The sequence below is a fragment of the Nyctereutes procyonoides genome, unplaced genomic scaffold (assembly GCF_905146905.1).
Source record: "Nyctereutes procyonoides isolate TBG_1078 unplaced genomic scaffold, NYPRO_anot_genome, whole genome shotgun sequence".
Taxonomy (NCBI): domain Eukaryota; kingdom Metazoa; phylum Chordata; class Mammalia; order Carnivora; family Canidae; genus Nyctereutes; species Nyctereutes procyonoides.
The window spans coordinates 25,565,491-25,697,041 of record NW_026575024.1 but is presented as its reverse complement, the minus strand read 5'-3'; the positions used below and the strand labels follow the sequence as shown (position 1 = coordinate 25,697,041).

Here is a 131,551-nt window from a genome sequence, read left to right as displayed (position 1 = left end):
GTCTTCTCTGCCCGAAAAGGGCTCCTGTTGGATCAAAGGACCTTGCCTTCAGGCGCCCCTCATACATCCCTTCAGTGCCTGATACCCTGGCCCTCTCTACCCCTGCCCTGCTCTATTCTCCCCGCAGTATTTCTTTGTGTGTCTATTTACTACTGTGCCCCCCGCCCTGGGCAGGGCCATGTCTATCTTGCTCCCAGTTCCCACGCTTGGTGCAGAGGGCAGCGGACCACAACAGCCGGGAGATGGTGGTGGGAGGTCTGAGGTGGGCTGGAGAGGAGCTCTGGGCTGCTTGGGGTTGCTTTTCCTTCAAAACCTTTTTTTCCCCTTTTTACTTCAAGAGCTTTTATTTTTATTATTATTTTAAATATTTTATTTATTTATTCATGAGAGACAGAGAGAGGCAGACACAGCAGAGGTAGAAGCAGGCTCCCTGCAGGAAGGCCAATGTGGTACTCGATCCTGGGACCCTGGGACCACGTCCTGGGCCAAAGACAGATGCTCAACCACTGAGCTGCCCATGTGCCCCTCTTCAGGAGCTTTTAAGAACTATCATATTTCCTCCATTCTCAGATAAAATTTAAAAATTGTATTAAACAGTTTTAAAAAGGTTTCAGTGATGGGATGTGTGTCATAATTGCACGATTTTTTCCCCTTGGAAAGCTGTTGGCACCACCCATAGGGACAAGGCGGTGAGGACACGCCTGCTGGGGATGGAGCGCCCCCTGGTGGAATGAGATCCCGTCACAGCCCTGAGCCAGGGTCTAGTTCTTGCAGCCGGGTGAGCAGAGGTGACAACGGGGCTAAAAAACTTTCCAATTTGCCAGATGTTTTACATGTTCTTACAAAGTCCCTATGCAGCAGGCCATTTATACCCATTTTACAGACGAGAAAACAGAGGCTCACACAGGAGGCTGAGTTGCCCAGGGTCACCCAGCCAGGAAACATCAGAGCTAGGTTTCCAATTGGGGATTTCAGGTGTTCCTGCCCCTTCTTGGCCAAAATGCTCAGGATTCGGGGGTGCCACATTTGGGAGGGGGCTGTCCCTTGAACACTGGAGACAGAAAAGTGGTAGAAAGATTCCTTGTGACAGGAGACCCTCACCTCATGTGGCAGGCAAGGTCAAGAGTCAGGAAAGGGAGTGTCCCGCTGCCTGGACACGCTGTTCAAACTTTCCAGTGTGCTGGGTGAGCAAGTCACTCACTTTCTCTGAGAGAGCATTTTGTCTGTCCTCCTCACCTGTAGGCTGGGGCACATACCTTGGGGTGTGGGGCTGGTAGGGAGTGGGGTCACCGGAGTCTTGGTAGCTGGAGACGCTGTCCCATGAGTCATTTCCCTTAGCGGAAGGGCAGCAGGGCTCTGAGTCCCACTAGTTTAGTGAGCACATCACCACTCTGATGCTGGAACTCAGCCCCGCTGGCGCGGGATACAATGTGCCTCTGTCATGGGAATTCAATGAGATGATCACCGGGCCTGGCCTGGAAGAGGAACCACTTTTTATTGAGTAGTTATTTTGCCCCAGGCATGACCACATATGATCGTTGTGGTGATGGGACTCAGAGAAGTTGAGTAACTGGCTAAGGTCACACAGCCAGGAAGTAGCTATATTCCTAAGCAGCCCTCCGTCTCACCTCCGCCTTAACAAGAAAGACTGACATTTATTGAGCACTTAGCATGTGCCAGGCACTGTTCAAAAGACAGTTCTGTTTACTTTTAATCCTCACCACAATTCAAACAACTGGCTACTGATATTAACCCAATCTGCTAGATAAGGAAACCAAGGCCCAGAGATCCACAGAGAAGTGTCTTGCTGGTTAATGGTGGGGTTAGGTTTTGAACCTGGGAAGAAGCCTGGCTGCAGAGCCTGTTTTTTTTGTCTTTGTTTTTCCTCTTCTCTCTCTCTTTTTTAAAATTTTAAAGATTTTATTTATTTGAGAGAGAGAAAGAGCAAGCAAAGGAGCACGAGCAGGAGGGAAGGGCAGAGGGAGAGGGAGAAGCAGGCTCCCCTGATGAGCAGGGAGCCTGACCTGGGGCTCGATCCCAGGACCCTGGGATCATGACCTGAGGCCGAAGGCAGATGCTTAACTGACTGAGCCCTCCAGGCGCCCCTTTCCCTTTTCTTTTTACAGAGCCGATGTTTTTCATCAGTACTTTATCTCAGGTGTCTCTGGAGGTACTTGATACCCAGGACTGGTGAGCTATTGTTGCTGTCACTGTTAGGACAGGCCCACGCTGGAGGCCAGGGGAGAGGGGTGCAGTGACCCCACGGCCCCTGCCCAGTGAAAGCAGCATCGGGTGCCTGGGCGGAAGATGGTCCCCGGCTCAGGGCCCATGGACTTACCAGCTCCTCTGAGTGGCTGGCGGAGGAGCCACATCCTTTTTGGAAAGAATTCCATCAAGATAGGGAGAATAAACAGGGACGTGGCACTGGACCCATGCCAGAGCTGGACCCACGAGGGCAGGAAATCGACATGGGGGACACCTGCCAACGCCCCTCTGACGTTTGTTGAGAACACTGTACCTCCTCACACGGCCTCAGGGCCGCAGTCTGGTCTGAGCCTCAGAACAGCGCATGCCAGGCAAAAGTGACTGCTCCATTTTATGGATTAGGAAACTGAGGCTCAGAGAGGAATTTGACTTGTCCAGTGACACTCTGGCTCCCTGCCCTGATCTCCACCCTCAGGCTGGAATGGAAAGCTCACATACCCAATGTGGGGTACAGTTACTCCGATCTCACAGGCCTGGGGTACACAGGGGCCTGGGTCATTGCCTCCGGTGCAACCAGTTAGTTTTGAGGCCCAGACAGGGTTTGGCTGTCAGCGCCTTGCACAGTCAATTGCCAGACTTCTTAAATCTTTATCCCCGTGGTAGAATCATAGGAAGAAAGTGCCCAAGGAGGTCTGGCTTCATGTCCAGGTTTGCCAGACATGCTGGGTGTCCTCAGACATGCTCTGTGCCTCTCTTCGCTTCAGTTTACCACGTGGGGCTTGGGTTAGATTCCGGTTTCTCAAAGGGAGGACCTTGAACCATCTATGGTATGTGAGATGGTTTTAGGTGGATGTGAGGTTAAGTAACAGTTGATGTACAGTTAGAACACATATTTTGCTTTTTAGTTTTCTCATTTAAAAGATTTGCATAGAATTGGTATGTCTTTTCTTCCTTATTAAGGTTTTTATTTTAATTCCAGTATAATAACATACAGTGTTCTATTAGTTGCAGGTATATAATATAGTGATTCTACACATCTATACATTTCTCAGTGCTCATCATGATAAGTGCCCCCTTAATCCCCTTCACCTGCCCCCCCAACTCCCCCTACTCTGGTGACCATCAATTTGTTCTCTAGAGTTACGAGCTTGTTTCTTGGTTTGTCTCTCTATCTCCTTTTTTCCCCCTTTGCTTGCCTTTGTTTCCTTTCTTAAATTTCACATATGAGTGATATCAAAAGGTATTTGTCTTTCTCGGCTGACTTATTTCACTTAGCATTATACTCTCTGCATCCATCTATGTTGTGCAAATGGCAAGATTTCCTTCTTTCCTGGCTGAATAATATTTCATTTATATAGATACTGCATTTTAAAAAAAATTATCTTTTTTAAAAAGTTTATTTTTGCTTCTGTTTCCCTTGCCTCAGGAGACATATCTAGAAAGATGTTGCTACAGCCAATATCAGAGAAATTACTGTCTGTGCTCTCTTCTGGGATTTTTATAGTTTCACGTCTCATAAATTTAGGTTGTTTAATCCATTTTGAGTTTATTTTTGTTTTTGGTGAAACAAAGTGGTCGTCCAGTTTCAATCTTTTGCATGTAGCTGTCCAGTTTTCCCAACACCATTTATTGAAGAGACTTTTTCTCATTGCATATACTTGCCTCCTTTGTCAAAGACTGACTGACCATATAACCATGACTTTATTTCTGAGTTTTCTATTCTGTTCCATTGACCTATGTGTCTATTTTTACATGACACTGTTTTGATTATGACAGTTTTATAACACAACTTGAAGTCTGGAATTGTGATATCTCTGGTTTTGCTTTTCTTTTTCAAGATTGTTTTGGCTATTCGGGGTCTTTTGTGGTTCTATACAAATTGTAGGATTGTTTGTTCTAGTTCTGTGAAAAATGCTGTTGGTATATTGATAGGGATTGCATTAAATCTAAAGATTGCTTTAGGTAGTGTGGACATTTTAACAATATTTGTTCTTTGAAAGCATGACCATGGAGTATCTTTCCATTTCTTTGCATCTCGAATATCTTTCATCAGTATTTTATAGTTTTCAGAGTACAGGTCTTTCATCTCTTCAGTTATTTATTCCTAGATATTTTATTGTTTTTGGTGCAATTGTAAATGGGATTATTTTCTTAATTTCTCTTTCTGCTGCTTCATTATTAGTGTATAGAAATGCAATGGATTTCTGTACATTGATTTTGAACCCTACAACTTTACTGAATTCATTTATTAGTTCTAGTAGTTTTTTGGTGGAGTCTTTAGAGTTTTCTATATATGGTATCATGTCATCTGCAAATAGCGAAAGTTTTACTTCTTCCTTACCAATTTGAATGCCTTTTATTTCTTTTTCTTGTCTAATGGCCATGGCTGGGACTTCCAGTACTCTGTTGAATAAAAGTGGTGAGAGTGGATATCCTTGTCTCATTCCTGATCTCAGTTTTTCACCGTTGAGTATGCTGTTAGCTGTGGGTTTTTCAATATAAGGCCTTTATTATGTTGAGGTATGTTCCCTCTAAGCCTACTTTGTTGAGGGTTTTTCATCATGAATGGATGTTGTTAGAATTGGTATTTCTTCCTTAAATGTTTGATACATTTCACCGGTGAAAACATTGGGACTTGAAATTTAATTTCTTCGATAAATGACCATTTAAAATTTCTATTTCTTCTTAAATCAGTTTTGGTCATTTATACTCTTGAAATTTGTCCATTTCATCTAAGTTATTGAATTTCTTATCATAAAATTGTTCGTGATATTCCCTTATTTTCCTTTTCATGTGTGTAAGATTTAAATTTAAATATTGAAATTTTTATATTGGTAATTTGTATTTTCTTTTTTCCCTTGATCAAAAGAGTTAGAGTTATTGATTTTCAATTTTCCTTTAATCCTTTTCATGAAATTGAAAAGATAGTTTATGTTTGGTGCTGACCATACTTAAAAATAGTTCTGGGGATCCCTGGGTGGCGCAGCGGTTTGGCGCCTGCCTTTGGCCCAGGGCGCGATCCTGGAGACCTGGGATCGAATCCCACATCGGGCTTCCGGTGCATGGAGCCTGCTTCTCCCTCTGCCTGTGTCTCTGCCTCTCTCTCTCTCTGTGACTATCATAAATAAAAAAATAAAAAAATAAAAAAATAAAGTCAGATGCTTAACTGATAAAAAAAAATAGTTCTGATGTTCACTACTTACCTTTAAAGGAGAGATGGAGGGAGGGAGGGAGCAGGGGAGGAAGGGGGGAGTGAACAAGGGAGGGAGAGAATGAAAGCAAGCAGGTCAGGGTCTTTAGCATCCAGCTACAGTTTGATTACATTTTGGGAATGTTTATTAACTTTTCAGTTGTTTTGTCTCTGGAGAATTCTAATTTTCCATTCATAGTAGGCAGCTATAGTTCCCTTAAAAATAAATTTATTTAAGTAAAAAAGGGAAACATTCAATATAAAAAAAACCCTACTAAGTTAGCAAGAGGAGAGCTCACAGACTTGCCCCAAGGAATTGCTGCAGTAGGGCCCACAAGTCAGATGGCCTTACTAGCCAGAGCCAGGAGTCATCGCAGCTGGGCACCCTGTCTCCCACCTGGGAAAGGGCCGGATGTGGGTTTGCACCAGGAGACCCTGAGCCCTGAAGACAGTGACATCAGCTTGTCCCCAATAGTATCTTCAGGATGTTCTCTGCCTTGGTAAGTAGGTACTGGGCCCCTGCCTGAGGGGTTGGGAAGAGGTGAAAGGTTTGTGGGAGTCTAGAGGGTGAGGTGATGGTGGGAGAGGTAGTTCCAGGTGTGAGAGAATCCCAAGAAGGGATGTCATTAGGGGAGAAAAACCCACCTGTTATTCTTGACTGAGCACACTACTTGGACTCTACTTTCATGGATGTTTTTATGCTCCCTACTTTTCAGATGAGGAAACAGACTACGAGGGGTTATATAGGTTTTGTCTGGCTCTCGAACACATTAGAGGTGCTGAGGGTGAGGGAGAGGGAGGTGGGGTCTCAGGATTGAGTTGGTGTTCCACAGAATGTGGGCTGTAGAGCTGGCCCAACTTGGGTTCAGATCTTAGCTTCTCTACCCATTCCTGTAGACTCTGGGTGTGACTCTGGGCAAGTGTCTGAACCTCTCAGAGCCTCCATTTTCCATCTTTACAAAATGGGGATAAATGTTTGGTGGTTGAATCCCTGGAGGGCGGAGGACATGGCCTGGCAACAGAGCCTCTAGATTCTCACAGAACTTGAAGGTGGTAGTGGGTGACCCTTTGTGCCCTTTATGTCCACTGTGGGACTTTGCTGCTGAGGTGGATCCTGCAGGAGGAGAGCTGGTTGATGGTGAAGATATGTGCCCTTGGGAAGCCACTGCTGAGTGCTAGTGCTTGCCATTCCCACTGCTCAGACACCAGGTGGCGAGGGCTGCACAGGGCACCCTGTCTCCTGCTCCTTCCCTCCTCATCCTTGCCTCAGTGGCCCTTAGGAAAGGTACTGCTGGGCTCTTCCCCACTGAGGTGTGAGGTACTGAGAGCAGCACGGAGCAGGCACAGGGAGCTGCACTTCCCAGAAGATCACAGGCAATCCCACAGGGGCTGGGGCTGGAGGGGAGTGGGGGCATCACGGTGGAGCCTCTCTGCCTGGCCCTGCCCTCTCCTGCAGGACCTAGTTCTCCAAGTCATGTGTACGGTTTATGGGCACAAACTCATGGTCAGCAGGGACATGTCCGTTTCCAGACCTGCCTCCTGCCTGCCCCCTCACTGCCTGAGTCCCAGGCAACTGGGACTTAGGAGGAGCCATGTATCCTTCCAAACCTGCTGAGAATGGGGATCCACTGCAGGGTATCAACACTTCAGGAATGCAGGGTCCCATCCTGATGCCACTCACAAAGTTTTTGTGGGGGTGGCTGGCTTTGGGTCCTTCTGTGGCTTAAGAACACAGGCTTTGGGGATCCCTGGGTGGCGCAGCGGTTTGGCGCCTGCCTTTGGCCCAGGGCGCGATCCTGGAGACCCGGGATCGAATCCCACATCGGGCTCCCAGTGCATGGAGCCTGCTTCTCCCTCTGCCTGTGTCTCTGCCTCTCTCTCTCTCTCTGTAACTATCATAAATTAAAAAAAAAAAAAAAAAGAACACAGGCTTTGGGGCCTGCATGACCGAGGTCCAAATCCTGAGTTGCTGTGTGACATGGGAAACTTACTGCCTTTCTATGGACCTCAGTGGCCTCAGCTGTCAAGGGAAGAAAAGCAGAAGTGTCCACCTCCTGGAGCGGGAGCTAAGGCAGGTGACGGGCTTGGCATGTCACAGTGGCAGCCACTCATTGTCAAGAGCTGGGCAGGGCATTGTCAAGAGCCTTGTTTCACCAGCACCAACACCCCACCTTTGCAGGCTGCCTGATGCCAGGGATCCTTCTGGCCCATGTCCTGGGTATGGAGCTGGTGGTGTCACCAGGAAGATTATCCAAATGAGCCCCCTTGGCATGGGCACCCCCTGACTCCTGGCCTGCTTGCGTGGAGCTGTCCTGGGGCCCTGGCTGTCCTGGGGCCCTGGCCTGCTGTGCCTGGGTCCTCCTAAGTGAGAAGTGGTAGCACTTTGTGTCTCCAAAGGCCCTGCCTACCTCTCATCAACCAGAGGAGGCCAAAGGGCAGGGAGAGGCATGCCCATCTGCAGGTGTGGGGACTGAGACCCCCAGAGGGACATGGCTGGACCCCCGGCCTCTCACTCTCCTGACCTTGTCCGTTTGCAGTGAGTGCCCTGTTCTGCAGGGAATGCTACTGGCTTGACCCTCCCCCTAGACTTGGTGAAGACCCTCAAGGATGCGCCTTTGAGACCTGGGGGCAGCCAGGAGGTGCCAGCCCTGCCCATGAGACATCAGTGCCCTGTTATAAGTAAATGCCCTGGTTTGCTCCCTGATTCCCAGAATCTGGGTGGTGCAGGATGTCAGTACCCAACCCGTGTAGGGTTCACTCCTCCAGGCTTTGCTTCTGGAGCACCTACTGTGTCAAGGCTTTGTGCTGAGCTCAGGGACACAGAGGGGAGAGGACCAGCAGGAACTCCGCCCCCCCCCCATGCAGCAAACAAGGGAGAACAGTAAAAATGATCAAATAATGTAGAAGCCAATAAAGCAAGGGGTGGGAAAGACAGTGTGAGGTGGAGGTGATGTAGAGTTCATTTGGACGCGTGATCAGGGAAGGCCTCTCGGAGCAGCTGAGCAGCAGCCTCCAGGCCGAGGATCCAGCTGGGTGGGCTTTCAGAGAAGAGAGTTTCAGGCAGGGGCACAGCTCACACAGAGTGAGTGGGAGGGGGAGGGGCAGGCCGGGACAGGAGGTCAGCTCTGGGGCAGGCAAGGCCCCAAAGATCAGGAAAAGGAGGTCACTCCAAGTAGGAGGGGTTTGGAGCTGGATTTGATCTGTTTAGAGCAGAGCCAGGGAGGAGGCTACTAGGAGAAGGGAAGGTGCGGAGGGGAGGGGAGTGGGGGATATTCAGGAGCTGGAGGTGGGTTGTACCTGTTTTTGGGAGTGAAGGGTGGGGAAGGGAGGCATCTCACTCACATCCCTGGTGTTTGTCCTGAGGCCTGGTGCACTGCAAACCCCACTGAACTCTGAGAGGTAGGTGGTTGTTCCCCCATTTTAGAGAAGAGAATAGAGGCTCAGAGAGGGAAAGTGACTTGCCAAGGACACCCAGCACAGAAGCCAGAGCAAAATTTGCACCTAGGCCAGACCAACCTGTACACCTGGCTCCCTACTCCTATAGCCCTGCTGGGTGCCTTCCTGGTTCCGCTGGTTAGGGCACCATGGGCCAGTGGCTAAATCTCTTTGAACCTCAACTGGAGAGTGAGGCAGCCACTCTTGGTGATTCAAATAAGAAACATCAACATCCCAGTGGGTGGCACTTGACAGTCCAGGGCTGAGGGCCCTTCAGGAAGGAGGAGGAAGGAGCCACATCTAAAACCAGGTTTGAGAATCCACAGAGTTCTGGGCTCCTGAGTATACCCACCTCACCTGGGCTTGCACACCTCCCGGGCCAGGGGCTCAGTCCTTCAGAGTTGGACTGTTCAAAAGTTCTTCCGTGGGGCATCCACTTCCACCTCCTGCTCTGGCCCAGTTCTGTCCAGGAGGGTGATGCGAGGTGGGGACATTCCCTCAGTTTCTCACAGAGGCGGCAGGAGAAACCTAGTCATGCCAGCTTTTAGGGGCCCTAGCCCCGCCTGCCTCACCCTCCCTGTGGACCCACAGTCACAGGCCCCCTACCCCTTCCAACCCTCCTTTCCCAGACATGCCACCAGCAGTGACTCTGAAGTTAGTCAGCCAGCCTTGAACTCCAGCTCTGCAGCTCACAAGTGACCACATGGCAAGCCACTCCGATTGTACCTCCCTCATGTGGTTGGGAGAGGTGGATGTGGGGATATAGAGCAAGAGCCCAGCTCCAGGCCCAGCAGGGCCAGCCCTCCATGAAGGGTGCTTAGTATTTGTCATTTGTATCACTCACCCACCCTTGCAAAGCACAGGGGCTTGGAGCCTCCTGGGGTGACACCTGGCATGTCTGTGCTAATTGGAAAGGACCACTTGGGAACTCCTGTCCTGTCCCGGGGGCCTTCTGGAGGTCATGCCATCACTTGGGTACATGGCTGGCTGGTAGCAATGATGGTGGATAAGCTGGCAAGGAAAGAGAGGAGAGGTCCCTGGGGAGCTTTGCTTTTCTGAGCCCTGGGGATGGACCAGGGCTCCCCCTCCTCTCCTTTCCCACCTCAGACCCACTGCAAAGCTGAGGGCTGAGCAGACTCAGGGCTGTGTGTTGGGGACGGGAGCTCACTGACCCCGGGGGGTCGGCCTAGCTCCTCCTTCCCCTGGTCAGACCCCTCCCAGAGCCCAGCCCCTGAGAACGGAACAGAGCCCCTGGGAACTGCCCCTGAGAACAGAATAGAGCAGGAGGTGTTTTGCCACCATTGAGGAAGCAGCTTCTGTGAGTCCGTAGACCAGGAGGGTGTACAGATTCTGGGGGCCCCAGAGTCCAGGTGAGCCTGCCAGGCTACTCCAAGCTTCCCATAGGCCCTCATGGGTGAGAAGAAGGGTACATGGGGGTGCTTCCTTCTAGGCTCCCGGCCTGTGACCACAATGCACGGTGACTAGCAGCACTGGCTCTTCCTCTTTACCGCTAAATCATCCCAGAGCCCTGGGAGAGTGACAGTGACCTGAAAGATGACCATGGTGGGCCTGCCTTGCCTGGGGGCTTGGAGCCGGATTTGACTTGAGGAAATAATGGGTTACTTCCCTCCCTCTGGATGTGAGGGGTTCATACTCATCACCGCAGTCAACAAGGTCTTTCACACCAGCATTTTGGGGACCTCTGTCCACCACTGGGCGGGAAGAGGTAGACTAGCATCTCATGGGTATACATGGGGAAACTGAGGGTGACTTCCTCTAAGCCACACACTGAGGGAGCACAAGGCAAGGGTGGGGTCCAGGGCTTTGTCTTATCACTGGTCCAGGGGTCTCTGGGTCTCAGAGAAGCCAAGGCCCCTCCCATCTGCCCTACCTAGCCTGCTGTCCAAAGATTAGTAGGATTAGCTTAAATCCTGGGGCTTGAGGTAGGCTTATCGGAGGCGCCACTCTGGGGGCCTTAGGGGGTGGTTTGGCACTCTGTACCTCCGGTCTGCCTTGGTCGCCACAGAGAGCTGACTCCCACCTTGGCTGGCCACCCACTCCTCTGCTCCAGCCCCTGGGTGGGCCGAGGGGCGGGCGGATAGCCAGCCTTGTGCATTGTGGACCTGGACGGAAGGGGAGGTGCAGAAGGCCTAGAGGTAGCTTTTGTTCCCCTGCAGGGTGATGCCACAGCAGGGAGCCCCCCAGGGAAGGAACAGCCCCTGGCCCCCTGCTGGGCTGAATAGGTGTCCATTGTGGGGCTTGGATGAGACTGGGATGCGGGTCCCTCTTATCTGTGCAGAGGACCATTCGAGTTCACTGTGGACTGTAGCACCCAGCCTGCGGCCTGTTGACCTTGGAGGATGGGCTGTGGAGCCAGTGAAGGGGAGACCCCTGGTGAATGAAGGAGCCTGGTCATCCGGGCAGGTGGCTAAGCTGAAGTAGCGGGTTCATGAAAAAGAAGACTCTCCAGGGATTGAGCACCTTAGGTGTGCTCTCTGTGCCGTCGGTGTCACTGTCTCCGGGGGCCTGGGCAGGCTGCTCACAGGGCCCAGGTGGGACAAAACCCAGGACTCTGGCTCTCTACTCGGGGTTCCAGAGTCAGTCCACCCAAACCTGCTGGAATTAAAAATGCCTGTGGGAGGGGCTGAGGGGAGAGCAAGCCCCCTGGAGCCTGTGGGTGGGGTTGATGTTGCAGCTCCACTATGACCCACTGTGTGACCTCAGGAAGTCTCTCTGCGTTTCTCTGCGTCTCCTGTGCCTGTTTCCTTATCTGGGGGGATGCTGCGGGGAGGAGAGGAGGTGGCGGTATGAGCACATCTGTGCATTCATTATGGAACGCTTGTGGGTGATGGGACAGTCTGTCTAGAACAGTGGGGAGAATTTACGTGAGTCCTCCAGAGGGTAGGGACCTGGAGGGTCAAGTGCCACATGAGTGTCAAGCAGCAGGAGTTTCTTCCATAGCTACTCAACCACAGAAAATGTCCCTGAGGGGAAAGATCCCATTTGTAATCGCCCTACCACTGGTAAGATAGCCAGTAGATATAGATTTAATCTGACAAGAAAGCGCAGAATTCCTGCAAAGAAAGCAATGATGCTTTACCAATAGCTGTCGAAGGAAAACTTGAAGACACAGAGAGAAGACTCCATGTTCCAGGAAGAGAAGAACTGACCTGGCCAAGAGATTTATTCTTTATACATGAATCCATAAAACCCCCACAAGTCCAGTTGTGAAAAAATGCAACTTGATTGACATAAGCTGATTGGAAAGTTTGCCTGGCAGAGAAAGTGTACGAGAAACACAAATGAAGAGCGTGCTCACCACAGCCCACACCAACACTAACGTATTCCAAAGCTAACGTGACTCAAAGGATAGCGTGTTGGTACAGGACGAGGCAGGGGGCTCAGTGAAGTGAGAAAGAGACCAGAAGCTGTGTGTTGACTCTGTTTCCAAGCTACAGAGGAAAGATGGCCTATGCAATAATGGTTCTGTACTGTGGCCTTTGAGTAGTAACTTAACAAAAATTAAACTAGATCCCTGCCTCACATCATGCACAAAAATAAGTTCCAGATACATTAAAGAGCTTTTACCTATCTGAATCTTGTGTGTGTGCACTAAAGAGCATATCCATCATCTATCACATTTCCATCCACTCTTATATATGTTTTATATATATATAATCAGTAGAAATGTAGGAGCATATTGCTATAATCTTGGAACTGGGCAGGTCCTTCCTGAAATGCATACAACTTAGAATCTATAAAGTAAAAGATGATTTAACTACATAAAATTTTGCAAAATACCTGCTGAACAAAGTTTTATGTAGTTAAACTAAGTTAAAAGACAAATTACTGGAACATGTAGAACAGCTGAGTGAGGCTGGGGTGGGCATTTGTGGGGAGGAAATGTGGTGGCTCTGCTTTTCATCAAATCTCTGTATGGTATGACTTTTTAACAACAAGAATGGTTCTTATAAAATCTACAGAAATAATGCCGAGTTGGCTACATGTGGCTCCCAGGTCCATGGATTGCTCGTGGCAGACAGGAAATGGCAGGAGTATGAGGTGACCCCTGAAGCCCATCCCACTATGAAGACCACGGGAGGGCAGATCCTGGGGCCAGGTGCTGGTAAGGAGCCTGGCAGATGGCCAGAGGGACGGATTCTGGTACAGAACAGGTGCAGTCCAGGGTGCCCTCCCACAAAACAAACATATTTCTGACTTATCCATCCTAATGCCCAGCTGGGCCCTTGCCAGCCTCTAGACCTGCCTGCCCTTTCCTGTAGGAGTTCCTTCCCTCATAAGCTCCATTCCCTGGGTCCTTTACAGTTTGGCCAGCCTGTACCCCTTCAAGGCACTGCTTAGGGGTGGTGTCACCCCCCACCCCCCACGCACTCAGAGGCCTGGGCCTTCTATTACCTGCCTGGGGATGGAGGTTGACAATCACCTTGGTGTTCACCTACCGGCACCTACTGTGTGCCATGCTCTGCGCTGAGAGCTCTGTGGATGGTGTCATGGTAGACCCTGGCACTACATACATTTCTAGCACTCCTGTAAGCTCTTGAGTAAAATACTAAACAGGTGGGACTCTGCTAAGGCAAAGATTGTGCATACAAAATATGAGTGACTGCTTTATGGGACAGAGACTTCAAAAAATTTACATCTGCATTTCTAATAGTATACAGTCATGATGGACCGTGCTATCAGAATTTAGAGGATTTTCTTACATTGCTAAAGTATCCCAAATTTTATCCTTTAAAGGATTTAAGGTATTTTGTAGCTTTTTTTTCCTTCAGATTTTTATTGTGGTAAAATACATATAACATAAAATTTACCGTCTGAACTATTTTAAAGTTTACAGTTCCGTGGTATTAACTATATTCATTTTCATGTGCAACCATTGCCACCTGCCATCTCCATAGCCCATTTCATTTTGTAAAATTGAAACTGTCTACAATGAAACAATTAGCTCCCCATTGTCCCCTGCCCCAGCCCCTGGCAACCAGGCTACTTCCTGTCTCTATTAATTTGGCTACTCTAAGCATGTCATATAAGGGGAATCAGACCGTATTTGTCTTTTTGTGACTGCCTTATGTCGTTTAGCGTAATGTCCTCAAGGTTCATCTGTGTCGTAGCATATTGCAGAACCTCCTTCCTTCTGCAAGCTGAATGGGATTCCTTTGTATGCATCTGTCCTATTCTGTTTCTCTGTTCACCTGTTGTTGGATACTTGGGTTGCCTCCGTGCTTTAGCTATTGTGAACAATGCTGCTGTGAGCATGGGCATTCAAATGCCTCTTTGAGACCCTGCTTCAGTTCTTTTGGGCACGTACCCAGAAGTGGGATTGCTGGATCATATGGCAATTCTATTTTTAATATTTTGAGGAACCACTGTGCTGTTTTCCACAGTGACTGTATCATCTCACATTCCCACCAACAATGCACAGCATTCTGATTTCTTCATATCCTCATTAAACTATTATTATTATTTTATTTTATTATTTTTTATTTTTTTAAATATTTGTTATTATTATTTTATAGTAGCCATCCTAATGGATGTGAGGTGGTATCTCATTGGAGTTTTGATTTGCATTTCTCTAATGATTAGTGGTCTTGAGTGTGCTTATTGGCCATTTGTATATTTCTTTTTTTAAAAAACACAACATTTATTTATTCATGAGAAATACACACACACACACACACACACACACAGAGGCAGAGACACAGGCAGAGGGAGAAGCAGGCTCCATGCAGGGAGCCCGACGTGGGACTCGATCCCGGGTCTCCAGGATCATGCCCTGGGCCGAAGACAGGCACTAAACTGCTGAGCCACCTGGGCTGGCCCATTTGTATATTTCTTAGGAAAAAGTCTTTTGCCCATTTTTGAATTGTTTTGTTTTTGTTGTTGTGATGGTTGTGATTGAGTTTTAGGAATCTCTATATATTCCGCACATTAATCTTTTATTAGATATATTATTTGCAAATATTTTTTCCCATTCTGTGGGTTAGCTTCTTACTTTGTTTACTTATCATCTTTGGAGGCACAACATGGAATCAATATGTGATACCTGGAAAAAATGAGGTCCAGAGAGGGTGTGTGTCCTGTCTAATGTCACACAGTAAATGGTCTGTGCGATGTTGAAACACTCTGTAATGGGCAGAGATGGGACTTCTCATCCCCCACCTCATCTAATACAACAGCCACAATCTTGTTCTGTTGTATAGAAGGGGATACTGAGGCCGCAGGAAGGCTGGCTCTTTCCCAAAGTCACACCTGGATCAGGGACAGAACGTGATGTCAAGCTAGGGAGATGGCTTATGTGCAGGTGTGAGACTGCCTAGGTTTGAATCTTGGTGCTGCACTTGTGAGCTGTGACCTCTGGCAAGTTTTTGCTCAGAGCCTTCACAGTCCCCACCTGTGAAGTGGGGCCTCATGGAGCTATTGAGAGGGTGCCTGGATACTCAGGACACGATTGAGAATTGCTAACCCCAGACACCACCTGCTAGCTCACCCTCACTCTTTGGAGGAAAAAACCACTCAGACTTGGGATGGGCTGTGAAGAATAAACTTTAATCTCTTTTGGGGTAGGGGCTCTAGATAGACTGCTCTCTAGGGCTGTCTCGGTGGGGTCACAGAGCCGTGCACGCGCACTCGGTACAGGCAGGTAAAGCGTGGGTTCCCCCAGTTGCTCGATATCTTCACCTTGACAGCACCAAAAGCTCGGGAAGGCTGGTTCTGGAAGAGAGTTACCTTCCCATTTCACAGGTGGAGAAACTGAGGCTCGGAGGGGGAATGGACTGTCCCGAGGCCACACGGGAAGTTGATACTCAGGGACTGGGATGGAAAGTACTGAAGCCAGGACAGATATACTGTGATTGGGAAAGTGTCCCAGGCTTGGGGCCCTGGCACATGTGGCTGTGGGACCCCAGGGCAGATCATTGCCCCTCTTGGGGCCTCAGTGACTCCTCTCTGTATGATGGGAGGGGTAATAATATCTGCTTCCCAGGTTTGCTGTGAACATGAAACAAGAGCCTGGAGCGAGCTGGCCCACGGGCACCTGGCACATGGTAGACGCACAGTGGGCGAGGGTCCTCCGCTTTTGCTGCTAGAGCCCCGTGCAAAAGTGGGGCCTTGGCCTGTGTGATCTCACTAGATGCTTTTAACCTTCCCAGGAAATACCAAGGACTTGAGTCATCATCAGCCTGATTCCCAAGCTTAGACATTCCCCTGAGACTCAGGGCCGTTCTAGCGGCCACCCCTTAAGGTCTTGCTTCTGTCCCCAACTTCTGTCCAGTCAGGCCTCAGATCAGGTGCTGCTAACAGGGCCTCCTAGGTTGGAGACGGGAAGTTGGAAGCCAGCAAGCCTGGCCCAGCAGGCCCCTGCTGTTCCGTGTCCGCTGTCCCTGGGGGGAGCTGCAGCGGGAGGGCTCCTGGGCATGCCAGGGAGATGATGTAATCCTAGAAGCTGGATGGATCTCCTCGAGGTCCCATTTTGGCCCTGGGCAGTGGCTCCAGACTCCCGAGCCTCAGTTTCCTCATTTGTCAAGTGAGCCAGTGATGATTATGCACCCCGGGGCTATTGGGGGATGAAATGGGGTTCCCTGGGGAAAGCCCTGCACGTGGAGTACATTCACTATGTGCTCAACATGAGCAGCTTTTTTCAGGTACCTGGAGCTGGAACATCTGAATGATGTTCTCTGGCTGAAACTGAAATGCCCCCAGGAACACCTCCTCCCTGGGAGAGCCTTCCATGCCCTGTAGAGTCAGAACCAAGAAGGAAGTATCAGGTATGGGTAGGGTCTTCAGGGGGTGCTGCCCCTCCCCAGCTGAGACTTGCATACCTCCCAAGATGGGATACTCCTTCCCATTTGGGCATCATTCCATTGCAACACAGAATAATGGATTAGAGAGAGCACTCGACTGGGAATCAAAAGCCTGAGGGTATTCTTCTTTCACTGACTTGTAGGATTTGGGTGTTTCCCTGACTCCTTTCTGGACCTCAGTTTCCTTATCACTGTCTCTGAAGACCAAACTGGCTTTGAAAAACTTCGGTTGAAATAAAGTAGCTGTTTCTCTCCCATCTTCAAAGGCTATGATCAACTCTGAACCTGGTCATCCTCAGCCTTAACAAAGCCTCATCCAGCCCCTCTAGCCTGTTGGGCTGTGTAGACGGAGGGCCCAGAATCCCACCATGTGAGCTGTCCCATTCGTTAAGCATTGCTCCCTGCTGGGGCGTGCTCACGTAAATGACGAAGTCTTTGGGAGCAGTGTCCAGGCTGCCCGACAATGAGATGGTCTTGGGGATGTGCTGCAGTGTCAGGTTGGACAGGTAGACCTTCTGGGCCATTCGGATGGTCACCTGGCCTCGGTCACCCGAGAAGGCCCAGCAGTTGCCAGGCGTCATGTTGGGCTGGAAGGGGCAGGTGCAACGGGGACCATGCTGGGTGGGTGGATGAAAATGAATTCCTTCTCCCACTCTGGCTCCCCTAGACCTCCTGTGCCTCCTGGATGAGCCAGATCCTTCCATCTATAAAGCTTGGTTCAACCAACTCCAGGAAGCTCCCTTGACTGCCAGTGGCAAGAATGAACCTTCCCCTCAGCCCAGTATAGGGAGGGCAGTGAAACAGGGAGGGCCCCCTGCTTGGGTCCATGAGGGTTTGTTGACTTTCAAGGCTTGAGGGGGGTGGGTGGGGGGTCCCTTCCAGTGCCAAAGCAGGCTGTCCCTTCCCTGTGCCTGCCCCAGCTCCTGCCCAGCCTCTGCTGTCTATTCCTGTCTCCTGCCCCTGCCCTGTCTATCTCCTGTTCTTACCTCCAACCCCACCCTGGGCCCCCACCTACTCTGTGCACACCCCCAGTGTCTGCTTCCAGGTCCTGCTCCCAGATCCCTGGCCACATCCCTGCCACTCTCTCCTTGTCCCCCCACTCCTCCTACCTCGAGGATCACGTCTGGGGGCTGCGCATAGTTCCAAAGCCGGATCCAGTTCCAGTAGGAGCGAGCCTTGTCGTGGTTGTATGTGGCTGATGTTTGCTCAAAGTCGATGGAGGCCCCTGTATGGGAGGAGGGTGTCTGGCTGGGCACTGACTATGTGCCAGGTGAGCACTTTGGGTGAGACACTGGCCCTCTCTGGACTTCAGTGTTCTCTGGGAAATGGGAGTGAGAATACCAGCAACAATAGTAATGCTAACACCCACCTCACAGGATTGCTGTGAGGTGGAAATGAATTAACACACCACCGTGCTTCCCGTCCTTCCCGCAGCACTTCATTTACGTCAGCCTCATTAGTATTCCCCTGGCTATTTGTTACACCTATTTCACAGGGGAGGGCACTCCTGCCCTGACAGCTTAAGCCCTCTGACCTCACATGCCCAGCTGGGGTACGTTCACAGGGGCTCCCCTGGGTCCAGAATACTATTCCCTTCTGGCCAGGTCTCAACTCCAATGTCCTCCTGCACATCCCTCTGCCTGGATTCCCCTCTCTCCCAGCCACCCTTTGGTTTTCTGCAGCACTGATTCCCACCTGCAGTTGGGCCTTGTTGGTTTTTATGTGGTCAGTCTCCCTGATGTGGGGCAGGTGCAGCTCTGCTAGCCTCTGGGTCTGGAGGGTGGTGAGTGGGTGAAGGGGCAGCAGGGGGCCTCCTCTCCCTGCCTCAGCCCCCTTTTTTGAGACAACAGAAAATTGTAGCAAGAAAACCACCTGGGGGGCAGAGGTTAGCTCTGACCGTGAACTTCCCAGTAGCAGAGAGTACATCAGGCCAGAACTGAAATCCATCCTCTGAAGAGTTTCTGGGGAAACTTGATGTGGGCAGATTGTTGGGGTGTGGGGGGTTAGGGGAAGCCACTTACCTATAGACTTTAGGGCAAAGTCTGGCTTTTCAATGTAATCTCCTTGTATCATCTTCATTATTTTCTGGGCCATTTTTTGCTGAGAAGGTGGAAAACACAAGCTGTGTGCTGATGTGTTCTTACAGACCATGTTCACGTGTGTGTTCACAGCAGCTAACAGGTGGCTGCAGATATCCTCTTGTCCTTGACTCTTTACCCCTGCCTGTGGAGACCGTGGCTGGTCCTGGCACAAGACCACCCAGTCGCCATACTGTGAGGAGGCCCAGGTGACACAGAGCCACCCGTATCCCACCCACTGGCTTTACTCAGTGCTTCCACATGGACTGTGACAGAGTATCCCACATGGGACAGGAGCCTTTGTGAAGTTAAGAGGCAGGGGTCTGGAGTCAGACAGACTTTTACTGCTGTGGGGCTTTGGGCTGGTTACCGCCCCTTTGAATCTTTGCCTTCTTGTCTGTAACATGGGGATGATAATCATGTCCCCTTCCTGCTGCTGTGAGGATAGAGCCAAGACTTGTAAAGCTGCTGCTGTGTGCCAGGATTGTCCTCAGTGTCACATACGTTCACTCTTATTCCCTCACAGCAGCTCTAGGAAGTATGTGCTATGATCACCTCCATTTTAAAGATTTGGGGCACCTAGATGGCTCAGTCAGTTAAGCATCTTCGTCTGGCTCAAATCATGATCTCAGAGTCCTGGGATTGAGCCCCATGGCGGGCTCCCTGCTCAGTGGGGAAGCTGCTTCTCCCTCTCCCTCTGCCCCTCCCCCCCACTTGTGCTTGTTCTCTCTCTAGTCTGTCCTCTCTCTCAAATAAATAAATAAAATCTTAAAAAAATAAAGATAAGAATAGTAAGGCAGAAAAGGGAGTGTGTGCAAGGTCACACAGTTGCTAAGAGGCAGAACCAGGCAATTTGGTGGCAGTGTTTGGGCTTTTAGCTACTACACTCTCCTGCCAGATAAAAACTGCAAAGCGGGTGTTATTCTGTATGTTGGTAAATTGAACACCAATAAAAATTAATTTATTAAAAAAAAACTGCAAAGCACTTAGCATGGTTGGTACTCAGTAAATGCTGGCTATTATTTTTATTAGACTCTTCAAAACTGTGGCAGATTGTACTTCCCCAAAATGGCTACAACAAAGTATCCTGTTCCACACTCTTCTTTCAATATGACTGACACTCATTCTGTTGAGAAGTGGAGCATCAGTCTGCGTGGGCCTGTGGCTATAGCAGAGGTGATGCTGTGTGACTTCTGGGATAAGCTCAAAAGAGGATACAGCTCTACTTGGTTCTCTGGGGATGCTCACTCTTGTAAGCCAGCTGCCATGCTGTGAGAAAGCCCACATAACACTGAGAGCTCATGTATGGGTGCTTTAGTCAATAGCCCTGAGTTCCCAGCTGATAACCAATATCAACTTCTAGCCATGTGAGTGAAGACACTTCCAGATGCTTCCAGACACAGTTCCCAAGTCACCCCCAGCCTTCAAGTCTTCCCAGGTGAGGCCTCAGACATTGTGGAGTAATGAGAAACCATCCCACTGTATCCTGTTTGTATCCCTGACCCACAGAATCTCTGAGCATAATAAAATGATTGTTTTGCACCACCAAGTTTTGAAGTGGTTTACTGTGTGGCAGTAGTAGCTAGACTAGCCACAGTGTTACAGGGTAGTATTTATGATTTGTTTTGTTGATGTGGAAACTCAGAAAGTTTGATGATCTGCCTAAAAGGTAGCTCCAAAAGGTAAGAAAAGATATTGCATCAAAAAAAACAAGAATAGAAATCTATGAAAAGGAACAGCCAGAGAGCAAAAAAGAAAATTCTTAGGAATTCAAAATCTATTAGCAGAAATGAAAAACCCAGTAGAAATTTTGATAGCTAAAGCTAAGATTATGTTCTCAATTTCAAAACAAACAGAGGAAAAAACAGAGAGAAATGAAAAAAATAAAGGATTAGTTCAGGAATTTAACACCCAAATAATAGGAGTTTCGAAAATGAGAATAAAGCAAATATGGCTGGGGGGGAAAACATCCATTTAATCACACAAGTAAAGAGCACGTGTTAGGACTAAAAGACATGAGTTTCCAGACTGTAAAACCCCCCAGGGTAGCCAGCCCATAGGCAAATTATCGTGACATTTAAGATGTAAGGTAAACCATCACTGAGGTATAAGAGCAATGAGGATTGGATAGATTAAAATTCCAGAGAGGAGAGAACCATTCTGAAATTCACTGACAATTTTTTGATCCATGGGAGCATTTGATGATTCCGGGCATGGGCTGAAGGCATGGGCTTGGACTGAACAGGGGCTGCTACTGGTGAAAGAGAAAGCAAAGATTTTAATAATCACACAGGACTAAAAGGACAAAATTGGAGACTTGATGAGCCTCAAACCTGAACAGTTTTCCCTGTAAGATGTTAACTGAAACCCAGAACTATGAAAGAGGCTAAAGAGCTACCTTGAAAACTTCTGAGAGATAGAGTAAAACTTTCCAGCCTCATAATGCTTGGGAAACCAAATCTCTTTCGGTGAGAAGACCCCAAAACAAAATAAGCAAGAGATTAAAGCCCTACAAACATCTTAGTATATGTCAATCATTTGGAGGGCTTGTCAAAAAACAGATGGTTGGTTCCCATCTTCAGTAGGTCTGAGGGCAGCAGGCCACTAATTTGAATTTCTAACATTTTCTCAGGTAATGCTGATGCTGCTGGTTTGAGGGCCAGATTCTGAGAACCACTGCCCTAGAAGAGTGGTGAATCAATACTGAGAAGCTATAGCTGCACCTGCGGGCACTAAACAAATTATGGGCACAATTAGAGTCTGAGAACCCAAGCTTGTCCCTGGCAGAGAAGGTTACCCCTGGGGATGGAGATCTTGCATTGATGCAGGGCTGAAAGACAAAACTGCAAACTTGGGAAGCCTCAGACATATGGTCAGTATTTCCCATCAAGACATCTACCAAAAGTTTGAAGCTGTCTGAGCAGGAGGCTAAGGGTTAAGCTGAAAATCTCTGACTAAACCTTATACAAATTGCAATCCAGTCCTGAACCAGTTCAATGAAGGTCTACATAGAAGTGATCAGTATACTCAACTTCCTTACAAAGAAAAAGGAGAACTCTCTCTGGTTGAAGTTATAATTATCTGGAGCATACAGTTTTTTTGTATACAATGTCCAGAAAAACACTAAAAAATTACTGGACACAAAGAGACAAGACCATGTGATTGATACTCCAAAGGAAAACAGACAATTGAAAAAGACCTTAGATGATCCAAATTTTGGATTTAACAGAAAAGGTCTTAAAAATAACTATGACAAAAAAAAAAGAAAAAAATAACTATGACAATATGTTAAATAAAAGAAAAAAAGGACATCATAGATGGAATGTTGGAGAACTTCGCCACAGAATTAAAATTTAGTAAAAAGAATCAAATATATATTCTAGAACTAAACAAGGCAACATATGAACGTAAAAACTTAAAGGACAAATTTAATTATAGATTGGACAGAACAGAATACAGGATCATTAATGAACCTGAAGAAGTGTGAATAGAAAATATCAAAAACTTAAGCACATAGAGAAAAAGAATGAAAAATCAAACACACCAGTATAGGAATCATGCAGAACACACCCTAAATGTCTAGCATAGATGTAATTGGAGTCCCAGGAGAGGAGATAGAAAATGGGGAAGAAACAATATTTTAAGAAATAATGGCTAAGAAATTTTAAAAACTATGGAAAAACATCAACCCATAGACTCAATAAGGTCAGCAACCCCACCCCAAACAGGTTAAATATAGAACATTGGAAATAAAAAGAACCCTCCAAACTTCCAGAGATAAAAAACAAAAACAAAAACAGACCATACACAAAGGGCCAATAAAGCACAATTAGACTTCTCAACAGCAACAGTGTAACTTAGAACTACAGTAGTGTAATTCTTTCAAAATTTTCAGGGGAAACTTTCCTATCTAGAATTCTATACCCAGCCAAACTATCAATCAAATGCAGGGTAAAATAAAGATATTTTCAAATGTGCGAGTTCTAAACAAATCAATATGCCTCCTATTTTACTCTCTTCCAGGAAGTTATTAGGGGAATGTGCTCCACCCAAAACTTGAAAAATAGGAAACAGGGCATTAAACAAAGGGAGAAGTCAGATGTTTGGGAGCAGAATGGCCAGTATCTTACCTCGTCTGACATGGCTTCCATCAACTGGAGCTTGGCAATGAGCAGGGTCATGTTACCTCGGAGGTCCTGGATTTCCCCAGTGTGATGCCGCACCTTTTCCTGGTACATTCTTACAAAGAAGGAGCAAACACATGTACTGACTGATTTGTGATACTGCTATTGTCAACCTCAGCTTCTACCTTTGTCAGTCAGCCCACAAATAACTAGCCTCACAATTTTTCACTCTCTTGGACTCATTTCTGGCCCTATCCAGCAGGTTCTTATCTCTAAAATATTACTCATGTTCTTCCTCCTACTTGGAATATTTTTAAATTCAACTTACTTCTTCCAAATATTCCTGACTATTTTGTTTGCAATTAAGGATGCTGCCACCAGGTGGTATCTTGTTGATTAAAATTTCTACTCAGCTACCATTTGCTGAGGGCTAACCATAGGCCAGGAATTATTCAGGACAGTTTACATTTTCTTTAATATTCATAATTACCCAGAGCAAGGTGAGTGTTATGTCTCATCTCATAAATGGGAAATCAAAGGCCCAGAGAGGTGAAATAACTTGCAAAAGTTTAACCAGGAAGTATGGGAGCTGGGATTTAAACCTAGGTTGGTCTGACTGCAGAGCCCACATTCTTAGCCAATACATCACAGGCCCTAGATATATTTCTAGGTGATAATAAGACTATTTAGCAAATTCTTCTTACCTCAAGCTCTGCAGTGGACTATTTATGCTGTCATCCTGGTAGGGTGTTGAGGAAAGCAAGGGATCTTTTTCAGATGGCCTAATCTGGGCCCAATAGAATTTCATCCATCCATTTTTCCACAATCTATAAATTCATCCATTCATCCACCTTCCCATTTACTCTTCCATCCATTTGCCCAAAAATCCAATATGCCCTCCTTTTCAAATCCATCCATCCATATCCACATCTATCCACCCTTCTACCCATCCACTATCCCATCCAACCACCCTTTCCCACCCATCTACTCCTCCATTTATCCAACCTTCCTCATCCATCCATCCTTCTATCCATCCTTATATTTGGACCATTTCACCAATCCATTCCCCATCCACTTCCCCATCTATCCAATCTCTCATCAACCATCCATCCATCCATCCATTTACCTACCCATATATCCCATCTGCTTTCCCATCTGTCCATTTTCTAATCTATCTGGTCTTCCATTCATCTGTCCATCTATCCCCCTAACCATTTCCCCACATCCCTGCATCCATCACTGCTGTTGGACTGCCCATTATCCTTCCATTCTACATTTCCATCTGATCATCCAGTCAACCAACACTGAGAGAGACAACCCTGTGCCCAACCCTCAGGTATACATTGCTGGAGTGAATCAGACCTGTCTCTGTCTTCAAGAGCTTCCAGTACAGTTGAGAAAATAGTCATGATTACAGAAGATTACATTTATGATTACAGAAAATTGTGGGAGGAGAGGGGAATGCCATCAGCCCCATCTGTTTTTTCTGAGGGAAGTGACACTTTAGCTGGATCTTGAAGTATACAAAGGAGTTTATAAGGGGAGAAGAGGAGAGGTAGGGATAATCTCATCAGATCCCCTTTCTCTTTAAGCCTTCTGAGACTCTTTACTGTCCTCTGACAGGGACCTCTGGCCACTGATTTCTTCCTCCTTCCTCCCTAGGAACCACAAAGCAAATGGTCTCATTTCACTTGAGCAGAAGAACAAACTGCCTTGAGTAGAGAGAGAATTATGTTCCATCCTCATCTTCCCACTTTAGGAAGGAGACTTGGTAGAGAAAAGATGAGTCACCTCTGGGTGTGAGTGACAGGAGAGTCCTTCTGTAAGAGGATTATTACATCTGTTTTTTAAAAGTCATATTCTTGTGGGGGACAAGGGTTCCAGGTGAGTGGCATGGCAAAGGCAGATATTTGGGGCTGGGATGAGTCAGGAACTGATCAGGGTCCAGATGTGGTGAGTGAGAGAAGCAGATAGAGGCAACATTGCCTAGGTGAGGTGAGGTTAGTCAGTGTTGGGGCCTGAGCAGAACACATACTCACCTGCCAGACTTCCATTTTGGATGGTAAGTGCATAGAAAACACCCAGAATCCTGTGGGGCCAGGAGAACGAGAGTGAGTCATTTAAGATGAAAGGTTAAAAGCTTAGGCTCTGGCATTAAAGCATCTGGGTTCAATTTATAGCTTTGACACTTACTAACATTGTGCAACTTTGGAAGAATTTACATAATCTCTCCATACTTCAATTTCCTCCTCTGTAAAATGGGAATAACAGTAATATCCACTTCATGATCAAATGATATCACATATGCAAAGTGTCTCACATAAACCAAATAATCCATGTCCCCTCTCCCTCCCCTGTTCTGATTCTACTAGGGATAACTGATGAAGAGAAGAAAATGAGATGGTCTTCTCTGCGTTTCATGATCTCTCTGCTGCCTGAAATCCTACCATTCAAGCCTTATTAAAAGTCTTTAAAATGCATTCATGTTCATGATAAAACAATCAACAAACCAGGAATATAATGAAACTTCCTCAATCTGATAAAGTCCATTTATGAAAAACTCACAGCTAATAACATACTTAATGGTAAAAGACTAGATGCTTTCTTCCTAAAATAAGGAACAAGACAAGTATGTCTATTCTTGCTATTTCTATTTAACATTGTCCTGGAGGTTCTAGCCAGGTCAATTAGTCAAGAAAAAGAAATAAAAGGCAGATAACATAATTTTGCATACAGAATCTTAAAATATCTAAGACTGGATGTCTTGTCCAGTGTCATAAATAATGAGTTCTGTAAGGTTGCAGGATACAAGATCAGTATATGAAAATCAATTATATTTCTAAATACAAGCAATAAACAATCTGAAAATAAAATTAAGAAACAATTCCATTTATAATAGCACCTGAAAGAATAAAATACTTGGAATAAATTTAACAGAAGTGCAAACCTTGCACTTCAAAAAGCATAAAACATCACTGGAAGAAATTAAAGAAGATATATACATACATATATATCTTGTATATAATATAATGGAAAGACAGCCCATGTTCATGGATTGAAAAACTTAATATTTTTAAGATGACACTACTCCTTAAATTCATCTATGAATCAATGCAATCTCTCTCAAGATCCCAGGAGCCAGTTTTTAAGAAATGGAAAAGTTGATCCTAAAATTCATATGGAAATGTAAGGGACCTAAATAGCCAAAACAATTTAAAAAGAACAAAGTCTGAGAACTCACACTTCTGGATTTCAAAACTTCCTACAATATTATAGCAATCAATCCATGGTAGTACTGGTGAGTAGACATATAGATAAATGGAATAAAATTAACAGTCCAGAAATAAACCCTCACATTTAAGGTCAATTGATTTTCAATAAGGGTGCCAGATAATTCAATAAGGGAAAGAAGAGTCTTTTCAATAAATGGAACTAGATATCTACTTCAAAAGAATGGAGTTGAACCCTTACCTTACATCATATGCAAAAATTAACTCAAAAATGGATCATGGACTTAAATGTAAGGGCTAAAACTATACAAATCTTAGAAGAAAAAGAGGGAACAACTCTTAGGTTAGGCAATAGTTTCTTGCATCTGACATTAAAGCACATATGATAAAAGAAAATATAGATAAATTGGACTTCATCAAAATTTCTAAAATTTGTGTCACAAAGGACACCATATCAAGAAAGTGAAAAGACATCCCACAGAATGGGGGGAAATACTTGCAAATTGTGTCTCTGATAAGGGACTTATATCCAGAGTATAAGGAAATTTACAACTCAATAATTAAAAGACAATGAATTTAAAAATGGGTCTAGATCTAAATAGACATTTCTCCAAAGAAGATCTACGAATGACCAATAAGCACATGGAAAGATGCTCAATATCATTAGTCATTATGGAAATGAAATAAAAACCACAATGAGATACCACTTCACCCCCCCCCAAGATGGCTAAAATAAAAGACAGATAATAACCAGTGTTGGTGAGGATGTGGAGAAATTGGAATCTTCATACATGCTGGTGGGAATGTAAAATGGTGCAGCCACTTTGGAAAAAAGTTTGGCAATTCCCCGGATAGTTAAGCATAGAGTTGCTGCATGACACAGCAATTCCACTTCTAAATATATGCCCAAGAGAATTTAAAACACATGTCCACACAAACATTTTACAGGAACATTATTAATTGTAGTCAAAAAGCGGAAACAACTATAATATCTACCAGCCAATAAATGGACAAACAAAACGTGGCATATCCATACAATGGAATACTTTCATTGCCATAAAAAAGGGTAAAGTGCTGCTGTATGCTACACCATGGATGAACTTTGAGAACACAATGACAAGAGAAAGAAGCCACCAAGACCACATATTATAGCAGTTGGTTGCCTAGGTCTGGGCTGAGGGGGAATGGGGAAGGCTGTTAGGGACTAGGGAATTTCTTTTTGGGGTAGTGAAGATACTGGAATTTGACAGCAGTGATGGGTGCACAACTTTGTGAATATACAAAAAACCACTGAATTATACACTTGAAAACAGTGATCATTATGGTATGCAAACTATATTTCAATAAAGCCGTTATTTTAAAAAAATTATTTATTGGGTTAAGTTTCCTAGGAATTTCTAATTTCCTAGAAAATTCTCTCACCCTTCCCCTCCTGCCCCCAGCCTCCCTAGGCCAGTATGCTTGAGTGGAGGGAGGAGATTCCTTTGCTTGAGAAAGTAAAGCTGTGATGTGGGAGGTGGTGGCAGTGGTTGGAAGGAAGCCACAGAAAACTCAAAAACGAGCAAAAATGATCACACCGTGGTTAAAGGAGAACCCTACAGTTTTCAAGACTTTTCTCAGCTTTCAAAATTTTTCTTTGGTCATCAGTTAATTTCATCCTCACAGCAACACTCATTAGACAGATGGGGAAACTGAGGCTCATAGAGAATCAATGTCTTGCCCAGTGTCACACAGTCAGCATCAGAGCCTTCACTCTTTCCCTCCCCAGGTTGGGCAACAGCTCAGGAATATCTCCACCTGGGATGGGGCAGTGCCCTGGAGACATACCAAAAGCACAGAGGACCAGAACACCTGTCTTTTCCATGAGCTTCTGGAAGAGCAACTTGCATCTGGAAGACAGAGAAACAGCAGTCAAAATGAAGCAGGGCTTTGCATAGGCTAGTAAGTCCTGGCCTGGCCCTCGCCCTTTCCCCACCTTGAGGGGCAGCATCCTCCCGGGCAGTGAGACACCCCTCCAAGATGCCGACAGAGTCCTGTGGCTGCACAGTGTCACAGAGAAAAGAAAGCTCTTATCTCAGTAACCAGGGCCGTCAGAGATCTACTCACAGCGATCACCCACATCCTCTGCATGCCCTTTCTCTATCTGCGAACTGTCTTCCATCCCTTCTGTCTTGGTGAGCACATCCTTCAGAATTCAGCTCAAAAAACATCCCTACCTCCTACTACCTCTGGAATCAACACCACCCTCCTCCCCTTACCACTGGTTTTGGTGTCTGCCTACTTTCGCCCCACTGGGAGCTCAGAAGTGATGAGGGTCAAAGCTGGGCCCAGAGAAGTCATAAAGATATTTAGAATGTAAGCTCTAAGTGAATGAAGGAGGTGGAAAGTTCTGCAGGAATTCGGAGGAGTTTGCATGGACCAAAAGGGTGAAGGGAAAGGATGGCATAGACATTCCAGGCAGGAAAACAGCATGTGCCAAGGTACTAGGGCAGAAATAGGAATAGTCTATTCAGGGCGTGAGAACCCTAACCCTGCTGGCCTAATGGGTCCAAGCAGGACACAGAGTGAGGCAGCTTGGAAAGGAAGCAGGGGACAGGACTTCAGATGGCTGCGGGTGAAAGTGCTGGAGCACTGGGGAACGACAGTGGGTTCTGAGGTAAGGGATTTGTTAAAAGCCAGCTTTGGGCTGGCTTACCTGGTCCAGTGATCAAGGGGAGGTTCAAACCAGTGAGGGGGCTGACATGGGAACAAGCTGCATGTTCCCAGCCCTCATCACCCTCCCCTTGCTCACCCCTGCTCACCTGCAGGTGTTGAACAGAACCTGGTGAGCCTGAGTCCTCAGGAAGCAGGCCAGGCAGGTGATCCAGGCTGCAGAGGAGGCAGGAAAGCGATCAGTAGCTGCACTCAGGTCCTTATCCTATAAAGTCTTGCAGGGAGTGAGGCCCATTGCTGGGAGACCCTCTCAATTTTCTAACTGAGCCCAGGATAATCCTGCTCTGCTTACGGATAAGCACCAGCTCAGAGGGAGGACATGTCCTAGAGGTGAACACTGCTTGCAATGGAAGTTAATAGCTGCCTAACAGTGACTGGGGAGCACAAATAGTCTGGTATTTCAGACTGTACCCATTCCCAGAACTGGGAGCTTCTCAAGGGCAGGCTCCTTGTCTGGTTTATCTCTGGGGGCCCAGTGTTGCCCAGTATGGAGCAAGATAAAAAGTTGGGGTTCAGGAAAGATAAGTAGGTGGAAGGATACATGAATGGACAGAAGAATGACAAGAGAATGGCTTGGAAGGTGGATGAATAAGAAAATGGATGGGCAGATGGAAGAATGGATAGAAGATGGATGGGTGGATGGCTGGGTGGGTGTGAATATTAACAGATAAAGGTAGGGGTGACTTGATGGTTGACCCAGTGAATGGCTGGCCGAATAATGGGGGGCATGGATATTACAACAGATGGATATGTGGACAGATGGTCCGAGAAAGGACTGAGTGATGAATCAGTGGAAGGGCAGGGGGATGAACACAGAAGTAGAAGACCGATCTTTAGGGTGTGGTCAGACCGTGTCCCCAAAGTGCGTGCACTGCATCAAACCGTTGTCATGACTTCACCACTGGCCTCCTGGCCCAGGAGCTGGGCTGGTGGTAGAGTAGGGGAGGGCTGACGGTTAACTCCTCTTCCAAACCTCCCTCCTACTCCCTCTCCAACCACCAAAGAGATCCTGGCTGTAATGACACCCCTGACAGCCTTTAATGGGAAGAGTTCCCTCCCTCCCCTGGAGCCCAACATAGGCCTTACCCCCCCAGGTCAGCCTGGCCTGAGGCTGGGCCCTCTGCCCAGGCCCACGTTGACGGCCAGGGCGGGTCTTCCGTATATACCTACATATACATGCCAGGATGCACTGGGTCAGGCCTGGGGCCGGGGGATGGATGCGGATAGGCAACACGAAGGCATCATCTGCAGAGAGCATGGGGCTATCAGGTCAGTGCCAGCCTCAGGGCCATGGTGCCCTGCAGACACAAGGCCAGGGCAGCACCCTCAGCTTGGTGAGGCCAACTCTGCTCCCTACCCACCCCTTGCTGGGTGACCCTGGGTTGCCCATCTGACGTCTCTGAGCCTCGGCCCCTGGCTGTTGACGAAGACCCCAGGGCTCCCCTTCCCTTCCCTGCTCACTCGAGTTTGACAAAGCATCCTCCGTTATCCTGCAGGTGTTCCGGCTTCTTGGGATGACCCTGGGGATAACAAGATTCACAATCGCATTTTATAATTTTTGAGAAACGTGATGTCCTCATGTTCCAGATTGAGAGACTGAGTTGCAGCAAAGTTTGCCCAAGACCACTGGTCTGTGAATCAGGGACACCCATGTCTGACTGCCCCCAAACCCAAGTCTCTTTTGAGGAAAGGACTCCGTTTGCTGTGACAGTCACTGGTGGTGATCGCCCCAAAGCTGATCCCTCCCCTCGCTGGCAGGAGGCTGATTTTGCTCCCTCTGTCTCCTCCTACCCCATGTGATTTTGGATAATCCTGATTGCTCTAAGCCTGCTCCAGTACTCCCAGTGCCTTTGCTGTGGTCGGCTGGGTGGGGGCGGGGAGGAGGGGGTCCACAAGGGTGCCGGGTGCGGGCTGCGGGTGGACTGGGTATAGGGGTCTGGCCCTTGCAGAAAAGGCTTTCTCTTCACTAACATGAGACCTGCAAAGCAATGGCCACTCTTCCTGCACCTATACAGCCATGCCGCTCCGTGCCCCTGGAGCTGTGGTAGCCTCTGTGACAGCGAGGAGGCCAACAGGAGGAGCCAAGAGACGGCTGGGACCTGGATCTTAGGGAAGGTGGAATTGATGTGCTCAGGCGCCACCCACCTCTTGGGACCTCTGGGTACATGAGATAACCAATTTTCTTTCTTTCTTAAGATAACGGTGTCCAAACATTTATTATTATACCCCCCAATGTATTTACGTTTACTTATTAAGAAATTATATATATATAATATCACATATATGGTATGGGATATATATCGCCACGTGTGCTAGTATATTGTTTACTCTTTCAAATGTGTGAACTTATTTATACACCCTGAGTAATAGAAATTAAAAGAGGATGAGCTAAAAATATATTCACTAAAGTTCCAATAATTTCTCCCCTCACCCCAGGAGATTGTTCTGTGTACCCTCTTGGGATGTACACCCTGTTTTGGGGGGCCCAGAGGTAGGCACGTGGATGACAGAGGGCCGTGTTTCCTCACTTCCCGTCTGTCTCCCTCACTAAGCTGTGACCTCCACAGGGGCAGGGGACACATCAGCCCTGGTGTGACCTGTGTCCCTGGGGCCCCGCCAGTGCCTGCACACAGTAGGTGCTCAATAAACACGTGCTGAAAGGATGACTGCCCCCCCTGTCCGTGGCTGGGGGATTTTAGGAAAGCCACTGTCAAACCCCCTGACGTCAGGGGCTGCCTCGGTGAAGTGCAGTCGGTCACGCCTGCTGGCCTCCAGAGAGGACCGAGGGCCGGCGTTTGGTAAAGTGCAAAGAAGCACGTAGAGGGAGGGGCCTCCGTCCTCACCTCCTGGGCCTGGCATCCTCAGGCAGGTCACACTGGTCCACGGGGCTCCTCGAGGACCGTGGCATCAATTTTTTTTCTCTAGGAAATCTAGGGGGAATGGTGCTGGGGCTCTCTGAGAGTTGGCAAGGGGGAAGCAGCTGCCACCCCTGCCACCTTCTAGCATTCCCTGGAAGGTGGCATGCAGGCTCTAGCCAGGTCCAGTGGAGCTGTGGGCACTGTGACCTCACAGAGCAGGGAGAGGGCGGGGGTCTCTGTCCAGTCTCCAGCCTGGCCCTGCAACTGCCCCCTTGGATGAACCCATTCTGACCCACTTCCCACTTTTAAGATAAGGAAATTGAGGCCCCAAGACAGGGAGGGCGGTGCCAGGCTCTCAGGGCCCAGGCAGAGGGGAGAGCTGAGGCTCCAATACCCAGGCCATGCTTTCTCTTGCCCCCAGACCCTTTGCTGCTCCAGGCTTTCTAGACTTGCCACCTGCTTAGGCCGTATGTGAGGACATTTTATAACCCAGGTCCTCTTGCTGGTGGATGTTTCGTATAACACAAAATAATGTATATGTTGTTGTTTTAATAAAGTTCTGCATAAATAAAAGCATAACAGAGCGGAAATGTCTGACTACGCTTTTTCTCTGACAGCCCTGCCTGTGGAGAATTTAAGTGGACTGTGAAGCGAAAATAACTCGTTTTGCCCCTTGGAGGCAAATTGTTGATCAAATTGTAGGCTGAGTTGGGTGGTAAGCAGAAGAGCGCCGCTCAATTAGGCCTGCACGCCGAAACCTGAACGTGTGACCGTGTTAGGTTACAGAACAAAGGTGACTTGAAGCCTGCAGTTGGGATGAAGGTTGCTGATCAGCTGACCTTGAGATAGAAGAGTATCGCAGTCTATCCAGGCAGGCCTTGTGTCAACAGGGTCCTGTAGATGGAGGAGGGAGGTGGAAGGGACACACAGGTGGCAGCAGGAAGAGCCTTCGGCCCGACTTGCTGGTTGGAAGGCAAAGAGGCCCTAAGGCATGCAGTGAAAGTAGCCTCTGGAAACCAGAAAAAAACAGGGAAACGAATCCTCCCCTAGAGTTTCTAGAAAGGATCAGAAAGGATCAAAGCCCTGCCAACACCTTGATTTCAGCCAAGCAACATCCATTTTGGACTACTGACTTCCAGAAATACATTTGTGTTTTTAAGTCACTACATTTGTAGTAATTTGTTATAGCAGCAATAGAAAACTAATACAGTCCCCTTGAGAATATTCAGCGAAGGAGAAGCCCTGAAATGCTGTCACTGGAATTGTTACAAGGGTCTTTCACTTGTCCATTCATTGATTCATTCATTCAACAAATGTTTATTGAGCACCTGGTATGTTCCAGGCACTGGCTACAGAGGTAAGCAGACCCCTGGGCATGAGGGCAGAGGGCCTTGCATATAGCAGCTGCTCACCCAACCCTGCCTGCCGTTGAGGCAGGGAGACGGGGCCTGTGAGAATCTCCCACCATTGTGTCCACTGGTTGTCACTCGATCTCCCCCGCACTGGGTATGTCGAGGAAGAGGAAGTGTTCATGCCAAGAGCAAACACTGAGAGTGGCTTTGGTCAATATTTGTGACCCTTTCTACTGAGTCTGCTGTTTGCCCTGGCTACGGTGAGCGCCAGGAGGCCGTACGTAGGATGTTAGGGACCTTGCAACTGGCATTTGAGTAGGGCAGGGGAACTCTGCACTCTCAGGGGAGGGCTTGCTGGTGTCTGTGGTCCCTATCAGTTCTGTGGGCACTAGTGGTGATCCAGTACAGGGTGGGCTTGGGCTCTGGGCCTGATATTTGGACTGGTGTGGAGTTGGTGGGAGCCATGAAGGGTGTTGGAGTGGGGGAAGGCCCCAGGTCCCTTTGTGCCTATACTCTAGCTGAGCCATGCAGAGGGACAGACAGGCTTTCCCTGCAGTTATGCTATCAATTTCCATGCACATTATATGCGCGAACACATACACACCTCCCCCATGCCAGGAAGCAGTCAACTATTCACCTATACACATACACACACGCACCTAACACCATACACGCAGACACACTCAGGGTACCAAGCCCACACATACATACCGTACCCAAAACTCCCACACCTGCACTCATGCAGGTTCATGTACACAGGCAGGTCACATCATAAACGGTGCTGCCAACGTGCCCATCATGCCCATTCCATGTACACACTCACACACACACACTTTCCTCTGATGCTAGTAATTATTACCTAGTGGACACGTGTATGCATGACTACACACTCACAACCACATACCCCTCATACACACATATATACAAACTTCTCTTGTGCACACACAGCTCCTTGGGCCCCAGGTAGCTGAGGGGAGCCTGCAGCTGCTAATGCAGAAAGAGACTATGGGCTGCGTCCCTTGTGAGTGCAATACGCATTTGGAGGGAGCCGGTGGTGTTAAGTAGCAGGGACTGGGTCATCCACACACCCTCTCCTCTCTTGTCCTTTGAGTCGGGGTCCGATGTGTGTCCAGGAGCAGAGCTGAGTCAGTGACTGGGGCTAGGGCTCAGGGAGCCTCCGGCTCCTCCTAAAAGGGTCATGTTGTTGAGAGAGCTTGGACGCACTAGGCCCAAGAGGTTAGTGAGTCCTCCCCCTTACCTGGGGCATCCACATCCTCCTGGGCCTGGCCAGGCCTGGCTGGGACGACGAGGGGGCCCTCCTAAGAGCAGTCCTCTTTCCAGAGATCTCCTGGCCTAAGAGGCCCCAGAGCAGCCCATCCCCAGGGTCTTGTAGCAGTTGGCAGCAGCCTGGTTACGTGGCAGCCCCACCACACACATAGGATGAAACATTTTGGCAAAGGCCATGTTTGCAGGGAAAACACATCACTGCAAGCAAACCTGCCCCTCCCTGGGTCCCTTCGCAGTGGGTCCTGCACACCCGGGAGCCTCATAAAACAGCTTCCGCACCTGCCAAGGGACTCAGGAGGCCTTGGCCAGGGCTGAGAATCCAGTTGTCCCAGGAAACCACCCCAGGTAGGAATGGGGATAGGGCTGGCATTCCTCCAGGGAGGAGCCTCAACTTCCCTATCTGTTCAACAGGAGTACTACTTCCAATGGCCTTCTATGGAAGGGTCCATCCCCAGTCTTGTTTTGGGAATTTGGGCAAGTGCCACTTCTCTGGGCCTCCATTAGCCCATCTCAGCAGTGGCCTCTCACTCCTGAGTTAGACACAGATCCGTCCACTTGTCTGGGCTGGGTTGGGAGGGGTTAGGGGGCCATGCAAAGACCTGCTTTAAATGTACTTGGTACAGGATGAGATGAGGATAGGAGCCACCCTGGGTCCTTCCCTGGATGCGTTCATAGAGCTGGGACACTAGGATGGGCTGTCACACTGGGCTAGACTCCTGGCACCAGGAAACACAGCCCTGGACCTTGGAGTGGTGGGCCTGGGCTTTGCCCTTGGGGCAGGAAGCTGCTCTGTCTCCCTACCCATGAACCTCATCCCCTTCCTCTGGCATGGCTTGGGTCCTACGGTTAACCCCAGTTTGCTGTGTGGCCTTAGGCAAGGTTATGTCTTCTCTGGGTTTGGGGGCCCACCTCCAGGCCAAATCTCCCTGTGGTTCCTGAGGAAGCAGGCTGGGCAGGCGATTCTTCCCAATGCAGACAGGTAGAACTGATGTATGGGGGTCTCGGGTAGGGCTGGGATTACCACGCAGGGCTTGCTACCTCTAGGCTGGGTGGGGTTCAAGCAGGCCAGAAGGGGCATGCTCTGGACAAGCTCTCTGATGCCTGTCCCCACCCCAGCCCACAGATCCTGGGGGGCAGTGGCCAGGATGGCCATGGCTCAGGCATACAGGCTGGGTTTGCTGCTAGCGCTGCTGCTGCCTATGGTCGGCGCCTTGATGCCGGGCACCGTGGTCAGACTCAACGAGGCCGTGCTGAGCTACGGTAAGAGATGTGCTGCTGGCCTATCCTGTGCGTGTCTGCACACGTGCATGTGCACGGTCCCATGTGTGTGCATATGTGTGTCTGTGTGTCTGTGTGTGGCTGTGAACTCAAAAGCCTCATGAGGACCTGGATTTTTATCTCATGTGCCACCGTGTCCCCAGTTCCCAGACAATATCTGACAAAGTGCTGCTCAGCAAACACTTATGGAGTGAATGCACGAGTAGGAATGTGGTCAAATCTAACATGCACACAGGCATGCATGATTGTGCTTTCAGTGCCCCCAGGGTGAGGGCACGGGTTGGTTTGAGTGACTACTTTTGCTTGTGTGTGTCTGTGTGTAAGTCTGAAAATTCATGGAGATGTGACTGTGTGTGTACTTGAGTGTCGGGGAGGATCTCTAACCACGGCCATGCATACAGGTGTCATGGTATGTGCCTGGGTGTGTGTATGCAGGGGTGGCTGCATACCCTGGGTGTACATGCATGTGCACAGGGTGGGGGTGTGTGCACAGGCATGCTGGGGGAAGGCATGTCTGGCACAGTATTGGAGGGAGCGTCCTGGAGCTATATCTCTGTGGGGTTCACAGTGAGAAGACCAGCCCTGCTCTGGGCCCCTCGGGCAAGGTGTCTATCCTATGACATTGTCCCACCCTTCTAAGACCTGCCCCATCCCCTGAGAAAGGCATAGTGAGAAAACTAGACCAAGGGAGGGACAAAAGCTTCTCCCCAGAGGCCTCCACAGTCCCATCAAAGCTGGGTCAGGGGCGAGAAATCAGAAGTCATTTCCCTCAAGACAAGAACAAAGTCAGATTATAGTGTCAGGCACTCAATTCAGACAGTAGAAGCACTGAGGCAGCAGTGTCCCCATGGTGCACACACAGGCTTCCAGGACCTTGCATCCGGGCAGATAGGCAGGCAGTGAAAGGGGTCAGTGACCCGTGTTAGTCTGTGCCTGGCACCTGGAGCCATGCACGGAAGCTACAGGCTGGGACATGAGGTCTGCTGCCTTCTGCTGACCATCCTCCCTCTACCTGTCCTGTGTGAGGCTCCTTTGTCCCCAGAGAGCCATCCCAGGTGCACCTGCCTACGTTCTTGGGGGACATTCAGCGGGAGGTCCAGGCTGCACACACCTCTTTCTAGGGTCAGGCTGGGTGGCTTTCTAATAGTGTTTTCCTAATCCCATCTCACAAGCCCCAAAGTTTAAGCCCTGTGTTGGGGGAGCACTGTGGATGGAGTCCAGGGGCCTGGGTGTGAGTCTTGGCTTAGCCACAGACTCAGAGGGCCGGGCTGGAGAGGGGTATCGAGAACACATGGACCACTGGCTCCCTACTCCAGGTCTGAGGAAACGAAAGCCCAGAGTGAGTGGTGCAGTCCCCACAGTGAGTCTGTGTGAAGTTTGGGCCTCTCGACTCTTCGGCAGGGGCCTTGCTCCCTTCCAGCACCGCGACCTCTCATCTTCGTTCCACTCATGTTGAATTGTTTAACTAGCACCTCCCTTGCCTGGCAGCCCAGGTGTGTGAGAAGTCAGGGGCTTGGGAGCCAGGTGCCTCAGCTGATCCAACTTCCCCTTGCCAGAGGTCTTCGCTTCTCGGTAAACCTGGCACAGTGTAGCACCTGCGTCACTCAGAACAGTGCTTGGCACAAAGGGAGCGCCAGAGAAGTGACAGCCATGATCATTACACAAATAAATGGCAACAGTAAGAGCTAACATTTCCTGTGCCCTGAGGCTTTACTGGGACACTATGTGAAGGTACCATTATAATCATTGCAAGTTTACAGAGGGGGAAACTGAGGCACAGAACAGCCACATCGATAGTGAATAGCAGACCTAGGGATTTGTATCCAGAATCTGAGGGACTCAAGAATCCTCAGCCTCCAGTCCCCGGAATAGCACCCCACCTTCTGTCCCGCTCTACTGGGAAATTCTCCTTTGGCTTGGAGACTTGGAAAAGGCTCCAGAAGAGATGGGATCTGATCTGATCAAAGGGCAAAAAGGATGTTCTTGTTTTTGAGGACTGAGGCAGACAAGATCTGGAAAGGCAGAAGCAAGAGAGGAAAGGCATGCCTTGCAGGGCCTGGTGTGAGGGTGGAACCCAGGGCAGGCTCAGGGGGACCCAGCTGCAAGCCCCGCCCCTCCCCCCCCTCCCCCCCCCCCCCCCGCCCGCCGGTGGGCAAGTGCGACCCCGCCCGCCTCTGAGTCCTCTCTGCTCAACCCGAGGGGTGGAGGGTGGTGGTGGTGTGGTCTTGCTTGGTGGCTCCAAGGGCAGCCTGACATCACCCTGCTCTGGCCCCGCAGTGTCGGAAATCGGGACAGCCCCTCTCCAGCAGGCCCTGCGGGTCACAGTCCCGTATTTCTTGGATTGGAATGAAGAGGTGCATCAGCCCACCAGGTGTGTGCTCCCACCTACTGGGAAAAATGCTTCAGCCCACTCAATGAGTGGTAGGTGAACCCCGCGTATAGGTGAGTGCTCCCCACCAGCTAGATGAGTGCTGTCCTCACCTCACTTCACTCATAAGTGAGCTGTCCCAAGATGATTGAGGGGGTGAGATGGAGGTGGAGATACGGCCCGCTGGTGCCTCCGAATTCCTAGATTTCTGCCCTTAGGGGCCAAGACTGCTGCTTCTGGGTCCCCAGGGCTGGCAGGACCCTTGGCTACTTTCCCCAAAAATGAGACACTGAATTTAGACACAAGTCTGAGCCTATGTACCCCCACACCCCTGTGATGAATCGTGACTCAAAGGCAGAGAGATGGAGGCCATCTCAAACTCAGATCCGGGGGCCGGGCCAGTTGTCCCCAACCACGCGGGAACAGACTCACTATTGCCCGATCTCTGGCTCCCCAAGAGAACTCATATATATATTTAAAATCTATCAAATTTTGAATGATGGCAACTACTTAAAAAACATTGAAAACTTTAAAACACTGGATGGACAAACCAGTAGCTGGTGTGGAGGGCCCCATTTCGAGGCCCATAGGGAAGGGCTGGTGTAGGGTGGACCGGGAAGGGCACTGACACACCCAACAGTCAGGATTCCTCAGTGTTCTGTGGTCGGCCACGCGTGGCTGTTTGCCAACAGCACCGAGTGTCCTTGTTTGCCGAAGTGGGAAGACATCCAGGGTGCTTGTCGAGTGAAAAGGAGCAGTTTCGGGGCGCCTGGGGGGCTCAGTCGGTGAGGCGTCTGCCTTCAGCTCAAGTCATGATCCCTAGGGTCCTGGGATCGAGCCCAATGTCTGAGCTCCCTGCTCAGTGGGGAGTCTGCTTCTCCCTCTGCCTCTGCTGCTGCTCCTCCTGCTTGTGTTCTCTCTCTCTCTCTCCTGCTCTCTCTGTGTGAAATAAATAAAATTTAAAAAAAGAAAGAAAAGAAAAGAATTAGATTCTAGGTCAGTCTGTGTCCCAGAAGAGAGTCACAGAAAGAAGTCCACTAAGTGCCAACAGTGAGAGTGCTGGGGAGTGGAGGTTTTTATTTTTAAATTTTATTTATTTATTCATGAGAGACACAGACAGAGAGAGGCAGAGACACAGACAGAGAGAGGCAGAGACACAGGAGCCCGATGTGGGACTCGATCCCAGGACCTTGGGATCATGACCTGAGCCAAAGGCAGACACTCAACCACTGAGCCATCCAGGTGCCCTGAGGGTGGAGTTTTGATGTAACTTTTCAAATTCATATCATTTTCCAGTGTCTGAATTCCCACCCCCAACTACATACAGTGTAGGGGAAAAAATGACTCATTCAGGAAAAAAGAAAAAGTTAGAAAAGTGCTTAGCAATCAGAACAGGCAGCTTTGAAGGGAATGAGTTTCCTGTCCCTGAAGGGCTACCAGCCAAAGCGGTTGACTAGAGTGCTGCAGAGGGGATTTCTGACCTTCTGTGGATCCCACCTTCCAAGCTTTCCCAACCTCTGTCAGAAACTAAAAATTCCCCCAAGTCCTGAACAATCATCTCCCTCAATTCCTGTCCCTGGATGGGAATCCTCTCGGCATCCTTTCCCTACCAGCTAGTTGTCCAACAACGGCTTGCATGCCCCCTAGGGTGGAGAACTCTCCACCCCTTCCTCATTCCATGGTTCCAGTAGTCAGAAAGTTCTTTATAACCTCAGTAGTGTGGCTATGGCTCATAACACCCACCACAGAGTTGATTCCAGGGTTTAATGGGGACCCCCCCCCGTCATCTCCATTCCCACTCTGCAGGATCCAGATTTTGAATGTCCACGTGCCCCACTTCCACCTGAAGTTCATTGCCGATTTTGGGGTGCGCATGTTGGTAGCAGCCAATTTTACTTTCAAAGTCTTTCGGTGAGTGGCTCTCCTGGAGGACGGGGGTAGCGGTGGGCAGAAGGATTTTCAGGGACCTCTGAGGGGCAGAGTGAGGGGAGGGGGGCTAGCAATTGCCAGGTCCTGTGCTCGAGTCTTCCACTCCCTGTCCAGTGCTCTTTCCCACCCTTCCGCGGGGGAGCGAGACAGTGAGAATTTGAGAACCTGGGTCCTGCTCCGCAGCTGTGTAACCTGGCAGCCGGTTCACCCCTGCAGCCCTCAGTCTCCCGCTCTGTGAAATGGGATGAAACTCTGCAGCACGGCTTTGAGGGATGCAGTGAACAGCTCCACTGCTGGAATTAAAATCACACCTCTCCTTGCACAGTACAAGGCACAGAGTAGGTGCTCAGTAAATGTAGCTGTTGGAATTATTTCTATGTATCAGCTACTTTGTATGTGTTTGATTTCCAAACTACTGGCTGGGCACTCAGAGAGATCTCTTATTGGAACTCCTCTGTGCTGACACTACCATTGTGTGAGTGCTCACAGGGGGGTGGGGGTGGAGGGGTGGGGGGCAGACTCCACGCAGGGCATTTTCACACGGCTACCTCACAGACAGCTCAGCACAGCCTCCAGAGATAGGTACCGTCACTCTTATGTCCATCTGACAGAAGAGGATACTGAGGCCTAGTATGGGGAGTGACCGGCCCAGGGCCTCACAGAGAGAGGGGGCTGGGATCCAGACTTCACACCCATCTGCTGCAATGTCTGTGAGCCCAAGTGGAGTTTAGAGGGCCCTGAGCCTGTCCCAGGGGTGAATCTCCTGCTGAGTGAGGGTCCTGCCTGTGCCCAGTGGGGAGCAGGCTCAGGCTGGGGGTTTGCAGGGTAGGCTGTGCTGGGTGGTGCCGCCGGGGCTCAGGAATGGTGTCGCGCAGAGTCCCGGAGCCCCTGAAGCTGGTGCTGCCCGTGGTACTGCTGGCCGACGCCCAGGTGGCCCAGGGCTCCATCCGGACCCCCGTGGTCAGCATCTCTGCCTGCTCCGCACTCTTCAACAGTGCCGCGGTGCTGGATGGCAGTACCAGGTGAGTGCCTGGCGAGGGCTGGGCTGCAGAGTCCGCCACCGAGGCTCTGGGGCCTCTTCTTGAGCTTCCCACTCAAGCTTTCACCCAGTTGCCACAAGGGGCCCAAGAGACACCCGTTTTATGGCTGAGGACACTGAAATTCAGGGAAGGGGAGAATGTGCAGCCAGGCCATGTCCCTCTACTGCATCCCGCCCCCCTGCAGCACATGATGACGTGTGCCAGTCGTTACTACTGTACTCAGGGAGGCCTGATGTGGCTATCCTGGGCCTCGGAGGGCTGTCCCCCGCTGCAGAGACGGGGATCCTGAGGTCCAGGGGGCTGGGAGCCTTCAACCTCACTGTGAGTCGGGGCTGCCTCCAAAGCTGCCGGCGGCTCCCACCTCCAGAGCACCTGCTGTGTGCAGGGCAGCCTCCAAGCCCTTTACTACATCACAGCGGCCCAGCCGGGAAGGCGTAAGTATTCCCTCCATTTTCCAAGGGGCACAGAACAGTTAAGTGACTTGCTTAAGCTGACACAGCTGACAAACGGTGGGGGGGAGGTTCAACCCCGGTAACCTGACTCGCCTCCTGCATTATGTCTACCTTCTCATACTTGAGCTAGGTGGGCATTTGGAACTGGCCTTTTTCCCTCAGAGGGGACCGGGCATAAAGCCATTCACACTTGTGTCCGGCAGTCGTCATGAGTTACACATGACTCCTCGCCATTCCCATGGGCCGCGGCTGCTCACAGGAAGGAAAGCCCAGGAGTTAATGGCATTAAAACACAGCTGCTATCCACCTATCTCCCCTGAGAGGCAATTCAGTGAGCTTGGGCTGCGACTTGGATGAACATTTATGAATAGATGAAGAAGAGGTGATGCACACACACACACACAAATATTACTCAACCATAAAAAAGAATGAAATCTTACCATTTGCAGGATGGAGCTAGAGAGTACAATGCTAAACGAAATAAGTCACTCAGAAAGAGACAAATATCCTATGATTTCACTCATATGTGGACTTTAAAAAACAAATCAGCAAGTGGAAAAAAAAAAGAGAGAGAGAGAGAGAGGCAAACCAAGAAACAGACTCTTAACTATAGAAAACTGAGGGTCACCAGAGGGGAGGGGTGGGGGATGGCTGAACTGGGTGACGGGATTAAAGAGTGCACTTGTCGTGATGAGCACTGGGTGATGCATGGAAGTGCTGAATCACTATATTGTACACCTGAAACTAATATTACACTGTAGGCTAACTAACTGAAATTTAAATAACAACTTAAAGGAACCATGGTTTCCTATGGATCCCTGCTGAGAAACAACTTAGACCCATCTTCCATCGTTCAGAGGGGAAACTGAGGCACAGAATGAGGAAGGAACTTTACTAGGTGTGTCACAGAGAATTGGAGCCCAAGCAGGAACCACCCCCAGCTTCCTGGGTTCAGAGTGACCATGAAGCCAGCAGGCCAACAATGTGGCTGAGTCTTGGCTTTTGCAGGGTCTTCTCTGTCTCCCCCAAGCCTGGCCTCAGTAGCATGTTTTGGCCACTTCCAAACCTCAAAACCAGTGACATCTTCTTTGAGGCTCGGTTTCCTCATCTGTGGGGACAATGGTGCTGGCACCGTGTCTGGCACACGGCAAGGGGTGGAATGGGACTCACTGGCCCCCGGCTCAGAGGAGACACTTCTCTCTCAGACAGTGGCTCTGCAGGAGAAACGGGCCCGAATGCACGAGCCGGAGCTCAGGAGCGCTTTCTCTCTCTCTTTCTCAGCGTGGCCCCTGGGCTGCTGGTCCTGGTGCAGAATCATATTAAAGCTGTCCTGCGGAACAAGGTACAGGACCCCCTACCAGGTCTCCCAGGAAGGAGGGCCTTGCTAACCTCAGTAGACATGCTGAATGAAAGGAGTATTGTGGGCGTGGGAGAGATTGGGATTCTTACTGCTTTTTAATTTTTAAAAAAAAAGATTTAATTTATTTATTTGAGAAAGAGAGCACAAGCAGGGGGAGGGACAGAGTGAGAGGGTGAAGCAGACTCTCTGCTGAGCAGGGAGCCTGACTCGGGGCTTGATCCCAGGAGTCTGGGATCATGACCTGAGCTAAAGGCAGATGCTTAACTGACTGAGCCACCCAGGTGCCCCTGTTATTGTTTTGTTTGTTTGTTTGTTTGTTTGTTTGTTTTTTAATAGAAGACTGTTAATGGGGCTTCTCCATTCTCCCACGAGGCAGGAGGAGCCTGGGGTGATGGTCCAGGGCAGTAATGGAGAGGCCTAATAAGGGTGGGCTCAGGGGGTTGCTCTTGAGCCAGCCCCAGTCCATGCTGGAGCGTGGGGAGGAGGCAGTGCTTTCAAGGGCCATGTGGCTTATGAAAAAGAGACAAAATGAAAGTGGACAAGAACATGGGCACTGGCTTCAATCCTGGTCCTCTCCTTCCTAGCTGTGGCACTTGTATGAATCACCTAACCTCCGTCTGCCCCCAACTCCACACCTGTAGTACAGAGGGTAAACCTCTCTCGGAGTTGTTTGTGGGGGTTGAGCACATTAACATCCATAAGGAGTTTAGAACAGTTTTGGCAGAGTGGGCACTGTGATTGCTGTTGCTATCTCAGCTCTTGTCATTAGCAGCCTGTGGCCGACCTGGTGAGAGATGGTTTCCTCTGGGCCTAGGGTCCCACAGCCAAGGGGGGAGCCACTTCTCCATCTCTGCCCTTTTACACTCCACCCCATCTCCTGATCTGGTCCCTACAACCCCAGATCAACCCACTCGATGCCGTCCCACCCAGCAGAGGTGGGCCCCAGCATTTCCATCTTGCAGATGAGGAGACTGAGGCCCGAGGCTGAAGGCAGTACAACCTGACCTGGCCCTCCACCGGCCCAGCCTCCTCAGCTCCGCCTGGACCAGGCTTTGACTACCCTTAGCCTTGTGGTCTCTCCTCTGCCCCACCTTCGATCCCACTGACCCCAGCTTAATACACTTCTTGGGCTGCCCACTGCACCCAGGGGAACTCCAGGCTTCCTCGCTGACCACCGCCTGCCTTCACCACATGTAGTGCCCATCCCTACCCCACCCCCACCCCTGCTGGCCCTCTCCTGTTCTTTCCTTGATGCCCATGGGCCCTAGCTTCTCCTCCGAATCCTCAGTGACCCGGAGAGGAGTCAGAAGATGCCCACTGGGCGGTAGAGGAAGGGTGGGACTCCAGGCCGCGGCATGCAGGCTGGAGGAGGCTTCCAGACTGGGACCCTAGAGTCTCACGATCTCACCCCTTCAGCCCCAGCACCCTCTTCACCAGCCTCCGCCTCTGTTTTGCCGCAGCTATGCCTGAGCATCTCCAACCTGGTGCAGGGCCTCAACGTGCACCTGGGCACTTTAATTGGTAAGACCTGAGAGCCCAGGGGGAGGGGACTGGGGCCTCTGAGCTCCACTGGGGCCCCCAAGACCCTTTAAAGATCAACCTCCGGTCAGGGTTGACCTCTGGGAGATCAATCATAGGATGACTGAATAGGTACTGATGAACTCAGGGAATCTCCAAATTCTAGAATCAAGTCTTTGAATGTTTAGTGTGTGTGTGTGCAAGTGTGCAAGTGTGTATGCGTGTATGCGAGGGGGAGGCAGAGTACATTCAGTCTGCGGTTGTCTCCTCCCCTGCCTGGAGACTCAGAGACCCCATCCTCCTCTGGTTTTTCTCCCACATCTCCCACATTCTTTGGCGGACTCTCCCCGCTGGCACATTGTGGCTCGGGCCATTCTATTCCATTGCCTCTGGACACCTCCTCCTGGAGGTCTCACGGGCTCTGACTCAGCACATCCTCAGCAGAACTCAAGCACTTCTGCTCACAAGTGCCCTCACCCCTGCTTCCGTTCTCTGGGGCCATTCACCCACCTGGAGGCAAGCCTCCCTCTCCTCTGTCCTTAGAGGCTTGTTCATCTCTGATTTTTCTGGGGCTCCTCATACTCAGGGTACTAGGAGTGTACTAGGAGAAAGTCCCGTAGGCTGACCGCCCCACAAGCAGACCCTAAGATGTTAGGGTAAGTCCCCAGGGTGCTGGTGGGGAAGGGGGCAGCAACGCAGGGGAGGAAGGGGTGCTCTTGAGCAGGCACTGCTGTGGGCAGCTGGGGCTCACTGCCACCCAGGGGCTCTTGGAGACTGCGGAGTAGGTGCCTGTGTCCTCCCCATACACCACTCCCGGTCACCGCCCCACTGCCCGCTGCGCCTTCTCCACCACTGCAGGCGGGCGCCCAGGGCTCGCAGCCACCGTGCACGGTCCACACAGAAGCGTGGCCACGGTGGTGGCCTCTGCGAGGCTCCATCAGGACTTCATCTTACACTACGAAGCTAAAAGCTATGAAAGCCGGCCAGCCTCACCCTGTTTTCAGTAGTATTTATCAACATTAATAACAACTTGCCTATCCCCAGACTGGCCAAAAATGTATCCTTTGTTAATTTGGGGGGTGATATGTTCTCGGGGATCCCTGAGCAAAATCCAGGGTTCCCTCTGTTTTCCCACAGACCTGTTTTGAAGATGCTCCTGTGTGAAGCACCTTCTTCTATCTAGTGGCTTTGCCTGGGATTCTAGGGCCTCCCTCAGGTCACCGTCATTGGCTTTGTAAAATCCCGAGCTGTAGACTGTGGTCAGCTACACTCTGCAATTGGTTGGCCTTGCTCTGACTTAGGGGTTTACATCTAATGGTCACAGGGTGTGGGGTCGGTGTGTGGGAGTGGGTGTGTCGGGACAGGAGGCAGGGCGGCATGTTGAGTCCGTGTTTATCTGTGGTGGGTTCTTTTTTTTTTTTAAGATTTTATTTATTTACTTGACAGAGAGCACAAGCAGGGGGAGGGGGAGAAGCAGACTCCCTACAGAGCAGGGAGCCCGATGCAGGACTCCATCCCTGGACCCTGGGATCCTGACCTGAGTTCAAGGCAGACACTTAACCGACTGAGCCACTCAGATGGCTAAACCCCCCTGTGGTGGGTTCTTTAGTGAAGATCTTCATATCAAGCTAGCTTTGGCTTTCTTGTGCAAACTTTTAACAACAGTCCTACAAGGTGGCATCAGTATCCCCGGTTTATAGATGAGGAATTGGAGGCTCTGAGTCTCAAATCCGTAGTGTGGTCATGAACTGACTACAGTTCAGTTCAGTGCAGAAGGTCATGAACTGACTCATGCTGGCTTTCTCCTCTTAAATGTGACCCACTGCTCTGCCTCTACTTCATGGTCCAGCTCACAGTTCCTCAGGGAACATTCCTGGATTACACCCACCCCCCTCTTCACCATAACTCCCATATTACCTTAACAGAAGGCACCAAGAAGGCAAGGAAACGCAACCTGGAATAAAACAACATGAAGTTAAATTCTGGCTTTGTTGCTCCAATGCTGTGTGACCTTAGGGAAGTCACGCCATCTCTCTGAGTCTAAATATTTCAATCCCCCCCCAAAACCCGACAAAACAATGGGGCTCAGAATTCCTGCTTCTCCCCCATGCTGCTAGCAGACAGCATAGGCTAAGTGCCTGGTGGATGACAGGCTCAGTCAACATTCATCCCTCCCTTCTTCCTCAGTGGGGTTCTCTCCATCAAGACGCCTTGGAATTGGGTTCATAGCAAAGACCGGCTCTTGTCCTTTGCTTTGAGGAATTAAAAAAAATCTAGTAAAGGAAATCTAAGCATTCAGGCCTAGGGGACCGTTTACATGAGTCATGTGTGCCTACAGTGTAGGGTGACAGGAGCCACTAAAATGCACAGCTTACAGGGGCATTTTAATCACCTGGCAACATGCCTGGCAAAATGCTGTATAATAAAAGCTAATAGGGGTGTCTGGGTGGCTCAGTGGTTGAGCATCTGCCTTTGGCTCGTGTCATGATCCCAGGTGATCCCAGGATCCTGGGATTGAGTCCCGCATTGGGCTCCCCACAGGGGGCCTACTTCTCCCTCTGCCTATGTCTCTGCCTCTCTCTTTGTGTTTCTCATGAATAAATAAATAAAAATCTTAAAAAAAAAGCTAATATTTACTGTAGCATTCTTAGCTCCATTTTACAGATGAAGAAATGGAGGCAGTCTGCCTTGAGGGCTGTGCCCTTACCTAGGCTATAATGACACTCTGTAAAGACAATAGAGAAGGGCACGAAGCTACTGAGCTTCACCACAGCTTTGCTGAGGGAGGGACAGATGGGGGGCTGTTTGTCTCTACAGAAGAAAATTCAGAAAGAAATGCATTTGAGGTTCTGAGCTATGTATTTTTTTCATCTTTCAAAAATGTCTATATGTCCACAGGGAATATGAATTATTTTAAAATTTTCATGTTTTTAGTCATCTTAAAAATATAGTAATTTATTCTTTTTAGTGTGCTGTCCTCTGAGTTTTGATGAATGTATACAGTTGTGTGACCACCACCAAACTCGAAATACAGAACATCTCTCCAGCTTCTCAAATCCCTCTGAGCTTCTCCCCTCCTGCCACCTTGATCTGAGCTGTAGAATTGGAATCATACTATATCGCTTTTACAATTGCAAGAGATTTCCAAAACATTGGAGGAAATAAAATGATTATTATTACTTTATTTATTTTTTTAGATTTTATTTATTTATTCTTGAGAGACACAGAGAGAGAGGCAGAGACATAGGCAGAGGGAGAAGTAGGCTCCATGCAGGGAGCCCAATGCGGGACTTGATCCCGGGTCTCCAGGATCACACCCTGAGCCAAAGGCAGATGCTCAGCCACTGAGGCATCCAGGTGTCCCAAAGAAATAAAATTGAATCCAGAAGAGACATTCGAAAATCAGACAGAAATCTAACATGTGTGCATGTGTACATGCACATGTACACACACACACCCTTGGTCATCCAGAGCTTTTGAAGACCTATTGCTAAAAGCTGGGCTTTCCTGACAGTGGGGGTGAGCCTTCCCCGGGTGTGCCGGCTAGCCTAGCTGCATTTAGAGATGTGACTCACCCTTTGCAACCTTCCCAATCAGAATATTCTGAGCTCTGGGGAAACTTGCCACATAGGAACTGAACTCTCCTCTGTGCCTCCTTGGAGGCTCCCTGAGGGTCCTGTGCTCCTGCACAGCATGGCTCCAGGGGCGCTTGCCTTTTGAGTTTCTGTAAGAGGCTGTGTGATGAGGTGGAGAGAGAGCGTGACTTTACAGCTGGACAAGCCAGGTATACAATCCTGGGCACAACTGCACTCATCAAACTGTGCACATGTATGTGTGTGTGTAAAATGGGTTCCTAATCTTATAGGTTTGTGGTGATGATTGAACGGGACAGTGTAAGTCAAATGTCTGGACCTGGATGAATGTGAGCTCCATTCTTTTTCTGTGGTTCCCTCTTGCTTTTTTCAGGGGCTATTTGTGCCTAGAGTGACCCTTCTCCTTCCTTCTAACTTAGGGTTTCTAGTCTTCCATTAATTCGGAAGGCAGAAACCCAAATTGTCAGAACTGTGTCTAAACTGAGAGTCAATAAGCCATGAGTAGCTGAATCTTGGGTGTGTGCGTTTTGCAACTGGGGTTCACTTACTCAGAGGCCTTTTCTCTTCCCCTTTCTGTTTCTTGTCCTGGGTCTGGCTAACTGAAGTCGTCAGATGATTGAGTTTTCTGAATAGATGAAGCATGGTGGATAAGGCTAAGTGTGCCGTGTTTTCTTTTTTCTTCTGCTTTTGTTAGGCCTCAACCCTGTGGGTCCAGAGTCCCAGATCCGCTACTCCATGACCAATGCGCCCAACATCACTAAGGACTACATTTCCTTGGATATCAGCGTAAGTGCTCCCTTGTCAGCCCTGAGCTGGGGGCTTATTGCCTCTGAGGTCTGTGGGGTCCTGGGACATTCCTAAAAGAGCAGGGATGTTGAAGGGAGAGGAGCCAGAAGGGCATTTAGGGTGTGAGGCTGGACAACATGTGGCATGTAGGAGTAGGTGGCATCTGAGAGCCCAGGTTCTATGATGGAACCACCATCCTACTGGGGCACTCCTGCTTTTCTCCTCTCACCACCCACCAACCCCGTAGGCCATTCTCTTCCTACTGGGCAAGCCCATCGTCCTGCCTGTGGATGCCACTCACTTTGTGCTGCCGCCTAACGTGGGTGCTGATGGTGCCATGGCAACCGTGGGCCTCTCCCAGGACCTGTTTGACTCCGTCCTCCTGCTGCTGCAGAAAGCTGGTGCCCTCAACCTGGACATCACAGGGCAGCTGGTGAGGCTCGGACCTGCCGCCCAGAGCCTGTAGGACAGGCATGCCCTGCGCCCCAGCCTGGGGAGGCCCCGCAGAGGCCAGATTGTGGGTGGGGCAGCCCAAGTTTTGCGGCTACAGGGTGGCTGTTGCAAAGGTTCAAAGGCGGTCGTGGGGAGGCAACAGGTGGTCTAGCTTGAGGAGTGGCTGCCCTAAAACCTGCCATGACGTGGGGGCTAATTTCAGAAGTCTGAGGACAACCTGCTGAACACCTCTGTGCTGGGCCAACTCATCCCCGAGGTTGGTGACATTTTTAATCATTTCAGGAACCAAGACCTGGGATCGAGGTGGGAGGTTCTCTGGCTGGGGGACCTCTGCTGGCTCTTATCAGTCCCCTGGGGGCTTCAGCATGTGTCCTGACCTCTGCGCCTCTTCCACGTTAGGGGTGGCCCCTTCTCTGCCAGATGTTATGCTGTCTCCCTCCTGTGCCTTTGTGCAGCTGCTGCCCTCTGCCTGGAGGGCCTTCTCTGCTTCCTTTTCTCTTGCGCATCTTCAAGTCCAAGCTTGGGGGTTGCCTCCTAGGGAAGGACCTCACCCCCCATCTGGTCCAGGAGACTCCTTGAACTCCCATGGCCCCTTAGCGCCCATCCCTCCTGGCACCAATCACACAGGCTGTGCCCATCTTCATGCCTACCACCCCCTGCAGGCAGGGCATCCCCGAGGGCAGGGGCCTGGGGTGGCTGCACCTCTATGGCCCAGTCACGGACGAACAGTGGCTTGATCAGGAGCGTGTGAAGCGATGGTGGAGAGCCCACCCAGCCTTTGCCCCAGGTGCCCTCCTCCTTCTCTCCCTCTCCACTCCCAGGTGGCCCGCCGGTTCCCCGAGCCCATGCCTGTGACTCTCAAGGTGCGGCTGGGTGCCACGCCCGTGGCCACACTTCGTACCAACAATGCCACGCTTCAGCTGCAGCCCTTTGTGGAAGTCCAGGCTGTGACCTCCAACTCAGCTTTCCAGTCCCTCTTCTCCTTTGATGTGGTGAGTGAGGTGGGCTGGTGGGGCTGGCTGAGAGGGTGGCAACTCCCAAGATCTCACTTCCTGCCTCCCTTTCCCCAGTTGCTCTGCTCTATCCATGATGGTCTCCCTGCTGTTCCTTCACTGTGCCATGACGTTCCTGCCATAGGCCCTTTGCACGTGCTGTTGGGCACTGTGCCTGGGACACTCTTCCCCTTGCCCTCAGCACGGCTAGCTTCTCCTCATCTTTCAGGACTCAGCTCAGATGTTGCAGCCTTTCTCAGGCAGTCTTCTTAGACCACCCTGAGAAAGATGGTCCCCATCAGCCCTCTCCCTGCTGCCACTCTGCTGTCCTGGCACCTGCTATTAAGGACCCTGGTTACTTTGGCCATTGTTCACCTCCTCCCCCAGCCTCTGAGGGTTCCTAAGGGCAGAGACCTGGTGTTTGTTCCCTGAGCTGTGTGCAGGGTCTGGTTCATATGGGTGCTCCACGAACACCTGAGTCAGGCGGGGAGTGGGTGGAAGCTGGTGGCCACCGGAACCTCCTCTGTGGTTCTGTGCTCTTTGACCTTGCTCTCTCTTTGTGCCCAGGTTGTGAACCTGGACCTCCAGCTCTCTGTGTCCAAAGTGAAGCTTCAGGGCACCACATCTGTGCTGGGGTAAGCAAGGACAACCTGCTGAACACTTCCGGATCCAGCCACCTCAGTGTGTTCCTCTGTGCAATGGGCCTGCAGTCACTTTATCACAATGTCACCCATTACAGCGTCAGTCAGAGGAGGCTGGGTTGTAGCACGTGCGGTATGGTGGGAGGAGGGATCTAGGGGGATATAGGCCTAGTCCTAGCCCTCCTTCGTTTTTTTCAGGGATATCCAGCTCACCGTGCGCTCCTCCAATGTGGGCTTCGTTGATGTGAGTGTGGGGTTGGGGTCTCTAGAGACCCCTCACAGGGTGGGGCAGGTCTTGAGTCCCAGTGCTTGCACGCAAGTGCACCTGTACGTGCCACCGTGATTGGGCTTCCACCCAGGGTGCCTGGGAACGGTGGCCAGGCGGAGGGCCTACCCATCAGACAATCTGTCCTCGGACCATCCGGCTGTCAGTCAGCCAGTCAGTCAGCCTTGGTTCTTCAGTGGGGTCAGTCCGCCAAGTGTCGCAGCCAGGTGGCTGAGGACTGGTGGGTCTGAGAATCGCTGGCAGGCCAGTGTCAGATGACGCTGACTGCTTCTTCGGCCCCGTGAGGCAGCTGGGTCCCTAGCCACCATGCTCCATTGGCGGGCCTGTCAGCCAACACGGCCCGCCAGCCTACCCACCAGCGGTCGGTCCCCCGCTGCTCAGCACCGATGGGCAGCTGGTCACCTGGCATGAGGCAGTCTGTCAGCCACCCGTTGGCCACACAGTGTCAGCCAGGAGTGCGTCTAGGGTCCTCTCAGGGGGCGGTTTCTGGGGACCAGATGCTCTGACGGCTGACTGGGGTGTCCTGCCCCCCCCCCCCCGCCTCTGCTCTGTGTCTGTCTGTGTCTGTTGTGTGTTACGTGCGGCCCACCTGTCCATCTCTCCCGGCCCCTCGCTGGAGCGGGCCCACGGCCCCTGGCTCCCTGACTACATGGCTGCAGCCAAATCAGATGCGCCCACTCATGGACACCGTGTTCAAGAGGCCCCTGCTGGATCACCTCAATGGTGAGCCCTGCCCCCCGCGCCAGTTGGCCCCCGCGGTCCCCTCCTGACCCACACCTGCTCCAGGCTCCCTGCCGGCCATCCTTCGCGCTGCCCGGGCTCCGAGGTTAAGAGGGTTCCCACTCTCTTAGCTTTTCAGTTCTTATCCCTCCCCAAGACTGTTTTCCCTTCTGTAAAGTGAGTACAGTAATAATGGCTCCCACCCCCCGGCCATCTGTGGGACTCCGTGTCATGATGCGCACGAGGAGCTCAGCATGGCGTGGGCCTCCCATGGTGCTCCACTGAGGCGCCCCCATAATGAACTTGGTTTCTCCTTCCCCTCCTGCAGCTCTCTTGGGCATGGGGATCACCCTCCCCAGCATGGTCAACCTGTACTACATCAACCCTGAGGTCTTTGTCTATGAGGTAAGAGCCTGTGGGTGTGACCACATGGGCTTCCTCCATCCTTCCTCCCCCTCGTCCTCCCTCCCTGCTGGTACACACAGTGGGGTCTCAAGGTCAGCCAGGCCTGGGGGTGTCCCCTGTTCCTGCCGAGACCAGGCCATGACTCCTTAGCTGTCATGAGATGGAAAATTTAGGATGTGCAGAGACACTGGTGCAAAGGTCTCACCCATCCTTTAGTCCTCATCAGGTATCAGGCCAGGCCATAATCGGGGGGTTCAGTCATCCCATGATCTGGGCCTTGGGGTGGGCCTTGGGGTGCCCTTTGGTGTCTGAGGAAGATGACAGAGGAACTTCCAGTTTTGTACAAAACCTCTGCAGGCTGGACAAGGGAAGAAGGCTTCCCGACCCTTCTAAAGTCACTTTCCCTGATGAGAAATTGTGGGCCTAGGGTGAGACCCTACAACTTCTTTCTGTTTCACCTGGGATATACAATGATAATATTCTTTCTATTCACTCAACAAGGCGTGTAGGACAGAAAGCTTAGCCCAGGTCTCTGCAGCCTAACATCTGTGTGTTATTCATATTCCCTGAGTGGGACCCACTAACGTTTTCCCAGGGATGACACCTTTGTTGCTGAAGAACTATGGTCCCAAGGCATTTGAGTGATCCACCCTCCACCCTCCAGAAAAGGAACAATAGGCTCATGTTGGAGCATGGGCTCTTAGTGGGAACTTCCCCCCGAGACTCTCCCAAACAGGCACCGTCAGTGGATGACTCACCCTGGTACTCACAAATCCAGTCAACTGGGTCCAAAATCAAGGGTCCCTAGATCAGCACTGCCCAGAACAATGTGGGAGAGTTCTGGGAGCCTGCAGTGTCCAACACAGTAGCAACTGTGGGCCACTGGGCACATATGGTTCTTGGGCACTTGAAATGCGGCTAGCACAACCAAGGAACTGAATTGCAAATTTTATTTAATTCTAATTGGCTTTAGTTTAATAATGGCTACTGTATTGGGGCATGTATGAGCTATGCATGGGCAGGGCCTGGGTCTGCTTTGTCCCCAGCATGTGGCACAGGGCGTGGATTAGAGCAGAGGCTCTGTGAAGATCTGTTGAATGAATAAGTGAATGAAGGAATGACCAGCAGGCTCTGAGCAAATTTCTGCAGTGCAGTGTAGACGGCAGAGGATATATGGGAGGTTCCTGGCTCTGCTGGGGAGCCTTGGACCTGGAGAAGACGCTCTGTGTTTGGACGCCCTGTCCTAATTAATACAGCGCTAGTCCCAACCATGCCCACAAGCGCACATCAATCCCCAGCCCCATGCAGGGGCTCTGCCCACGTGCTCTGGCTGCATCCTCATTGTAAGTTTGCAGGGTGGATGCTGTTAACACTCTCAAGTGACAGCAGGAAACTGAGGCCCAGAGAAGCAAAGAACTGTCCTCAGGACACAGCCAGCAAGAGTGGCAGAGCCTGAGCTCAAAGCTAGGCTGATGGGGCTGCTGGGGTCCTATCAGTCCTCGTGTGGCCTCTGACCTGGCCCATGGTGTTCCTTACCCTTCAGGGCTATGTCGTGATATCCAGTGGACTCTTATACCAGCGCTGAGGTGGGACCACCAGGAGACCTAGGAGTGGGCCAGCTCCCTGCTTCAGGGACTCTCTTGCCTCAAGCCACTTGGGAAACTGAGGCAAAGTCACACTTACCATCAGCAGCAAGCTGGAAGATCCAGCCAGGCTGTTTAATCTTCTCTGCGTGACTGAGCTCCCCTCCCTCCTTTCCCCTCCTCTCCCTCTGTCCCTCCCGTCTCCTTCCCCCTCCATGTGAGCAGCATACCCCTCTTCCAGGCTGTACCAACGTGTCCCCTCTCCCATTAAACATTTTCTCTTGGGCTGCAACTTCCAGCCAGGCCTGGTGAACTCTGTGCAAACCTGAGGCTAGTTGCTTACATCCAGTTCTTGGATCCTGTTTGTCCCTGGAGCCACCAAAGCCACCTGGAAGAAGATGAGGATGTGACCATGTCTCTGTTGACTGTATCTGTTGACTCCCTCACTTCCTTGACCAGGGAAGTTCAGAGTTTGAAAGGGGACCCTGGTGAGCAGCATGACGGCTAGAAGTTACCACGGTGGCACTTTACACACTGTGTCCTCGGCTGGTGGTGTTTCCCCTCTACAGTCCTAGGACCTCAGAGGAACTTTACAAGGCAGGCAGGCAGGCTGGTGGGGTTCCATTTGGCAGATTTGGGGATTGAGGCCTACGAGGAGAGAAATGTGCTGAATCTCAGAGCGGATGGCAGCAGATGCCAAAGACCGTGCCCTCTTCCTGGGCTCCAGGACTAAGATTTCCAGTTCCTTCTTCCACTCACCCCCACCCCATCTGAGGTGTGCCCTTGGGTCACAAGCCTCAGGTGACAGGGAGTGCTTTGCCTTCTCAGGCAGTGTGTCTCGGGCTTCCTGGGACCACAGGCAAGTGTCTGTTAGAAGGAGGGGACCTGCCTTCTGGGCCTGTGGCCTCAGGATTGTGTCTTAGTCCTTTGCCTCTGAAAGCTCTTTGAACCCAGCGGGTCACGCACATGGCAAGATGGCCTAGGGAAGACAGAGGGCCGTGAGCTCCCGTGAGCCAAAGCTGTGTGATTTTCTTCCCTTGATGAGCCAAGCTCTAAGCTCTTAGCCAGTGTGCCTTCCTGCCTCCATATATATGGTTCGCAGCATTCTGTTTATGTTTCTCTGGGGGTAAAAGGTGCCTGAATTCCCGCCATCCACATGCAAGGCCTTTGATATGGTGTGTCACTAGCCTCTCTCCTTCTAAGAGTTACAGATTCACCTCAAAGTCTCAGTGTGACAGGCTGAGGGGCCTGTAGCAAGCCCAGAATCTGGGCGGTGGGGAGGGGGTACAAATGGCATGAAGGGGAGGGCCTGGCCATAACATTCAACCCGTCGACTGTGCTCAGGACAGCACGGCTCTGATTTCATTTGGTTGCTTAGTCAATTCATTCATTAATCCTACTTTTATTGGAACTTAATATAGGCTGAACCCAAGGCTGGGCGATGTGGAATATGAGAAAGAAAAACATTTTAAGATACAGACCCAGCCAGGAGAGAAAGCTAGTGACTTAGGAAAAGACTGGGCTCAGGATACAGGGTCCTTCTATTTAGTGGTCAGTCCAGGGAACCAACCAGTCTTCCTTCCTTTCCCTCTCCCTGCCTTCCATCCATCTATCCATCCATCCAACCATCCATCCATCTATCCATCCGTTCATCCACACATCCACTCATTCATCTGATTAGCTTTTCCAACCAGTTCAGTCCTTGTCTGTCTCCATGATGGGCATATGTTCTTTCAAGAGGAGTGGGGCAGGCACCGGGGACAGGTGGGAGTCATAGCTAGCAACAGGCTGCTCTCTAGACCACAGGCGGCTGCATGCAGACCACATGGAGTACTTCCAGAGGGGTCCACACACTGGCAAGGGGAGAGGCTGTCAGAGTGGAGGGGCCCGAGGGGTTAAGAGGTGAGGAGAGGTCTCTGGTTTGTTTAAGGGCCGTGGATAGCCTGTCCCAGGTGGAAGCTGCAGGGTGGCAGAGGGGTCACATGCCCAGGCTGTGGTTGGGACAAGCTTCACTGGTTGTTCTCACAGCCGTATGACTAACCTTGACCCTACAGGAAACCCCGCAGGAAGCGCCTCTGGAGCCTGCAGCTGAGAAGGGTTAGCATCCCACTCACCCTGAAGGGGAAATGCTGATAGGAATTTCCTCATTTATCATAGGATGAGAGGGGAGGATGCATTCAGAGCAGAGGGGCAGTCACAAGGCCCGCCTCCTCACACCTCTGGCTCCTTCACAGATACCCACCCCTACCTGGCCACACACACCTTGCACACTTCCTCTCTAAGACTTTGCCCTTGCTCTTTCTCCCCAGGACACCTGAACCTGAACCAGGTTTGCGTCTGTCCACCAGCTCAGATGCTGCCTCCCCTGGCCACACCCAAACCCCTCTGCCCTGGTGAATCTGATGTCCTTTAATTTCAGACCCTGGTTGCTGGCTTCTGGGGTTTCCCTCACACAGCCCAGCACATGGCAAGTGCACATAAATAAATGTGTGGTTAGTGAGTAGCTCACACGTGGCCCCAGGAAGCCATGTGGAGACCAATCCCCGCAGACAGGTGTGGGTATCACCTTTGCTGGGTCCCCAAAGCATCTGCAGGGAAGGGTAAAGATGGCCCTGAGCTTTAGGACCCAAATCTTCAGGGTCAGAGAGGCAGAGGGACAAGGGGGACAGGAGGGCTCCCTGGGGGAAGCAGCCACAGTGGGTCCCAGAGAATGGCCGAATTTGCAGCAGTGGTGGGGTAGATGTTGTAGGGGACCAGGTGGGGCAATGCCAGGGTGTGGGGTAGGGAGGTCAGGTGGGCAGGCGCGAGCCCTCTTGGGTATGCTTTAACAAGTCCTGGCCTGGGATCTGGAGTCCCCGAGATCCAGATTCAGCTCCTGGTGGTACCATCTCTTGCTGTATGATCTTGAGCAAGTGACTCGACCTTCAGCCTCAGTTTCTCTACCTGTAAAATGGAGAAGATTGTCAAAGTGCCCATCTCATATGGCAGTCCTGAGGTTTAAATACTCTAGTGCAGATCAAACACTTAGCTCGATGCCGTACTCGGGGCATGGGCAAAGTAAATGGGCCCTCTTACTGCTATTATTAGCAGCAGAACCATAGCTGGGTCAGAGGTGCTTGCAGCAGTTCCAGCCACAAGCTTGCAGGACCAGTCTTCGCCTGGGAACCCTGAAGCCATGTGGTGATCCAAGGCTGCGGGAAGGATTCTCTGTTTTCTTAGAGTAATTTTATTTTGGGGGAACTTGCCTCCTATCTGGCCATTAGAACTTGGTTAGGACCAATTTACTTTGAACTTAGGGCAACAGGCAACATGAATGTCCTTTTCCCTCTCAGAAAGCCTGTTGTTATTCTCCCTCATTAGAGAGGGGATAAAACAGCAGCTCAAGGTCATACAGCTTGTGAGGTGGCTGGCACGCCGGCCCAGATCGCTGGACCCAGGCAAGGGGGTTTCTCCAGCCGCCCCCATCGTGTCTTTCCTGCCTCCCTGCTCTCTCCACAGTACCCAGGGTGGCCCTGGGGGAGGCAGGGAGGGCCAGGTGACTTGAGGCACACTGGGGCAGATTTGCACTCTGGAGGAGGAGGTGAGATTTGTCTGTCCCTCTGTCTGTCGGGGGCGGAGCAGCAGGGATAAAATGATGCTATCTGTAGGCTGGCTCCTCCAGCTCAGGGCTCAGATCAGGATGGAGCCTGGCTGGGCCAACCTCTCCCCTTCTCTCCTCCTGTCCCACAGCCTGGCTTCACTCCCACTTACCTGAGGCAGGCTCTTGCCCTGTCTGGCCTCAATGGCCCCAGGTACACATTGGGCACAGTAGCTTCCTCCATCTTCCAGAGCTGTGGGCTCCCTGTGGACTGGAGGAGGAAAACCTCAGTCCTTCAGCAGCCCCCATCTTCCAGAGCTGTGGGCTCCCTGTGGACTGGAGGAGGAAAACCTCAGTCCTTCAGCAGCCCCCTGGGATTCTCCATCACTCTCAAGTTGCACCTAGCCAGGCCTCCTAGGGCATCATGAAAGGCACTCCAGAGGCTAGACACCCAAGCCCCTGCTTTATGGCCAGCTTGGGTGTGGCCCTGGGATCACCCTGCCTTCATTGTTCTCTAGGTTCAGACCTTGAGAGAAGCTCACCTGGTATTTACTAGCTCCTGGCATTTCCTCCAGGAGGGTTCCTCTGATGATCCCCCATGGGGCCACTAGCTCCTGGCCCCCTCTGTGTGTCTCAGATGGTCCAGCAATGTCTGCTGGGCTTTTGCACTTGCTGGCACTGGCCTGAAACACCTTTCCAACTGCCTTGCAGAGCTGGCTCTGCTCACCTCTCAGCTCCAACACCCTTTGCCCCAGGAGTCTTCAGCTCTAATGTCAACCACTGTCTTCCCTTCTTAACCCATCCCTCCAGCTCAGCAGTTTCCACCCACCTCACCTCCCCAGAAATGACCTGGCTCTGTGATTGTTGATTTGTGGCATGCCCATCTCCCCCACTGGAGGCTCCCAACAGCCTAGCTCAATGCAATACTCCTAGCACCCTACACAGGCCTGGCACACAGTAGGTTCTCAATAAATGTTTGTGGAAGAAACCGATGAGTGCCAGCTATGTGTCCAGCCTCATGGGAGGTGCTGAGCCTAGGAGAGGGGGCGGTGTGAGCCCTATGCCTGCTAAGGCCACCGCATCATCCCCTCCCCAGCGCCTACCCCGTGCAGCCACCCAGGCTCCCCAGCTACCCTCCTCCTCTGTGTTATTTACATTGGAACAGACTGAAACATCACGTGAGCATCGGAGCTCCTGTTCTTTGGGCCTCTAGATAATTATCTGGGCCTTATTAAACCCTTAATTACCCAAACAGCTAATCAGGTTCTTGAATATAAGGACTTTCTCGTCCCAGGGTTAGAAGGTAGAGGTCAGTCATCTGCAGGATATCCCTGGGCTCAGCAAGGTAAGGACAGGCCCCATCCGTGGAACTCCCCCCAGACTGTCTTCTCCAGCCCCGTCATTTTACAGATGAGAACAGTGAGGCCCAGAGAGCAGAATGGACTTGCCTGAGATCACAAGCAAGTGGGTGGCAAGGTCAGGGCTTGGATCTATGTCCCGACCCCTGCCTGGTGCTTCCTACCTGACAAGAAGCTACTGAACATTGAAATCTTCAGATGCTGCAGGACTTAGGCCAGAAGATCTGAGGGGCCTCCTTGGGTTCCAGCTGAGGCTGAGGGAAGACCATGGAGATCCTGCTTTGCAGGAGCTCAGGGCTGAGCTGGGGTGACAGGGGTAGGGAATGGGGATCTAGACATTTTCCAGGCAGAGACTTCTGATCGAGGAAGATGTGTGAGCAAAGGATGAGTTGGGGACATCAGAAGACACTCATCTTGGGTGGGATGGATTAAGAATACAGTGAAGTTCAAGCTGTGATCTTTGGGACTGGGGGTGGTTGGGGATTGAGGGAAGGCTTCCTGGTGGAGGAGGCAAAGGCTGAAATTAGGACTTGAGGGATCAGCAGGCTGTGGATGGGTAAGAGTGTGAGGAGGACATTCTAAGGAGGAATAGCCTAGACAAAGGACAAGCAAAGGCAGAAACAAAACTCTGGCATTGACTGTCCCAGAAACACTTACATGACCCTGTAACCCCAGGCTGCTTAGTATACTAAAAGGGCAAAACAAAAACAAAACAAAACAAAAAACAAACAAACAAACAAACAAAAACTGTGCAGGAGTAGCCTTAACAGCTGGCAATAGTTCTGGCCTGGGACTGGAGAGACTGAGGTGATGCTGTTTTGGGGCTGGAAGATAGGGCTGGGGCTGGAGGAGACCTTACCAAGCCCCTTCCAGCTCTGTCACCCTGACACTGAACTTCTTCACAGGACCTCTGGACATTTTCAAAGAGGTCTGGCCTTGGGCATGCATGAACCCCACACATGCCCATGGTGCATGAATGTGTGTGTTCATAGGGTTTGAGAAAACACTAAGACTGATTGTGTTTAACCCCAGACAGATCTTTAAAAATTGAATGGGATGAGAGAGAAAGAGATCCCGTTTTCATTTAGCAAATATGGATTGTAGGCCTCAGTGGTCTCCCTCTTCTCATCCTTCAGGTCTCAGCCTTAAATGTCAGACCACCCCACCTGACATGCCCTAGGTGAGCATGCAGGTGCTCACGCACATGCACACACACACACACACACACACACACACACACACACTTTATCCCACTCTATTGCCTCTCTAAGATTTAGGAGGAGCAGGACTATCTCTGCCATGTGTACTTTGTGGCCCGGTCTGCTGGGCACATAGTAGGTACTTAATAAGTGTGAGGTGAATGAATGAATGCAGGTATGGGCTCTGGCCAGGGACGCGGCCCCAGTAGGTACCCATCTCTGTGGGTCCATAGAGCCCTCAGTAGCCAGGCCTGCTGTTAGCAGGAGCCCAGCTGGAAGTCCCCTTCTCTGGGTGACACTGGCCAGGGCAGGCCCTGTGGTCCCTCCTTAATTCTTTTCAGCCACAGCTCAAACCTGCAATAAACACCTGGCCTCTGCTTGGGAGAATTTCAGGTCTTGGTAAGTAGGAGAGATGGATTTCTGGAGTCCAGGGATGGGGTGAGGTTTTTCTGGATACTTGAAGGGCCCGGGGAGGTCCTTATTCTGCTTTCTACTCACTGCCTATGAGACCTTGGGGGTGTGCTTCAGTTTCCCTTCTGGTGTGGCAATCTCAAGGGGCCTTCAGGAGCTGTGAGCTGACATTTCTGGAAATGAGACTGAGCGAACAAAGGGGTGGATACCCTTGGCTGTAGTGTCAGCATGGGGGAAGCAGAGGTCTCCCCCATTCCCATACTGTCGTGGGAGTTCCCAGTCCCCTGCGCAGCCCCAGCATTGTCTGGCACGGAGCTGCACTGGAACTTAGGAAAAACTGCAGCTGAACATCCCACCAACCCCATAATGGAGGCTGGTCAGAATGCATCATGTTTACAGATGGGGAAACTGAGGCTTAGACCTGGAAGCGACCTTCCTGGGGTGCCCCGGAGGCCCTGTGGTTAATCTGGACATTCTTTGACCCCTCTGGAAGTCAGTAGTGAGGTTTGCTGAACTGGCTGGGGGTCAGAGGCTCCTGGATCCCCAAGAGAACAGGAGGCCTGTTCTCCTCTGGAGCATGGGAGATCCCCAGGGCAACCAGGGTCTAGGAGGCACTGCACCCAATTCTGGCCCCACAGCACAGGTGGAGCCATGCTGTGGATCCTGTTTCTGGCACTCTGTGGCCTGCTGACCCACACCCGAGCTGACCCCGGGGCATTGCTGCGGCTGGGCATGGACGTCATGAACCACGGTGAGTTGGTGGGCCCGGGTGTGGGGTTGGGGGCAGGTAGCATGTGGTGCCCACTCCTGTTCGCATGGCCTTGAGCATCCCATGATCCTCAAAGTTAGCAGAAATGATACTATTCCTCCAATTTTACAGAGGAGGAACCCGAGGCCCAGAGAAATTGGGGTGTCTTGTCCAAGGTCCCTCTACAAGCTGGAGACAGAGCTGGAAATCCTGCTTCCCTGGAGTCTCTCCTGGCCCTGACAGTGGGCCTGGTGGCCATAAATGGGCTGTGGGGGAGACAGACAGGAGCCAAATCCCAGCTCTGCTAACAATGTGCTGTGTGACCTCAGGCAAGATGTTATTGCTCTGTGTTACTGTTGGCTCTTCTGTAAATGTAAAATGTAAAGAAATGTCAAATAGGGTGATTCGTCCTTGCCTGGGCAGATCAAATGAAATGTGAGATTAAAATCTCCTGGAGGGACTTGAGTAAAAGTTCTTTGCCACCACCTAGCTCGATGACTGCAAGGGACACGAGGTCACAGGCAAGTGCCAAGGGCTGACTCCAGCCTGGTATTTGGCCTCTCTGGGAATCAGCCTATATGGTTGTGCAGGTGTCTCTGGCACGGTGCCACTCGGGGTTGGGGCCTCCAGGCCCCGGCAACCAGCAGAATCTGCATCTTCAATAAGCTCTCAGATGAGTTCCCTAGTTGTACAGCCCTGAGAGTGGCTTGGCCACAGGATAAAGTCGACACTCCAGCTTGGGTTTCAGTGCCCCAGGAAACGCCCCCTGCAGACTGCTCCAGTCTCTGTCTTGTCCCTCCTGCCCTCCAGCCATGCTGAATTTCTCACTCTTGACTCACCATGCCGCCTTCTTCCCACTTCTCCACTTTTGCATTTTTTGTGCCCTCTGCCTGGAGTAGCCTTCTTTATGTCTTTGCTTCCTGGTGAAAATTCCTATCCCTCCTTCAAGGACCAACTGGAATGGCACCTCCTCCTAGAAGCCTTCCCTAGCTCTTCTCTTCCTGGCCCGAAGCTCTCCTGTGGCTCCTCCAGCTGTCTCTGTATTATGGTTCTTGTCACTTGTTACTGTTATTGCTGGTGACTGTCTCCCTCATGAGGCTGGAGGAAGGCAGGAGCTGGACATGTCTCATCTCTGGGTCTCCGGCTCACCCAGCCTGGGGCGGGGCGGGGGGTGCGGTGCGCAATGACTATGGGCACAGAGTACTGCCACATGTGAGAGGCCTGTGCCTGGGATGCCAGAAAGGTTGGCCCAGGACAGGAAAGCCATAGGGAGCCCAGCTAATTATCTCTCTGGGCACTGCCCCCCTTCCAGAGGTGCAGAGCGCCATGGATGAGAGCCACATCCTGGAAAAGATGGCAGCTGAGGCAGGCAAGAAGCAGCCGGGGATGAAACCCATCAAGGGCATCACCAAGTGAGCAGGAGAGGGGCTTCGGGGGTGGCAGGGCGAATGCTGTACCCAGGACCTAAGATGGCAGGAGGGAGAGCTGGGGCAGGGTTGGGGGCAGGGCCTGGGGTCTCTTCCTTGCTTTGCTATTGGCTTGCTGTGTGACCTCGGGTAGGTCACTGCTCCTGCCTGGACCTCAGTCATCCACTGGAGACAATTCCTGCCTCTTATGGGCAGGGTCATTGGGAAGAGGAAGTGAGGTTGAGAAGTCAAACTCCAACTCCCTGCGTGCCGCAGGGGCTCACTGAATGCATGTGAAACTGAATGAAACGTTCTCAAATGACAGAGCCAGAAAGGTATCAACCACCACCTAATGATGAGGCAAATTGGTTCCATTGCAAGTTCCCAATGGGATTGATTGGTAGAGGCTGCCTGGAATGACATGCAGGGGAGGGTGGGCTCTGAGCACTCTGCATTGAACAGACATAGATATAGACTGTGGCCTATTAATAATGTCTGCTGAGAGCTCAGGAATGGGGATGGGGTGGGATTTATTTTTGGGGGGGGTGGGATTTAGATGTGCCATATTTTTGTTATTTTGGATCTCAACTGGTGGTTCTCAACCAGGGGTGACTTTGCCTCCAAGGGACACTCAGCAATGTCTGGAAACATTTTCGGTTATCACAGCTTGCTGGAGTGGGTGGGTGGAGGTGAATCTCGTGCCTCTCATGGGTAGAGGTCAGGGATGCTGCTAAGCATCCTGCAAGACACAGGATAGCCCCTACGACAAAGAATTATTCTGTCCAAGATGTCAACAGTGGTACTGTTGACAAACCCTGATCTAAGCAAATCTCCCCATTTGGCAATGGGGAAACTGAGGCCCATAGAGGGGAAGGGCGAAGCCCAAGGTCACACAGCCAAGTGTCCCGACTCACACATGTATTTCTGACAAGTATTTCTGTGTACAAGCTGGTTCGTGTCCAGCCTTTGTGTTTCACAGCGGCGCCACAAGGCAGGCTTATCCCTGTGACATGGGATGGGAAATTTGCCCAAGAGTTCCCAACAAGGTGGTGGAGAAATGGGTTAAGGGCCTGGGTCTCAACAATGTGGTTCTCACTGCTGTGGATCTCTATCCCTTCCCAGTGTGAAAGTGAAGGATGTGCAGCTGCCTGTCATCACATTGAACTTCATCCCTGGGGTGGGCATCTTCCAGTGTGTGTCCACGGGCATGACCATCACTGGCAAGAGGTGAGTATGGCAGAGGAGGGGAGGGGGGGGGGAGGATGACCTTGTCTTACTCTTATGCGCACACTCATTGAGTACCTACTGTGAACCAGCTGGGTGCTGTGTTCTGAGACAGTCCATATTTGGTTCCTCCATTTGGTGGGAACCAGACCTGAGCACAGACGATCACAGACTGGTGATTCACGTAGGACAGAGGAAGCACTAGCAGTGTGTGGGGAATCAGAAAAGGCTTTGGGGAGATAATGAGAGCTGAATAGGGTTTTAAAGGACGTGTAGGAGTTCACCAAAGCAAGAGGGAACAAGAAAGACTGTTTTGGTGCCCTTGGGCAGCTCCCATCCTCTTCTCTGCCTGTGGGGGTGGTGCCTCACCCTTTCCCCTTCCCAGAGCTGCTGAGACCCAGAGCAAAGAGGAGGTAGGGATAGTGGCCACAGTGGCAAAGGTGTCCATGATGCTTGCTTGCCCTCCTTTCCAGCTTCATGGGTGGGAACATGGAGATCATCGTGGTTCTGAACATCACAGCCACCAACCGGCTTCTGCAGGATGAGGAAACGGGCCTCCCCATGTTTAAGAGCGAGGGCTGTGAGATCATCCTGGTCAGCGTGAAGACCAACCTGCCTAGCAAGTGAGGGGCTCTGGGTTGGGGGTGGGGTGGGAGCCACCCCTGCCCAGCAGCCCACTTCCTGAGCCACTGTACTTCCTTAGTCACGTCCCCATGTGTCCTGAGCCTAACTGCCTGCCATCTGTGCCCTGTCCCCATCTTCCGTGTCCAGCATGCTGCCTAAAGTAGTCAACAAGTTCCTGGATAGCACCCTACACAAGGTTCTTCCCAGCATGGTGAGTGCCCAGAGCAAGCCTCTACCCACGTCCATGGGGGTGCTCAGCCCCGGGGTTGGCAAGCATGTCTTCTTGTGGGTGTGACCCTCACTGACTGGCCATAGCGGAGGATTCTGAGGCTGTGGCTGGCTCGGGAGGAGAAAGTGCCTTGATCATCTAGTGATGTCTGCCATGAGCACCGAAGGAGGACATAGTGGCCTGCACACCACAGCTTGTCCACCTGCCTTGATTACCATTTGCTGGGGAACACGAGTCCCCGCTGATTTTACAGGCTGTGGTCAGGATCTCTGGGCTCTGCCCCTGACTCTCTGTGTGACTCGTGGGCTCGGTTCCTCTCTAGTCCTTGTCCCTCCAGGGCTCTTGGGTCTCCCCATGGAGTATCATTCAGCTGTGAGGAGTGAGACCCTCCACCAGGGGCCCCCTCAGCCCAGCACCTTCTCTGCTTCCAGATGTGTCCAGCCATTGACGCGGTCCTGGTGTATGTGAACAAGAAGTGGGCCAACCTGAATGGTGAGTAGCACTAGCCGTGCCTCGCTCCCACATGGAGAACATCAGGATGGCTGAGTTTTGAAGCCCCCGGTCCCCATTCAAGCACCTGCTCCAGGCCCAGCCTTGGGACTGAGGAGGTCTAAGGTCACAGTGTCTGTCTATCCCCTGACTTTCCAGATGGGAAGCCTGAGGGACTGGGGTTTTTGTCTTAGTCCTCTACCCAATCTTCTATCCATGATCATCCAGACTCCAAGGACAGCAGCCATGATGGGCTCACCCACAGACCTTCCACCCTGAATAGTAATCCTATAGTGATGACACCTGACTCTTTTCTTTGCCAAAGGGATCTACCGCCTCTGTTATCTCGAGGTTTAGAGTGTTCCCTAGTGGGGTGACAGGAAAGCCCAATGGCTGGGAAAGAAGAAAACTGGCTCATGAGCTCAGCAGTGTGGACTGGGACATTTTACTCCTCTGAGCCTCAGTCTGCGCATCTGTCAAACAGAGCCGGGAATCCTGATCACACCAGTCTATTGTGGGGACTGAGCTGCAACGCCCCTTAGGAAACTCTCAAGCTCTGTGCCTGCAGAGCAGTTCGGGGGAGTGGGATTCGCAGGCCAGGCACTATTGCCTCCATTCTACAGATGAAATTGTTGAGGCCCAGAGATGCTGAGCAGCTTGCCTTGGGTCACACAGAGGGCCAGGGTTCCTGGAACCCCAGCCAGCTCATGTGTCAGATGGTTGGTGGCAGTGTCTAGGACCTGTCCCCAAGTGGCCACCTCTTTGAGTAGAACCTCCTCTTGAACAGCCCCCATGCCCGTGGGTCAGATGGGCAGTGTCAAATATGTCCTGATGTCCATACCGACCACCACGGCCAGCTACATCCAAGTGGACTTCAGCGTAAGTGCCAGGGGGGCCACTGGGGAACTGGGTCTCACCAGCCTGCTTCTGCCAAGGAAGTGGCTGGACTGTGGTGTGGAGGGGGGGAGGTCCTTCAGGCCCTGGCAGACCGGGCCCACCATGAGAGTGTTCCCTGACACCAAAGCCTTCTCCCTCTGTCTGCTCTCAACATGAATCCTGAGTTCTGAGCTGACTTCCAGGACCTCTGACCCCACACTCACACCTTCTCTAAGGTGTGCTTCTCCCAATGAGCGGTCACCAGTTGTACAGATGGGAACACTGGGGCCCAGGGGAGGCAGGACTTGGCTAGGGTCTCACTGTGAGTTGGCTGCAGAGTTGGGTCCTCAGCCAGGTCTCCAGAACTCCAGGTGAGATGCCTCTTCCAGGAATGGGCAGAAAATTCCCACAATACCATCTTCCTGTGAAGTCTTCCTCCAGTGTGGTTGGTCTTCCCCCACGTTGTTTGCCATTTACCTCCTTCTGAGAATAAACAGAAAACACCTCTTTGTAATGAGCACTCTAACTCAACAGTCAGATTAACTGGGGTTACTTAAACAATCCCATGAGCAACGATCCATGGCATAGTAACTGATTCTCTTATCCTCATGGGCTTCAGTTACCCCTCTGTACACTGAGAGGATAGTCTGCTCTTGGCTCTACCATCTAGTGACTTGCTGACCTGGGGGCTGGTTTGAGTGCCGCTTAATTTGGAGGACAGTCTTGCCCCAAGCCACAGTCCTTCACAGCCAAGGCTGAGCATCTCTTTCCCTGCTCCCTCCCACAGCCTGTGGTGCAGCAGCAAGAGGGTAACACCATCCAGGTTGCTGATGATGGGGAGGTCTTTGAGTTCCCCGAGGACTATGCTGAAGGTTCCTCACAGCTGCTGCTTTCGGCCACCTTCCTCACCACAGAGCTGGCCCTTCTGCAGAAGTCTTTGGATGTTTATGTCCAGGATACGAAGGTGAGCTGCCCTGTAATTAAAGTCCCTGACTGGTGGATCTGTTCTGAGAATTATCCTGGGGTTCTGGCAGGCAAGACTCGGAGATCCAGGACTTATTTGGGTTTCTATCATCAGGTTGCTCCAACACCCACCATCTCTCTGTCCATGTAACCACCATCTACTCATTCATCCATCCAACTGTCCATGCAAGCAGATATTTATCCATCAGCCTACAACTCTCATGCACTGGCCATCAATCCATCTTCTTTTTATCCAGTCATCAGTCACTCATCCATTCATCTTGCTATCATGTATTCATGCCCTAGACTCTATCCTTCCAGCTAGCATCCATCCACCCTTAATATCATCCACATCTAGAACAGGATCTGATTCTACTGAATAAGTAAGTCTGTACATCTGTCCTTAACTACCTACTCATCTACCCAGCCAACTCTCCATTATCCTTCCTCCTACTCCTCTATTCATTCATCCATCCTTCCATCTATCATCACTGATCCATCCATTCATCCTCTCATTCATGCACCCACCATCCATCCATGTACTTTCTGATCCATCCTTCCACCTATCAATCCATTCTTTATACACTTTCCCATCCATTTATCAGACCATTCCACATCTTTTTACCCACTCATCTTCCCATCCATCATTCCTTTGATACCTCCACCCATCTGTCCACCTGCCCATCTATTACTTGTTCTCCTACATAAGTGCTCATCCAACCATTCATACATCCACTTAGCACTCATTTGTTGATCCATTTCTCCATTCATCTATCCACTCCCAAATCCATCTGCCCATACTCCTCTCATACATTACATTCATCCATTCTCCCATCTGTCTGCCACTTTTTCATCCAACATTTCCTCAGCATCTGACTTTGTCCTAAGAGCCATGGACATTGGGATGTGTAAGCCACAGTCTGGTCTACCCAGGAGTTCTTATCTACTTAATCACAGAGTGATAATATGATGATGGAGAGAACCTCAGAGTGCTTACCTTATAGAGTCAGAGGAGGTGTCTGTTAGAATGGGTGGGGGAAGGCTTCAGAAATCCTAATCTTGCTTTTATTTTACAGATTGGTCAGCTGCCCCCACAAACCACAAAGACACTGGCTGCCTTCATCCCTAAAGTGAGTGCCCTGACTCCCTATGATCACCACACTTCCCCTGCCCTATTCTCCTGTTGAAGGCACAAGGGATTTGAAAGGCAGCTTTTCAAGGCCACATTTCCCTTGTCTGGTGTGAAATCATCCTGACTTCTCCATAAAGTACTCTTTGGGTTCAGCATAGAAACAGTTCAGCTTTTGTGAGTTGTACTTTCTATGTTTGATAAGAGCCAGACTGCTTGTTTTGCCTCTTTTATTTCCTGATAGACACATCCCAGCCCTTGCAGGTCATGTTTCCTGTGTCCAAGGTAGCAATCACCTATTTCATGATGGACTCCTGGTTTCAACAGACACCCCTCGTCTGAGGGTGGGCCTTGAGGAGTGTCCTGGTTTCTGTAGGTAGCTAAAGCCTATCCCAAGCCAAAGCCGTTGATGACTCAGATCAGGATAAACAAGCCCCCCAAGGTCACCATGAAGACAGGCAACAGTCATCTGCACCTCCATGGCACCCTGGAGATGTTTGCTGCTCGGCGGCGGGGCAAGGCCTCTGTATCCCTCTTTCTCCTGGAAACTGTGAGTAGAATCTGTTTCCCATTTAGGCCCCACCTTCTGGATATTCAAAGCTGGAATGTAGGATTTTCGTTGATAGCCAAGTAATGGATTAAAAGATCCTTAATTAATCCCAATTATGTGATCCTGATCCTGGGAGCTGTCACCTGATGTCTGATCCTTGGCTCTGCCACCTAACCTTTGAATGGCTAGAAAGATCAACAAACTGAGAGTCAATAGTTGAATCCTTTCTTTCTCTCTCCTCTCTCCCTCCCTTTCTTCTTCTTTCTCCCTTCTCTTCCCCCTTTCCTCCCTCCAACATTCATTAGCATCTACAAAGACTGAGAAGAGTTCACCCAGGGCAATATGGGAACCTAGAAAGATCCCAAATCTAGATGAGGAAATCACAGAGGACTTCCCAGAGCAGGAGTTGCCTGAGCTATGTTTTGAAGGTTGAACAGGAGCTGGCCAGGGAAAGGGTTGATGCTGGGGAGGCTGCTAATGGAAGACACTCCAGGTAGAGATCACAGGATGTACAAAGCCTGGAGCAGTAACATGGTGTGCACAAGGACCAGTAATGTGCCAGATATTTTTGAGATTCCTGTCCTGGGGCAGGTACAGAGAAGATGGGGAGCCTGGGCTGGGGGCACGAGGAGACTACTGGACTCCGTTCTTGAAGGTGGGCTGGGCAGAGAGGAGGACTACTGGTTTGCCATGGCGTGGTGCTGGGAAGGTGGTAGAGCCCCTGGTTTTACCAGCCCTTATCCCACTGCCTTCTTTCTGCTCTTGCCCCATCCACCTCCTGCCAGCACTTCAACCTGAAAATCCAGTACTCAGTTCATGAGAACCGGCTGCAGATGGTCACCTCTCTGGACAGGTAGGAGTCTGCTGCCCATCCTGGTGCGCCTGTTCCCCTGCATGGGCATCACCAACAGCACTTGGTTTTCTGCTCTAGGTTCTTCCTGGCACCGGTTCCAGAACCATTCGGGTTCATCCAGCATGGTCCACACTGCCAGGCTGCTCTGGCCATATGCCTTTTCTAGAATCCCCAATAGCTCCCCCTCATCTGCATGATCTTTTCTCAAATCTTAGCCTGGCACTCAAGGCCCTTATCAAACTCTCCCATCTCTACTCCCCCTCTTCCACGAGGCTCTTGCACAGTGAGTCTGATCATTGATCATGGGTCCCTATCTCCTCTTCCACTGATAGACTTTTGCCTGTGTCATCCAAATGCCACCTGCCACTAAGCACCCCCCTCAAATGCCACCTCCTCCAGGAAGCCTGTCCTTCTACTAATAACAGCTAGCATTTATAGAGCTGTCTATATGTGAGGCACTGGCTCCATATATTATATTCATTATCCTACTTCAACATCATGCTTTCACATCCAGTTACTCATTACTTTTTATATTTGTCTTAATCTTTGAGCTGACTTGTCTCAGTTTAGGATTCTTTTAGCACAAGAGACAATTCCAACTTAACTCGGAATTCCCCAAAAGGGAATCTTTGGGCTCACATAACTGAAAACTCTAGGGGTATATCTTAATTTCAGACATGACTGGATCTTAGGTGCACAAAGTCCTCAGGATATCCCTCCTCCCTTGGTCTTTGCTGTCCAGTTTGTTGGCTAAATTCTCTTGCCAGGTGGTGGCAAAGGGACCCCAACACCAAGAGAGGCCTCTTGTCCAATAGTTCTCACTGTTATGAAGGCTCTTCTCATTGGTTTAGCAGGGATCACATGATCCCTAAACTAATCACTGACTCCAGAGATGGAATGCTCTGATTGGCCAGGTCTGGGGCTCTGCATGTCTTGGCATGAGAGTGGAAATGGGGAGATCTGCTACTGGTATAGAGAACAGAATTTGAGACGATAAAGTTGCCAGATGACCATCACATTGCCTGTTGTGATACCATCATGTATTAGTGCTTACTGGAGGCTGCGCAGGGGAGGGGGGTAGTTACATGAAAAGTCCTAATCCTGTGTCCTGCAAGGATATGAGGCTGACTCGTTGGGCAGCAAACCTCTGCATACCTGGCCTTGGCCAACAGCACAGATATGGCTGGGGGTCTCAGAGGGAAGAGTCAGGAACAATGAGAAAAGGAAATGTTTTGAGCTGTAGGAAACAAAATGGGCTGTGATGAAAGGTGATGAGTGTCTGTCATAGGAAGCATCCAAGCAGGGGTTTATGAGCACCTGGTCTGAAGGCCGTACTGGAACTTCTGCACCAGGGAGGGGTTGTAGGTGTTTGAGATCCCCTTTATCCAGGGCCATGAGTGTGGCTTTGACTGTCCTGCCCACTCTTTGTCCCCCCACAACCTCATGCAGATTACTGAGCCTATCGCGGAAGTCCTCATCGATTGGTGCTTTCAATGTAAGTATCTCAAGTGCTTCTTTTCTGGTCTGGTTTGAGGGCATGACTGTGCCTATTCTTACCTGCCACTGCAGGTGTGAGCCCTGAAAAGGAGGTCAAGTGAATAAAGCAGCTCACTGTAGGACTTGGGGCAGCTGATTTGCTGTGTCACTCTGGGAAAGTCATTTAGCCTCTCTAAGTTCATCTTCTTCTCTGGATAGACTCTGGACATCTCCCTGGATTTATTTTATTTTATTTTATTTTATTTTATTTTATTTTATTTTATTTTATTTTATTTTATTTATTTTATTTTATTTTATTTTATTTTATTTATTTTTCCTGGATTGATTTTAATAACACTGTCATGCATAGTAGCAGCCTGGACTGGCTTGGTTGGCCCAGCTATCATTTTTATTAGTCTCTGTAGCCTCAGGACCTAAGACAGAGCCTGACCAGTAGGCACCGAGAATAATAATAACAATAATAGCACTTCCTGGGCACTTCCGCTGTGCTTATGCAAACTTGCTGAATCCTTCTGCATAGGTACTATTATATTCCACTTTCACGGATGGGAAAACTGAGGTACAGAGAAGTAGTGAATGAATGACTGATTGAAACTGCTGAGTTTTCTGTAGGAGCAAAATGGGGTCCATAGGTCACCCACTGTGTCCCAAATTCCTCCGTGCCTGCACCATGACCCAAGGCCCATATGTCACTCAATAGGGACTAAGTGGAGATGTAGGTCATCAGCCTACAGTCAGACAGGGTCCAGTGCAGTTTTGATGCTAGGTGGACATCTGATGTCTCTATATTCATTCCTGTGGTCTCCAGACCCAGCTGAAGTGAGGGCTGCAAGAATCTGTTGAATTGAATTGAACAATGGGATGTGGGTATGCTCGCCTTCCCTCTTACCCCCAGGAGAAGAAACTGACTGACTTCATTACTGACTATCTCCGGGAAGCGTACGTCCCAGTCGTCAACGGTGAGGGCTCAAACAGGCTTTGATTTTGTTGGTGGCAAGAAGCGCTGCAAACAGGAGGGGATGCCACCTGGGTGGTCTCAAAGCCCCTTCATTGATCCCAGATACAGGAGGCGAAGAGGGAGTGGGTGGTCATTGCTGGGTCTTTGATGTTGTCTCAATGTCACCTGCTTGGGGCCAAAGGCCCCTCCCACAGTTTGGGACACTTGGCTTTTTTTTCCCTTTTATTTATTTATTCATGAGAGACAAACACAGAGAGGCAGAGACACAGGCAGAGGGAGAAGCAGGCTCCTCGAGGGGAGCTCAATGTGGGACTCGATCCCAGGACCCCAGGATCACAACCTGAGCCGAAGGCAGCTGCTCAACCACTGAGCCACCCACGCGTCCAGAATCCTGGGCTCTTGACTCCATACCATGAGTCAGATCTTGGTCCAGACCTGGAATGTGAATACGTGGAGATCAGGCTCCTGTTCTCTATGCCTGGGCGCCTGGCAGATGTCATGAATGAATCCCTGTGCTCTTTCCCCGCTGCTCTGTTCTGGGTGGCCAAGGAGTGGCTTAAAGGAGTAATCAGTCAACTGCAGAGCAGCCACCTAAAATGACTCTGTGCTTCTCAGATGTGCTCCAAGTCGGGTTCCCACTTCCGGACTTTCTGGACATGGATTACAACCTGGCAGAGCTGGACCTAGTGGAGGTGAGGAAAGGAGCCAAGGAAAGGAGTCAGTCAGTGCTTTTGGCCAATGAGTGCTGAGCGAGAGCCTGCCTCTCACAGCCTAGAGGGAGGAGCCTTGAGAAGGGCAGGGGCCATCAGTACGATCCTGCCACTCCCTTGAGCAAGACTCTGCCCCTCAGAACCTGGGCTTCCTTTGGCCAGGGGCTCCCCAGAGGGAAACCTGAATTCGGCTACTTTCCTTTTCTGGCACCCAGGGCAAATAACATGACCTTTATCTGTTGCTTAAAATAGGGATGTTAATATGGGTGTATCCACCTCAGAGAGCTATTGAGATAATTTACCTAAAGTCATACGGTAAGTGTGTAATGAATATTAGCTTTACGTACTATGCCACGTATTGTGCTGGGGGTGTTAAATGTACATTTTTCTCGTTTGATCTCTCCACTCTGGGAGGTAGGGATGCTGTCCCTACCTGACTGTCGAGAAAACTGACATTAGAGACATGAAGGGCCACACACAGGTCTATCTAGTTTATCCTCTGCTCCTACACACCACCCTGGCTTCCATTTCCCGGCCACTGACCTGAGCCATCACTTCCTGTGTGGAGGGTAGCCCCTGCCCATAGTCCCTCACCCCACCTGGCCCTTTGTTTCCTTCCAGAATGCTCTGGTCCTGAAGTTGAAGCTGAACTGACAAGGGCAGGATTTGTCTGCCAGCTGCCCACGCACCACCACCCAGCTGCACCCTCTGGAGGAGCCCCATCTGGAGCCTGTGGGCCCGGCCCTCTACGGCCAGTGGCCTCCTCCTTTGATAAGGAGTGAGCAGGACAGGCCTGGGCTGGGCCTTGGCAATAAACAGGAGAAAGATCTTCATGAACATCTGATGGTTCGATCTCTTTATTTGTAGTAAACTGACATCTGCTTCAAACTTGCCCTTCAGTGAATTTTGAGGTATCAGACCAGCTTGGGGTCTGAAGGATGCTGGTCACAGCCTGGGGGGCAGGCATGGGCATATATGAAGTGCTTGCTGAATGCCATGCTCTGGGCTTTACTTGTACCATCTCATTTCGTCCACTGAATCACTCATGCAACCATGACCGTTCCCACTTTACAGATGAGGAAGTAGAGGCGCAGGGCTAACTCCCTTCACCAGGTCACACAGCTAGCAAGCAGCGGAGCTCCTCTCAGCCCATCTCAGCTGCTTGCCCCACATCTTGTGTTTAGGATGGCCTGTACACAGGGAGCCTGCAGAAGCCCAGTGTGTTTCCTGGAACTCTCCTGAGTCAGCCAGTCCAGTCCTCACAACACTTGAGGAAATGTGAGGACTGTACCCATTTCATGGATGAGGAGACTGAGGCTCAGAGAAGTAGAACATCTGGCCCAAGGCTACCTGGCAAGTTAGGGGACAGGGCTGGCATTGGAATTTGGGTTCTTGGGCCAGTCCGCAGGGATTCAAATCCTGGCTTTACCTCCTCACTACTATGTGCCCTGGGCAAGTCCCTTCGCTTCTCTGTTTTCTCACCTGTAAAACGGGAATGATGACAGTACCGACTTCTGTGACAGTACCGACTTCTATTAAAACCCTTCCTAGGGTTTTAATAAATCAAATGATAAAAAGTGCTCATTAGCGCAGTGCCTGGCACACAGTAAGTGCTCAATAAATGTTAGTCTTTTTTTTTTTAATAAATGTTAGTCTTGATGAGTTTTTGAGGCTGAGAGAAATGTGAACAAGTGTATGTGGTCGAAGTTGGAGAGAGGGTGCTAATTGTGAATGACCAAGTGCAAGCTCATGTGTCTGTGAGCACCTGTCAATGTATAAACATTGAATAAGCAGCCAATGGATCAGGACAGACGGGAGGGTCCAGTCATAGAGGTTCGTGTGTGAAAAGATCTCTGGTGTTCACCCGTGTGTGTGTGTGTGTGTGTGTGTGTGTTTCTGTATATGGAGCCTGTGCCAGGGGCATTTCCACATCTCACAGACATTCTTGTGTGAGGACCAGCTCCCAGTATTTGTCATATCTTCCCTTAGAAGCAATCACGCTTCTAAGATTGGCACCGCTATTTGTTCTCTAAATTGACTCCTTTTAAAAGCAAATGTTGTACACTTTCAATTTCCACAAGGTTATATGTCAAGTATATTTCAATTAAAAATAAAGAAATAAGAAATAAAAGTAAATGTATGCTTATACATAATAAAATGAATAATACATTTTAAAATAAGTCTATTCTACATGGACCCTAAAAATCAGTGTCATTTGCTAGAATGTAAAAAAAAAAAAACCAACCCATAACTTTGAAAAAAAAAATGTACATAAGGGGTGATCAACTGGCGCTCCAGCCCTGGAAATCACTGGGTTGGTAGCCGTGTGTCTGTTAGAGTGTCCTAGTCTCCCGGGGAGCGAGTCTTTGTATGTGGGGGGTCTGGGTGGGTCTGTGAAGGTGGGGCTCCATGTCTGTGGGTAGTATGGTGTAGCCAGAGGTCTGGTCGGGAAGCCAGCACTCCCAGAGCCTGTGGGGCCCTGGCAGGTTTGCCCTGGGCCCAGCCTGGCCCAGACCCATGCCACAGAGGAGGGCGGGCCCTCCGTCGCAGTGGCCCAGATACCAGAGCTGTCTCCTTGGCCCCCGCCACAGGCCTAATCCCATCACCCATCATTTCTCCAGTGCTGGTACAATGGCAGCATTGAGGCAGGCCTGGCAGATAGAGAGGCCTGGGCGATCTGGGGGTGGCTGAATGCCTACCCTGGGCATGCCAGAGACGCCCCTCCACTCCCCCAGTCCCGCCCTCGGATGTTCCTACAGTATGCTTATGGCCATCTGAAGCCTCGTTGCCAACCTCCCCAGGCCAGTGCTCAGATGGAGAAACCAAGGCACAAATCTGTGAGAGTCAGCAGGCCTGGGCTCTCACCTTGGTATGACCAGGGACACAGTGTGTGGCCTTGGACAAACGACAGCTCTTCTGTGGACCTCAGTCTTCCCATCTGGGGAATGAAAGGGCTCAGATGCTCTCACCTCTAATCTGATTTCAACATTTTCTGAGCGGTCAGTTACCTGCGATCCCTGGGGGAAATGAGGGGCTGGGCTGGCAAGGGAAGCCCTGTGCCCATAAATACTGCTCACCTTCTGTTCTCTCCCAGCCTTTTTTATTTTTTATTTATTTTTTATTTTTTAAAGATTTTATTTATTCATGAGACACACACACACAGAGAGAGAGAGAGAGAGAGAGAGAGAGAGGCAGAGACACAGGCAGAGAAAGAGGCAGGCTCCATGCAGGGAGCCTGATGTGGGACTCGATCCCGGGACTCCAGGATTACACCCTGGGTCGAAGGCAGGCGCTTAACCCCTGAGCCACCCAGGGATTCCCCCATCTCTCCGAGCCTTGCATGAAGAAGTGGAAGTTCAGAGAGGTGAAGTGACTGGCCTAAGGGCACACAGGCATGCAGATGGAATATGAACCCTGTCTGCCTGAGTCTGAGTTTCCTCCTTCCCTGTCCTCCACAGTCAGCAGCGGGATGCATCATCCTCCTATAAAGAAGCCAAGGTCTGAGGGCACCTGGGTGGCTCAATGGTAGAGCATCTGCCTTTGGCTCAGGTTGTGATCCTGGGGTCCTGGGATCGAGTCCCACATCAGCGCCCCCACAGGGAGCCTGCTTCTCCCTCTGCCTATGTCTCTGCCTCTCTCTCTGTCTCTCTCATGAATAAATAAAATCTAGAAAGAAAGAAAGGAAGAAAGGAAGGAAAGAACCAAGATCCAGAGAAGGTGTGTGATTGGCTTGAGGTCACAGAATGAGAAAGAAGAGGGTCTTTGATTCAGGTTTCTGAACCTGGGCCCACAGCTATTGATTCCGAGGCCTGCCATGTAGCCCAGCCCTGGGAAGATGAACATCACACAATGTTCCCCAAATCTGTGTCCACCTCAGTCACCACTCATCCTGCCTTCTCTTGTCCCAACCCACTCTCAACTCTGGGAAGACCTCCCGGGATTTTGCCATCATCTCAGGCACCTCGAGCACCCTTTCTTAATGTCTTAAAGTCCATTTTCAGGATATTTGTCCTCAGAGTCAGATGGCTCAGGTGAGGGTGGGCACCTAATTTGCAGATGGGGAAATTGCAGCTCTGTAAGGGAAGTCACTTGACAGTAACAGAGTTGGGGTTTGAACCCTGGAATTCTGGCTCCAGCCTGCACTCTAGGAGCAAATGCCTTTGGAGTATTTGTCCTTTGCAAGTCCCTCCCATGCTTTAATCCCTTCCTTGGCTCCCCATCACCTTCAGCAGGGCTCTTCATATGGCTGCACATCAGATTGCCCCCAGAGGCTTGTTATACCTGCCAGTTCCCAGGCCCCTCACCCCTGGCCTCCTAGGTCATGGTGGTAAGGTGGGGCCTGGAGATATGTATATCAGTTCCCATGGGCAGAACCAATGACTTGACTTGGGTGCCTGGGCCCCAGCTTGCGGGTGTCTGGGGGTGTTGATGGTGATTGGAGTCTTCTCTGGGGCAGAGTCTAGAAGGAAGGTTGGCAGGTAAGGCAAGTCAGACTAGATAGCACTTTTCTCTCATCCAAGGGGCCAGGCTGGTTAAAACGGGGAGTGTTAGTCAGATGGCCTTGCTGGCCTCCTGGTAAGCTCTGGCCAGTGGCTTCCCCTTCAGCGCTGTGGCTCTCTGAGTATAGGACAGGGAGGAATGAGAATGCTGATCCCATGGGCCATTGGGGGAGATTTGATGGGTTCATACTTCAGTGTCTTGCACATGGCGAGTGCTAGCTTTGCCTCCTCTTCCTTCAGATAAGTGTCTTACAAACGCTGGAGATGCCCAGGTGAGGACAAGGAGCAGCAGTGCCCTCCCAGACTGCCGGCGGGAGCACCCAATGGCAGAGCCACCTTGGAGAGCCCTGGCGGTATCTGGGGAAGCTACTCTTGCGCACACACCACTGCGCTCCAGCAATCCCACTCCTGGCTAGTTACCTGAGAGAAATGAAAAATGAAAACATAGGCCCACACGAAGACTTGACAAGAATCTTCCAAGCAGCTTTATTCATAATCGGCAACAACTGGAAAGCCCAGGCACCTCTAGCAGGAGAATGGATAAGCAAACTGCGGTGTGTTCGCGTGCCGGAGCAGTATACAGCAAAGAAGAGCACATCATCACATCACACGACATGAGTGGATTTCAAAGACACGGAGCCTGAAGGAAGCCACACACAAAACGGTATCCATGTGCGACTCCACGCACGTCCCCTGAAGAGCCCCCGGAGCTCATCCCTCGTGTTGGAGGTCAGGACCGTGGTTATCCTCAATGGGCAATGACTCCGAGGGGACACAAGGGGCTTCTGGAATACTCAGTTTGTAAATATTCATCAAGCTGTAACTTAGATCTGGGCCCTTCTCCGTCTGTGCTTTCTATTTGAATAAAAAGTTCGTTGTTAAAAAGTGGTGTGATTGAGTCACCTGGCTCAGCAACCAAAGTGATAAGGATGAAGACTGTAAGAGTAGGGGTTCTGAGGTTATCGGGTGAATGAGGCAAAGACCATCCCTCCTCCCCATCTCACCAGGCTGAGGTTCCAGGCCCCAGGCAGGAGACAGAGCCACGAACATCCAGAAACAAGGCAATAGACCTCCATGTCACGGACCCCGACAGAAGGAATCCCAGGGGGCTGTGAACCACAGCCAGCTTGGGAGCCCGGAAGGCTTCCTGGAGGAAGGGATGCCTGAGCCAGTACCTGCAGAAGAATGGCAAACAAAAGCCAAAGTCTCTAAATCCATACAGTAACGTTCGAGCCCCATCACCTCCTGGAGCACATGTTCCCCGCTGCCCTTCCCTCTGCCTGGTGGGCTCTTCCCCAGAGATCTACCCAGCCCACTCCCTCTCCGCGGCAGGTCAAAGGCACACCTGCTCTCATCCGATGCCTCCTCTGACCACCAGATTGAAAATTGCACCCACCCCTGCTTTATTTTTGTCATTAGCCTCTGACTTATTATGTCATGACTTTATCTGGTCCCTTCAGAGCTGCACAGTCCAATAGGATGACAATAGCCCTACAAGACAATTGAGCGCTTAAAATGTAGTGAGTCTAGATTTGGTGTGCTGTCAGTAGATTTTGCAGACACAGTGTGAGAAAAAGAATATAAATCATCTCATTAATAATTGTATATTGATTAAATGTTAAATGATAATATTTTGGATATATTGGGTTAAATAAACTGTATCATTAAAGTGAATTCACTTGTTTCTTTTTACCTTTTTTTTAAAAATGTGGCTACTAGAGCATGTAAAATTGCACTATAGTTCTATTGATCATCTCCTTTGGGGTGGGGGTTTGTTCCTTCTGTTTATTGCTGTATCCCCAACACCTAACAAATAATAGGTACTCCAAGAACACCTACTGAAGGGTGTGTGAAATAATGTATGAATGGATGGATGGGTGGATGGATGGGTGGATGAATGAATGGATGGATGGAATGATGATGGATGAAAGAATGAACTTCTCTTCACCATCATTGGCACCAGCCTCAGGAAGGGGAGAACCTGTTCTGGAGCCTGGGGGACACTGGGTCTTGGGAGGTGGGGGGTGGAGTTGGTGCTCAGAGTTCCTCTCTCCAGGACCCATGGCCATCTCCATGGCCCTTTCCTTGCCAGGCAGGGGATAGGGTGGCAGAGGGTCTTCCTTTCTTCTCTCCCTGGACTAGATGGGAGGCAGGACAGATTCTGCACCATCAGGGTGGCCCTTGGGGAACCCTGGAGAGAGACTCCATAGGTGAATGCCCCATCCTGTTCCCAGCTCTGGGAGGAGGTGGCTGCCTCTGCAGCCCCACACCTTCACTCCCGCCCCCAGGGCACTAACCCCAGCCCCAACCCACTCTCCCTCCTCTCTCCCCTCAGAAGGAAGGCTTAGCCTAGGTCCACAGGAAAAACCACAATTTGCTTCTGACATAACACATTGACGGATTTCTGGCTGCTGTGCCCCCTTTGTGTACTCAGAGCTGTTGTGGGCATATAAGGGCTGCCCCCAGGCTCAAGAGGGTGGAGGAACTGGCAAGAGGCTGGGAACCTCCACCTACCCCTCGTGGAGCTGCAGGTGTGGGTAAGGCAGCCTGTGGCGGCCCCAGCCTTATTCTGATCCCTAACTATTGACCCTGCGACCATCCTGCTGTCCCATCTGAATAATGGGCACAGAAAGAATGTACTGAAGAGGGCACTAGGGCTACCTGGAAGGTGATGGGAGAAAAAGCCCATTTTACAGATGGGAAATTGGGGCTCAGGCAGGGGCAAAGGCAGGGATGGGTGGGCTGAGGACAGAACGGTCCTATGAACAAGGCTTAAGGGGTGCCCATTTTTCTTTAGGCCATAGAAACCAACTGGTTTCCCATTGTGGGAATGTTTCCTTCTGTTAGGGACCCTTCCATAAGGTTACAGGGAGCCTCTCTGGAACAAGTTTTGGAGAAAGAAGACAGACACTGCTGAGATTCTATAGTGCATATGGCACCCACAGGTACCTTTGTGCAAGTGAGGAAAAGTGCCCCTCAGGGCAGACACATCCTGTGTCAAGCCAAATGGTTGGCTACTGAAGCGGAGCTGGATTTCCACCCACTCTGGCCCCCTCAGCAAGCACCCATCCAGCACACAATCATGCATGGAGGCCCCAGACACAGTCCCTGACGTCATGGAGTTTACAGAGATGGCAAGCAAGGACACAAACACATAATATATTTTGTAAATTGTCATAGCCCCTTAAAATAAATATTCTGAGTGATGTTTAGCAGCTAACAAACTTCTTTAGATAAAGGAAAGGAGGGAGGCCTTTTCAAGCTGGTGACATTTATTCAGAACCTGAGATGAGGAGTCAGTTGTGCAAAGAACCAGGGAAAGAGTCTTCCTCATGGAAAGAACAGTATGTGCAAAGGACCTGAGGTGGAAAGGGACTTGGCATGTTTAAGCCCAAGGAGGTCGAAAAGGCAGGCAGGGATCTAGTGGGTAATGGCAAGAAGCTTGGGTTCTATCCCAAGGGCAGTGGGGAGCAGGATTTATGTAGAGGTTACATGAGGGATTAGATGGGTATGTGAGCTGTCTTGGCAGTCACTCCATAGAGATAAGTCCCATCCTATGAAATTGGTAAGTTAGCAATGTTCTCGCCTTCCATCTCCTTCCTTCCAACATGGAAAGATAGTGGGAAAGGAAATGGGACATGTTAAATAGTGGGTCTCCAATCAGCCACATCTTCTAAAATGGCCTCAGGAGCCAATGGGAAAGCAGGGTCAGGAAGCGAAACTCCCATCCTGCTGTCCCAGAAAGGAAGGCTCCTCTGTCACTCTCCTTCAGAGACCTAGCAGGTCCAGGTTCAGAGGGGATCCAGAGGACTAGGACTTTTAAGTCAGGCACGTGAGCCACTGCTGTCCTGGGAGTGAGGCTGGATGGAGCCGGGCCAGGCAGGCGGGTAGGCCTCAGGCTGGTGACGGGGCACAGGGGTCAGGCGGAGTCTTGGGCATGAGGAATGCCTCAGGGTTCCTGCTTCTGCCCCTGACAGGTGTGCCGTCGATGACTTTGGGCATGTGGTCCTTGCTTCTCCTCTGGGGGCTGGCGACCCCATGCCAGGGGCTTCTTGAGAAGGTGGGCACACTCGCCCGGATCGACAAGGATGAGCTTGGCAAAGGTGAGCCTGAGGTGGGCAGTCTGTGAGGGGTGCAGCTGCAGTGTAGACGTCCGTGTTGATATGCCTAGGGTGACTGCTTTAAGGAAGCGCTGGAAACAAGCTGCGGTTCTCATCTACTCAGAGAGCTCCAGGGCTTGCTTGCTGGCTCCCATGGGTGATCAGTTCACCTCCTCCTGAGAGGTGGACTGGGGGAGGTGGACTTCAGCCCTGTGGGGGCTGTGTCTGCCTCAGGGATGGGGCTGAGTGGGAGGGAGGAGGTGAAGAGGAGGGTGCTGGCTGAGCCAGAGTCTTTGCCCCTGTTTCCAGGGAGGGAGGACTCAACTAGGCATTGGGTGCTCTAGGGCCCAACGGCTCAGGGTGACAGTCTCAGGGGTAGAGCAGGGCAGTGGTGAACAGGAAATGCTCCAGGAAATTGGCCCGGCCTGCCCCAGCCTCCCCAAAGAGGACCCTTCTGTCTTGCCTTTCTCATAATCCGCAGAGTCAGGCCAGGGGTGCCCAGAAAGAGCAGAGGTCACCTCCCCCATCTTGGTCAAGAGCTGGTGGCTATGCGCTCCCTTCTTTGCTTCTGCCCTTTCTTTTGGTGCCATAGGGTGGCCCAGAACCAAGGAGCTCTCCATACTTTTGGCCCCAAACCTGATTTGCTGTGTGACTTTGGGCAAGTATCTGCCTTTCTCTGGGCCCTACTTCCTCTTCTATAAAATGAACTTTCCTCCCTTAACTCTCCCGGCAGCCATCCAGAACTCGCTGGTTGGGGGGCCCATTCTGCAGAACGTGCTGGGAACAGTCACATCTGTAAACCAGGGCCTCCTGGGCTCTGGGGGACTACTCGGAGGAGGCGGCCTGCTGGGCTATGGAGGGGTTTTTGACGTTGTGGAAGAGCTTTCTGGGTGAGTTCTCATAGGGTGGCCTCTCAACTGCCCACCTACTCTGAGCACTACAAGAAGGCTAGTCTTTTCTTTGCTCCAGGGAAGTGAGAAGAGATTGACTGTCTTCAGTTTGTTGACAGGCAGTGGGGGTGATGTGAGAAGTCCAGGGCCTGAATCAGAAAATAATGAGCCTGCTGTATATCAGGAAACACAGGAATGGCAGCATGTTCCTATAGTTGAGGGTTCCAGTTATGTGGTTGACTCCAGTTACTCACTGTGTGAGCTAGGGCAAGTTGCTTAGTCTCTCTGGGCTGATCCAGGTATCTGCCTGGCTGCCTGTCATCTCCTTTGGGTGTCTACTCCAAAGAACTGTGCTCTGACCAGCCCCTCTTTGTCCTCTCCCCTGCTTTCATGTTCTTCAGAAGATGTCTTATTCCCTTGCACCCCATATGTTTTACTGGTTTGTTTCTTGCCTCCCCTGCTAGGTTATAAACCCTATAGGGGTAGGACTTTGGTTTGTTTTGTTTATTGCCATGTCCCCAATATCATTAATAGTGTTTGATACATAATGGGTGTTCAAAAAATTTTTTTGAATGAATGAATGAAATTACATAATAGCTAATATTTATAACTTAATCACCACCTAGTCAGGATTTTCTGTGTAACTAGCACTGTGTAAATTAATTATTCCAAGGAATCCAGAGGTAGGACTATTATCAATGGCATTTAACAGGTGAGATTGAGGCCCCTGGCAATGAAGGGACCTGCCCAAGCTCACCCAACCAGAGTGGTGGTGGGGGTGTGTGGGCATTAATCACACAACTGCCCCAGGTGGGTGGGAAGCATTCCATGCTTGATGGTGAATCAGGGGAAGGTCAATCTGGAAAGCCAGGAGGAATCAGCTAGCCGAAGGTGGATGCAGAATGGAAGGAAAGTCAAGGGAAAGGTATTCCAGACAGAGGGAACAGCCTGGAAAAAGGCCCAGCGGATAAAGAAAGCAACGAGCTGTTGGGAGCTGTATTTGAGAACTCAGCTGAGTTGCATGTGCATGAGTCTGGGGGGTGGGAGTGGGGAGACAATGATCCAGGTCAGAGACTGAACCAGGACGGAGGCCATGGGGGTGGGGTGGGGAGAACACTTTAATTCACTGAGCCTCCAATGAGGATATTACCTTTATTGAACACATGTACCATTTGCAACATTTGAGGTGGGTACCAATATCGGCCCGCTTTACAGATGAAGAAACTGAGGCCCAGTGAGGTGAAGTAACTGGGCCCTCAGTTGGCTTTATGGGTTACAAATGGGATGTGGGACATAGCCCAGAGAGACTCCAGGCACCACCTGGTCTGAGATGGCCCAGGTACTAAGAGACTGACACTGGGGGTGGAGGGGTCTGGGAGTGAGCGGCCCTCCCTTTGATGCCCATCCCAGCCTGAAGATTGAGGAACTCACACTGCCGAAGGTGTCACTGAAGCTGCTGCCTGGGTTTGGGGTGCAGCTGGGCCTGCACACCAAGGTGGGCCTACATGGCTCTGGGTGAGTGTGTCCCTGGGAACCTCTACCTGACTGTTCCCCACCCCAGTCCACTGTTCCCAGAGTCTACCTGGACTCTGTTGCCTCCTCACCCCCATCTCACTGACCCCCCCCCCATTTCCTCCCACTATACTTCCTCTCCATACTGGTCCCTTCCTGGATCCCGCCCCAATACCCTCCCCAGGGACTTCCATGTCTGTCTGTCTGTCTGTCTGTCTGTCTGTCTGTCTCTCTCCCTAGACAGCCCTGCCCCATTGCCCAGGGCTCACTGGACGGGGTGGGGGAAGACAATGCAGGAACATGCAAAATGGGGCAGGGGGGCAGCGAGTGACAGGAAGGCCCGGGGACCAGCCCACTCGCGGGGGGCGCCCCCCCATCCGCCCCAGCCCCGCCCCTCAGGGCCCAGGAGCCCCGGAGCGGGGGTGGGGTGGGGAGGGGGGCCTGGCCGCCTGGCCACGACCGCAGCGTCGGGTCTGGGTCTCGCAGCCCCCTGGGGGGCCTCCTGCAGCTGGCTGCGGAGGTGAACGTGTCTTCACGGGTGGCGCTGGGCGTGAGCTCGCGGGGCACGCCCATCCTCGTCCTCAAGCGCTGCAGCACGCTCCTGGGCCACATCAGCCTGCTCTCGGGGTGAGTCCCGGTGTGTGTGTGTGTGTGTGTGTGTGTGTGTGTGTGTGTGTGCGCGCGCGCGCGCGCGCTTCCATCTCGGCCTGCGCCCTGGGGCGTCTCCCGGGAGGGGCCAGCTGGGCGGAGCCTGACTTCACCCAGCGGCGGTGGGTCCCGCCTGTTCTACCCGCGACTCGGACCCGCCGACTGAGACCCACCACGGACAGGGACTCCAGGGACTCGGGCCCAGCCCATAGCTGTCACCCCCCCGCTCCTGGGCGCCCCCCTTCTCTGCCCCTGCCACCGCCTGCCTGAGATCCAGCTGTCCCCTCTCCCAGAGCACACCCTGGCCGTCTCAGTTCCCCAGCTCGGCACATCAGAGACCCAGCTCTGCCCCTGAGGAACCCTGGCCTCTGTCTGGGCTCCGTTGCCACTATCTATAATGAGGACCTAAATTTGATGGTCCAGAAGGCTCTGGCACTTTTACATCCGTCTCTTTCCCCAGCTGTTCAGGACACAGTGGCCTTCCCTACACTTGTGTTGAACCATCACTCCTGTGGGACAGCTGAGGCCCAAAGAGGGCAAGAGACTAGACTTGCCAAGATCACACACAGGTTGTGGCAAGGATGGAGATGGGCTGCTCTCTGGACCCATACCCAGGGCTTTTCCCCAGGGCTCTGCACCCACCCCCTGGGGCACCTGCCCCTCCTCTGCCTTACACTTTGCATCTCCCCATTGGTTTCTACACTCCAGGCCGAACCCCACACGCCCAGCCCATCTTTGTGGGGTAGCTCTGAGCAGTGAGGGGTCATCACACAGCTCTGGTAGCTCGCAGGAATAGAGCGAACCAGGGTTGCTCCTGTCTCCAGAAGGGCTTTCCAGGGTTTCCAGGTGGGGGTCTTTGGACTTTTTTTTTTTTTAAGATTTTTATTTATTTATTCATGAGAGACACACACACACACTCACAGAAAGAGAAAGAGAGAGAGAGAGAATGAGAGAGAGAGAGGCAGAGACACAGGCAGAGGGAGAAGCAGGCTCCATGCAGGGAGCCCAATGCGGGACTCTATCCCAGGTCTCCAGGATCAGACCTTGGGCTGAAGGCGGCGCTAAATCCCTGAGCCACCCGGGCTGCCCGTCTTTGGACTCCTTAAATCCAGGTGGCTCCATCCTGCTCCTTTGGGCTAGATGGGGCTTTGGAGAGAGTAGAGACCAGGTGGTGTTGGTGTCCTGTGGTTCTGTGCTTGCCATCCCTCCTCCCCAGACTCCCCTAGTCTCCAAACAGGCCTGAGCCCACCTACATTCACTTCTCATCCTCAAGCCTCCTTCTTCTTGATCCAGCAAATATTCATTCATTCACTCAACAGATGTTTATTGAACTCTCACTCTAAGCCAGGCACTGTTCTGTGTACCAGTCCCGTGGAATCCTGGCAGCAACAATTTTTTTTAATTTTATTTATATTCAATTAACATACAGTGTGTTATTAGTTTCAGTGGTAGACATCAGTGACTCATCAGTTGCATATAACACCCAGTGCTCATTATATCACATGCCCTCCTTAATGCCCATCACCCAGTTAGCCCACCCTCCAGCAACCTTCAGTTTGTTTCCTAGAGTTAAGTGTGTCTCATGGTTTGTTTCCCTCTCTGATTTCATTTTATTTTATTTTCCCCTCCCTTCCCCTATGATCCTTCTTGTTTCTTAAATTCCACAAGGAGTGAAATCATATAACTGTCTTTCTCTGATTGACTTATTGCTTCTAATTCCGTCCACGTCGAGCAACAATTCTTTAAGGTGGGCACTGGACAGATGGGGAAATTGGGGTCATCCCCCGGTTTCCACAGCAAGGCAGAGCCAAGATTTAAACCTGGGTCTCCAGAGCCTGAGTCAACCCCACCCCCTCCTCCAGGAGAGGAGACAGGAGATAGCCAGAGCCCCCTGTGACTGCTCTGCCGTCACCCCAGTTGGCCACCCTGCATGGTGGCCACGCCTTCACACTTCATTCTCTGCACAGGCTGCTGCCCGCTCCGCTCTTTGGGGTCGTGGAGCAGACACTCTTCAAGGTGCTGCCAGGACTGGTGAGTGTGTGGGTCGCAGGCCAGGCATGCCCGCCCCTCCCTTCCCTTCCGTCTCTCCTTCCTCAGCTTTGAGTAAATCTGGGCGCCAGGTAGGCTTAGGCTGTTCTTCCCTTGCACGCCCACTAGGTAATCCCATCCTGGTCTGCCCACCAACCTCTGGGGTGCCGCCAGCCAGTCTGTAGGTCTGGCACCATCCATCCCCAGTCTTCCGGATCCTGAGTCCCCGGCTCCCAAATCCAAGTCCCTCTCTTGCCCCCTGCTCTGTCTTTGCCTCCTGTATGATTAGTAACTTGATACTTTTCTTTAGCTTTGAATTAAAATAGAGTCATTCAGTTTTAAACTGAATGAACCCTGAGCTCTGGGCTTGGCAAACATGTCCAGGAAACCGCCTGCATATGTATTAATGCATCGTGAGTCAAACACGTTGTGATTAGGCTGCTCCAGGATGCCGGTGCATGGCCTGCTGGAGGAGCCCTGGGTTCCTCCAGGGGACATGAAGCTCACCTGAGAAAAGCTGGTCTGTCCAAAGCCCCATTTCATGGAGGCCAGTGAGGGGATGATCTTGTCGCCAGCAAAGGGCAGCCAGGCCTCCTGCCCCCCAGTCCTGGCAGGACCTCCATTGTGAGTCCTTGTGAAGAATACCCGAGGGAGCCCGTGGTTGGCAAAACTGCTGTGAGCTTGAAGCCGATTGGAAATGAAGCTCTGGGGGAGAAGGGAGGCTCGCAGCAGCAGCAAGGAGGCCAACCCAGGCCATCTCTGGTGGATTTCAACAAGGGGGAGTGGGTGCACTTAAATCACAGCCCCTAACCAGGGTCCCCAGGACAACTGACTCAAGGCAGGATTTGTGTGACTCAAAGAGGTTTTAAAATCAGGGTCAGTTACTAGCATTTAGAGATTGGAGGTTTCTCATAACAATCCAATTTCTGGCTCCCCTGGTGCAGTCAGCCACCACAGCAGCAGTCCCTCGTTCCTGCCGGTTACACGGGGGTAAGGGAGGAGTTGGGTGTTCCTCCCGCCCGGCAGAGCCCCTCTGGTCTCCTCTTATTTATGTGACACAGCTGACCCCAGAAGCCCTGGGGTTGGGGGCCCTGAGTGTAAATGAAAAGGCAGTCCTCTCTTGTCTCTTTGAGAAGGGCTATGACCTTGGAGAGGTCACCTTTCTTCCATCCCAGCGTAGAATGAAGCAGCTGAGGGTCTGAAGGTTTGGACAGCGTCCCCTCTGGGCTTCCTGCTTCCGTGGACTCATATTCTGTGACTCCCAGACCCAGGATTCTGGAAGCCAGACCACGTGTCCTCATAGCCCAGGGGTTTTCAGTGAATGTGCGATGGTGTAGTGTGTACAGGGGACGTGGCCCAGGCCTGACTCTCTGGGTGCAAGAGGGGGTTGCCCCTTTCTGTGTCTGAATTCTAGGTTGCCCAGTGCCCACCTGGATAGCAGGAGGGGCCTGAGACCTTGGAGGGGGCAGCTGCCTTTGTCTCCCTAGGGGAGAGCTGTGTCCCCACACCCCTCTGGCCTTTGAAATGTGCCTCCCCCATTCCCTGCACATCCTTTGAGGTTTTCTCAGGGGCCCACATAACTGGCCCTCTGCACCATCCACTCTGCTCTCTGACACCAAGTTCCAGCCCCTCCTCTGCCTCCCACCTGCGTGTCCTCCAATCCAGCTGCACACTCTGACTTGCTTTGGTCCCCAGGACCACAGAGCAAATGATTTAGAGAAAATGTGGCTGTCCCCTGTGACCAGCTGGGGCCACTTCTATTTCCCTGTAACACCTGTCTCCTCTGGATACAGCTGTGCCCCATGGTGGACAGTGTGCTGGGCGTGGTAAACGAGCTCCTGGGGACCGCGCTGAGTAAGCTGGGGCCCTGCCCCCCTTCCTTGCCCCTTCCTCCTCCCTCCCGTTACCCCAGTGGTGGGGGGGGGAGGGTACCAAGGGAAGAGGAAGGTGCAGAATTCTGGGGCCTTCACTTCCTCCTCAGACTGAGGAGGCCGCCACATGGAGGAGGTCTAATGGTGGGGTTCTGGGCTGAGGCCGGTTCCGCGGGGCCTGGAGGCTTGGAGCCAGCCAGGTCTCCCCCTGTGAGGGCCTACGGGCCACTTGTCCAGCACTGGCAGGGTGTCCAGCGCTGTCAGAAGCATGAGATATTATCTGGACAGACTAGATGACTGAGGCCCAGAGCTTAAGTCAGGAACCCAAAGTCCCCCTCTCCTCCCACAGTGGCCTCCAATCTCTCTGAGCCTATAAAGACATGGATGCCTTTGAAAAATATATAAAGATATAATCAAGATAAGGATAGAATACTTAGGGGCACGTATGTCTCTATATGTGGTATTATGTGAGAGAGGCAGGGCAGTGTCGTGGTTAGTGAAATCAGCTCTGGAAAACAAAAACCTTGGCTTTGTCATTCTGTGGCTTGTGTGACCCTGGGCTAGTGGCTTCCTCTGTCTGAGCCTCAGTTTCTTCATCTATAAAATGCAACGACTATAGTACCCAAGAGAATACTTAGTGGAATGCTAGGCATTGAATAAATAGAAGGTGGGCTTGTTATTACTGGGGGCTGGACTCATGGGGTCTTTCTCCCTCCTCACTGTGCAGGCCTGGTGCCCCTGGGGGCTCTTGGGTCCGTGGAATTTACTCTGGCCACACTGCCTCTTATCTCTAACCAGTATATAGAGTTGGACATTAACGTGAGTGCCCACCAAGGCTCTGCCCACAGCTGGGGGTGGGGCGGGGTGCTGGCAGCAGCTGGGTAGGGGATGCTGGGTCAAAGCAAGGTGGATGAACCAGGCTGTCTCCTCTCCTACAGCCCATTGTGAAAAACATAGCTGGTGATGTCATCGACTTTCCCAAGCCGCCCAAGCCACCCAATCCCCCCAAACCCATCAAAGTGCCCCCCAAGGAAGACCACACATCCCAGGTGGTTGTGCCTCTGTACCTCTTCAACACTGTCTTTGGGCTCCTGCAGACTAACGGTGCCCTTGATATAGACATCACCCCCGAGCTGGTAAGTGTGGCACCCTGCCCCACTGTGGCTTGACAGTGCTAGTGATGAGCTAGTCACATCATCACTGGTCAGCCTTGACTAGCCGTCTTCTCTAACTAGAGAGGGTTGGACAAGTTTATAGCATAGATATGCCTACTCTTGTCCTTGTGGCAGATATGCCTAATTGATAATGGCCTTCTCCTTGGCTAAATCCGAATGGGACCTCTGAATCCTTCTCTATATGGCTCTCCAGGAAGTTACTTTCAAGCAGCCAAAATTGGCATATGAAATGTAGCTAGTTTTCCATCCCCATACCATATGAATCCTTCTGGAGTCAGAGTCCAATTTTATACTGAAGTATGAATGGTTAACATTTCCACTGCTTTCTCAAGAGCAGATTTGAGTTGGAGAGAAGAAAACAAGGGTTGGACTATACCTAAAGTTGCTTAGATATTTGTTCTAAAGCTTCTGGGACCTCTCTCCTTCCTTTCTGGCCCTTCTCATACCCTTACTGATGCCTGGATGCCCCCCAGGAGCCTCACCCAGAGACATTTTTCTTAGACTCACCCTTTCCAAAGGCAGTGAGTCTGAGCCACCTGGGGCCTCTGCCTGCACTCAGGCCCAAGGCAGCAAGGGTTGATCACTCATTTCCTGATAGTGGGGTCCAGAGAGCACTATGAAGGCCCATGGGAGGTAGAAATAGGGCCGTGGGCTGGGAGGCAATGTCTTATAGCTGGAGGAAGGAGATAGGGAAGGCCAGGCAGAGACTATGAGTGAAAGAATGAGGGTGTCTGAGCAGCCTGTGGGTATGTATGTGTGTGTGTGTCAGGAGAAAGGGATCTCAGTGAGCATGTCCTGGTTCAGTACACCCCCATGGGGTGATAACCGTGTGTTGGGTGAGTGTCTGGGAATCCTCTGACCAGGAGAGAATGTGTGTTTGTATGCTTATCCTGTGCGAAAAGTGACATAGGATATCCCACTGAAAAGTGGACATGTGTAGCGCAGAGACCTCAAACATCGGAGCTGGGGGGCCTGGGTCATTATCGATGAAAGTGGGCCTGATAGGACTGTAGTGAACCAGAGAGGCTGTGCCCCATTTCTCTGGCACCTGCCACTTAGCTTCCCCAAGGGGATGGGGTACAGGCCCAGTGTGACCAGGTTTTCCAAATTTTTAGCTAGAGCCTGGCAAATTTATATGAAATTTCCTGATTCATAAATACTGGAAGCAAATTCATAGCTTTTGAAAATACTATTTGGGTAAAGAGCAGAAATGCCTGGGATCAGATCCCTGGGCCTTCAGGTTGTAAGTTCTGGCAGAGTAGTTTAAGAGTTCACGAGTCAGCCTTCCCAGGTCAAATCCTGAGGCACAACTCACCAGCTTATGACCTTGGGAAGGAACATCAGGTCTCCCAACTGTACAATGGGAGTCATCATAGCACCCACCTTTCTGAGCTAATGTAATGCTGAAATGAGCAAAGGCACACAAAACTCTTAGCACATGCCTGGCAAGTGGTAAACACTCATCATTGGCCCAGAGAAGGAACATGAGTGTCTGTAGGGATGTGTGTGTGTGTGTGTGTGTGTGTGTGTGTGATTGGCAGGGGTGGGTGGCTGTGGGCAAAACTACTTTGTGTATGCTGAAGAATTCCTGTCCTGTCTCTGTGTTCACCCCACACCCCATTTGGTCTGGGGTCCAGGTTCCCAGCAATGTGCCATTGACAACTACCGACCTGGCGTCTTTAGTCCCTGAGGTGAGTGAGTGACCCTCTCCTGGGATTTGATCATTGTCCCTCTTTCCTGATAAACCTGAGTGAACTCCAGAATCTTCCTCAGTACAGCTCTCCAGACAGTTGCAATTGAATATTGAGTCCAAATTCACACTAAAGTTTAAATGACTAACACTTAAACTTTCCTGACAACAGATTTTTCTTGGAGAGGAAAGGATCAGAGTTTAATGGCCCACAAGTCAGCTGGGCATTTGTCCTGTGGCTGTTCTTCCCCTCCTTCCACCTGCCTGACTTCATCTTGGTCTCGAACTTCTCTGTCCCCAGGAAGAAGATTCTGGGTGCTTGTCTTGAGGAGGGAAGGGAAAGGAGAGGATTCAGGGAAGTTTAACTAGTGGGCATAAATCAATATGTGACTCCAGGGCCTGGCTTCAGCTTTCCTGACTGTTCAGCAGGGGCTGGACCAGCTAGTTTCCAGCTATGGGAATCTGAATTCATACTGAAGTTGAAATGACTACTACAAGGTCCATATGTAATAGCAGATTCTTATAGAGGTTGGAATGAGGCCCAGAAGGTCTGGATTTCTACTGGGGAAGATGGAGGGGACAGCTGACTTTGGGGGCACAAAAGGCAAACTTTGAGGATGGTGATTTGCATCAGCCTTAGTGGGCGTGGTTGGGGCCTCTGCTTCTTGGAGTCCTTGGCTAAAGGGCATAGGAGTCTTAGGCAAAGGAGGAGATGGGGCTAGACCTGCAGAGGAACCTCCCAAGAGCAGGAGTTGTAAGATGCAGAGGGACTTGCAGGAGGCAGAGGTGGCAAGAGCGGGGACCATGCCTGCAGCGAGCCGGGCCATGTCCTTCCAGCGTGGGGAGGCTGGACCTATCTCTAAAGGCAGAAGCCTTTGTTCTTGTAGTGTCAGAGCCCATGGCTCTGCTCTGAGTCTAGTTCTGTGGCTTCAGAATCTGTGGACACGTAAGGATGGCACCTGGTGATTCCCTGTCGTTATGACTCTGCAACTTTGGGAGTCAGGGCTGGATTGGTCCCTAGGTTCCAACCTTCAGATGATCCTAAACCTCTGTGATTCTGTGGTTTCCAGCACTTCTACAGTTCTATGATGACATGATTGTGAAACTTGGAATCTTCTGATTGTGTGATTCATTCATTCAGTCAGCACTATTCACTGAGTACCTACTATGTCCCAGGCGCTGTACTAGGTGCTGCGAATGCAGAAGGAGCTAAAAATGAAAAGCAGACCAAAGCCTCTGGGCTTCAGGAGCTGCCATCGTGGTAGGGGTGACAGACATTAAACAAATAAATAAGTAGAATATACACAGCGTCAGAAGGTGGAAGAGGATGGGGTGGTGAAGGCAGATTAGGAAGGGAGGGTCGTGCTTTTCAACAAGGTGCTTTGCAAAGGCCTCACTGAGGATGTGACATTTGAACAGTAGGCTGAAGGAGCAGAGGGTGGGGAGCATACAAGTATCTGGGGAAGACATCTCCAGCCAGCTGCAGAAACAGGAAGTGCAAAGGCCCTGAGGTGGGAGTGTGCCTAGGAGGTTGGAGGAACAGCAAAGTGGCCAGTGAGTCTGGAGAGAATGAGGGGCCAGTGATACAGGGAAGATGAAGAGGAGGCCAGAGGATGGGTCACATGGGCCTATGGGTCTTGCAGGGGATTTTGCCTGTGAGTGAGACAGGAGCCTGATTCAGTTGTTTCATGGGTTGACATCTCCCAACTTGAATGTCAGTCTGGGGTGGGGAGGGGAAGGGGGCCATAAACAGGATGGTCTGGTTCAGGTAACCTTAGCACCCAGCATGGTGCCTGGTGCCCATTAGGTGCTCAGTGGGTGTTTGTTGACTGACTGATTCTATTATTGGAGCATTGGAGCTGCCATCATGCCCAGGCCCTGCCCCTGCTTCTCTCCAGGCCCTGGGAAATTTGCCCCCAGGCCAGCAGCTCCTGCTCTCGATGTGGGTGAAAGAAGCACCCTCAGTCACACTCCAGAACAAGAAGGCCACCATCTCTATCCCAGCTAACATCCATGTGCTGTCCTACCACCCTAAAGGGACCAATGAAGCCCTCTTTGAGCTGAATGCGGTGAGTGGCCGAGGTAATGGGAGCCTGGCACTGGGGTTCTGAGAGGGGCCGCCCTGTCCAGGGCGCTGGAGGTGCCTTCCCCCTGATTTCTGGGTGGGAGGCTGGGCAGTGTGGCACGACACAGGAAGTCCCCTTCCCCCATTGTCATCATCTGAGCTGAGGCTCAGGTGCCCACTTAGACTCCTGCCCGCTCCATCATCACACATCTGTCCCAGCCCAAGTCCTGTCTGCTCTGCTTTCCTCAGATCTCAGGAATGACACCCCCTCCCCCCTGCCCAGATATCACCCCAATGACTCCCCCGACCCCCTGCTCAGTTATCTCTCCAATGACCCTCCAGCTTGCTCCCGGCCTCCACCTCTGCTGGTTTTCCCAAACACATAGCTGGTCGGAGGCAGATCCCTTCTCTGCTTGCTCTGTGCTCTGGCCCCGCAGGATCAAGCATCTTTGCCTGGTATTCAGTGCCCTCCACCCTCTGCTTTCCCCCTCCTTCTCCCCAAGCCTCAGCTACTCAGGGCTACCAGGTCCCTCCTCCTCGCCTTCACTGGGCAGGGCCCACCACCTGCACCTGCAGTGCTATCTCCCCTCCCCCCCTTGGCTAACTCTTCATCTTTCAGGATTCTGCTCAGGTGTCACCTCACTGGGGACTCCTTTCCTCACCCCCCTGTATGCTGAATTGAGGGTTTCTCCAAGCTCCCAGCGCCCCAGAACTTCCTCTCATACAACATTCCGAGGTGCCCTTGGTACTCTGCTTCTGTTGGCTAAAGCGGACCTGTGGGCAAGCTCCACCCGCCAGGTCATGGCTAGTCTCTGCCTGCTTTTCTCTGTGCAGGTTTTGACTTTGAATGCCCAGCTGGCTCCCTCGGCTACCAAGCTGCACCTCTCACTGTCGCTGGAACGGTAACGTGGGTGGGGTCCCGGGCCTTGTCCTTATGAACAAGAATTAGGGACAGACTAGAACCACCACCCATTCACCGAGCATCAGTTTAGTTGCCCCTGTTCTACCAGCCACCTCCTTGCCTCCAGGACCTGCCAGAGAGGGGTCTGTATTAGCCCATTTAACAGATGAGACAACCGGGGCTCAGTGAAGCAGGATCCAGAGCAGCCTTCTTCCACCGCCCGTGCTCGAAACCTGGCCTGGGAGATAAACCTGCTGCTGGGACACAGAGTCCAAACGTCTGAGTTATCAGACCCAGAGACTAGCCACGGAGATAACTGTAAAATGCTTTGTCATTCCTGTGGACTAGTTATTTCTCTAATCTCTCCAACCCCTGTGGTAACTAAGCCCCATGATAAGCATAAACCCCAAGATGGTGATGTCGATGACAATTCTTCCTGACCCATGCAAAGCTCAGGCTCGCACAGTGGGTTGTCCCTGGAAGCAGGTCTGCGGTCTGGGCCTCCACTCTGCAGGCCCAGTGATGTCACCATAGCCTGAGGCCTGGAGACCCACCTGTCCCTCCCCTAGATGTGGGGGCTTTCGCAGGGGTCTCTGGGATCCGCCTGTCCTGAGCCGTAGGCACCCAGTGCTCACCTGACCCCATACTAGTGTCCCCCGCAGGCCCATCAGGTTGCCGCTCCTTCCGGCAAGGCCGCATTGCCACCCCATTTCTAACCTTGCCCCCTGCCTGGGTTTGCTTCCCTTTCCTGGTGGCAGTTCACGCCTTAGCCCTTCAGGAAGTAGAGGTGTGTCTCCAGGCTCTGGCCCTGGTCCTGTATCTGGGTTGCGGATGGATGCTTGAGTGCGTGCCTGCTGGATGCAGAGAACCCTGTATCTAGTGCTTAGTCTATGGGGGTGCCATCTCTTAGGGAGGTTCAGCCATTTGCCCAAGGCCAAACAACTTTGGGAGTGAGACCTAGGCTCCAGGGCCATAGAGTCAGAGGTAGCAGTCATCTCAGAAGAAGGTTAGATCCCTACAGGTCCATACAGGTGGAAACACTGAGTGCCCTGAGTTGAGGCTGAAGAGAGGCAGAGTTGGGGCTGTAACCCTGTTTCCTGATCCTGGAGAGCTAGGGGCGGGGCATGCTGGGAGTGGGGTGGGCAGAGCAGTGCTCAGCAGGTGGTGTGGAGGGGGCTGGGGCCCCTCAATCTCTCTCTTCTCTCCACCAGGCTCAGTGTCAAGCTGGCCTCCTCCTTTGCCCACGCCTTTGATGTAAGTTCCTGGGAGGGTGCGCAGCTGGCCAGTGGTGGGGGTCTTCAAGTGGGGGGTGGCAAGAGGCAGGGTGAGTCACGGGCTGACCTCAGTGTGGGCTCTGCCCCAACAAGCCAGAGTGGGCAAACCTCATAGCAAGTGTGCGTGTGTGTATGTGTGTGTAAAATAGTCACCATCTTAGGAAAGTGAATTTCATGATCTTCCAAAGTCTTGGAACCTCACAAAGTTGTAAGCCTTTAGAATTTCACAAGGGCTCAAAATTCTGGAACCTCACACAGGTAATAACATTCCTGAACTCATAAAGTTCTAACATTTTGGAGCTCCACAGAGCCCTTGATATCCTGCTTCTCAGAATTCTGAGTCTGGAGCCCCACAAGGTCTCTAGATTCTAGAACATTCTAAGGGTCCCTGAATGGAGAGGAATCAAAGTTCTACTGGAGCTGCACATGTTCTCTGCTCTTTCTCAGACACTGCACCTTTCTCTAGGAAGGCAACTCTTCCAAGTTCATGAGGCCTGCATGAAGCTGTCCTAAATCAGAGTCCCCTTTGGGATCATTGATGAACAGCCACCCCAGGGGGCCCTGTGCCCACCACGAACTGTGTCCTCAGGCTTGCTTGGGGGAGGCTCAGCAGCTGGACCTCTGGATTCCCTGCTGCTCCCCGTGAAGCCACACCTCCCAGCCTTCCCCGTGCTCTGTTGCAGGCATCCCGTTTAGAAGAATGGCTCAGTCAAGTAATCCGGGTGGCATACGTGCCGAAGCTCAATGGTATGGATGGACTTTGCTACCTTCTTGGAAACAGGGAGTGTCCGAACTCGGGACTGTCCAGCGTTCTGATAGAGACACCGAGGCTAGAGAGGGGTTGATATCCATTTCTAAGACATAGAAACTGAAGCACTGGTGTTTCCATTCAAACCACATTGGTTAGCATCTCCATCACACCAGACCCTGGGCTCCAAAAGCTGTCTGACCAGTGTCCTTGTCCTCACGCTCACAATCCAGAGGGAGATAGTCATATAAACAAATGATTAGAATATAGATGACTCAGAGTGTGCCAAGAACTGACAGGACCTCACACTGACAGAACCTGAGGGGAGCCACTGATGACAGTACAGAAAAGGACCAGTTTTGTTTGGGTTTAGTAGGATGAGTAGGAGTCTGCCAATAAGGGAAACTGAGTCCTCAAGAAGAGAAATGGCTGGCTGACTCAAGGAAATTGGTCCCAGCCCCCATATACCTTTGTTCTCAACCATTTCCTTCTCACAGTGAACCTGGATGTTGGAATTCCCCTGCCGAAGGTTCTCAACGTCAATTTTGCCAATGCAGCCCTGGAGATCATCGAGGTGAGCTTCCCACACAGGTATAGCCTAGATAAGCCTTAGGATCACCCTAAGGGGAATGCCCTGCCTCGTCTGTCCCTGCATCGTTCCCTAAGTTGCTCAGGGCATTATAAGTTGCTTCACCTGGGAATGGCAAACAGACCACATGGGCTAGAACCCCTTCCTCATTCTCCCAGGGCAGACATTGCCAGTCGATCACCTCGTCCTGTCCTGTTGAATTGCAGGCACATGTCTGACCTATAAGATGGGATCTCTGATTCTCTCACAGAGTCACAGCTCCCCTGGCCCAGGGGTAGCAAATCCAGGTCCCGTCTCTCCTTTATCCTGCACCTGCGACAGGCATGGCTCATGGATCGTGACGCTTTTTCTTACTGAATATCAACACGGTCCCATGATCCTTTTCTGTTGGGTACCATTTTGAGTCTTAGACTGGCTCCGGGGAGGTGGGCGGAGCAGGGACCTATGTTTCTCAGAGGACGCTCAGGGATGAAGGAGGTCAGATTTCTGGCCCAAGGCCACACAGTAAATTAGCATGAGAAGTGGCACTTGAACTTGTCTCCTGACTCCAGTTGGGAAGTCAGTGACCCCTCCCACACTGGGTGTCATTCATTTGTCAGCCACTCACTTGTTCCTTCATTCAGTTAACGAGTGTAGTGCCTGCTGGGTTCCAGGTTCGTGCTAACCCCAGGGCATAGGGCCAGGGGGTGGCAGGAGGATTAGAGATGGCAGCAGGAGTGGAGGGTACCATGGATGGGCTAACAGAGAACCGTTGCTCCTTTGCAGAATGCCATCGTGCTGACCGTGGCATCCTGAAGCTGAGCATGGCCACCCGCCCTCCCTGTTGAGGACCAGAGTCTGTGCACCTGCCCACCCGTCTCAGTCTCCCTCCCAGCCTCTAGCCTGTGTTGATGACAGTATTAGTGTCCCTTATCCACCCAGGACCACCCAGGCTCTCTGCCCCCAGTCTGGGGTGGGGACTGCTGGCCACAGGACTCTGCTGCGAAGAGTGCTTTGGTCTCAGTGGAGAGTTCTGAGCTTTCAATAAAGCACTCCTCTATCTCAGCACCTCCCGCCTGGTTTGTTCCTCAGGCACACAGGGGCCTCTGTTTCTGGGACCCTTGCCAGCTCCAGGCCAGGCCTCCTGGAGGGTGACGGATGTGAGGCTTGGTCATTATAACTTTGCCTCCCAAACTTACCTGGTTGGCCTGGGAAGCCTCTGTGTCTTGTCCTATCTTCCTTCACCTCTGCCTTGGGCTCCTCGTGTCCCCCTCCCCTGACCTCTACTTCCCTTCACTTTCTCAATTTTTCTTTCTTTCTTCTTTCTTTCTTTCTTTCTTTCTTTCTTTCTTTCTTTCTTTCTTTCTTTCCTTCTTTCTTTCTAAATTTTATTTATTTATTTGAGGGATAGAATAGAGATAGCAAGAGAGAGTGCAAGAGGGGAGGAGAGGGAGAAGCAAGCTCCCTGCTGAGCAGGGAGCTGATACAGGGCTTGATCCCAGGACCCCAGGATCATGACCAGAGCCAAAAGCAGATGTATAACTGACTGAGCCACCCAAGTGCCACCTCTAAGTAACTGTCTTTCACTCTGTCCCTCTGAGTCTGTCTGATTCTGTGTCTGTCCATCTCTGTCTGACTTTGGGACACTTCTCAGAAGTGATGTCTGAGCTGAAGGGTGAATAGGAGTTTTTCTGGGAGAAAAGGAGCCAGCATTCCTGGACACAAGGATGACCTGGTCCTGCCCCAGAGGGATCCCTACTGGCTGCACAGCAGTGGTAGACTTCCCTCAGGATAGGTCCCAGAACAAACTACACTGAATCCTTATAGTGTGGATGGGGAAACTGACGCCAGAGAGGGGCCTGGCTGGCCCAAGACCACACCGCGGCAGAGTTGGTCCTGGGATTTTCCCCGCTGTTCAGGTTGGGCCTCCTGGGTTCTGGGGAATGGCCTTAAGCTGGCACTGCTGGGTGGGCTTGAATGAAGAGGTACCAATGAAGTTTTGGGGAGTGGCTCAAGATTTGGGGAGATAGGAGAATTGGAGCCCATCTGAAGGTTTGTGCATTAATAAGAATGACCCTGTGACCACCCATCCATCCACCCTCCCACCTCCTTTCCCTTCCTTCCTCCCTCCCCACCACATCCACTCACCCTACAGTTGTCGGCCCATATTGGCATGGATGCCATGCCCAGTGCTAAGTGACATGTTGGGATTTATCCTTGACTCTTTTCTCACTCCCCTTGTCTCCCAACTCCCACAAGGCAGGGGTTAAATGAGTGGCCCAAGTCAGCTCTCTGTTCATATCCCATCCCAGCTGCCCATTAGCCACATGGCTTTGGGCAAGTCATTCAATCTCTTCGACTCTTGATTTCTTCATCAGTAACTTGCGGATGAGAGTGGTAAGATTTCGAGGGTTACCCAGCACTGAGGATGGTGAGCTCATGCTAGCTACGTGGCTCTGCCTTCTTCCCACACTTCATCTGCTCCCTCCCTCCGCCCTCCTATCCCATCCTCCTCCAGCCCTTCCTTGACCTCATTTGACCATCTCACCACCGCTGACAGCCTACCATCGTCTGGATTCTCACTGCCAGCAGGAAAGCGTCCCAGATCCCAGCTTGGCATTCAAAGCTGCCCATGACCTGGCCTCAGCCAATTCCCCTGGGAACATGGAGAAGGCATGGAGTGGCCTCTGGGCCTCAGGCTCCTCATCTGTGAAATGGGAACACTCTAGGACTCGCTCACAGGTCATTTGAGGATTACAAGAGCAAATCTTTCTGGAGCACAGAGAAAAGTGCCTGGCACATGGTAAATGTGCATGACGTGTAGCCAGGCCCTCACATGGCTCTTCCCTCTTCCGGGAGCATCACCCCTCCCCAGGTGTGCCTGACAAACTTGCCAGCCCTCCATAGCAGGGCTCTGCAGCTTTCAACCTCTCTGTGCCATGGGCAGGGCCCATTATTTTGCCCATCACACTGGACTGTTACTCCTTGGTCCCGTTTTCCCACTTGACCAAGAGAGCTGCAAGGTCTGGGACAGTATCTGCTTCATCAAGGTGAGTCCTGAGGCTTCAGAGAGTAGCCCCGAAAGCAGCTTACCTCCACTGAGTGCTTGCTGTATATCAGTCTTGTGTTACATGCTTAACACTCCTTACCTCAGTTAATTTTCACAGCGACCATAATCAGTGGGTGTGACTGCTCTATTTTACATAGGAAGAAACTGAACCTCGGAGAAATGGAACGGGCCAGTGCCTAAGTGGTAGAGCCGGGATTTGAACCAGATCCTTCTGATCTGAAAAGCTCGGGCTTTTCCTTGCTATGCTGTAAAAGTAATATGCGCTCCATTTATTATATGTTTCATGTTCCGATTGCTTTATATACATTATGTTTTTGACTCCTTGAATCAACCCTGCTTTCTAGGAATTGTTTTTACCTTCAATCTATAGTTGAGGAGCCTGAGGCACAGAGAGGTTAAGTGGCCTCCGGCCACACAGCTAGGAAGCGACAAGGCCAGGCAGGATTTGAACCCAGGCCCCCTGACTCCAGAGCCCAAGCTCTGCACCTCTGCACTTAGAGCAGGGGGATGAAATAAGATGTGCAGAGAGGCCCCTCCATGGGCAGTCCCCTTGCACCCCCCACAGCTGACAGTTCATGAGACAGACCTGGTTGAAGGAGGGGCAGTAGCGGAACTGGTTCTGTTTCCTGGTTCCTCAGCCCCCGGCACGAGCCCTCCATGTGGCCCCCTGCGTGACTGAGTCACCTTTGGGTGAGTCACCTCCTGGGGGCTGGTTGCTTCAGCCACAGACAAAGGTGCCTTTTGGACACTAATCCCAGGTGATCTCCCTGGCGCCAAAGTTGTACTTAATCCTATTGAGGCTCCAGGGGACAAGCCAGCCTCGTGGCCACCAGGGCCTGGCCTGAGGACCAAGGAGGGCACGGAGCCTCAGGTGACTGGCAGTAGCCAATCACCTTCCTGGATGCACTACCCTCTACAGTTTATAGGATGCACTGGTCCCTGTGGGGAAGGGGGAGCACCCAGTGTGCCACTCTTGCATTGTATTTCAATTTTAAAAGGAAATATATTTATTTAACAAGCATTTATATCACACTAAATGCCAGACAATGTGGAGCCAAAAGAGGGGCTGCTGTTTACTGAGCCCCTTGAAGGCTTTGGGCACACTCCAGACACCTGCTGCAAAATCCCACAAACCCACTGAGGGAAGGGCAGTTATGTGTATTTCTCAGCTGGCCCGGCTGATGCCCCGGAGAGGGGTTGTCCAGGGTGGAGAGAGCAGAGAGGACATAGGGGGCACACAGGTATGTGTGGCTCTCGAGGTCCCTGCCCTAGAGCCCTTGCAGACCCCACAAATGATAAGGTAGCTCAGGGCTGGGGCTTATGCCCCTCCTCACACTGCTTGAGGCTTTCTCAGATTTGCTGCCATGAGGAACCAGCAGGGACCCGGGTGATGAAGATAAAAATGCCACCTGTGGATCATTACCTCCCGTTGTCGGGCCCTGTTCTCTGTGATTAAGTCCCTTAATCCTCACAACACCCTTCTGAGGTGGACCCATTCCAGTCACCATCCCAAAACCAAAGAAACAGAGGCTTGGAGAGAAGTGGAAGCAGAATTCGAATCCAGCCTTTAGCTCCAGAGTCTGGTTATTGATGCACCCGCTCCAAAAGAGGAAACTGAGTCCCAGAATGGGGCTGGCCCAGAGGCCAGTGATGACAATGAACTTGGCAGGACTCCATGCCCCCACTGTGTCCAGGGAGGGAGCAGAAAGCAATCTCCGTGCAGAATTCAGGGAAACATACTCATTCTCAGCTCGACTTGAGAGCAGGCCTTGATGGGGAGATAGAAGTGCCTCCTCACCCCGAGGAGCTCCTAGTGGGGGCAAGGAGGATGTGGCATCAATGAAACACGTGGAAACACGGAGGCAGGACCCTGGCAGGGGGTGGGGGGTGGGAATCCAGGACTCCACTCCTCACCCAGTGGAGAGTGAGAGCACGCGTTCATTCATTCCTTAAACTGGCATCTGCGCCCATGCTGGCTGGGAGTGGGGTATAGGCCTGGTTTGTCCAGAGCAACACCACCTCCTGTGGGCTGCAGAGGGCCCTGGGTGGTCCAGAGGAAGGGTCAGGGCTGAGGCTGTTACAGAAAGCTGTCCAGAGCAGTTGGCATTTCTGGATGATCATGACCAACGGAGTCTGGAGAAGGGTATTCAGTGGCAAATACTGCACATGCAAAGACTCAGAGACAGGGAATGGGGTGGGGGTGGGGGGTGGAATGAGCAGCAGGCTGTACAGAGAGGAGGACTATGTGAAGCAGATCCACCCTGGAGGCAAAGGAAGGCGCCTGGGATGTGTCCTAGCAGGTGTTGGAGGGGCAGTGGCCCCTCTGAGGCATTGACTGGGAACGGGCAGGAGGGAACATTCTGGGGCAATGGGAATGTTCTATACTGAGATAAGAGTGTGGGCTACGTGGTTGAATAAAATTGTCAAAATTCAACAATAAAACACTTGACATTGGTGCATTTCACCGTATGTAAACTTTACAGCCACAGAAAACAGTCACACTGACATCCGACTCGAAGTGTTTAAAAGGAAATGGACAGTTCTCTGCACGTTAATTTGAAACACATTTTTAAAGAAGACAGATTACTGGATGCATGGATGAATATGTGATGGAGCAAGTGTAACAGCATGTTAATGGTAAATATAGCCTGTGGGGGTAAGGTGACAAGTGTGTGGGTCTTCAGTGTACAATTCTTTTAGCTTTCTTATATGTGTGGACATTTCAGAATGAAATTGGGAGAAAAATCTTCTGCAGGTCAAAAGAAGTCCATCTACTTGTTTTCTTCACCAGCCCCTAGTTTGAAGAATCAGACCTATATGCATCTCCCTGAATCTTCGAATCAGTCCTGTGAGGCAGGTATTATACCCATTTAATAGATGGAAATGATGAGAGGCACAGAGGAGGAAAGCAGCTGGCCCAAGTTCACACAGCGAGTCGGGGTTGAGCCGAGTTGGAACCCCAGTCACCCTGATGCTGAATCCAGTTCCGGGGGATTTCCTGGCTGCCCAGGCCATCTGGAGCAGGCAATGCCTGGCTTAGAGCTGAAAACCAGATGCATCTGTTGATGTTTCTAGTTCTCCCATCTGGGGGCCTAGCTGGAGTCTCCAGTAATGTGCCTAGACCAGGGGCTGATAAACCTCAGCTCATGTGACACCATCCGGGGCTGAACATAGCTCTCAGAATTAGCCACAAACCGCAAACCTTTGTGGTTTTAAGGCTCAATGCCCAATTTGCAGAGCACATCTGGATTCCGATCTCTTGTAATTACATGGTGTTTCCCTCTCTAGGTCTGGGCTCCGACCCAGCTGCTATATAAGGCTGGCCTGTAACTAGACTCAGCCAAAAGCAGAGGGCCCGGTGAACAGGACCTCTCAAGTCTGAGCTGCAGGGACCTTGCAGGGGTAAGGAGGGGCCCCTTCCCTATTTAGTGTCTGGGCAGGGGAGGCTGAGGCCTTGGGAGGCAATGAGGAGAGTCTCAGACTGGAGACCTGCCAGGGTGACCCCACTCTGACCCTCTGTTGTCTTGCCTATAATATGGACATAGTCAGGAGAGTCTCTCAGGGATCAACAAAAGGGTCTGAGTCACACCAGTTACATGAGTTAACAGAGCTGCACTTAACATTTCCCAGGGATTTGGGGTACCTGATATCTTTACTTTTTTGAGCCCCCTCAGCTGCTTGCCAGAAATCCCTCCACTGGAGCCCATATTTTTAACTGAAGGTGGTGATCCCTCTTTGAACACACAACTTTCTAGATAGTGGGTTAGGATGAGGTAAGGAAACCAGAAAAAAAAATTGCGTACATATTAGACCTTCATATTCTAGTATAAATGAGTGCTTCCAATATTCTGGGAGTAGATGGGAGTGGGGGAAAACTTGGGGGCTTTGTGAACTTCAAGAGAAATGGAACCTGGGAAAAGGAAGAGGGTACATAAGTCAAGGGAGCTGAAGCCAGTGATTTCACAATTTGGCCCAGAGGGAAGTCAATGATCCTCTGAAGCTGATAACTGCATAGACTGAGTTCAGGGAGTGAGAGAAGTGGGTGAGGGCATGGAGACAACAAAATAAAGTTTCTTAGAGGCTGAGGAGCTCATCCCTAAATGCATGCTTCTTCACCTCCAGTGTCATAACACTCCACACCCACTTCTTAGGGTTCTGAAATAATAGTACCAAGACAATAACAACAGCTACAGTTTATTGAGCTTCTACTGCATACCAGACACAATGTGTTAGTGGTTAGGAGGCAGATTCAAAAAGGTAAAGTCTCTTGTCTATGGGTTAGAACCCAGATAGCTCTGATACAGAGTCCTTAATATTAACTACATGGTGGAGAACGGTCTCCTCCAAAGAGGTAGGAGTGTTTCTGGCTGGCTGGATGCATTGAAAAAAATGACTAGATGAATGTGTTGACAGGTTGATGAACTGATAGAAGGATGAATGAATGGATGGATGGATGGATGGATGGATGGATAGATGAGAGGATAGGGGGATGGATGGATGGAAGGATGAATGGATAAATGGATGGACAGATGGAAAGATGAGTGGATGGAAGGATGGATGGATGGGAGGATGGATGGATTGGTGTAATCCATCCAATTGGTAACAGAGGATGGATTACCATCCATCCTCTGAGGGGTGAACAGAGGGGTAGATGCTGGAGAGATCTCTAGAACCTGTCTGCCTCTAGTTTGCTATTTTGGTTGGAATCTTCATGACCCCTCTGCCTGTTGTTCCATTTGGAAATGTCATCTTGGGAGATAATCAGATGTCCATGGCTCTAGAACAGTTTGGTTAATGAATCTGCTTTATGTATCCAGATTCACTGCATTTTGAAAAACTTAGAAGATGGTATTGGGAATTCTGGACCTGCCTTATATGTGACCTCAGTACATTTCCCAGTCTCTGGGCCTCAGGATCTTAATATGACTCTGGGGTGGGGGTGGGGGGTGCCTAGCTCCATCTGCTGGCCAGGGTGGTGACTCCCTGCCACAGCCACCTGATACACTGTCCCCTCGACAGAAAAGCTGCGCCAGCATGTGGACGGCCTGGTGTGTGGCTGCTCTGTGTGTGGCAGCTGTCTGTGGCACCCTCCAAGAGACAAACACTGTCCTCAGGGTTACCAAAGATGTGCTGAGCAATGGTGAGTCCAAGCCTGCAGGGGGTTAGAGGTGACATGGGGTGGGCAGGGCTGTCCAGCCAACTCTGAAGTTCCCAAGGACCCTCTTCCTCACTGGCAGATTCTGCATCAGGTGAATGGGTAAATTATTCCCCCCTTTGCTTTTGGCTACCATTTCCTGAGCACTTATGGTGTGCAAGACACCATGTTCAGGACTTTACACCTGAGGCAGTAGACTGCAGTGACTAAGAGCTTGGGTCCTGAAGTCAGCTTTCCTGGGGCTCAAATACTGACTGTGTGATATTAAGTCCAAGACTTGAATTCTCTGAGCCTCAGTTCCCTTATCTGCAAAATCGATGTGATTTTGGCTGCATTGCAGAGGACAGAGATGAGGATGAATGAAAAAGCCTTTTGAAAACTTAGCACAGTTCCTGGTACATGGGAGGCCCTCAAATGTGGGAGCTGTAATTATTCCTGTCTTTAATTCTTGGGACCTCATTTTTGTCATCTGGCAAATGAAGACAAGCCCTGCTTCAATTCCTGTTTTAGCAGGTTTATAAGCTCTAAAGTATGGAGCACTCGAAAAGAAGGATAAAGAAGAAAATCTAAAAAAAAAAAAGAAGAAGAAAATCTTTCCAGGTTTGGTGAATGATATGGAAATCTAGTTAAAGTGTGTGCAGGTCAAGGTCAGCAGCTAGTGAGATTGCCACGATGTCAGGGCTGGATTGGCCTGGAGGTGTCTTCCCATTCGACCCTGACATTTTACCAATGGGAAAAGTGGGGCCAGAGATCTGAGCAGTGCTCCAAAGCTGGCACCTGGGGGCTGTGGGAGAAAGCCCTGACTGAACTTTTTCTTCTCTGCAGCGATTTCGGGCACCCTACAGCAGAGTGATGCTCTCCGCTCAGCCCTGAGAGAGGTGCCCATGGGTAAAGCTGGTGGTGATGGTGGCGGACCTTTCCTGGGGGGTCTGCTTGGTGGAAGTGGAGGTGGAGGTGGTGGGGGTGGTGGTCTTCTGGGGGGCCTGCTTGGTGGTGGGGGCGGAGGGAGTGGTGGCGACCTGTTGGGCGGAGTTGGGGGAGGCTTATTGGGTGGTGGTGGCAGCAGTGGTGGTGGGCTCCTGGGTGGTAGTGGTGGGGGGCTCCTGGGTGGTGGAAGTAGTAGCAGTAGTGGGGGACTATTGGGTGGCAGTGGTGGTGGGCTGTTGGGTGGTGGAGGCAGCAGTGGTGGGGGGCTATTGGGTGGTGGAGGCAGCAGTGGTGGGGGGTTGCTGGGTGGCAGTGGTGGGGGGCTGTTGGGTGGCGAGGCAGCAGGGTGGGGGGCTGTTGGGTGGCGGAGGCAGCAGGGGTGAGGCGCTGTGGGGTGGCGGAAGGCAGCAGTGGTGGGGCGCTGTGGGGTGGTGGAAGCAGCAGTGGTGGGGGGCTGTTGGGTGGCAGTGGTGGAGGGCTATTGGGTGGTAGTGGTGGTGGTAGGGGCAGTGGTCTCCTGGGGGCCTGCTTGGTGGAAGGGGTGGAGGGGGTGAAGACGGAGTTGGGGGAGGTTTATTAGGTGGTGGTGGCAGCAGTGGTAGGGGGCTGTTGGGTGGCAGTGGTGGAGGTTTGCTGGGTGGCAGTGGTGGTCTCTTGGGCGGTGGCCGACACCATTACAATGACTACAGAAGCGTTGAATTCTCCCGAGGTGTCAGTGGCGTTCCCTACAACGATTTCCATGTCCGAGAGCGCCCCCCAAAATATACCAATGGCAACCAGCTTGGCGGTAATTACAAGTATGGTCACATCGAGACCAATGACAACACCGCTCAGCTGGGGGGCAAATACAGATACGGTGAGATCCTTGAGTCAGATGGAAGCATCAGGGACCTCAGACACAGCGACTACCGCAATGCCGAGAATGCATACGGGGGCCACCGGGGCCCCGGGCGGTACAGGTCCGCCGAAGGTGCGGCAGCCTTGGGCCAGCGTCACCGGAGAGAGCTGCGGCCTGGAGAGATCCCGCCCGGTGTAGCCACGGGGGCACTGGGCCCAGGTGGTTTGCTGGGCACTGGGGGCATGCTGGCAGCCGATGGCATCCTGTCGGGCCAAGGTGGCCTGCTCGGTGGAGGTGGTCTCCTTGGTGATGGAGGACTTCTCGGAGGAGGCGGAGTCCTGGGCGTGCTCGGCGAGGGCGGCATCCTCAGCACCGTGCAGGGCATCACTGGGTAAGGAGGGGCCCGGCTCTCCCTATCAAGTCCAGATGATGAACCTACAAACGAGGTGACCCCAGGGCCCTGGAGTGGGAGCCCCGTGCACGTCAAGGCTTGGTGTCAGGACTGGACATCTTCAGAGTTCCAAGTTCTATGGCTTGGGTCTTGTCCTTAAGCAGTCCTGAATTTGAGTCTCAGCTCACCTTTTTATGTATGTGTGTGACTCTAGGCCACTCTTTTCATAGCTCTGAGTCTCGATTTCCTCATCTGTAAAATGGTCATATCATAGTTAAAGTGGAAAACACACACGGATTTAAAATTACACATATATGATTTCAAGTATGGCCAGTCTCCTCATATTCACTATTTAATTCAACAAATACTTAGCGCCCCTCCTATGTGCAGGCCACTGTGTCAACACTGGGCATGCGGCCACCTGGTTAGCCTAAAAGACACATCTCTTGTCCTTATGGAGCTTGTAGGCTGATGGGGTATATGGGCTTTGATAAAGACACCCAAAAATAATCATACAGTTATAACACTGGTAACCAGTTCATGGGGAAATGAGGATATGTATAATGGGCGAGGTCAGGGAAGGCTTCCTGGAGGAAGAGGATCTTAAATTGAAACCTGGGAATTTGTAGGAAGGAACCAGGCAAAGAGGGGGCCAGGACAAGCAGAGGAAATGGCATCTTTATAAGAAAAAAAGATTCAAAGGAAATACATAGAGAGGTAAACAATGGGTCTCCAAGCAATAGGAGCATGGGCCATGGCATTCTTTCCCTTTCACTTCTCTGTGTTTTCCAAGTTCTATCCACAAACCTCAGGTCTCTTTAGAGCCAGGAGGAATGAATGCAGCACAGAGAAGGAAGTGGTGCAAGATGGGACATTCCTAGTAAGGGGTGGCGGGCAGTGGGGGTGACCAGCATCTCACCACCCTGGGTCCTCGGCAGGCTGCGCATCGTGGAGTTGACCCTACCCCGGGTGTCGGTACGGCTCCTGCCTGGCGTGGGCGTCTACCTGAGCTTGTATACCCGTGTGGCCATCAACGGGAAGAGGTGCGTACCCTCGGCCCTAGAGGGGTCCCCATCACCCTATGTCCTGGCTGGGAGATCTTGGGCAGGTCATTTCCCCCTCTCTGCACCTCAGCCTCTTCATCCATCATGTGGGGGAATCGTAAGACCTAATGAGTTACCAGTACTCTCGGTCTCAGGTCATCTCGTGGTCCCCATCAGCAGTGAAGGTAGCCTACGTGGTTGTGAAACTCTGGGAGGCTGGAGACAAGTGACAGCTCGAGTTTGAATCCTGACCCTCTTTTAAGCTGTGTGACTTCGGGTCGGCCCCCTAATGTCACTGAGCCTTAGTGTCTTCACCTGCAATGGGCGATTTGACACCTCCTTTTCCAGGTGCCTGTGGCCACAGGTGGGGAAAGACAAGCAAATGCTTCCCTGAATAGTGCCTGCCACAAAGTACGTGCTTATCAAAGGACCTTAGGGAGTGGACTTTTGCACTGATTTCTCCCTATTGGATGGGGTCATGTCTGTAAAGCTAGGTCAATGGGTGGTCACCTTGGAAACAAGAATTTATGTATGGAATTAATATATTCACCCCTGTTCCTAGCCTTGGAAGCTCTCATAGACTAAGGAGGAGACAGATTTGTTCACAGATGTAGAGGGACCGGGGAAGCCTTTCAGTTTGGGACACCTAGAGATGAGCAAGGTGCATAATAGATGCACAAAAGCAAGAAGCAAAAAAAAAAAAAAGCAAGAAGCAGGGATAGCAAGGATGGAGCCCAAGGGTCAAGGTGCTCGGTAGAACTGAATGAAGCTAAGCTGCCTGGAGTTGAGGTTGACTCACCGTCTCCCTGGCCCCATGGTCTCCTCTAGTCTCATTGGCTTCCTGGACATCGCCGTGGAAGTGAACATAACGGCCAAGGTGCGGTTGACCATGGACCGCACAGGCTACCCTCGGCTAGTTATTGAGCGATGTGACACCCTCCTGGGAGGTATTAAAGTCAAGCTGCTTCGAGGGTGAGTACCAGTGGGCAGCGGCGTGCCTGGGGGGAAGGTGCAGTGGTCTGTCTTTGACAAACCAGATGGTCATGAGCAAAGGCTCTAGAAGCAGCCTGCAGTTCAAACCTCGCCTCCACTGTTCCTTGAGCACCTCTGTTTATTGATCCGGTCCACTGGTGTGGGGACATTGCAATTTGTCTAATCTTCGGCTCTGACCAGCAGGTTACAATGAATAACCATTTATGTGCATTTTAAATGTGGACCGATGTATCTGCTGGATAATTTCCCAGAAAGACAAAAACAGTCTGTGCCCTGAATGTACACAGATTAAATTCAAATTATCCCTTGCCCCCACATGTATGTACATACATGCACCCATGTGTGGATAAACGTGCATGTGCTTCTCAAGGGCCCTATCACCCAACGAGAATTGGAACCAAGGCAAGGCCCCATAGGGTGTGAATCCACTTAAAAAGGAGACCAAAACACAGGGCAGTATTCAGTGGGGGCAGGGAGGATGGATCTTTAAGCAACCAAGCTGTCGGTGACACCTTGTGTTGGGATAGCCACCTTCTCGTCACTGCAGGGCCTCAGGAAACAAATTCTTGCCTTAAAAGTCTGTCTGGGGGATCCCTGGGTGGCGCAGTGGTTTGGCGCCTGCCTTTGGCCCAGGGTGCGATCCTGGAGACCCGGGATCGAATCCCACGTCGGGCTCCCGGTGCATGGAGCCTGCTTATCCCTCTGCCTGTGTCTCTGCCTCTCTCTCTCTCTCTCTGTGTGTGTGACTATCATAAATAAAAGAAAAAAAAAGTCTGTCTGTCTGTCCATCTACATGTCTTGTCTCTGAATCAATACTATGGTCTCTTGCCTCCCCCTGCCCTTAACTTGTTGGTTAGGACAGTTAGTTTATAGCTGGGTGATGCACTTAAACTTGCCCTGTACCACTTCTCTGGACCTGTTTCCTTGTTGGTAGAACCCACCCTATCTCCCAAACTTTTCAACATCAACGATTCATTTCCTCTTGCGGACCAAATGAGCACATTTTGCCGGCCAGTGTTTCTCCTCCCCTCCATTCCACATATGCTTATTGAGCACCTACTATGCACCAGATACGGTGCTAGGTGCTTGGATAAAGTAAGAGGTTCATTTCTCTTTGGACAGACTGCACAAAGCTCTGGCAAGCAGCCCTCTAGATGGGCAGATGAGCAGGAGAGAGCAACTTTTGCACTCATAACTCAGGAACATCCTGGCCTGGGCCTGGCCCATTGCAGAGTTCCAGGAGCATTTGTTTGTTGGATGGATGGATGGATGGATGGATGGATGGATGGATAGATGAGTGAATGAATTGAATGAAAAGTCAAACTATTTGCTGGGGTAGCCTGTCCAGTCAGGTCCAGCCACCATCCTTCTGGCTTTCAAAACAAATTTCTAGTTCTTGCTGTTCAGGGCCTGACTAGGGGCCCTGAGTGTAGACAAGCTTGGTGAGCTCCCTCCTCCTCCCCACTCCTCTCTTCTCAGGCTTCTCCCCAACCTCGTGGACAACTTAGTGAACCGAGTCCTGGCCAACGTCCTCCCTGACTTGGTAAGAACCCACCCCAAGACAGGAAGCAAGAAGCACAAACTTTCCCCAGACTGAGGGACCACAGTCCAGCCTCCATCCCTGTGGGCATGCAGGTGACCCAGAGGGATGGAGGAAGCCAGAAGCTGGGACATGTTCTTGGAAGTCTGGGGAGGACGGGGAGGAATATGGAGGGACAAATTAGTGAAGGGATAGGGAAGTGGAGACTAAAAGTCATGCAGTTTCTAGTTTGACTCCCAGCTTGGGCACTTCCAAACTGTGTGACAATCATATCCCCTCTCTGAGTCTTGGTTTTCCCATCTATAAAATGAAGATTATAAGAGAGCCTTCCCCTTGGGAAAGGTCAGTGCTCGGCATGGAGCCCACAGTGATAAATGTTAGCTATGATCATTATTATGATTATTAGCTATGATCATTAGCTAATTAGCTATTATTATCATTAGCTATGATCACCCCAGCCCCATCACATGCTCATGCCATCTCCCCCTACAGCTCTGCCCCATTGTGGACGTGGTCCTGGGTCTTGTCAATGACCAGCTGGGTCTCGTGGACTGTAAGTGCTTCCTGCTTTGCTTCATTCAGCCAACATTTACCAGCCCTGATCTGGGTCCAGCCATGAAAGGCACTGGGGACATAGAATGTCTGGGAAGAGGTTCCAGTATGGTGGGAACAGTAGACCTCTCATAGGCTCATGGAGCGTCGTGTGGTTGATGCCACAAGAGAGAGGCTACCTGGCCTTTCCCCTTGGTGTCAGACATCTCCCCTGGGACGAGGAGCTTCCCACCTGGCCCGGAAGCTAATACTCTGGACTGGGACTGGGCAGCTGGCTTTGAGCCCTGGCTCTGCCCTGACAACTGCATGGGCTTGGAAGGACTTTCCAGTTTCCTCATCTCTAAAATGGGGGAGGTTGGCTTCAGCCCACAGAGGATTTGGAGAGCAAATAGCAGGAGACACCATGGAGACTGTCCAGGTCCTCAGTACCAGGCTCCAGTACCACTCCATGATCCAAGATTTCTTTCTCTCTCTTTTTTTTTTATATTTTTTTATTAGTGTTCGATTTGCCAACATATAGTGTAACACCTAGTGCTCACCCTGTCAAGTTGATGCAAGATTTCTGAGTGAACATTCCTGAAGGCAAGCCTGCCCCATAGTTCATGCACAGCTTGGTTCCAGGGATCTCCTTTCATATGGGCCAACATAATGGAGACACCTAACTTATGAGGTGTTATAGTTTCTATAGTCATGCAGCGAGGCCCCCTTAGGTGGTGATCCCATTTCTTGGGGTCCCTAGGCAATTTGAGGATGGCTTTTGCAGACAGGTAAAATTCTCTCCCTTTGTGGCCAGGAACAAGGGAGGAAGAGCCCAAAAGATGGGGCTATTGGTCCCAAGCAGTCAGAGAAATCCCAGCTTCAACTAAGCACCATATTGTGGAACCTTAAAACTTTTTTCCTGGTCACAATACTTCACAGTTTACAAAGCTTATCCATATCCAGAATCTCATGGATCCCACAGAATATTCCAAACAGTTATATTAAGCCTATTTTACAGAGGGGGAAATTGGAGTTCAGGGAGGTGAAGCTTCTTGCCTGAGGTCACACAGCAAGGAAGAGGCAGAGCTGGAATGTGAACCCAGAACTCTTGCTCTTTTCATGCTGTCTGGAGCTGGAACCTTGCTGCACTGCCTGCTTTGGGGCACAAGGAGGGAACGCATCTTGGAGGGTCAAGGGTACTCCCTGTGACCTCTATCTTTTCCTACAGCTTTGGTTCCTCTGGGGATATTGGGAAGTGTCCAGTATACCTTCTCCAGCCTCCCGCTTGTGACTGGTGAATTTCTGGAGCTGGACCTCAATGTGAGTGCCGGGGCCCTGGGGCAAGGGGAGGCGGGCCTGGGTGTGAGCCTCAGGCTCATGGGCTTCTACTCAATTCATGGGAAGCAATGTTGGAACAGAGCCCTCATTTGATGACTTGAGGACCTTCTAGGAGCCACATCAGGAAACACAGTCACAGCCAACACTTATTGCTTGCCAGGCACATTATAAGTGCTTTATGTAGATTAACTCAGGCTATCCTCACAGCAACCGTATGACATAATAAGGTGAACTTTTATTGAGGAAACTGAGGCACAGAAGTTAAGCCACTTGTCTAAGGTCACACAGTGAATAGATGTGAGCCTGGGATCTAAGCCCAGGCAATCTACCTTCTGCTACTATGGGCTTGGGTTTCCGGAGGAATGAATCTGGCCAGTAGTGATAAGTACTAACATCTGGCTCTCCATGATTTAAAAAAAGTCCCAATTTGTAGCATTTGCTGATTTCCATGATCTAAATACTGCTACTGTGGCCAATTTCAAGCTACCAACTTGATATCACTGAATGAACTGTTGGGAAGACATGCATAGAATGTCGCAGCTTCTGAGCTGGCATGAGCTGGTTCCAGCACACCACTGAATCTGGCTCCTAACTGTGCATGGGGCACACGCATGTGTACCTCCCCTGGGCTGTACCAGCATGAGTACTTCTCCCCTTGCTCCATCAGTTACAGACCTGCAGATGCACACCCATGGTGCCACATACACAGCATTCTTGTGCACCTATATACATCACACCTAGTGTATTCATAAACAATAGTTACTCAAGAGATGTTTGTTGGATACCTGCTGTTTGCCAGATTCTGGGCTGGGGCTGGAGGTGCAATGGTGAGCAAGATAAAATCTTGGCCTTCATGGAGCTTACAATCTATTGGAGAGGATAAGCCATCCAAGAGTCACTCAAACGAATACACAATTAAAGATCATGAGCGTGGTGAAAGAGGGTCCCAGGATATCAGAGCCTAAAACAAGGAGATATGATGTACCCAGGGAGCTCATGGAGGGCTTCATGGAGGAAGTGACACTTAAGCTGAGACCTGCCACAGAAGTGGGCCATAACAAGAGAAGAGTGTGGGGGATGGGAATAGTGTGTGGGAAGGTGCCACAGTGGGGGTAGTGAGATGGTGGCAGGGACTGCCCAGGGCAGGAGGGACAGAGTGGCTCTCTGTGAAGTGGTGAAATCCCTTGGGGGTCAGATCACACAATACCAGTAGTCCAAGGAAAGGTGTCTGGTCTTTAGAGAGCAGATACGCCATGGCATTTTGCATATCCATAAACATGCTAACTCGTTTTAGCAGGACTGACGGAGGAAGAATCTATGTCACACATGTATTTAAAGCAAAGGATGTATTTATTATTAGTGGTCATAAAGTGAGAACTGCAAGAGGTTCCATTCCATCACAAATGAAGAAGACGTGGGGGTCATTAAAAAAAAAACTCAGACCCAGTGGGTTCAATCGAGGAAGGCTGCCTGGAGGCAGATTCGGGACCTTACCCCAGTCTCAGTCTCTTCTTCTACTCATCTCCCTGTACCCTCCCCTGTGACTCCTTCCTTCTTTGCTTCCCTAGACTCTGGTTGGGGAGGCTGGAGGAGAGCTCATTGACTACCCTCTGGGGCGGCCAGCCATGAGTCCCAGACAAAAGATGCCAGACTTGCCCCCCATGGGCGACAACACCAACTCACAACTGGCCATTTCTGCCAACTTCCTGGGCTCGGTGTTGGCCCTCCTGCAGAAGCAGGGGGCACTGGATATTGACATCACCAACGGCATGGTGAGTCATGGCGCCATTGAGAGGTGGGCTGGGCTGGGCAGCAGACAGCTCCCTGTTGATCCTATCTAGTTCCCACAGCCTTGGGGAAATTGCTTTAAAGCAACAACAGTAGTAGACAGTCCATTCCCCACTCATAGATTGACTAAGTCAGTGTTTACCAAAGCATGGTGCCTACAGTGATGTTAGGTGATTCACACCCACGGCATGAAGTAATGTCAAATCATGTGATGAGAAAGTTGCTCCCTATTCGGTCCTATTTAGTTTTATGCCAATCTTTCTTTAAAAGCACAGTATATATTCCTATATATGTATCCCAATATAAATGCTTAGAATCCTTTTACTTGGTAAACATTGATATTAAAAAATGAAATGACATATAAGAATAAGGTATAATCTAGAATAATTTTCTTTCCAAATCTTTTCTTATGAAAATTTTAAGCCTTCAGTAAAGTTACAATTAATGCCCAAATATCCTTCACCCAGATTCACCAGTCATTTTGCCGTATTTGCTTCCTATCTACCAATCCATCCATCTGCTTACTCACCCATTTACCCACCTACTTATCCATCCATCCATCCATCCATCCATCCATCCATCCATCCATCCACCCATCTATCTTTCTCTCTGTCCATCTTCTTATCCATCCATCCTTTCATTCATCCACCTATCTAACCTATCTATCATCTAGTTAGCTACCTAGCTGTTGTTGAGCAATTTATGTTTTTGGAAGCATGACATTTCACTCCATAAATTGGTGTGTATCTGCTAAGAATAATATGTTCTCCAAAAAAACAGCATATGAATTATGCCCATCTTGATTCCATCAAGAGGAAAGTCTCCATTTGGTGCTAGTATATAATTAACCCTCTCTTGCACTTTCAAGTGTCCCCTTTTTAACTCCCAGAGAACAGAACTCACACCCCTAGCCCTAGCCCTCCACAGACAATGATATCCAAGCAGAATGCAATGGTGTTATTTTGCTTTTATTGTATTCACTCTTCCAGTTGCCATTTCTTTCTGTCAAACGGTACTGGCTTTCCATGTTTTAGTATTTGAGGTTTTCAAAAGCACGTCAGTTGAAAGAAAACGTTAAGGAGATAATAGTATAGGTTCTCCAGAGCTATGGCAGAATGATGCATTTAGTGGGCACTGGGTTATGCACATGGACTCACTGAGGCTCACCTTGTTTTATTCAAGAGCTATGTTTAGAGGACAAAGAGTCAGGTCTTCCCTCCTGCTCTGTAAAGTCATGTCTGTGGTGAGCTTACGTAGCTGGCCCTGTCCACTCAACCACAGAAGACCTACCGTGATCAGTATGGTGGTGGCTGTTGGACTTGCAGGGCCTCCTAAGGGATCTTTAAGGGGAAGATGATACCCCCAGGGGTTGTTTGAGGGTGTGTAGAAGTTTAATAACTGCATTAGCAACTCCTATCTGTCTCCATAGCCTCAGGGTTCACATGACCCTTCTTGTCTTGCAGTTTGAAGAGCTTCCTCCTCTCACCACGTCCACCCTGGGTGCTCTGATTCCCAAGGTATGTGAGGCAGCTGTGTCCCCTTGTCTTCAGCCCTACCCTCATTCTAGCTGTCCCAGGAACTGGGTCAGAAGAGGAGACACTCAGCACTAGGGTGGGTAGTGACAAAGATATGGTGCCCAAATCCCTATGAAGTAAGGGGCATGGAGGGTTGAGATGGAAAGACTCAGAGCTCTAGCAGTGGACTAGCCTGCACAGGTCTAATCCTAGCCTGGCTACTTTGTTGCTGTTTGTCTGGTAAGAGTCTTCATATCTCTGAGCTTTGGCTTCCTCATCTGTCAAAAAAGGATGCTAATGGTTATTCCACAGCTTGGTCTAGGAGAGTAAGGGAGATGAAGGTGATAATTCATGTAAAGATGCAGATACAGAGCACATTCAGGTGCACGATGGCTTAGATGGGAAGAGCCAGGGATGCCTGAGCAGTTCAGTGGTTGAGTGTTCTGCCTTTGGCTCAGGGTGTGATCTCAGGGTCCTGGGATCAAGTCCTGCTTTGGGTTTCCCACAGGGAGCCTGCTTCACCTTCTGCCTATGTCTCTGCCTCTCTCTGTGTCTCTCATGAATAAATAAATAAAATCTTAGAAAAAAAAAAGATGGGAAGAACCAGGTTTTGGAGGCAGAGAAAGATGAATTTGAATTCTAGCTGAGCAGGTCTCAACCACACTACCGTAGGCAAAGGACTTCTCTCTGGGCCTCAGCTTTCTCATCTGGAAAACGGGAATAACAACACCCACTTCATTGTGTGATTTGAACCTGGGATTTGAATGTAGGCACAGAGCTGGCATTTGATAAATGCTCACTATTATTGTTCTTGTTAATAGTAACAAAATCTTTTTAAAAGGGATGGGGGCAAATGTGCTCCGGTCAGATTAGTAGCTGTGTACAGCTGGAATTTTATTCTTGTCCCAGCGCTGGTCCCAAGCCTGTCACCCTGCACCTGGCAGCAAAGAGCTTCTTACGTAGTAAGTGTCACGCAGGTTCAAAGGATTGCTGTAATCTACAACCATTTTAGACATTTCTCTGTTCTACCTGTTTCTGGTAGTAATTCAGGAAGGGAGACCCAACTCAACAAATGGTCACTATCGCCCTCATGTGGTTAGAAGCTGAATGGCCGAGCTCTGTGATCTAACATCATAAATAGTGGCAGCCCTGGGAGGCAGGCAGGGAGAGCCCTCAGCCAACTGGACCTTTTATTTATTGGGCCACTTCTTACGTGCACTGCACTTTAGAACTTATAAAAAAAGTTAATAATACACTTTTTTATTTGGTTTTGATTACCACCCCACCCTCGCCCTTGGTGGGACCAGAGGAGAGGATCAATCCATTTTACAGACAGGGCAACAGAGGCTCAGAGAGGTCACACAATGTGGCAGTGGCAGAGCCAGGCTAGAGCAGAGACTCAGACCTTGACTTGGGGCTGAATCTGTAGCAAGGGGACTCAGACTAGGGGCGGAGTCACCAGGAGAGTCTTCATCAGAGCTGGGAGGGGCATCCTGGGTCTCCTGCTGCAGGGGGCAGAGTTTGAGGTAACCTCTCCACTGTTGCTAATTGTTGGAAACAGTGTATGTTGGGCTAGGCCCCTCCAGCTATTCTGAAAATCCCTTTGTGAAAAGACAAGTCACCAAATTATTGATTTGTCAAAATCCCTTTTAGCCAAAGGGTGACTTCACTGAGTGGTCATTTGACTGAATTTACCCGATTGGCCAACAGACCAATCAAAAGGCTTTGTTCAAAAGAATTTCACCTTGAATGTGTTCAAGAAAATGAATAGTCTTCTCAAGACCAGGATTCACACTGCCTCATTGCACATGGAAGTTTCCATTTATATGAATTTCTTTTTAAAGTAACTGTGTAGTTTTTCCCATATATTTATGTTCATTTAATATATTTAAGAAAAGTGTTTCTTGGGGATGCCTGGTTGGCTCAGTCAGAAGCATGTGACTCTTGACCTTGGGTTGTGAGTTCGAAACCTATTTTGGGTGTAGAGATTACTTAAAAATAAAATCTTAAAAAAAAAAAAAGAAGAGTGTTACTTAAAGTAAATTTTTTGGTAAAACAATTATTTAGCAAATATGGGAACTGATTGTCTGATGAATTATCCCTTTAGCTAATTAGCTTTTGGGGAGTCCATTTGCAGCAAACAGGCTCAGGTTCCTCCTGTAGTGGGTCTCCTGAGACCCCGGAAATCCAGGTAGGTTACACCTTGCTCTGAGACTTCACTGTGAGGCACCCCAAACTGTGGACTTTCTGTTCCAAGTGGGGTATCCAGAGGGAGCTGGAGGGGAGGAAGGCCCTGGGCTTCTGAGTGACATACTCCTGTGCAGGAACCTCAGCTCTCCTGGTAGTCTTGGACAATTTGCTTGAGCCTCAGTTTTTTAATCAGTTTTTTACAATTTTTAAATCTGTAACATGGAGAAAAAATACCCTGTGGAACTGTTGCGATGATTTGATACAATCATGAATGTCCAGGTGAACCCATCTTGCTCAGCAGCAGATTCTAGCATTTGCAGGCATCAGGCTTTGAGCTCGGAGCTTTGCTGTCACCCCCACAGTTAATTCTCCCAGTAACCCTATGCGAGAGGCTCGGAGAGGGCAGCCCCCTGCCCAAACCCAGCAGCAGGTGAGAGTCTTTGCATGTGGTATGCAGGGCTGGAGCAGTGCTGTTGGATCTGAAGGTGCCCGATGTGAGACCCTGTGCCATGTGTTTAGAGACTGGCCGATGACCCACCAGGCACCCTCACTACCCGGGGCCCCACTCACTCAGGCCTGCTGTCCACCCCTAGGTGTTCCAGCAGTACCCTGAGTCCCGCCCACTCACCATCAGGATCCAGGTGCCAAACCCACCTTCGGTGACGCTGCAGAAGGACAAGGCACTGGTGAAGGTGTTTGCCACCTCTGAGGTCATGGTCTCCCAGCCCAATGACGTTGAGAACACTATCTGCCTCATTGATGTGGTGAGTGTCAGTGGGGGGGGGTGCCATGTGATCTTCTTGAGTCCCCAGATCCCTTCAAATCTCCATGCTACCAACCACAGTGACTACAAGCGCAACACGGGGCCAACTGATCTGGTTCAAATCCAGTCTTTAGCACTTCTAGCTGTGTGAACTTTGGTGGATCACTCCCTCTCTCTGGGCTTGATTTTCTCCTCTACTTTGTGGGGATGGCAGCAGGGCATTAGTAAGATACTTGGAGAAGAACCTGTCATGCCATAAGTTTCTCATGTCCCTGGTACCTAGCAGGAGACAGATACAAATACAATAATCTCCAGTTATTTCATAGAGAAGAATCCTCTTAAAATCATGTGGCTCCTTTTCTCAAAATATTTCCTTTCAACCCTGAAACAAAAATCAATCCCCTAACAATAACCCATAAAATTCTTCTAGATCATCCCTGGTTACCTTTCAGCTCCTCGCTATTTCACCAACATGCCAGGTGGAGCTCCACCCCGGGGCCTTTGCATATGCTGTTTCCTCCACTTGGAATGCCCTTTCCCCAGGTCTCTTCATTACTCACTTCCCATTTCCTTTAGGTCTCTGTTCAAATGTCACCTCCCCAGAGAGGTTTTCACAAGACCAGTTATCTAAAATATCCCCTCCCATCTCTCTCTCTCTCTCTCTTCTCTCTGCCACCCTTGCTTTACTTGGTTCTTAACCTGTCACTATGTGTTTGTTAGTTTATTGCTGGGCAGAGATGCGAATTGTTTTATTCACTACAGGATCCTCAGAGCCTAGCATAGGGTCCCACACACAGTAGATGCTCAGTAAATATTTGTTGAAACAATGTGCTGTATTAAATGCCATTTCTCCTTCAGTGGTTAAACCTTTAGATTCAGACACTTGGGGTTCTGTTCCCCCTGCTATGTTTTCTCAGTCTCTCTTCCCAGTGCTCAAGACTAAATGAGCCACCTCTAATCTGGGAAGTGGGTATTCTTGGCTAGAGCATGCCATGTTACGGTGTGTTGGGAGTCATTTTTGGGCATCATCAGATGCCAGATTCTCATCCAGGGAATGGAAATGGCTGCCCCTTGTTGATTAGTTCCTACTGTGTGGAAATTTTTCTATCAATCGCCCAAATGTTGTATGACTGAGCTCAGAGACCTGCCATGACTCTCCAGTGCCCCTAAGATGCAGCCATGACTTTTCTCCAGCCCTGCCTGGTCTGGCCCCTTCCCACTCTATCATCCCAATAATTGTTACTATTAGCAGTAACATCACCTGAATGTGTTGGAGCTTCCTTTTTTTCATTAGACTAATTTACTTTATTTTATGTTTTTGGTGGGGGAAGGAGGCAAGCAAAGAGGGACTTTCCTATAATAAGGCTTCTGCTGGAGAGGGGTTGAGTCTGGACCTTTTATGCCCTCTGCTGGGGTGGTGAGGGGTAGTTGTGCTTGACACTGGGGATGCCCAATCCCATCTGCATTGGCTCATCTGGAGCAGGTTTCATAGGCTGCAAGCCTCCCCACCCGCTCTGAGACAGCTCAGACACTGCCACCAGCCAAGCAATCGCTGCTCCCTGCGATAGTATCTTTCTGAGGAATGTTCACTTGGCTCTGCTGACTTACTTGAAAGCAACCCACGTGTAAGCAAACATAAGCAATTTATTATTCTCAACCCTTCCCTCCAGAGGGGGGATATCCATTATTTAGGGAGCATTACTGGGGTCTCAACTCGTAAAAGGAGGTTTGACCAAGATCCCGGGGGACAACTGTGTTCCTGCAGCTCCTAGCCAGCTCCTGGCACACAGAGTCCACCCAGCAGTGGTGCCTCATTCTCCTCTCTTTTCCTCCAGGACACAGAACTCTTGGCCATGTTCTCCGTAGAGGGAGATAAGCTCATGATCGACGCCAAGCTGGACAAGTAAGGAGGTTTGCAGACTCAGGCTCCTGCAGCTCAGAAAGTTCTCTTTGGTGCTGCCGTGCCTGGTGCCGGCTCCTGAAGGGACACCCGGAAGGACACCAGAGGTCCCCTTGCATGGCTGTCAGGGCTGGATAAATCTGAGAGTCTGCAAGGATGAAACTGGGCTGTAACTGCTAAGACCACTGGTGAGATCTGGGCAGGGTGGGTGATGCCGTGAGCTGAATAGAAAGGACCTACCGCCAATAACTACTATATCAATAATAATAATAGCAATGGATGTGATGATGATGATGTGCCCAGCTTTGCACTTGGTATTTATAGGCATTATCTGGTTTAGCCTTGCAATGGCCTTGCAGATTTGGGATTATTATTCTCCCATCTTACAGAGGAAACAACTAGGGCTTGGAGAGGTGGGTTTGCTGCCTCAGGGCCTTGTGTACAGCAGTCCCTCCTTATCCACAGGGGATATGTTCCAAGACCCCCAGTGGATGCCTGAAGAATCAGCTGGTACCACCCCCTGGCTACACAGTGTTTTTCTACTCAGACATACCTGAGTATGTCTTATAAATGTATAAATTAGGTGCAGTAAGAGATTAACAACAATAACCTGTAATAAAACAATTATACCAATATACTATAATAAAAGTTATGTGAATGTTGTTTCTCTCAAAATACTGTACTATACTCATCCTTTTTTTTTAAAGATTGTATTTATTTATTTGAGAGAGAGAGAGAGAGAGAGCACAAGCTGAGAGAGAAGCAGAGGGAGAAGGAAAAACAGGCTCCATGCTCAGTGCAGGGCCCAACACAGGGCTCGATCTCACCACCCTGATGATGACCTGAGCTGAAATCAAGAGCTGGATGCTTAATTGATTGAGCCACCCAGGCACCCCTATACTCACCCTTCTTTTTGTGATGGTGTAAGATGATAAAAGGCCCATGTGATGAGATGAAGTCAGGTGAATGACGTAGGCACTGTAATGAAATGTCAGGCTAGTATTGACCTTTGGACAATATGTCAGAAGGGAGATTGTCTCTGGAGGCTGCCCCTGAGCACGGGTCATTGAAGCCACGGACAATGAAAACTCAGATAAGGTGGCTACTGTGTATGATATAAAAGCCTCAGCACCACATCCAGTACATAGTGCTCAATATGCGGAACTCAACATTGATCTCATTAGCTGCCTCCGGGGTCAGGTGAGGTCTTTGTGAGATGTTGGTGGAGGGGAGCTTCTGATAGTTTATTGAAATACAACCTCTTATGATTCTCAGGCAATCACTACTTCTAACGGGCTGTTTGCTTTATTGGCAGGACTCACCTCAACCTCAGAACCTCAAACGTAGGCAACTTTGATGTAAGTACTAAGCTCAGAGGAAGGGAATGGCATCCCTTTCTGGGATGCTGGCTGGGGCCCAGGGAGTCTGCGGATGCCAAAGCATTGGCATCATCTCTGTCAGGCCTCATTTACAGGTGGGGAAACTGAGGCCCACAAAGTCAGGGAGGAAACAGAATTACAGACTCACAGCTCCAACTCTGCCTGTGAGGCTGTTCCGTTTTACTGACTATTCCCATGGAGACAACTTGGCCCAAATCCCTCCATTCCAGGGAGGGGAGGTGATAGGGTCAGTCATGTCCCATGGGAGACACCTGCCTCTCTGGATGGGAGGGTGGCACACGGGGGGGGGGTTGGTTTTGCCACTCCCATGTAATCTTGAGCAATGCCAACCCACTCTGAGCCTTAGCAAGTAGGTTGGGTTTATTTCTAACCACACTTTACCACCACGCTCTGGAATTCTGCTTTTCTAATTGGAGATGTTCAGCTTCCAGGGTTTGGTCCTGTTTCATAATCTCTCTGTTTATTCTTGGGTCCCCCACACCACCGAAATCTCTAGAAATGCCCCCTCTTTTCTTTACAAATTGACGACTAACAGAGGCTTGCTTTCCCAAACGAGCTTGGGTGAGATTTCCACATGGGCAAAGGAACTCAAATATCCATTGTGTTGCCTATTTTTGAGTTTTTCTGACCCCGGCCTCTACAACCCATGGAGTTGGTGTCACCAGTTTCATTCTATAGATGGAGAAACTGGGCCCCAGGGCTGGGCACTGACAAGCGTCACAGCTGGTTGTTGGGGCAAAGCTGGGACCAAAACTGAAATCTCTGGAGTCCAAGCAGCAAAAGAAACTCACACAGTGTGAAATTAGAGAATGTTTCTGAGACAACAGAGACTGGCCCTGGGCACCAAATTAAGCTCTTTTTTTTTTTAAACAAAATTCTCTTATTTAATCCTCCCAACAAACTTATGATTTGGGTACAATTATTAACCCATTTTCCAAATAAGGCAGCCAAATGCAGAGAAGTTGGGTGACTTTTCCAAGGTCACAGCGCTAGGATAAAAGTCCCCTGCTCTGTCACTGTCCTACCATGTGGTACTACCCCAAGGCAGGTGCTTTACATAGAAGAGTTTACATTTGGCTTTTACAACCACTATACAAGGGAAGTATTATTTCCTCCTGTTTTCAGATGTGGAAACCTATGCTTAGGGAAGTTAGGAGTGCACACACATGAAAAGTCTCAAGGCTGGGCATTTTACCTGACCCGCCTGTACCCCTCGCTGCATCCTTGCAAGCTGGGCTTGCTGGCCCATTTTACAGCTGAGGAAGCTGAGGGTCTGAGAGGTGAGGGAAACTTACCAGAGGCCTGTAGAAACTGAACCAGGCTGGGAACCTGGAGCGTTGGCTACACAGCCCAAGCCCAAGGGCCTTGCATGACACCATGGTGGCTGCAGAGCGAGCCACCAGAGACTACGTGCCCTGGGCCTCCCCCAGTCCCTGCCTCACCATAAGTCTTGGACTGGAGCTTGCCCTGCTCTGGATCTCAGTCTTCTCAACTGCACAGACAGCAGGTGGACAGATGTGCCTTGCTGCTGTCCAACTGGGTGGTTCTGGAGTCACAGCAGCTGCCAGATTTTCCCTGAGCAGCTCCACACCTCCTGCTTGGGCCACAGCTCAGGGCCTCAAAGAGCCCTGGGGATCCAAGCAAGTGAACCCCTGCCTGAGCTGAGTTCTCGTTCTTTCCTGCAGGTTGGCCTCCTGGAGGTGCTGGTCGGGAAGATCTTTGACTTGGCGTTTCTGCCTGCCATGAACGGTGAGAGCTTAGGAATGTGTATGACTTGGGGACCTGGCGGCTGCTGGTTTGTTGGGCATATTTGACACACAACCATTCTGCCTCAACAGTATTTCTGAGACCTTCATTTTAAGCTTATTTATTTAACCCTCTGAATGCAAATGTTGTCTGGGCCCATCAACTTCCTTGTTTGCTGCTTCTGCTGTGTTCTTCTCCTTCTTCTTTTCCTCCTTCTCCCCCTCTTCCTTCTCCTCCTCCCCCTTCTTCCTTATCTGGCCGATTGTTTTGTTTTTTTGGTTATCTATGTAAACTTCTGATTACATATGAAAATGATATGTGTGTAAGTTATAGAAAGCCCAGAACAGCTTAGAAAGTAACATCTCACCTCCCAGAGGCAATTAATCTCAACATCTGGTTATACTTTCTTCTAAACTCTTTTTTTCTCCATTAAAGAAAAAATATAATCCAAGGTATTTCCTGATTTTTTTTTAGTGTTTATTTTTAGTTGTGGTGAAACACATATAACATGAAATTTACCTTCTTACCTGTTTTTAGCTACAAGCTTAATATTGCTAGGTATATTCACATTGTTGGTTCCCTGATTGATTCTTAATCATGTATTTAATTTTACTTATACAGGGACTATAAGAATACATTATTGTTGTAAAAAATGTTCATTCAGTACAGATAAAGCTAAAGTTGCTCTGACAAAGCCTTCTAACCCAGCATCTGACCTATAGGCAGCCACGTTATCAGTGAGAGGGTATTCTTTGCCCAGCTTCACAAAAGGATGGGACCGAGCATGATTCCTCCTCTCTGTGGTACCTCAGGGATGTTATCAGGAAGCTTCCTGAACTCGGGGGCTACTGGAGGCTAGGAGAGCTGAACCCCATTGTACCTGGAAACCTTACCCCCACCACTTCTGCCAATGCACCCCCACCCTCACTTTCCCCACTTTCGCTTTCTAGAGGAGAGGATGGAGAGGGGCTGGTATCAGCTCTACCAGCCGGGGTGCATTTGGGGAGCTCTCTGTGTCAAACAGAAGTTTATTCCTGGAAGCTGTCACCAGAGGAGGCTGAATTGGAATCACAGGAAAGCCCTGGTCACCAAGGCCATGCATGTTCCCTGGCGGGAGAGGATGATGTCAGGAGCCAGGCTGGGCTGGGCTGACCTTTGAGGCAAGAGGTGGAGACTCTCCACCCAGCTTGGTCACCAAGAGGTGGTATGAATCTGGCAGTAAGTCCCTCATTCTCACTCCAACGAAGTTTACCGTTCTCAAAAGTCAGATATTGGATCAGGGTCATGATTCAAAAGTGGGTTCCATGAAAAATTAGTCCTAAGGTACTCTTAAGAAGAGGGTTCCATGGCCAAGCCAGTTTGGGAAATTCTGAATATTTTGCTCTGGGTTAGATTTGCAATGTCCTTCATTTTTTGAAAAGTCCTGCTGGAGGCAGAAAATCTATTTATTTATTTTTATTTATTTATTTTATTTATTTATTATTTATTTATTTATTTATTTATTTATTTTAGCAAATCTGTTTAACTTCACTTGAGTCAGTTACCCCCACCTACCCTTTCATCCTTCCTTTCCACCCTGCCTCCTTCCCCCTTCCCTTCTTCTTCCTTCCTTCCTTCCTTCCTTCCTTCCTTCCTTCCTTCCTTCCTTCTTCCCAGAACATGAAACAAAATGAATCTGTGTAAGTTCTGTGTAAGTTCTGACAATCTGAAAGCAAATGATACACCCCATGGCGGTCACTTGTTGGGGCTCCATGTACAGATGCTTCCATTCAGCGAACACCTGTCCTCTCCTCTGTGCCCAGTGCAGGGCTGGGTGATGCTTGGGACATACTCCTTGCCTGCAAAAAAACTCACAATCTGGGTAGAAGTGACAGGGAAACAGAGAACTAATTTCTATAAAGATAGGGGGCAGTTCAAGGGAATGGCAGGAGCCCAGGGTTGCTTGGTCTTGGGTGGGGGAAACCTCACGGAAGAGGTGACATCCAGAGTCTCCTGGAAAGTTCATAAACTGGGCAGGCAGGCAAGGGTGAGGGAGTGTGCTCTGAGCAGGAGCACCTGCTAGGACAAAGGCCTAGAGATGGAAAAGAAATGGCTGGTCTCCTTGAAAATACCCGTGGCCTCCTGTAATGCCTCTTGGCCATGCTGACTATGCCTGACCCTTTGGCTGTTGTTTCATTTCACAGCTGTGCTGGGCTCTGGTGTCCCTCTCCCCAAAATCCTCAACATTGACTTCAGCAATGCAGACATCGACGTCTTGGAGGTAAGGGGAGAAGCATTCTGTTCTGCTCTCGGCTCCATGCCCAGGAGCTGGGAGGAGGAGGAGAAGGGAGTGGAAGGGTGGGGCATCAGGGGCCTCTTCCTTCCAACGGGGGTGCTAAGGGAACAAGAAACAAGGCTGAAGAACCCTTAAGAACCCTTTCCCCATCCACCATACCTTTCATCCTCATGACAGATGTCATTGCTTCCATGTTGCAGATGGGAATATTGAGGCTCAGAGCAGTAAGGGGCTTGCCCACAGTGGAAGTGCCATGTAGTTCATTGGAAAAACTTTTATTGAGTGCCAGATGATGTGCAAAGAGGTGGGAATAGAGCAGTGAATAAAATGTACAGTCCTGGCCCCTGCAGATCTCTCCCAGCCAGTGGGACGATGGGCCTTTGGATAAATATTCCTGAAGTAATTGCTAATTATAATCTTGGTAGGTGCCTTGACATTCAAATGCAGAAGGTCTTTTTGCCACTATGAAAGCCACATGTGCTCATTACCTGAAATTCGGAAAATACAGGAAAGATTAAACAAACACATTTATCCTCCTGGATACATATTTGCAACCTAGAAATGACCACTTAGCTCTTTTTCATTCCAATCTTTCTGGAGGTTTATTTTTAAACATGACTTTGCTCAGTAAGGCATTAGTGTTAAAGAATGTGGCCTGGGTTCCAATTCTGATTCTGCTGAGCGACCCTGAACAAGCCACTTAACGTCTCAGTTTTTACCTGTGTAAAGGGGTTAATCATAGCACCTCCCCACAGGGCTGCTTTTAGAATAAAGTGAGATTCTACTGTAAAGTGCCTTATACAGCCCCAGACACATAGAAAACATCCTAGAAGTGTCCGTCATTATCAGCGTCTTCCTTATGATGAGGAATCCTGTAGTGAACATCGTGGTTCACAAACCTGTTTCTGGATTCAGGATTCAATATGTTCCTTAGAACATACTCCCAGAAATGGAAAGAATGGGCTTTGCTCCAGAATGACAATTTCCTTTCAAAAGGTGGCCCCATCCATACTGCGTCCAGTGGTATGCAGAGAGCCTAGCTCCTCACACAACTGCCAGGCTTGGGTCTCAGCCCAGGGGTATCCCCCTACTGCCTCAAGGGGGCAGTGAGGGGAGGTGGGCAGTGACCTTGGAGGGGCAGTGTAGGCAGGGGTCAGATGTAGGACAGTGCTCGTGGGTGGTCCCATCTCTTGAGCTCTTGTAGGACCTCAGCAATGCTCTGAGCCTCAGTCTCATCTGAAAATGGGAAAAAATCCACTCATCAAGTTTGAAATTAAATGAGATACAGCATTTTAATGCTGTTATTCATTTTTAAAATGGGGCAGGGAAATATAGATGGGATTGGCACAAGTTTATCATCACCACAACACTACCACCACCACCACCACCACCACCACCACCACCATCATCATCATCCCATTTCCCAAGCACGTACTGTGCCCCATGCACTGTTTTACATACATTTGGGCCTCAGCATGGCCTGGTCACTGCTTGCCCACACATCATAGATGAAGGACCCAAGTATCAGAAAAGGTAGGCCATTTGCCCAAGGTCGCTCAGCTGGTGAGAAGTCAGTTTTGTACTGGAATAATAGACGCAGTTCCAACCAGTGGTTCTCGACTGGGGCTGTATTGCAAGCCCCCTCCCAACCTAAGGGCCTTTTTTAAATCAGTGGGGATGATTTTATTTCTTTATATTCCAGCAAGGGATGTAAGTAGATTATATAGATTATGAATTTCATTTCAGAATATTAAAGGAGACAGCACAAATACCTGTGATAAAATGTAAACGAGGGTGCTGGATCTGAAAGGTGCAGAACCACTGAGACCCAGCTTTGGGGCACCGGGCTGGCTCAGTCTGTAGAGCATGTGAGTTGGGATCATGAGTTCGAGCCCCATACTGGCTGCAGAGATTACTTAAATAAATAAACTTTAAAAAATAAAGACCCAGCCCAGTCTTGATCTTGTACAGCCTCCATAAATGATAACTACTTTCTTCTCCTTCTCCTTTTTAAATATTTATTTATTTTTTAAAGGTTTTATTTATTTTTCATGAGAGACAGAGAGAGAGAGAGAGAGAGAGAGGCAGAGACACAGGCAGAGGGAGAAGCAGGCTCCACGCAGGGAGCCCGATGTGGGACTTGATCCTGGGTCTCCAGGATCACGCCCTGGGCCAAAGCAGGCGCCCAACAGCTGAGCCACCCAGGGATCCCTATTTATTTATTTATTTATTTATTTATTTATTTATTTATTTATTTAAGAGAAAGAGAGAGAGAGTGTGTGCACGTGCACATGGTGGGAGGAGCAGGGGCAGAGGGAGAGATAACCTCAAGCAGACTCCCTGCTGAGCACAGAGTAGGGCTCATCTCCTGACCCAGAGATCATGACCTGAGCTGAAACCAAGAGTCAGGCGCTCAACCAACTGAGCTACTTAGATACCTTCTCCTTCTTTTCTTTCTTCTTCCTCTCCCTCTTCCTTCTCCTCTTCTCCTTCTTGTTATTATTATATGGATCTAACGTTTTATTTTAACTTTATCTTTTTAAAGATTTTCATTTATTTATTTGTTTTTGTGTGAGAGAGAGACCATGAGCAGAGAGAGAGAGAGAGAGAGAGAGAGAGAGAGAGAGAGACTCCCTGTTGAGCAGGGAGCCCAATGTAGGGTTCAATCCTAGGACCCTAGGATCATGACCTGAGCTGAAGGCAGATGCTTAACTGACTGAGACACCGAAGCACCCCTTAACTTTTCATTTAAAAACAATTTTAGACTTATAGGAGAGTTGCAAAAATAGTACAGAGAGTACTAGAATACTCTTCACTCAGTTTCTTGTGTAGCACTAGCATCTTCTATAACCAGAGTATAATGATCAAAATCAGGAAGTTCACATTGATATAAAACTATTAACTAATCTACAGACCTTCCTCAATGGTTTTCCCACTACTGTCCTTTGTCTGGTTCAGGATCCATGATCCTGCTTTGCACTTGGCTGTCGATCCAAGTATGCGACAGTGTCCTCTGATGTGTGAGAGTCCTAAATTTTCCTTGTATTTTATGACCTTGACATTTCTGATGAGTCTGGCCCATTGTGTGGGATGTCCTACAATTTGGATTTGACCAGTGTTTTCTCATGATTAGATTGAGGTTATTTATTTTTGGCAAGAACGCCACTGAAGGGATGCTGTGCCCTTCTCAGCGCACCACATGGGGGGCACGCAATGTCAGTGTCTTATTCCTGGGGATACTGACTTTGATCATGTGGGCAAGGAAGTCCCTGCCAGTTTTCCCACTTAAGTTACTATTTTTCCCATTGTAACTGATAAATATCTCATGAGGAGATAGTTGGAGACAACTATCCAAATATCCTATTTCTCACCACACTTTCTCCCACTCATTTTGCCATTCTTTGATGGTTCTTGTCTGCAACAGTTATTACTGTGGAATCTGCCTAATGGAGACTTTCTATTGCTATCACTCCTTCCACATTTATTAGTTGAAATTTTTCTACAGGAAGAGCCATCCCTTCTCCTCCATTAGTTTATTTACCCAATGATTTATATCAGTACAGACTTATGGGTATTTATTTCATTCTATGGGTTAACTCCATTATTTACTTTGTTGTAGATGTTTTTAGTTATGAAAATTTATTTTGGAAGAATGTGGACTGAGGCTCAAGACTGGTTCCCTTATTTGGGGGAAGAAGGAGATGAGGGGCAGGGAGGGAAGGGTCTTGCCTTAGGTCTCCTGTACTGGGCAAGCTAATGACATGGCCAGGGTGCTCCTCGGGTCCCTTTAATCCCAATAAATCTTCATTGTTCACGGTTGCTTGCTCCCGGAAATGTGCCTTACCCAATCCACAGACAGCTGACTGCTGAGGTTCTAAGCAGAAGCCATCTCCTCCACTAACTGGGTTCTCTGTTCTGACCTCCAAGGACCTTCTGGTGCTGAGTGCCTGAATGACAGAGGCAGAGATGCTACTGCAGCCCCAGAAGAAGCCAGAGCTAGCCCTGGAAAGGCTCTGCCTGACACAGTCTCCAGCTCTGAGTCCCTTCCACCCCAAACAACAAATCCCTCCCAAGCTTCCCAACCCTCTTCCCACCTGCCCCCAACCCAAGAAGGTAACCAACCAGTGACTCTTCTGGCAAATAATCTTATGGGCAGCCCCTGCATTGGGATGGAGGTCCCTTGTGGATTGAGACCTCTTGGACTCCATGCCAGACTCGACACTGCGCACTTTACACTTTCAATAAAAGATGCCAATTTCCCTGCAGTTGGGGCAAGTCTCCACAGAGGACCCTCCCTCAGGGTCTGGGTGTTTCTTCCCTCCATGGCTGCACTGGGGGCACCTGGCAGTTGTAGCTACGAGCTGATGGAGGATGGTTCAACTCATGACTGAAAAATATCAGACACCTCTGAGGACCCTACAGATGGACAGGAGGAGATTTAATTCAGTTCCGACTGCCTTGGTTCAGGGCTCAGTTTAGCTGATTCCTCTTGCCTCAGTTTTCCCATCACACCTCAGCACATGGAGGGGGCCCAGACTCAGAAGCAACAAGGTCAGAATCCTCAGGCCTCACACTGCCAGAGGGATTGCCTTATAGCCAGCCTAGCTCCTGTGTGCCATGATGACAAGGGTCTTCACTCTTTTCTCGGCTTCCAGCTGCCCCTCCCTATCCTCTCCTCTTCTGTGTTCCCAACATGACTTGCTCAGGTCCAGAAGGGTGGACAGCTGTATCCCAGGTCCCAGGGGAGAGGTTAAAGGGACCCAAAAAGACTCTCTGTCCCATCTTTCTGAGAGCACATGTTCATCAAGGGCTTTCTACCTGCTGAGCCCTGTACTCGGGCTTTGTGACTTGATCTCATTTAACCTCATGAGAGCACCATAAGGTAGGTACCCTTTGGGTCCCTATTTTGCAGGTGGGGAAATCGAGGCACCAAGAAATGCAGGGACTTGCCCAAGGTCACACAGCTGCAAAGTGGCAGAGCTAGAGTTGGAACCTGATGATTTAGCTCCAGAGCCCATGCTTTAACCACCCACCACACTGCACCTGTTCATAAGCTACAGGGAGAAGTTCCAGGCTAAATTTGGCCCTAAAGGTGTGCAGTCCTCAGCAGAAAGAAGGCATAGAGTCACACCCCAGCACTACTTCAGTGCATCTACTAAGAAGAGAGGCACATCACTTCCACTTACGTTTCATTAGCTGCAGCAGGTCACATGACTCTGCCTGACCTTCAGGAGGAGGGAAGTATGATCCTTTCTTATATTGAGGAAGGGGAGGAAAACCAGATATATTGGTGAGCACAAGTAATGTCTTCCACACTCTCCTGTGTCCTCCTGAGAAGATGAGGCTGGAGACATAGCTGGGGCAGGGGGATAGTGAAACTTCTGTTGCATAGAGAGTCTACAGAAATACAAGGCATCTCATGCCTTCAGCTGCAAACAAAGGAGGCAAAGATGCAGCAACAGCCCAGAAAATGAGCAAGGAGGCTCACAAGCCTGGTTCTTTACAAGCATGCCCTTGGTTTCTAGAAATAAAGCCCAATGATGATGAGAGGTTCAATGAAACCTAGCCCCTGCCCATGTATTGTCCTCTCAGAGCACCTGTTCCTCTAATCCCCACCCAAAGGCTCCTGGAAAACCTATCTGCCAGACAGTGAGAGGAAGAGCCAGTGTCTTCACATTAAAAAC

General features: G+C 50.4%; 5 protein-coding genes across 5 annotated transcripts; 4 read left to right on the top strand and 1 right to left on the bottom strand.

Annotated features, from left to right (window-relative positions):
- Positions 1 to 15,396: 15,396 nt before the first annotated feature.
- Positions 15,397 to 35,444, bottom strand: SUN5 (Sad1 and UNC84 domain containing 5). Its single transcript, XM_055344510.1, is given in 14 exon segments — positions 15,397 to 15,450; positions 15,452 to 15,562; positions 16,496 to 16,582; positions 17,070 to 17,237; positions 17,760 to 17,875; positions 18,672 to 18,750; positions 22,859 to 22,967; positions 23,557 to 23,591; positions 24,892 to 24,941; positions 27,910 to 27,971; positions 28,884 to 28,950; positions 29,965 to 30,039; positions 30,256 to 30,314; positions 35,413 to 35,444. Coding segments are annotated over 14 exon segments (1,104 nt in total).
- On the top strand, positions 35,443 to 53,974 carry BPIFB2 (BPI fold containing family B member 2). Its single transcript, XM_055306388.1, has 15 exons — positions 35,443 to 35,551; positions 37,847 to 37,940; positions 39,744 to 39,848; positions 40,742 to 40,888; positions 42,640 to 42,700; positions 44,179 to 44,239; positions 48,524 to 48,615; positions 48,863 to 49,048; positions 49,271 to 49,324; positions 49,890 to 50,060; positions 50,628 to 50,695; positions 50,900 to 50,945; positions 51,647 to 51,710; positions 52,036 to 52,112; positions 53,656 to 53,974. Exons 1-15 carry the CDS (start codon positions 35,443 to 35,445, stop codon positions 53,695 to 53,697), a joined length of 1,377 nt encoding a protein of 458 aa, XP_055162363.1. The 3' UTR covers positions 53,698 to 53,974.
- A 6,917-nt stretch (positions 53,975 to 60,891) lies between these two features.
- On the top strand, positions 60,892 to 73,150 carry BPIFB6 (BPI fold containing family B member 6). Its single transcript, XM_055342813.1, has 15 exons — positions 60,892 to 60,991; positions 62,301 to 62,400; positions 63,517 to 63,621; positions 64,092 to 64,241; positions 64,390 to 64,453; positions 64,903 to 64,963; positions 65,748 to 65,839; positions 66,624 to 66,800; positions 67,876 to 67,929; positions 68,305 to 68,478; positions 69,264 to 69,331; positions 70,781 to 70,826; positions 71,724 to 71,787; positions 72,402 to 72,478; positions 73,118 to 73,150. The coding sequence occupies exons 1-15, from the start codon at positions 60,892 to 60,894 to the stop codon at positions 73,148 to 73,150; spliced, it is 1,365 nt and encodes a 454-aa protein (XP_055198788.1).
- A 7,833-nt stretch (positions 73,151 to 80,983) lies between these two features.
- Positions 80,984 to 97,281, top strand: BPIFB3 (BPI fold containing family B member 3). Its single transcript, XM_055344496.1, has 15 exons — positions 80,984 to 81,098; positions 81,829 to 81,985; positions 83,396 to 83,500; positions 83,984 to 84,124; positions 86,113 to 86,176; positions 87,967 to 88,027; positions 88,772 to 88,863; positions 88,983 to 89,180; positions 90,857 to 90,910; positions 92,808 to 92,978; positions 93,809 to 93,876; positions 95,087 to 95,129; positions 95,833 to 95,896; positions 96,395 to 96,471; positions 97,252 to 97,281. The coding sequence occupies exons 1-15, from the start codon at positions 80,984 to 80,986 to the stop codon at positions 97,279 to 97,281; spliced, it is 1,440 nt and encodes a 479-aa protein (XP_055200471.1).
- A 7,288-nt stretch (positions 97,282 to 104,569) lies between these two features.
- BPIFB4 (BPI fold containing family B member 4) lies at positions 104,570 to 129,818 on the top strand. The gene is made up of 16 exons (XM_055306827.1): positions 104,570 to 104,675; positions 105,516 to 105,578; positions 106,327 to 106,846; positions 107,785 to 107,889; positions 108,718 to 108,861; positions 110,362 to 110,425; positions 110,915 to 110,975; positions 112,182 to 112,273; positions 113,860 to 114,063; positions 115,543 to 115,596; positions 118,377 to 118,547; positions 120,382 to 120,449; positions 121,762 to 121,804; positions 123,532 to 123,595; positions 125,776 to 125,852; positions 129,795 to 129,818. The coding sequence occupies exons 1-16, from the start codon at positions 104,570 to 104,572 to the stop codon at positions 129,816 to 129,818; spliced, it is 1,860 nt and encodes a 619-aa protein (XP_055162802.1).
- The last annotated feature ends 1,733 nt before the right edge of the window (positions 129,819 to 131,551 follow it).

Excerpts from the sequence above, each read along its gene's own strand:
- BPIFB6 (XM_055342813.1), top strand. The coding sequence starts at position 60,892 with ATGCTGTGGATCCTGTTTCTGGCACTCTGTGGCCTGCTGACCCACACC. Across the intron at positions 65,840-66,623 it reads ACATCCAAGTGGACTTCAGC|CCTGTGGTGCAGCAGCAAGA; the intron begins GTAAGTGCCAGG and ends TCCCTCCCACAG. Across the intron at positions 66,801-67,875 it reads TTTATGTCCAGGATACGAAG|ATTGGTCAGCTGCCCCCACA; the intron begins GTGAGCTGCCCT and ends TTTATTTTACAG.
- BPIFB4 (XM_055306827.1), top strand. The coding sequence starts at position 104,570 with ATGTGGACGGCCTGGTGTGTGGCTGCTCTGTGTGTGGCAGCTGTCTGT. Across the intron at positions 106,847-107,784 it reads ACCGTGCAGGGCATCACTGG|GCTGCGCATCGTGGAGTTGA; the intron begins GTAAGGAGGGGC and ends GGTCCTCGGCAG. Across the intron at positions 108,862-110,361 it reads AAAGTCAAGCTGCTTCGAGG|GCTTCTCCCCAACCTCGTGG; the intron begins GTGAGTACCAGT and ends CTCTCTTCTCAG.
- BPIFB3 (XM_055344496.1), top strand. The coding sequence starts at position 80,984 with ATGACTTTGGGCATGTGGTCCTTGCTTCTCCTCTGGGGGCTGGCGACC. Across the intron at positions 84,125-86,112 it reads CACATCAGCCTGCTCTCGGG|GCTGCTGCCCGCTCCGCTCT; the intron begins GTGAGTCCCGGT and ends TTCTCTGCACAG. Across the intron at positions 90,911-92,807 it reads TGGCGTCTTTAGTCCCTGAG|GCCCTGGGAAATTTGCCCCC; the intron begins GTGAGTGAGTGA and ends GCTTCTCTCCAG.
- BPIFB2 (XM_055306388.1), top strand. The coding sequence starts at position 35,443 with ATGGCTCAGGCATACAGGCTGGGTTTGCTGCTAGCGCTGCTGCTGCCT. Across the intron at positions 40,889-42,639 it reads GTGCTGGATGGCAGTACCAG|CGTGGCCCCTGGGCTGCTGG; the intron begins GTGAGTGCCTGG and ends TCTCTTTCTCAG. Across the intron at positions 50,946-51,646 it reads CCAATGTGGGCTTCGTTGAT|CCAAATCAGATGCGCCCACT; the intron begins GTGAGTGTGGGG and ends ACATGGCTGCAG.